A 123,225-nucleotide genomic window follows, 5' to 3' on the forward strand; every position below is an offset into this window, starting at 1 on the left:
CAAAGGTCTGTTATTCCGATTTTGTTAGCCTCATCTTTCTCTGGTTCACTCTGACTTAACTTCTCCATTGCCGCTTTCGCAGCCAACAACTAAAATCGTGTTGGTTCTGATTGTGTTGTTTGCATTCCCGACACTGGAGTATTTAGGGTTGGTTTTAAATTTGTCACAATTCCTTCGTAATTGAATTCAAACATATTGGCTAGAAGTGGATTGATTGCTTGTTGTGACATATCACATGGGGGGATGTTGCTATGTGAATCATCCCGTGTTGGCGGTTGGTTCATTCGTCATCTTGAGAGGTGAAGGCTTGCACAATATTTTTTACGGGTTCGCTGGGTTTTAATGTCTGGGTAACATTTTTAAAAATGATAAAAGTGTTTTTTTTTTTTTTTAAATTGCATGGTGCATGGTTATGAACTTATAGTTTTATTTCGATGTTTATTTAAATATGATATGTGTTTCCGGTTTAATTTTAAATATGACATGTGTGTCATTTCTATCGTTAATTGTTTATTCAATACGATACAATACAATAAAAGAATACATCAGAAGTGAACAACCTTGGAGGTGGAGAGTCAAGGATCCTAGGATTAGATAAGATTCAATGAGTAAAATAGTTGATGCATATTCAATTAAAGACCTAATTAAATATGTTTTAATCAAGATACATATAATTTATTTATTTTTTGTGCTTAGAATTTCTTTGCATATACATTTTATAGTCACTATAAAATGTGCTTATGAAGTATAAAAGCTTAATAAAGGAGTTTCTAAAATGGTACAAAAATTAAAAATTGTTCTCAATTAGGAGAAAATTTGTACACTAACAAAATTCCATGGTTATATTTAAAATTGAAAAGGACGTTTGTGTGAAGTATTAGATCAAATGTCAAGATATAAGATATCTCATGGTTATAACCATGAAGGAAATAATATGATCATCAACCTCAACACGAACTACAAGATGAGATAAATAGTCCATGCTTGCTGAGTAGATGGACAAATATAAGAATAAAATTCATATTTTATTCCTCTATTTTGGGCAAGACAAAAACAGTTTCTAGAAGAAAAGCAATTATTTCAAATATTGAAAAGAAAAATTGTTAATGCTTTTTGAAAAATTCAAAATGGAATTAAAAAAAAGTAAGACTTCATCTTCACATATCTAGTTATAGAAGGTTAAATTTTCTACTTATGCATCATAAATATATGAATGATACCTAATGTTAATATTATATTATTGAAGAGCATTGCTATTTATCTAAAGAGTTTTTATCAAGAATTTATCAAGAAAAGGTATCAACCAATTAAATTTGTCATTTGGCGGAAATCAAGGGAGGTAATGGTATCATTTCCCATTATTGAAATATGGAGAATTTTAAAGAAGTATGACATTAACCATAAGTGAAATCCACCTACATATAGAATGGAGCAAATTGTCTCTTTGACTATAGAAGCTTATGCTTGGACTTAATTTAAGCTTAGTATATGGAACCAAATAATTGTTATTAAGATCCATCTAAAATAGCACGATTAACATCAAATCTTGTATTGATAAAAGAAAGATTTCACATTTGAATAATAGACAAGCATTTCACATTTCAATACTAGTGTGCTAATCAAGTAGTAGCCTTAAGTTTCATGATCTTGATAAGCTTATCTATATATAACATATATAAAAATGATCAAATGAGATTTGAACCTTATGTATATAATTCACATTTCCATATCCATGAATATGGACAATTAGATTAATTTGATTTCATATCATTTGAAGGATATGAATTGCGCATTTGAAAATATTCCAGTGTGTCAATCACCTACCATGGTGAAAGGACTTATGACCTATTTGAACTATAATATATGTAAGACTTATATTGATCAATAAACATATTTTTTAGATATATTTTATTTCTCTTACTTCATCTACATTACTAACATGCCTAGTGGATATTGATATGTGTAAGACAAGGAAGAAGTCCTTGAATTTGTGCAAAGAGTTCGAAAAGAACAACTTTGAAAAGTATAAAGATCATATGAATAGGTTGTGATGGTAAATACTTAACTAAATAGTATAATAATTATTTGACTATTTCTAGTTTCACCCCATATAATCATAGTTACACCCAAATTTATTAAAATTTTTACAATAATACCAAAATTGCCCTCTTCATCTAAATTTCTAAAAACCCTTCTTTTATTATCATTCTGAACCCTCACCCCTTTTTCACCCACAAACCACCATGGATATGCAATCAATACATACTAAAATCGTCAATTGATCTCTTCTATTGATACGTACTCGATTAATACAAGTAAGTGAATTTCATAAATTTCTTCGAGTTTCTATTTATCGTTTGCTCTATGATTTATTCGATGTTGTTAATTTTACCATGGATGTTTATAGTTGTTGTTAATTTCACGTTTGTCTATCGACATCGATTTGTTTGATTTAAGTTTACGTAGAAGGGTAACATAATTTAAGTTTACATATAGGTCTCACGTGAATTTAGTTTACGTACATATTCTAAAAAGGAATAACATACACCTAAACTCAGTTTACTTGGTGTATGTAAACTCAGTTTACATAAACTACGTAAACTCAGTTTACATGAACTAAAAACTCAGTCTTAACTTACTTATGTAAATTCAGTTTACATAGTGTATGTAAACTCAGTTTACATACGCTATGTAAATTGAATTTACGTATACATAATTAATGTGCAGTGAACATGAATAAAGGGTATATTAGTAACTTTGGGGTGTAACTTGGATTATTAGTAGCTTCGCTTATTTGCTCACTATTTCTTTTTCAAAACCTTGAACTTCGAGTTCATTGTATTGTAGAAAGTGTTTTCATAAAAAAAAAAACTTTTATGCATTAAAAACACACAAAACGAATCTCATGTTCGAGTATTCAAAGACAACATCGATGATATTAATTTTTACGACAAATGTGATCAATAAGACAACACATATACTTAGGGATGGGATTACGCCAGACCGAATTATGCTTTGTGAGGCCTGAGCTTGACATGTTAAAAATTTTAAGGTCTAAGTTTGACATATGACCTATCATAAGCTTGTTTTCTTGGCATGATCTTGACCTTTTAAAAGTCTGGTAAAGCCTGCTAGCCAGTTTAAAAATCTATTTCATATGAATATTTTTAAATAAGTAATTTTATCTAAGATGATTTAAGTAGTTATGAAGTTCAAAGGTGTGATATAAGCTTATTTCATATGTGATCTAAGCCTGGTATGAACATCTTTAAAAGCCTATCAGTTTGCTAGCATGGTTTTAAATTGTCAACAAACCAAAGTCAATCCAATTAAATAAATGAATTTATGATTTAAGATGACCTTGTTCAACCGAATGATTCAATCCAATAAGCTTGTTCGATTAATGAATTTAGGGTCATGTTAACCAGTGCCTCCGGAGCACTGGTTAAGGAAATTAAAAAAAAAAAATTTAAAGTGAAAATAACATTTTTTATACTTTTAAGGAGTTGATAACGCAAATTCCAATATAATACTTTTTATAATTGATTTCTTAACCGATGCCCCAAGAACACCAGTTAACATTTGCCATGAATTTATAATTCCAAATCCAAAAACCAACAATGACCACTTTGGACATATAAGATTTCAACAAGGATTTTTTTTCTTCTACTGTTTTAGGTTCATGTCCTTTCAATTTTTATTAAAATTGAATTGGTTTACATCTCTTGACATTATGAGTATTTTAAAAACGTCCTATTTTATTTTTTAATGGATTAAAGTCAAAAATTGCTATATTTTTAGGGACAAAAATACTTATTTAACTCTTCTTATCATGATATCTTTTTAGCTTCAAAAACCATTAACACACTTTATTAAGACTAGCGAAAAGATGGACACTCACATGCCCGTCTTTCCGCTCTTTTTATTGCGCTAACGTTTAAAAATTATTAACGGTTTTTTTTTTAAGAAATTTTGATTTGGATTAAAACTAAAAATATAAATGTTTGTTGTTTTCAAGTTATAACAAGCCAAACTAATCATGATTATTTATTTTAATGACACCAACAATGTAACAAAAAAATAAAATCTAATTTTTTTTAATGACACCAACAACGATCTCTATTGTAGAAAAAGTTGTTTAAGGGTATAATTGGGATAATGAAAAAGTAAGTACAAATATACTCATCTAGTTTGTTACACTTTTTAAATGATAAAGGAAAAAAGCGCGCACACACACACACACACATATTCATATCGTGTTTGTTACACTTTTTTAATATTTAAATTTATTCTTATCTATTTGTTACATGTGTTATTTCTTATCTATTTGTTACATGTGTTATTTGTATTTAAAATTGAGGACATTTTTGGAAAGAAAAAATCACCCCAAAAGATCTGAAACGAGTTGTTTTCTTTATATATAATATAGATGATTACTTATTTGTATTTACTCTTATTAATATCATTTGAAAGTTTGACTGATTTGATTGATGAGAAGTTGATTCACACTCTGCATGAATGCGAGTTCAACTCTCGCTGTCAGCATAAGAATCTCTTTGATTGATAGATGATCTATAAGTATATCATGTGCGCTCTTAGTTTTGAAACATAGCATCATCCTGGTTAGCCACCAAGATCCAACTCACTTAACTTTAATGTGTGTGTGCGCACGTGTAAACAACATTAACCAAACAACTGGATTCAAATGATTAATGAGTTTCATTATATGACGAATTGTTTAGAAGAACCCAGGCTCAAAAACCTGATTACCAGGACCTCATTCCCCTAAGATTCGGAGGGTTAATACAAAAAAAAGAGTAGTTTCATTACCTAAATTACCCCTTATTTTATTATTTAATTGTATAAAAGAAGAATCTTTAATTATAAATGGCATTTTTTATACAGGGTCATTAAATATGATGAAAAGAGTAAATTTTTGTTTGAATTTAAATGTGTCAAAAAAAATTATTCTAAAATTTTTAGAGTGAGAGGATGGTGCCTCAAACCATGTAAAAGAAGACTTTATTGGTTAAAACACTTACAAATATATTTACGTTTACCTTTTTCATGAATGCTAAGTAGGCTCAAATTTTGAACCTATATCTTTTCTACCATTATATTCAATCAACCTTTCGAAGTAAATTACTAATTTTAGTGTGTACCATTAAAATTCTACAACTATCTTTTGGTTGGAATGCATGATTAAACCTAGACACCTTGAATGATAAACTTTGTGCTTTCAAAATTGCTCCTAATCCAAACAGCCAAAAATACACGTTATTGGTATGAGGAAGCTGTCAAGGAGAGAATATGGCAATAAAAAGACGGAAATTATCTTGTTTATAAAATAAAATATATAATGCTACTATAATTAATTATTTTTTAATGGATATCATTGATTTTTTTTTATTTAAGAAAAAGTATATAATTGATTATTAGTTGTGTTCTTCCCTTTCTCTCTCTTGTGAGCCGTCACCAAAACCTAGTTTCTTCTCCTTCATCCATCAAAGAGGGGTGATTTAGTGTCAATTTTTGACCCAAAATCACCCCTCTAACTCGTTTTTCTTTTCCTTTTTATTGAAATAAGTGATTTTCACATCTATTTCGGTTTTTTTATTTTGTGATTTTGTCGTCTTCGTGCGACGTTGGTTTGTTCGTCGTCTTTGTGTTACGTTGTTTGTTTTTCTTGTTTCTCTCAGATATTTGATTGGTTCAGATTGTCATATCAGCTTCGATCCAGTGCAGATCCAATCAATGACTTTGACGTCATCCACGTTGCAGATCCGGAGACATGATTATTCCGGAGATTTAAATATAGTCGACATTTGTACTTTGCCATTTTATGCTATTAACATGGACGTTGTGAGCCTGTTCACAGATTCATCCTATTTGTTTTTAGCGAATTTGCATTATATCGATGTACTCTATCAATTTGAATGAATGAATATTATTTATTTTGTCAAAAAAAAAGATTATTAGTTGTCTTTACTCCATCCATATTCTATTACATGTCAATTGTACAAAAAAATATTTATATTTTTATTATGTCACTTTACGATATTAATATATTATTATTGTTTTTTTCGATCATAATATTTTACCACGTATTATTTTTTTTTGACAAAATTTTACCACGTATTATTACATCTTCTTTCAATTTTATTTTAATGTCATTAATGAAAGTAATTTTGTAAAATCGTTCATAATTTTTCTTTTTAATACATACATAATTAAGTACATTTGCAATATGGTCTCCCACGTTAATCGCCTTATGATGTGGGATTGACAAGTTTTGTATCACATGTTTATAGGCACGCTAATCAGGTAGATGGCTAGTTAGTAGGTTTCACTTTTGAATCACTCCCACGAAAATTATGATAACCTTCTATGGTAGTATGTGACGGGTATTTATTGTAGTCGTCGTGTTCAGTTGTAACATAATGTAACGGCCTCCGGTTTATGGAAAGAAAAAGAAAAAAGAAAAAAACATTTAATAAAATATTGTGCTTGGTAAAAAGTAAAAAAGGAAATATGGAAATCCAACCAAATCCCAAAACGAGTGAAAGTCGAAAAATTGTGAAAGCGAATCCTCCAGACCAAATTCTGACAACACTTTTATTATTATTTGTTTTTGGAAACAAAAAAGGGATGATTGAATATAATAATAAAAGACAATAAATTGAATATTTTATATTTTTTTATTCTTCTCATAAAGATTTTCTCTGTCTTAGAAAAGATGCGTTTGACTTTCTAACTCTTTAAAAACGCCCACATATAAAAAACCAAAGGCTAAATACTAAGCCTTACCTGAATCATTCATTCATTCATTCAGCCTCCCTAATACTTAGCCACATCTATTGCATGCTCTCTTCTTCATCTCCTTCTTATTCTCTTCTTTCATTCACCTCTAAATCTCACAAACAATACCAAACCAAACCAAACTCTCTCTCACACAATATAACATCATCAACAACAACCTTAACCTTATCAAAAAGCATCTTTTGTTATGGCTGTTGATGCTAGTTACATGAATCTATTGCCTTCTAGCCATTTACTCACAAACAGGTACTATATTTTTATCTTTAAGGTTTGAGTGCATGTTTGTATCGTCGGTGAGTTTGTCAGAATCATGATGAACCCACCGTGTTGGTGGGTTTGTCAGAATCAGAATCACGATGAACCACCGTGGTTTCAGTTAAAACTACACTTTGTAGGTTTTACAAAATCAAAGTGTCATTGTGCTTTTGTAAAACTCACCGTGAATCCAAACACAGACACTTAATCATTAGAATCCATCGACGGATATTTCTAACGATTAAGTACAAATATTTGCCTTTAAAACGATTATTTTTTTAAAATATTTTTGCTAATACATATATATTTTTTGATTTTTTTTTTAATACAGGGAAATAATCAAATCTAATCAACATCATTATCAACAACAACAGCAACAAATGTTGAACTCTGAATTATACAATGTTCAGATGGATTCTGCTGTGCCTCTTCCAACAACAATGCATGAATCTATGTTACCATTTTATCAATCCAATGTTTGTGATCCAAACAGAGCTGATAGTGGTCTTACTTACAACAATCCTCTTCAAAGAAAACGTTCAAGAGATTTTTCAACTGAATTGGTTTCTCTACCACCTCATCAAAAGAATAGAGTAATCTCATCTGAATCATCATCATCATTTGTTGATCAAGTTCTCTATCAATTTCAGAACCAGCAATCTGATATTGATCGCATCCTAGCTCATCATGTAATTTTTTTATCCTTCACTTGTTTAATTATCTCTTTATTATTATTTTTTAAAATATATATTTTCTTTAAAAAAAATTGTGTTTGAAAAAGAAAAAAGGAAACAGTTGTTCAAACTTTAATGTTTCTTTCAAGTATCTAAATTGAGTAACTGATAAAGGGTGTGAGAAATTTTCAAACTTTGAATGAAAATATTAATGGGGTGTTTTATATTTTCTAAAAGGTAGTTAATCCGTTTTTTTATTTATTTTTAAATTATGGAGTGGGGTGTTAATGATTTTGTGTAATAATTGTAATTTAAGTTTTTTTTAACATGCGGAGAAAACTTAAATAGGGTACTATTCTTTTCCGTTTTGATTATCATAAAAATAAATAAATTATATTTGGGGTTTGAATATATAAACTAATAGTCTATAAAAGGATAGTTTGAGAAATAATATGATTTTTTAATTGTACATTTAGCAAAATTAATAGTAATTAATTATTATTTTTAATTATAGTGAGTTTAGATATTTTTGCTAATATTTTTATGGAAAGATTTTTTCTGATAGTAATTGAGAATAGTCAGAAAATATTACCTGTACTATTTATGTGTAATTAATATTTTTTGTTTTTTTGTGTTTAAACAGAATGAGAAAGTGAGAATGGAGTTAGAGGAACAAAAAATGAGGCAATCAAGGATGTTGGCATGCATGATTCAAGAGACAATAGCAAAGAAACTTAAAGAAAAAGATGAAGAGATTCAAAGAATAGGGAAGCTAAATTGGATGCTTCAAGAAAAAGTCAAAAGTTTAAGTGCTGAAAATCAGGTTTGGAGGGAGCTAGCACAAACAAATGAAACTACAGCCAATTATTTACGTAACAATTTGGAACAAGTTATGGCACATGTCAATGAGGGACATCATCATGCCGCTGCGGCCGAGGATGACGCTGAATCGAGTTGCGGGAGTAATGGTCCGGCTGACGATGGTGAAGACACCGCGGCGACTGTCGGTGGTGGTGGTTTGGTTAGGATGTGTAAGAATTGTGGGGTGAGGGAATCAGTTGTGTTGTTACTACCTTGTAGGCATTTGTGCCTTTGCAATGTGTGCGGGTCCACTGTTCGTAAATGTCCAGTGTGTGACTCTGGCATGGATGCTAGTGTGCATGTTAATCTCTCTTAGAACAACAAATTTACATTAGGGTTTAGTTTAGACCATTACAAATCAGACAAAAAAAATTAGGGTTAGTTTTTTAGTTTTTTTTTTTTATCATTATGTTATTACAGTTAGGACAAAAAAAGAAAAAAAAAAGGAAATAGATATTAGATTTTTTTTTAATAGAAATATTTTAATTTGTTTATACAGATTTCTTGTTTTTTTTACTCAACGTATTTCTGTTTTTTTGTCTTTTAGATAAATTATTTGATTTTGTTTAATAGTTATAGTTTTTTTTTGACAAAGTTTAATAGTTATAGTTATATTTGCCGGATGCTAACATTAATTTACATTATCAATATTTACTAAAATCAAGGTTTTTGGTTCAATATACATCAAAAATAAAAATAAAAATTAGAAAGAATTTTTTTTTGACAAAAATATTATGATCACAATGTCAATGCGTGTTAAGAGAATTGAAAAACTGCTCATGACTTCAATTAGAATAAAATAACGGAAAAGGAGATAATATCTAGACATTTATATCTGGTCAAAACAAATAAAATATGAAGTATTTTTTTTTAGGGAAAATATGAAGTATTTATTCTGAGTATCAAAATAAAAAATAATAATGGGTACAAGTATCAAAATATATTTTAATGTCTTTAAAAAAAAATATATTTTAATGATTCAATGGAGGTAGTATCCCTTTTTTTTACAAGAGGATGTAATATCTATTTGTTATACACAATCCATATTATTTTTTACGGTAAGATCAATTATATATATATATTTTTTTTGAATAAATTAGATCAATTATATTTATTACTATGCGTATGTCCTAGGTCATATTCTCCCCTTCAAATTTAATTTTTTTTTTCTTCAAAGTATACATATACCATCACATATTCACACACACAAAAACACACATATATATTTGTAAAAAAAACACACACGCACGCACATACATATCATATAGGATAATACTTGGGTTATATGAGATATGTATCTATATTATTTTTTAACAAAGAAAAAGGTAAAGTGTCAAACTTGCCCATATCTTTTTTTTGTCATAAAACTTGTCCATATGTGATGAGTAATAAATAAATAAACCTTAATTTGAATGAATAGTTATTAACGTTGGAAGGATTTTAAAAGAGAAAAATAGGAGTGTGTTTTTGGACAATAGTGAAAAGTGGTGGGTGTGAATAGAATATAAAGGTAAAAGGACAGTGAAGGGTGTGATGATATGGTCGTAAGTGGGTATCAATTTTTATGGAAACGGCTAAGACGAGTGGTTTGATATTTGTTTGGTTTGATTCATTATTTTGGCTTGGAAAGGGAGCAAAAGTCATAAAAGTTGAAACACACCTAAAATCCTTATAAAGTGAAAGCAAACAAAGTAATTTAGTCCTTAGAGTGGAAACGAGTATTTTTCATTTTTCATAGCTAGCATAGCATGGGCAAAGTATAAAGTTTTAATGTCAAATCAGCATCATTGTTTCTTGTACCACACTGCCTTGGCTTGCACCATTATGTATGGGAATAGGAATAGGATGCTTCCTCTCTCTATCTCTTTTTATTTTGTTACTCACCCTTTTACCTCTTTATTTTTCCCCTTTTCTTTTTCGAGTAAAATTCTTGTCCCCACTCATAATACCAATGCTTATTGTTGCACTTTCACAACCTTGCCTAAAATAACAATATTTTTAAAGGGATACTATGCTAGATCGCTGGATTTGGTCTCTTGATCCAGATGGTGAGTACACGGTGTGGGGTGTGTACCGTCTTCTCACTGGTGACAATTCTCATCATGTAGTGGAGGTGCCGGATTCCGTTTGGCAGCAACATGTCCCTTTAAAGGTGTCGGTGTTCGTTTGGCGGATGCTTAGAAATCGATTACCTACAAAGGAGAATTTATGCATACGAGGTATAGTTTTCCAAGATGCTCAACTTTGTGTTGGTGGGTGTGGTCAAAGACAATCTGTGACTCATCTTTTTTTTGGATTGTCTGTTGTTTGGTTCGTTATGGCATCAAGTTCGCCATTGACCGTGTTTTGACCTGGCTCATCCGGTTTTTTTATCATATCATTTTATTCAGCTTGGCAATTTAGCTGGAACATTGATGACATGTCATCTTACGTTATCTTACATTGATGACATGTCATCAAAGGAGAGGAGTATTGGATCAATTGCCTATGATTTCGGAACATTTGTAATGTTTTCTATATATGAGTTTGTAATTCTATTCTTTTTGAAACATAGCAATTTTAGGGTGTTCTTGAAGTAATTCACGAATAAATCAAGCAAATCAGGCAAAGACAGACATCCGAAGATTTATATGGACCTTGGGAAGATGAAGAATGAAGATTTAAGAGGCCTCAGAAGACTTTACAGAGTGAGGAATTATGTTCCCAAGTTCCCAAACATCTTACAATGAAGAAAATACCTCAACAAGCGAAGAAAACAAGAAAAAGGAGAAAACGCACAGAAGCGGCCGACGCACCAAAGGGGATGCTAGGCGTCCCGGAACAAACACACTAAAGCGCCTTGCGCATGCCAGGGGGTGTTGGGCGCCTCAGCCTAGCAGGCACGCGCATGGCATCAGGCGCCCCGTTTCTTGAAAAAAAAGTCTCTTTTCGTGACTTTTTTGCCCCTGGATTTAGCCCAAGTTAGGTGGAAATTATCCCTATAAATACTGCATTTCTCATTCACAATTTCACGTTCAGAACTGGAGCAGTTCAAGAGGAAGGCGATTCTAGGAGCCAAGAAAGAGTTCTATCTTCTCCTGTCTTTTCTAGCGTATGTTTCTATCTTTTTGTATTTTGTCTTAGTTATCATGTGTAACTAGATATTTATAGGCTAGGGTTCTAAGATGAACCTTTATTTGTTTTGTTGGATAATTAGTTAATATTAATGTCGTTTATTTCAGTTTATTTTAGGTTCGCTATTAAGTTTTATTAGAATTAATTTACTCTAGCGCAGTGCAACCTTAGATTAGGTACTTAGGCTGTGACAGGACCTAACATTGCTATTACTGTCTAGATACTTATATCTTGATATTTTTATCCTTATACTAATAACTACTTGTTTAGTAAGTAAGTGATTAATAACAAGACGAAAGATACTGAAAGCGAGTTGACCCTAGTAGTAAGTACTTAGGATGTGACATTATTAATACTGATTAAAATCTGATGAACCTAGGATGCAACTAGTTATTAATTTGGGAAACAAGCACCAAGGGGAGTAAACCTAATAAGACCATTATCCTCGACCTCTAGGTAAGGTAGACACTAATAGGGCTGCCCGTTTGTAGAACTACTTAGGGGAGAAGGATAGTGTGCTATGAGTGTCCTATGATTAATAGATGGGAAGACCTTTGGGAACATTGACATTCGTTGCCTTTGGAAACCTAGGAACGCCAATTTAAGTTTATATTTCAATTAGCTTTGAATTAGCAAGACCCCGCACGTAAGGATCACCGTGCGATCAGCAGGTGCAGCTAGCCATCGGAGGGATAGACCTAGATCAACCGAGATAGTATAAACCTCACACGTAAGGATCACCGTGCGATCAGCAGGTGCACTTTGACAACCAACTAGATTGGAATGTCCCAACCAAATAAATAGGAGGTATTCAAAGAATCATAACCGCTGCTTACTTTTCTGCAACCAAAAACAGGTAACATGCTATGTTTTAAACATATAAAAATTGCAATATCTAACCCTTAACTCTTTTGTTTTATATCGTCAACTTAAAATAAGTAATGCGAATTGTTTGGACGAAACGACAATCCCTGTGGTTACGATACTCTACTTATCACTTTATTACTTGGTAAACAATTTGGTACACTTGCCTAATCCGACCATCATACATCAAAAACGAAAATTTCAATTATATTTTTTATTTGGTGTGCTCGCACTTGGATCATTTGAAAGGAAATGAATAGTAGAATTTTCAATAACAAAGAATGCTCGACTATTAAGCTTTTAGATAATGTTGAGTTCCTTTCTTTCTGGTGGTTAAAGACAAAATTCACAAACCTTACTTCCGAGTATAATAGGTGGCGGCTTAGCCCTCTACACAGTATGGGGATTGAATGATTTCTGTTATTTTTTCTCTTCTAACTTTGTTGGATGACTTTGTATCTTTTGCTCTCTACTTTGGCACACCTTGTGCTAAGCTGAGAGTAGTTTGGTTATAGTATATTTCATTTTGGCTTCTTAAAAAAATATATTTTTATTAATAAATTGAAAAGGTTATAAAAATACTAAGTTGTGGAGAAAAAAAAATTAAAGACATGGTAAGAGACCAAATTAATTTCTTACTATATCTTTAATTTATTTATTTTTACAAATATCATGTCTTTAATTTTTTGGTCAACAACATAGTACTCCCTCCGTTTCAAAATGAGTGTCGTTTTAGGTGTTTACACACATATTAAGAAATGTAATGATTAAGAGAAAAGAATTGTTATTTTACCAAATTATCCTTATTAACTATTGGTTAGTTTTAAAAGCAATACTTTGGAAGTAGTGTGCTGAGTATTAATTGGAGGGTACAATTGAAAAGAAAAAGTTATTATTGCATTGAAAACTGAAAGCGACACTCATTTTGAAACAATTTTTTTTGGCTAAAGCGACACTCATTTTGAAACGGAGGGAGTAGTATTTTTCAAACTTTTTGAATTTAAGATAGTATTTATTTAAAAATATCATGTCTTTAATATCATCTCTTACAAAATCAGTGCTAGATATTATTTATTACTATGTCTTTAATGTTTTGTTAACCACTTAGTAGTAAAAATAATAATAAAAAACTTATTTTGCAATGATATATAAAATTGGTGTCTTTGTTTTGTCAAAAATATATATATATATATATATATATATATATATATATATATATATATATATATAAAATTGGTCTCTTTGTATAAAAAAGTAAAATTGGTCTCTAACAAAATTAGAGACATTTTATTTTATTTTATTTTATCTAATTTTCAGTCAATAATTCAACTCTTTCTGGCAGGGCCGTCCCAATAAAATTGGAGGCTCGGCTCTAATATTAAAATGGCCTCTAATAAAAATAATTAATAATAATTTAAACAATTGAAAATTAACAATAAACATTATTTTGATTTTAATTTGTTTTGTTGAATTTTTGTTGTTGATAGATGTGTGGGTTTGGCCTAACTTATCTATTTACTCTTTATTTTTGTCAAATAATATTTGTTTGATTTAGACCTACATAACAAAAAGAAAATATTATCCTACATCCCAACAATTATACTCATACCCCTACAAATAATCGAGGCCCCCATAAATTGGAGGCTCGGCTCTGTAGAGCTCCTTGCACATGGCAAGGGACGGCCCTGCTTTCTGGTAATCAAAAACTTATTCATCCATATGATATTTAGCTCTATACATCCGATATAGAACTAAAAATATAATTTTGTTGCTTAGTAGTAATTGATAAATATCTTCTGTGTAAGGCCTAACTCAAATGATAAATATAGTTATTGCTAATTAAGCTGAACAATTGAACTCATGACGCCATAGTTGTGCATATGAGTTTGAGACGGTAATTGTCATATCATCTATAAACAAAACAATACATATTTTTATTTCTTGTTCTGTTTGTATATTCGTCTTCACTCATGATGTTTTTTTTTTTGGATACTCCAAGATACTATCCGGCTTGAGATCTATTGTTTTTAGGGATTTTATAGTTTCTTTGTTATACTTCTCTGCTTGTGTTTTGATGTTTCTTATTTGTTTCAAGTTTGTAACCGTAAGTGTTTGTTGAAATGCTTAAGAATGACTCGTTTAATCGGTACTATATTTTAAGTAAAAGACTTATGGAAGTTATCCACAATATCATAATTCTGTAAGTCTCACGCAAAACTTGTTAACATGTTGTTTGATTGGCCATCTAAAAGACCACATATAATCGATTTGAGGGTATATCTAAAAATAAAAATAATAGTCATTCATCCAATACTTATCGGTTGCACTTGTAACACCTTCCCTAAATTAACACATTTTTACCTTTCTCTAGTAATCAACGTGTATGAGTTTAGTGCTTGGTGTTGTTTATGCATTTAAATTTTGAGGTTACGTTTTTTAGAAAATAAACGAATATGGTTGCCCATATTCTTGTTGGAGGCAATTCATGTGTTTATCATTTTTTTTTTATACCAAACTTATCATGGTAGCTTTGAGAGTGTTTTTCCTTGTATTCGTTCCATTTTTTATTTTTGGTCAAGTCATTTGAAGTTATTTAATGATATGAATTAAGTTTGTTTTTTCAAAGAAAATTGCCTTTTAAATTTTCTATTAAAATAATTAATTGTGGCAAAAGTCAACGACAAAATAAATAAAATTTATCTATAACAAAATCATATGGACATATATTATTATTTTATCTGATTTCAATCGACAATTCAACTTATTATTTCCCATAAAAATAATCAACTTATTCTAAAATTTAAAATACATAGCATATACAGCTAAAAACCAAATTTGAAATCGATTACTTTTTTTTTAATAGAAAAATTTTGTTACTTAATTCTAATAAAATAAAAGATTTGACTCGGCTGATAGACTTATTAAATCATGATCAAATACATGTACATAATACATTTATGATAAATATAAAATTACATAAATTTAAAGTAATGACCGTAATATATTAATATATACCAATTTTATAGAATTACTTCAAGAGATTCATTTACAAATATAACTATTCTTTTTTACTAATATTTATTTTTTCTTTAAACTGGGATACATTTTTTTGTAGGAGATCTTAAAAGGGATATCAAGCACATAATTAACACATGAAATATATATTGTTACACCTAATTTATTTTATAAAAATAATTTTTTTACTAATTATGTAAAGGAAAAATATGTAAAAAGAAAGTAATGATTAGTTTATTCTTTAGGAATTCAAAAGATTAACCCAACCACCATTTAAAAGAAAATATATATTGACCCCCCGATAATATATATTTTTCTAAAAAAACTAACAATATTTAAAGAAAATATATTTGGGCCAAATGCATGTCTTCCCATCCTAAATTTTTTTTGAACAAACAAAAATGGTATCGATATATATAATAACAACTGCAATTATCCCCGCACAAGGTGTGCTAAAAAGGATAACCAGTTAATAGTAAGTACAAGAGAAAGTGCTAACCAAAACTAAACAAAAGCAGAATGTACAAGCAAACCGGAGTTACTAGTGGATGCCCATACAAAGGAGCGGTGACTTCCACCAGTCATGATAGCTATACATAAAAGTTGCTTGTTTGGATTTTAACCATAAAAAAGATGTCAACTTAACCTTGTCGACAAGTTGAAAAGGTGTCAAAGCCGTGTTATTAAACACACGGTCATTCCTCTCTTTCCAAAGAACCCATACGGTGGCAAACCAAATTATTCTAAAAAACATATGAGAAGATCTATGCAAACCAGGCATTTTGATAAATTGAATAAAATGTTGAACTATGTCGCCATGTGCAACGTAAGAAATACCAAGCCAAAGCCAAACCCGAGACCATAATGAACCGAAAATGTCACATCCCAAAAATAAATGATTTGCTGTCTCTGGACTTCCACAACCAGTCACACAAGCCGCTGCTTCTTGAGTAATAACCCTCCGTCGAACCAAATTATCCTTCGTTGGAAGTCTATTGCGGAGTAGTCTCCACACAAACACCGACACCTTAGAGGGAATCTGCTGATGCCAAATGTCTAGACCCTGGTGACTGTCCCCCCTCTCGGACATGGTAGTAAGGAAGCGGTATGCCCCCCTAACCGAATATCCATGCATAGGATCTAACAGCCATCTCCAAGTGTCCTTCACATTTTCCTGAAAAACAAAGTTATGGAACAGCATAATACACTCCCTCACGCTCTCCTCCTCCCAAGCAAACAAGCGGCGACGCCACAAACAACCCCTCCCTTCAGCCGCTCCCAAATCCCTCCACATCTTCTCCACCGAACACTCCTTGTCAACAGACAAATCAAAGAGGCGGGGAAATTTCGTTTTCAAAGGAATGTCCCCCACCCAAATATCATGCCAGAAATAAGTACCCCTCCCATCTCCAACCACCCTCCGAATATTACTATCAAACCACCTACCAACTCCCTCACCAACCCCTTCACGAATCCTACACACAGACCTCCACCAAGCCGAACTATGGCTATCTCCCTCTTTCAACCGACCTCCCTCCTCACCATACCGAGCTTTTAGAACTCGATACCACAAACCGTCCTTCTCAACCAACATCCTCCAACACCATTTACCCATTAACGCCAAATTAAAAGCACCTACCCTCTTAACCCCCAGCCCTCCGTCCTCCTTTGGAGTACAAATGGACTCCCACTTTATCCAAGCAATTTTCCTAAAATCCTCACCTCCCCCCCAAAAAAAATTATTAAAAATAGTTTCAATAGAAGAGATTATACCTGCAGGGGCTTTGAAAAAGGAAAGAAAGTAAACTGGCAATGAGGACAGGACAGCTTTGACAAGGACCAAACGACCACCAAAAGAAAGAGACTTATGATTCCACGACGACAAGCGCAAGACAAGACGATCAACCACAGGTTTCCAAAAAGAGATTTTTCTAGAATCACCGCCAATAGGCAACCCCAAATAAACAAAAGGAATGGTACCTTTACGACACCGCAACATCGTAGCAGCCTCTGACAACCAAGAATCAGGAATGTTAACACCAGTTAGCATACTTTTGTGAAAATTCACTTTGAGACCCGATATCTCCTCGAATAAAAGCAACACCGATCTCATAGTGCGGACATTTAACCAACTCTTCTCGGCCATAATTAACGTATCATCCGCAAACTATAAATGCGTCAACCGAACCTCGTTATTGGCACCGATACCGTACCCTGTAAACAACTGCGCCCTTTCAACTGTATTCATGAGCACATTAAGACCCTCAGCCGCTAACAAAAATAAAAAAGGCGACAAGGGGTCACCCTGACGAAGACCCCGCTCTAAAGGAAACTCATCCGTCGGACTGCCATTCACTAAAACAGACGCTTTTGCCGTGCCGACACATTCAAGGATCCACTTCCGCCACAGCCGTGGAAAATTCATATTTGCCATTACAGAATCCAGATAACTTAAATCAACAGAGTCATAGGCTTTTTCGAAGTCAACTTTGAACAGAAGAAGCTCTTTTTTCAACCTAGACGCTTCATCGACTGCTTCATTAGCAATTAGAATACCATCCAAAATTTGTTTCCCTTTAACAAAAGCAGACTGGGCTTCAGATACCACACTACCTATCACGGACCGTAGTCTGTTAGCAAGAACCTTAGCAAGAATCTTATACAAACTTCCAACCAAGGAAATAGGTCGGAAATCATTCAACCTTTGCGGACTATTTACCTTCGGTATAAGAGCAATAAACGTGGAATTTAAGCCCTTCGACAACTTTCCATTCCGATGGAACTCAACCATAAACCTTAACAAATCCTCTTTCAATAGACTCCAAAATTCTTTTACAAATCCAAAGCTAACACCGTCTGGACCCGGACTCTTGTAACTGTCACATTCCCAAACAGCTTGCTTCACTTCCTCTAAAGTAAAAGGCTTCGTTAGAGACCCAGCGTCTGCAATAGATAATTTTCGAAAATTGAGACACTCAACACTTGGCCGTACCACACGCCTAGCTTGGAAATGATTTGAAAAATAATTAAAAACTGCCGCACGAATAGCTTGAACCCCCTCAACATTGCCGCCATCAACAGATACCAGATGAATAGTGTTGGTGCGCCGACGTTGGGACATATAACTGTGAAAAAATTTGGTGTTTGCGTCCCCCTCCTTCAACCAATTCATCCGCGATGCCTGCCAATTAATACTATGTTGCATACGAGCCAAAGAGTGAAGCGAAACAGATAAATCATGAAGCTCCGTAACCTCCGTATCCTGAAGATCCTCAATTTCGGCCTTGGCATCTAAAACAGAAATTTTGTCTTTTACCGTCTTGATTCTGCCCTCCATATTTTGAGCATGTTGCGAATGCCACCCCTTTAGACTTGACTTAATCATTTTAAACTTCTGCTGTAAAACAAAACCGGCCCACCCTTGACAGTTAAAACTTTCCCATTGCTCACGCACAAAGTCTACATAACCAGGAAGTTCCGACCAGCATTTAAGCATCCGCAAAGGCCGAGGCCCCCAATTATTTTCGTCAACGTGCAACATCAACGGAACATGATCGGAGAGTCCCCGTTGATAAGCAACCTGAGTACAATGAGGCCAAGTATCACACCATTTATTTGACAACAAAAAGCGGTCCAAACGGCTCATGGAAACACCATCTCCCCTATACCAAGTAAACAATCTTCCACAAATAGGCAAATCAATTAACAGACTATCGTGAATGAATCTGTTAAAAACCTCCGCATCCCGTTGTCTAAAAAACATGGCCCGACCCTTCCTTTCATCAACTCCACGCACTGAATTGAAATCCCCACAAACACAAATGCAAACATCATAATTATTCTGAATATGCAATAACAACTCACCCCATAATAACTTTTTAGCCTCCATGTCACACGGTGCATAAACATTGAAAATAACAAAGTCCTTGCCAGTTAGTAACTCCTTACCCTTTATTACCAAAGCATGATTGAAAGTAAAAGAAGATATGACATCAATCCGAGAAACATCCCACACCGTAACCATACCACCAAAAGCTCCTACGGACGGTTTATAAGAAAAATTATGCACACTATCACCCCATAAAGACTTAACCACCTGTTCATTCATGGATTCCATTTTTGTCTCTTGTAAACACAAAACTAAAGGCTTTTTCTCAGACACTAACCTCCGCACCTCCGCCCTCTTCTCACCACCTCCTAACCCCCTCACATTATAACTAATAATCTTCATTAAATCCTCCGTCACCTAACCCGCCTCTCCACCACCGCCCTCAAGACTCACCCACGACACCCTCAACACCCACCTCCGTCTCAGTAAGCTTCTCGAAACCTCCAGCTGCCCTCCACTCTCTCCTCCCATCCCTTGATAATAAGTTGAAGCTATTTGATACTTCACAATTCACCTTAACCCCCACCACCTTCCCCAACTCCCTAACATCCTCCTTAACCTTATCCTCCTTGCCTTGTAAATGCATCCAATTTACCCAATCATTAGTAGCTGGACCTGAACCTGCTGTTTTAGAGGACTTAGAAGAATTTGATGTTGAAGCTTCCGAAGGCTTGGAAATATTGTGCGATGTCCCCTTACAGTTCTTGCGACTTTGTTTCTTTAGCAGTCTAAGAATCTGTTTCTGATCAGTAGCCGGCAAACGTGCTATTTTCTTCAAAAAACCGGCTGATTGAATTGCCACTCCACCCTTGTGAACCGCTGCTGGCTTGCAGGACTTAGCTGAATGACGGCTTGATGAATTCAGCTTGCTCGTGATAGCAGCGTCCTCCTTACGTTTAGAGGAAAACACCACACCTCCTTCCGATATTGGTTTATTGTTCTCCATCCAATCTAAACTCCACGGACCATTCTTGATATGAGTATTCGCCAAAGTGTCAATTAACGGTTGCTTGCTAGACAAAGAGTCATCTACTGGACCTGCTACAGACTGTACCGGTTGTAAAATAGGGGAAAGTTTCACCTCAAAAAATTCATTTCCAATCCCTTGATCAGCACTGTTGGGCGCTGCATTCATTGCACCAGACACCACGCCATTCTTCTCATGTTTGCACCAATCATTTTGCAAGTCAGTGACAAGTTCATCCAACTCCCATTCTCCCTGCACCTCATCCAATCCTTCAAAATTATTTTCTTTTGGCCCCTCTTCCGGTGTTGGTTCCACTTCACTTTCCGTCATGAAAACATCCTCGCCTAAATTACACCCCCATTCTTCCACAATTTTAATAGCATATTTCCTCTCATCGACAATAAATTCAGACAACATATTCACTATTTCAATTTGTGGTGTAACAACAAGAACACGAGCAAAATCTAAACGAGCTTTATCTGCAGTGCACTCATCAACATAAAGAAAACGTCCAATACTAGAAACACAAAGTCTGAAAAAAACATCATTCCATGCATGCACTGGAATACCATAGAGACGCAACCAAGCACCTCGTTCATATCGGACCGATGCCTCTGACCATTTATGGAAATTAGAAAATAACATACCGAAGAAGTCATAAGCACGATCAAGAACTGTAGAAAAGTCTTCTCCACCAGTGCAATTGAGGAGAACTCTGTCGCCCCCCAAAGGAATAACAGTAACATTTGGAAATCCAGCATCTTCTATACGTTGTTGAAAAGACAAGACTGAGTCCCCCGCCTTTATGTGAGCAACCATGCCGGTACGCGCCCATGCTCTATCCTCCTCGCAAGAATTAAACACAGGAAGGAACTTTGTTGCCAGTTTTTCTGTTGGTGCTGAACCTGTTTTCGGCAACACATCTGGTTTTACCTCCTCCAATCGCAGATTACCTTTGCCACTCCCACTAATCACCTCCGCCTTCTCCCTCACCAATCCAGCTTTCCACTCCGCCCTCGAAAACCCGACCACCGCTCCTTCCTTCATAAGTTTAACTCTCTTTGTCTTCAGCGAATCCGTCACCGGCACATCAACCGACCCCACCGCAACCTTCTTCTCTACACCTTTCTGAACCTTCACCGTCACATCCTTCGGAACTTCGTAGTTAGCTGACATAACCTTCGTAGGTACTGCCGTAACGTTCTCAATTCCAACCTTCATCACCTCTGCCTTTTGTTTCACAACAGGAGCGTCATTGTGTGCGAACCTGTCGAACCTTGCCTCTTTTGCAAAAACACGGCGATCCCCCATCCATACAGTATTCAAAGCTTGTAACAGTTTATTTCTATTCTTCACATTAGCAAACCGAATGAAACCAAATTCCTGACCGCGCAAATTTTTATGACGTGCCACATACAAATCAGTAAGAATTCCGCAAACTTCAAAAGCTTGACGTAACCGGAATAAAGGCAGACGTTCAGGAAAATTTGTAATATAGAAAGAAGCTTTGCACCCAAACCTGCTCTCAATCATGGATACATCAGATGCGTGCCATTCTGCAGAAGCTACATGACCTCCCACAGAGTTGAAAATACCATCACCATTCCTAACCCTAACCTCCTCCCGTCGCCTATCGACAAGATCATCCTTGAAACCTCTGTCTGAAACCTGAAGCCGATGCTGACCATAACCTGTTGCCGCTCCCCGCTGACCGTCCGAACCTCTTGACCTGTCCCGTCCTCGTCGAACCAGTTCCGTCGCTTTCCTCTTCCTAGACCTCACTACAGTCCAATCTCCCCTATCCCCCCTATTTCTGCCACCCTGGCTGGACCCCGATCCCCCCCTTGATGTCTCTCTGCCGGAGAATAGCTCCGACGCGGTTGCCCAAGGCTAGCCCTAGAGTTTCCGCCACTCCTACGCTCAAAGCCTCTCATTCTCTCTTTAATAAAGAACTTTCCCATCCTAAATTATTGGTTGGTTTCTCATAGGTTACATCAATTGGAGGTATCTTATTCAAGTTACCGTTGGACACCAAATTTAAACACTTATCTCAATTGAAATTCAAATTTAATTTGGTCCTCCGTGTTGTGATGAATTCTAACCCTTTCATTACATCAACCATGTTGGTTGTTGGATTAAATACTGTTCTGGACCGGCATAAAACCTAATGGGAAAAGTCCAACAAAAACGGGCCAATATAGCCAAACTTTACATCTGAGAAGCACCGCAAAGGTGCACGCTAAGCCTCGTGCACGTTGTCACACTAGATCGTGCTACGTTCAACCATCTTTCAGGAAAATGGATTGTAATTTTCTGTAATATGTTTTGCATAGAAATAAAAGTGGAATGTATATTGTAACATGAGAGGAAAGACAGAAAGAGTAATGTAATTTTAGCATCCCTTAAAGAGAAGAATATGATTCCTTTTTATTTAAAATCAAACTAATATTTTATTTGTAAATAATTATTTATTTTATTAAAAAACTATACTAGTACTAGTTTAAGCTCTTTGATATATACACACACACACACAGATATATATATATATATATATATATATATATATATATATATATTTTGACAAGTGATATATATATATATATATATGTATATATATATATATATTAGGGACTAAAAGTGGAACGAAAATTTGTATAGGAACTAAAACGAAAATCTAACATATTTATAGGGATAAAAAATATATTTAACCCTAAATATTTCACACACTAAATACCCTCCCCCCACTTTTGTCATTTTAGGATGTGTTTGTTTTGCCTTTAAAAAAAATGATTTTCTTTAAAATAAAATTAGAAATTTTTAAGAAATGTTAAAGCTAATTTTCGTCTGTTACCTGTCATAAAAATTATTTTTTAGTAAAGTTTTTTAAACTTTGAAACTTAATTTATTTGTTTTTAGACAAAATAATTTTTTTTAAAAAAAACTATTATAAACAGTCTTTCATTTTAGGGTTAAATATGTTTTTGGTCCCTATAAAATGGCGACCTTCTAAGTTTAGCCCTTACTTAATTTTAATAGCTTTTTTAATCCCTACAAAAAAAAATTTACTTATAATTTTAGTCCCTACTAAAATAAATTTTGTTTAATTATCCTTAAACTCTTAAATTTTTTAACGATTCTTTTTATACAAGTTTAGAACACTGTGAAAGGTTCATTTACTAAAATCTATAATTTTTTAACATGAAATAAATTAAATATGAATTTTTTAAAACGACAAAAGTTTAAGATATAAGTAACAAAAATATGGACGTAGAAATCAAATTTTTGCGAGATTTTTTTTGGAGGACCTTTTAATAATGTTCTTAACACGCCTGTAAAAAATTGTTGAAAAACTTAAGAGTTTAAGCATAAATTAAACAAATTTGGATTGAGTAAGGACTAATATTGAGTACAGAAATTTTTTGTAGAGATTAAAAATGCTATTAAAATTAAGTAAGGACTAAACTTATAAGGTTGCAATTTTGTAGGGACCAAAAACATAATTAACCCTTCATTTTAAGGTTAAAAGTAATTTAATAATTTTTAAAAAAAAAGTATTATAAACAGTCTTTCATTATAAGGTTAAAAGTAATTTTCTTGACGAAATAGATTTTTAAAAAATCCAAAAGAAACACTATTAAAAAAATAAAATATTAAAAATCCAAAACAAACTGCTTTTAATCTGTCAAAACTTATATGATTGCAAATATTATTAAAGTCCAATTCCTTGATAGTAATAATATGAGTTAGTGACCCACATGTATATTGATAAACCAAAAGATGCAGGTAGAGCCATCCTTTTCAGTCTTCTCTCAAACTTTATCTTTTATCTTTTCCCAATACACAAACTCTTGTCTTGTGACTTGTCTATCACAAAAAAGAATAGGAAAGTATAATTTTAGTTGTACTTCTCTTCTCAATTTAGGATGGAATGATTAAAAATGTTCACACATCTTCCTCTTTCTACCCTTTTTCTTCTTTCCTATTCAAGTGCCTTTTGATTCTTTTTTCTTTTACTTTTCTTATTTTCTGTAAGTCTACCACTATATTTATGCTTTTTACTTTTTAGAATAAAATCCATTCTCGTGGAATAGAGTAAAAGACACTCTCGAATCACTTTAAATCTGGTTTGTGGGGGTGAATCACTTGTTTTTTCCTCTATCACTTTTATGGTTTTTGTTAATTTTGATTCTACCACTTTATCTCTATTAGGGGAGAAAAACACACATGCATGCAGTGTCTGTTTTCATCATATTACCCCCTCTCGTGCAATCAATATTTCTTATTGTTTCCCTACTTCTTTTAATTCTCTTATAATATAAAACACTAATTTTGAATTTCTTAACTTTTTACAAAATGACATACACTATTAGAAAAAATCAATAAAACTAGGGCAAAGGCTAGCGTGGAAGAGCAGAACAGTTTATAAAGAGAAGGTCTCATATAAGTTTATAAAGCATGACACCTCCACCTTACACTTCAATTATATACGAATAAATTAGCAAAATAGAAATGGTATCTGAGTTTATCGATTCAGGTCATGACGACCACTTATATCTATGCACAATCCCAATAGTATTGATCATAAGAAGTATATTGAAAAAAACTCAAGTCCTACCTAGAATAAAATACTAACAAATGTCTTTAAAGTATTGTTTGAACAATTAAAAATAATAATATTTATCTAAGAAATTGTATAAACACGTGTTTGACTTGTATTTGAAGATAACTTTTTTTCGTGGGTTGTTTAAACAATGTTTTAGGGTAGTTGTTAACATGATTTTAGTCGAAAACACGATGATAAACTTTCTAGTTTTTAACCTAATCTAGTTTGCTTTATATAGTAACTTTAGAAATTTGTAGAAGCAGTAGGATCAGGATGGTTCCAATTATAGGTGGTAGGAAAGTGGGTGGAGTGGTGTCCAATTGAAATGGAATGCTACAACACAACACAACAAGGTGGGGTAAATAAAATGAAATGGCAGTACTGTACTATTGACTAAATGTAATGTAAGATGTTGTTGGGCATTTAACGTCATCATGTGGGAAGTAGAGAGTGAGACATGAGAATCAGACCCATCTGATCTGATCAGTAGTCCCACTATGTACAGAAATTGATGGCCTATAATTGTAGTTTTGCCTTAGCTTATGAACCACGTTCGCTCCAAAACAATATAATGTCACACCCAATTCTGCGACATTACATGAATGAATCAATGAACATCATCATCATAAACAGACAACAAACGATATTGCAAAAAAGTACTCATTCATTCATATCGTATCCAGAAACAAAGATCATAATAATGGCTAGTCACTATCTCTCTCTTGCCTCACAACAATGTTACTCTATATCATCATCATATGTACTGAATTTTTCATGTCACGTATCGCGAACCTGAACTCGTACTACATACCAACGTGAATTGCGAATTATATGATGATGATTGAAGAAATGGATGATGTAGGCAAACTGGCGGCACATATCGAAGATAAAGTGACGTGCAAGAAATGCTCATTTGAAATAGTGCAGATTTGACATCCGGTGTTGGATTGACTCGAATTATACCTTTTCGGAAAGCCTCAGAGCTCACGAGCATAACTCATGGCTTAGCCGTGATGTGGCTGAAAGCCCAAAACCGCATTTTTATTATTTCAGCAAATTTATTATTTTTCTGTTTTGTTTCAGTTTATTATTTTTTGGCTCATTAGAGTTTGTTATTTCCCTAGTATTTAACCAGAACTTTCGTAGCCTAAGATAGTTTTTCATTCAATAAAATTATCGAGAACTTTTCTCAATTCTGGTGGATTCCGAAAACCCTTATTTGATAAGTTTGTCGCTTGCAACTTGTTTGTTTATCTTTTAGGTTTAGCGCTTGTTAATCATTGCTTCCCTTCTGCATCAATGGAGCATGTGTTCTTAAGACACAAATTATGAAATCCTGTTTTATAATTAAATTTTTAAAAAGTACCCTAGATGTTCTTAGGTATTTGTTACTATCATGGTATACCAATTACTAAATGAGATAAGAAGTGAAGGAGTGTTTTTCCTCAACAACAAAAAAAGTGAAGGAGTGTTTTGGATTGAGGTGGTCCTACTATTGCACAATGGAATCAATTCATTTCTACCCACACGAGACCTATTCATTTTTTATTCATTTCTTGTTGTAAAATTAAATTTTGGAGTAATAATAACTTGGCATAGACTGTGGAAATAGGAAGACTAGAACAATGAACAAGTGGTTATGGAGAAGAGTGTGGATAAATGGGAAGAGTCAGAAGAGAACGTGAAATGGCAACATCTGAGGACCACGATGCATTGGAAGTTGAAATAGTGAATAAGAAAGGAAGAAACAAACAAAAGGAAAGGAATTAGATTAGCAGAAAATGTACGTTAGAGTAGTATATTTCTGTCAGTCTCAAGGTTATGAAAGTTAAGTTAGGGTAATCCCAAATATACGTCTATCATAATACAACTAAGTCTTTGGCGTGGCATAAAGCTATCAATATGGACAAATTTTGTAGAACTAGTAATTAAGGTATTTGTATTTATATGTTCTTTTGACGTGTGCAATTTTGTATACCATACAAATTATTGACTGTCAACTTTTTGTATTCATTAGCTAGTTCTTGTTTATCATATAAATTGACATTATGCAATGGTTTTGATAAATGTATTATTGATGCGAAATATCAATTTAATTGCTAAGACTAATGATAGATAAAGAATTTAATCACCACTTTTAGCGAAGTCTTTCATTCTAACCACAATTTTCTATCTACGAAGTTACAACTTAAAACACTGTTAAGGGATTTGAAGTACATTCTACACGGATCAATATAATGTGTGAGAAATCGCGTTTCCAACACTATTTTCGCGTCCCAATGACACTTCAACCTGATTTTTAAGTGGCTGGAAATCCTGGCATCAGCCTAGACGTGCGTTTGATGGCTGTTAAACGCAGTTCCAAACGCATCAGAAGTTTTCGTGCAGTTACCAACTCAAAAGTTCATATATGATATCCACACCTAAATTTGGTTTTTTATCTACAACAATCTTTATCAAATTTATTTCATCTTTTGATGGAGAATTCTAATGAAATTTTTTTCTTGAAGCTGAAAATTTATTTGTTACTCCCTCCGTCCCGTTATATCTGAGCCAGTTTGGTTTTTCACACAGATTAAGAAAAATGTATAAATAAAGAGGAAAGTGAAATATATTATATTACTAACCCTACCTTGGAGTTTGGGTTCTATTTAGCCTTAAAAGTAGAAAGGGCCACGACAGCATGATGATGACAATAATAAGAGGGTGATATTATAGTACTGCTGCTGCTGCAACCATGGGTTATTATTGTTTTGAAAGTGTTGGCAGTGAGTGGGGTTTTTTCTGCTCATCTCATAAACACTCTCAAGTCTCATCCTACTTACCCATTCCCAAATCCAAATCTCCAACACTGCCCCATTGTCCCCACCATCCATCTGTGTTTGTGCCGCTTCTCTCCTTTCCTTGTCCATCACTATCCCACTCAATTAAACATATATAGGACCATTTTCCCAATCATATTATAAATTGATGAGTTAAATAAAAAAATTTGATCCGATAGTCAAATACTAATTATTTTTTTACTAGAAATTAGTTATTTTTTATTTGGTATCCTTAAAGAGTGTTATGATAACATTCATTAACAAGACCCTTAATAATATAGTGGACTACAATACACTCCTTCAATTTGATTTGTCCGGTAAAGAAGGATGAATGCAACGATGACGGTGCGGTGCTCCGGCACGGTGGTGGTGCGGTCTTCACGGTAGAACAAAGGGTGTCTGCATGCACATTAGCATTTCAACGCTCAAGTCAACGTAGAAAAAGAGGTTGAATGTGTAAAAGTGTGTGGGAAATGAATCATACCTTGAGGGTGACGTGGAATTACCCTTATATAGGAGAAGGAGGCGCTAACGGATTACGTAAAATGTGACGCTCATCAGGGAGCCGTTGGAGGCCACATGTATAGTGCAGGAAGTGCGGGGGCATGCTTCAGTGCGCTTGCGTACACGGGGACTACCCAAGTCACAATGTCTTGCTCTGAGGGCTTCGTGTCCACGTGTCTCCGTAGAATTGGCTTTTTAGCCTGTCTAGAACAAATTTCATAACAAAATTAGATATTTACTTATTCTAAATTTATAAGTGTAAATTTTAGATTTGATAAAAATTTGATGTCAATTTTTTTTTTCTTTTCTTTTAGATGCATTAATTCTATCTCATGGTTATCTTGTTATACTTTAACACACTATGTATAAATCTATGAATATATAATTGAATGGGTGGCAACGGAAGTCACATGCAACCAAATCCATAAAATTTAAATGGAAAAGAGGGAGAAGAAAACAAAGTCATTGAATGGATTGACCTTAAGGAGCAATCAACATTTTCAATTTCAACAATGATGAAATTCAAAGATAATGGAAATGGGACAAGTTTGGGTCATATCTTGCTTTCACTACGTTGGTTTCATTATCTTTCTCTATTTAATTGAGACCCACTTCGTTTACTATTTACACCGACACGGCTTCAACATCAACTTTAGTAGTAACGTTTATTTTATTTTTTATGAAAACTTTAGTAACATTTTGCTAGATAAAGTGTCAACCAAGTGCATTGCATCTATTCCTTCATATGTTCCCACACTATTCCACTATTTTATTCGTTTTGAAATATCACTAAACAAAATTGTTCAAATTCTCTAGATAATAGATGGATATTGGAGTTTGTGACCGTGTCAACAACGTTCATGAGTAGAGCTAGTTGATAACCGTGTTGAAGTTTGGAACCAAGGAAATTGAATCACAGTCCAACTATCCTCATAATTTCTTAAGGCTGCATTGTCGCGAAGTTAGGACCCGATCTACCTTGAAGGACATAATATAAGGCTGCATTGTCAATATAAATATTCAACCAAATTCATATATGTTCAAACATACATTCGACACAGTCGAAATAGCAACACTTTAAATACATTCAACTAAATTCATACACATTCATACTCAAACTCATTCAATATTCAACCAAATTTATGACATAAACATTAATATACATACATACGGAACGTGTTGAAAATAACCAAATTTATACATAAATGTTGCGGTAATAACCAAATTTATGACATAAACATTAATATACATACATACGGAACGTGTTGAAAATAACCAAATTTATACATAAATGTTGCGGTAATAAAATACCAATATACATCAAAGTCATAAGAATCGGGTGGAAACATCAAAATACATGGAAAAAAATATTTATATAATCGTCCATCTGCATAACCTGAATACGTCCTCCTCCTCCTCCCACTCCTCACTCAATACTAGGTAATTGGATCCATTTCTTCAACAATCTTATTTATAGTACCATATAAATCATCGTAAGTCGTACCAATTTTCATCTCATCCAATGCCATGAGCCTAACCTTCCTATATAGCTGCAAAATATTCAAAGTTTCATTGACATTCTCCTGCTCTATTATAACCTCCATATTTATCGGCCTAAGCAGGAGCCAATAGCATGGGATGAGAGATCTTCTAGAACCAGGAAATATAACCTAAAATGGCTTGCCGCATGTCTTCAGGTACAACATGCAACAAGTAATCTTGGAATGTCTTATATATCTGAAAGGCATTTAGCTCTACAGAGGGGGTGCCTTAGAATACGTCTATTAGCAAGTGGTGATGGTTCATCTTGTGGCCACACCTGATTCATCTAAAGAACCAACATATTTCTTTGAATGGACGAGTCTGATTTTTTTTGAATCGGCAAATATTATTAAACGTCATCCCTGCAAGACGCAAGGTATGGACGAAACAAGATACAAATGGTGCCGCATATAGATGGTACACCATAACCACCTAAAAACACCCCTGAAGTTAAACCCAACAAAACACATCACCACCTAAAACAACCTCCAAAAAAGCGACCACTCTAAACACGGTATCCACCACCGCTCATCGTCCCAACTCGCCCACAAAGAACACCCTCAAAATAAAACTCCCAGACACCAACACCCAAGCTAAGCCACATATTGAAGAGCACCTAACCGAAGGAACATGCAGCTATCACAAACCTCGCGACCTCCGAACCACCGAAAGAGCACAACACAAAGCCCAAAAACCAACTTGAGTCAGAACTGACTCCCGATCTCGAATCAAAAGTGATCGGCCCACCAGACAATAGAACCAAATCAGTAGGGCACCCCTCGCTCCCGGTACATCAGAGAAAAACCAAAACAAGTCAAACAAATATTGCAGCTAGATCCCGACTCCCGATCTCGAAGCCAAATGAACCAGCCCACCGAAAACCAGCACACAATATGTAAGAGGATAGACGTGGAATGCGAAGTTTAGACAACAAACAAATTAAAAGGTAAAGGCTCAACTCAATGTGACACGCACCCTCCAAACTCCATAAACACATTAACCATCCAAAAAGCACAAACAAGAGTTATTGACGACGAACAAGGACCCACGTAACAGAGGTTGCTTCTAAAGAAAATTACCCCAACAAGCACCCACCTCTTCACTTAAAACACCAACCACCACCCCACAACAACACCCCCACCAAACTTCACCACCACGCATCACCACCATCGACACTGCATCACTACGCCACCAAAACATCATCACCAACAAAAAAGCAGCAACATAACCATAAATATAGAGGAAGGCGAAATCCAACAACAAAACACGGGCAGCGACACCGGTTTGTAGCGAACCCACAACCCAAATCAAATTAAGGCTGCCGCCTATGACAAGGAGAATGTGTTTGTCACCGTAGTAAAAGAGAACCAACGGTGGAGTAAAAATGATGGATCTGAACAACTCTTCCTGGATCCCGACACCCTTGACCTCCTCCCACCACACCACCGCCACCACACAACCTAAAACTGCCACCCAAAAAGTTCACCCCAAAGCACCGCAAAGAAACCACTCATAAAATCCATGAATCCACCTCCCACACTTAATCAGCTCTTGTCTAACAATCATAACAACGCCAGTTCCAAGTCCACGTTATCCACGACCACCCCATCCGAACCGAATGCTACAAACCACCACACACCACTACGCAAACCTGCACAACCACACCAGTACCACACCAAACAACCACGCAAAACCATCACGACAACACCATAATCACCACAACCACACCAGCGAGAAATCACATCACCAACCACAACAACATCCACCTTGCACCACTCTCTCTGTTGTTCCCGATGACGCCACCCTCTACCACCAGAACCGTGAACCGCACCACCACCACCATACCAAAACCAGTGAACTGAACCACCACCCCCATCAAAACCCGTGAACAGTAACACCGCCACCAAAACCACCAAAAAACGTGAACATCAACATAGAGGTCTGCAGACCACTGTGTATGGCACAGTCGACAGCCGTGAACGGGGAAGTAGACAGTCGTGAAAAGGCGCAGCAGTCAGATCTGGAACAGATCGGGACAAAGAAAACTGGACTGGAACAAAAACAGTGAAACTATCATGGAAAGAACCAGGAGTAGAAGAAGAAACCACCACGACACCGGAATTGACGCAGCAGCCTGACCCTTATAGGAGGTGGATGAAGGTGGTGCAGCCGCAAGAGACGCGCGCACCACCCAAAACGGCATCTACATCTTGCTAGCCGCGTACGGCTTGTTTGGACAGAGGGAGAGGAAAACAGCTTCTTTCTAGAGAGAAGGCAGAGACAGATTATTCTAGAGAGAGAAAGATTAATAATAGTTGAAGCTAATTAAGGTCATATGGGTTGAAGCTAACATCATCTAACTCTAGACGATAAAAGAAGGTAGTGAAGTTATTCAGTGATTAATGGCCCATGCCCAAGAAAGCTGCTCACTACTTATATTTTCCCCAGCATTCCCACTACTTATCATTCTTTCTCTTTTTACACCAAAATAAAGAAGGAAAAAAAGAAGGAAAGGAAGAAATTTCATAGGGGTAGAGAGTGAGAATGAGAGATGGTGTGAGGAAATGGAAAAGTTTAGGGGTGTATTTATAAGGGGGAGATTGTAACATAGGTTATATCTACCATAAATAGGGTCAAAAAACGTGTAAAACTTATAAAAAAACGTGTAAAATCAATTAAAATGCATTGAACAAAGTCAAAAAAAACGTGTTCTTGAGCCCAGGATTAACACTAGCGTGAGTTAACTCACACTAGTTAGGCCGGTGGTCACAACTCAATAACACGTTTGTTGGACTTTGATCGGTTATTCAACCATGGTTTTATTGTGTTTTACACGTTTTTTTTACTGTTTTTTACTGAATTTAGTGCATATAAAACCTATGCATTAAATAATTTTCAATTAGGCCTTCATTTTTTTTTTGTTACATTTAAGGCCTATATTCTAAATTAATTTATTAACTTTATTATAAATTATTTTGTTTACATTAATCTAAATTATTTTCTTAAATTTATACTAAATTATTTTATTAACATTATTCTGAAATATTTTCTTAACATTATTGTAAATTAGTTTGTTTACATTAATCTAAATTAATTTATTAAATTTATTCTAAATTATTTTGTTTACATTAATCTAAATTATTTTCTTAACTTTATACTAAATTATTTTATTAAAATTATTCCAAAATTATTTTGTTAACATTATTCTACATTATTGATTCGATATTATTCTTTAAATAAATACAAATATAAATAAAAGTAAATGGACTAAATTAATAAAAGCAAATGGACTAAATATAAATAAAAGCAAATGGACTAAATATAAATAAAAGTAAATATAACAATATCTCATTTCATTGATAATTCATACATTACAATTATTCATTACAATTATTCATACAATAATTTTGAACTTATTCACTAAATCTACTTATTTTATCCTTCTTTGGGTAAAAAGTGAACAATCTTCGTGGGATAAAATAGTGAGCAACATTCTTGGGGAAAATACATCATCAACCCTTGGGCTAAATTTAAATCTGGTTTTTTTTTACCACAAGAAGTTCTTTTTACCCACGGTAAAAAGTTTCTGCGGTTAAAAAAGCAGATTTAAAATTATCCCACGGGTCGATCACTTCCCCAAGTCGGCTACTGACTATTTTACCCCGACGAATTTTGATCACTTTTTATCCCAAAGAGAATATTGGAAAAAAAAAAAACAAAGAAAGAAGAGAATTAGAGGGAGAGAGTGGGAGGAGATAATGTGAGGAATATGGGAAGTATGTGAGGGTATTTATAGGTAGAAATGTGAACCTAGGTTGTATCTAACATTAATATGGTCAAAAAAAACGTGTGAAAGTGGTAAAAAAACGTGTTTCTTTAATGTTGAAAAGCTGACCAAAGTTGGAAAAACGTTTGTTCTTCACCGGCCAACTAGCGTGAGTTAACTTGCGCTAGTGCTAAGTGATGCGTGACTTAAGTCACGTTCATATTACACTAACGCATGTTGAGTAACGTAGCGTGACTTAACATACGTACAAGATACACTAACGCATATTAAGTTACGTAGGGGCATTATGAACTTTTACTTTGAGAATGAGCAGAACCGTTTGGGTAAAGAGCAGAATTCATGTTAACATGTCAAATGAAATCGATCTGCTTTGCCAACTATACCCACAATTGGTTATTTTTTACTATTCAAATGCATAACCCTTCGTCCGGTCTAAAATATAATAATCTTTGAATTTGTTAACACACAATTTCTATTTGAAGTTTTTAATAGGTACTTCTTAAAATTTTAATTTGAAACTAGTTACAAACCCGTGCTTCGCACGGGGGTTCAGTAACGTATTTGACAAAATATTATATTGGAAGGATATATTGCGAAATGACAGATAATTATAAACCATAATACAATATTTAGAGTACTCTTGCATTACGGATTACAAAATTAAATCTTCAAAATGGCTTGATCACGAGTAACAAATGAAAACATATTTAGTCAGCGATAGAAACACTTTTCCAGTAATAATCGATATCTATCTATAAACCAATGAAAACCCTACTACCAAAGCTACCTGATTTATATCATTTTGACTTTCAGCTTCAACATATATAAATCATTTCACATGATCTACAACAAAGGCAGATATTAACTGCAATTTAGTATCCAGTTCTTTCAGGTGAACAAACTTCTGCATCAGACAGATAGCTGAAAGCCTCTCTACCTAATTTATATCATTTTGTGTTTTAGCTTCAACGTATATAAATGTTTTCACATGATCTACAGCAAATGTCAATGGATACCCATGGATACGGATAATATGATACATGTCCCCGCCCCGTTGGATAAATATGATACCCATGCCCGCCCCGTATCCTCGTGGGTACCCACTATACTGGTACCCGTGGGTATTGAGGTATCCATGGGCACCCATGGAGTTTTGAATTTATTTATTTTTTGGTACAAATAATAACTTTTTTTGATTACCAAAAAACTTCAACTTTTAAACATCCATACATAATCCACTCAAAATTTCATAAATCATACATAATTCATAGAAAATTCATGATTCTTATATAATTTATATGTTTTATGATGTGAATGAAGTGGAAACGGTGAACTTAATAAGATGAATTAAAAAAATTTAAAATAAAAATAGGTTATTATTGAGGATTTTTAGGTGGGCGGTAAAATTTTCTTCAATAAGGTACCAACTCTAAGTAATAAGATATGATATATAAAGATATATTAGTAATTTACTTAATTTATTATCGGGTATGGGTACCCGTGGGTATGGATACAATCCAATCCGTGTCTGTGTCCATATAATAATGGGTAGTCAAATACCCATTTATTATACCAGTGGATACCCGTTTAGCTACCCGCTCCATACCCGTGACGGATTTTACCCACGGGTACCCATGGGCATGGGTATTTTTGCCACCCCTAGCAAAGGCAGATATTAATTGCAATTTAGTACCACGTATATAAATCCCTTCACATGATCTACAACAAAGGTAGATATTAACTACAATTTAGTATCCAGTCCTTTCAGGTGAACAAACTTCTGAATCAGACAGATATTAAATGCCTCTCTACTTGATTTATATCATTTTGCCTTTCAATTCAACGTATATAAATCATTTCACATGATCTACAGCAAAGGCGGATATTAACTGCAATTTAGTATCGAGTCCTTTCATGTGAATTATAGGCACTTTTAAAAAACTTATTTTAAAGGAGAGATGTTCAAATTACGGAATATTACCATTCTTCGTAGATTTGAGAATGAAGGTCGCATAATCCAAATATTTGTGATGCATGGTCTAAGGCATGGGGTTCAGTAACGTATTTTGTAAAAAAAATTGTTCCGAAGGAAAAATGAACAAATTAATGAATATTGCACAAAAATTATAAATCTTTATCAAAATATTTATGAAAGCTTTATCAAGAGCAGAAAAACATCATAAATTACATATTAGTTAAAATTATAAAAGTGAGCGCTACTGTCATAGAGTTACCAAAAAGGGATTAATACCAATATTTACATGACACAAAATGAACGAAAGAAACACATTAAACTCTTTAGCGTCTTGTGTAGGAACTTGATTATTAGTAATTTGACCGTTAAAAAATAAAAAATCTCTTTGACGTCAAAAAAGTAATATCAGCTGAGCAATATTCAGCCTCTTCACATATGCTTAGTAATATTCACTCTGGAAGATTACATTGAAAGGATAGATGGTAAAATGACGGATAATTGTGTATCATTGTAATATGTCAAAATATAAACCTTAAAAACCATGAACCATCAACTTAGTTTTAAATAGTTAAAAATAAAAAATTGTAAAATAGTTAAAAGTTTTTAAAAATATAAAAATTGGAAAATAGTTAAAAAAAATTTGGTGAGGTATCACTCAACCAAGCAACACTAAAAAAATTATATGCATTAGCGTAACAAAAAAAGACAGACGGACATAAAATATTACTCTATACGTTAATGTGTGTATATATTCGCGAGGTTGAAGAAATGAGATAAAAAAATATTTGGGATCATTAAATGACAACGTGAATAAAAATATTTGTGAGATTGTGATGATTAAACGATATTGTAATTAAATATATAAGTGATAAAAAGATAATAAAATTCCTTTGAAAAAAAGGTAATAAAATTAAATGGAACCTCCTTAAAAAATTAATGGAACGGTTAAAAAAATTAAAGTTAAATGGAAGAAAAAAACATATTGAAATATAATATTAAAAAATAAAGAAAAGGTTCCCAGCGTGAGTTGAAAAGAGGTGCTTGTGAAATAAATTGTCGAGAAGTAGTTTTTTAGTAACATTCAACAGCTTCTGGTCAAAGCTCATTCCATTCAATTTTATGCTTTCAAAAAAAGTACTTTTTTTAGTAAGTACTTAATTGATATTGTATTCGGCCTAACTTCTCCTTAAAAATGTAGAGAAGTTTTAAAAAAGTCGGGTCAAACGATTCCTTAATCTCCCACAACGGCAATGTAGAAGCAACTGAATTTGGGAGGAAAAATTGAAAAATAGCTAAAAATATAAAAATTGGAAAATAATTAAAAGTTATTAAAATATAAAAATTAGAAAATAATTTAAAAAATTGATTAGGGGCAAAAATGGAAATTCATAGGCCAACCCTAAAAAAAAAACTTCCAATAATTAATTTACCAAAATGCCCCTCCTAGGGGTAAAATGGTAAATTCGATGGACATTTATTTTCATATTAGTTATTAGTTATAGATATCTCAACCTTACAAAAACGGTTATAAGATGAAGATTGTTCACAATTGTAAACTTATATTTAAATTTGAATTTGACCTATCTCAACTTCATTTTTTTTGTCAAAAAAAAAAAATCTTGTTCAATGTGAGTTTTTTTAACAGTGCTATTATAAAATGTAATTTCTTAAAAGAATAAAAAGATAAAGAAAATTAGATTGATAGAATGATCGCTTATACGTGTTTAAGTAAATTTGATTGCATCATTATATATATTAAATAAATATGTTTTAGCAATTTATTATAAAAAAAAAACAATATTAATGATAAATTTTGAAAGACATTTGAATTATATTAATTGTATGATTTTAAAATATTTAACGATTATATTAAAAACTGCAAATGCCATCAATATATGTAGTTAGTTAATTAGTTATTGGTTACTGAAAATCGAAAAAAAGTAGTAATTTAGTTTAATATCAAGGAATTTATTTTTTCATAACAGATTAAACCAAAGACTTTCCCTAAGGAATATGTGCATACATTTTTTCTTGTAGACCTTGCATGCATCTACTAAGTTAAGCCATTGGATTATAATCACTGTCAATAGAGACATCATTAGAAGATGAAAAACAAAATCTGGAATTTCTTTCAATTGGCTAACATTGTATTATTTCCAAATCACAAACAAACTAGTTTCTTCTCTTTCAATGTTCCTTTTTCTTCTTTTACTTTCTCTAAAGAGTCATCATGAACAAGCTGTTCACCTTAATACAATATCCATGAACCTTAGGTCAAAGATATCAAATTGTAGAACATAAAAGAAGTCACATGACATGGTGTTACCACACCTCAGTGAGAAACTCTTTCTACAAGTGATTGGATGAGGTTTTTGATGAACTAACTATTTGCATGTTTTGATTAACAATGTATTTGACAAAATCACAATGACACCGTGATTTTGTTGAAGCTCCAAAGTGTAGTTTTTGCCAAAATCACAGACATCGTGATGCTGCCACACTCACCGTGATTTTGTTTGAAGCTCAAAAGTGTAGCTTTTGCAAAAATCACGGTAACACATTGTGGCACCCACAATCCAAACATGCGGTATAAGATGTAGCACAATTTTATTGCATGTAATCTTCATAATAGTTGTCACTTATCACAGACACAAATCTCTCTAGCCATGGAAGTTGATGAAGATCCTTCAAAGGGTCTACAAATGATTCTGTACATTGAGGAGGAGGAGATTGGTAGGGATTGTGGTCACTGAGACTAAAACCTCCATCAAGGAACCGTTGTATAAGCGCAAGTTGCGACCGTTCTTGATCTGAGTACGCATCCATGATCATAGAAGTCTCCCATGACCATTGTTCTGATTCTTGAAGGGAGTTTGTCAAGCTGTCTTCATCCCAAAATGCACATTGACATGTTTGTTGGCCGTCCCTGTACTCAGCACCACAAGAATAGCAGAACTCGTGACCGCACCTGAAAATTTAGACACATGAAATCAAAACTAGTGTGACCTATGAAGCAATGGCATGGACATGGACACTAAGCACAACATGGACACGATGACACCAATAATAATTTGAGAAAATGAAATATTTGAATACAACCACGACATGTGTTAGACATTAGACACGCCACTTCATAGTGCTACATAGATTATGACAGAAGTGTCTGCTTATGTTATACTAAGGAAATTCAACATAGACTTCTAAACTTCTGAACAATCTATTATATCATTATCAAACATACAACATACTTTAAACCTTAGAACAAAATTATCAACATGCAAATGGCAAGGCTATTTTTTGAATCGTGGTCTTGTATCTTATCATTATCAGTTAATATGGTATCAAAGGGATATAGCTCTAAAAAGGCAATGTAAATAAGTCCCAATAAAGTGAAGGAAAATATTAGTAGCTCTAACCCAAAGTTAACCATATAAATCTAAATTTCCCTCAAAAAAAAAAAAAAACCATATAAATCTAAATAAAATATGGCACTGGAGTATCTCCTTCCAGTAAAACCAATTGATATATTAGTACGCCGGTTTGATCCACCGTTGAGCACAAAATACATTGTTTCTAGGGTGTCTACAGCGTTTTCATTAAATGAACAAAAAGGTTCAATCCTACATTCAAGGGTTGAGCCTAATTTAAGTGATTTCATTCCATCTTGGATTTGGAAAATGTCCCTTATTCATTTTCATTAAATTAACATAAAAGGTCACTTACTCTTATTAAATAACACTAATGAAAATTTACTAGTATACTTGAGCAATTTCAGTTAACTGAAACTATTAATTTGGTAGAGAGGAATTAAGTGCATAACAGGCACGAATAAGTTGTGTCATGTGCTTCGCTCCTGTTCATTCTTCGCTGCTACTGAATGCCAGTACTGATCATATTCATTAAACAGTTTCAGACATTATTCTTAAAATGTAAGTTGGTCCTAACTCAACCATACAAAACTAGCTTGTAAGGTAAGAATTGCCTAAGCTTTATAAGCAATACATAGGTCATATCTCTAGTCGACGTGGGAATCTCAACACTCCCCTCACAATCCGGATTAGACATCTGAAGCGTGGATAATGCAGGTGGAATAACATGGATCTCAGTAATTATATTATCTTTTTTACCATCCCAAGCTAATGCAAAATACTTTCAGCTTTGATGCATAGAGCTCACCTTAAACCGGCACGTAATCTATCCTACACCAACAAAACTTATTAAAATTAATGTAACCTAAATGGCTGATCATCTCAGGATGACCACTTCTGCAAGTTAGTTGGCAGACTCAGCTTTGCTCTTCTCAAGCCTTAAAATTATTTAGCTTTTCAATCACAAAACTATTTTCCAATCCTACATCCTCTTCTCTCACATCTATCCACTAAAATATCCATGTAATGCCTTTTATCTCTCCAACCATAAACAATTTAATAATAGTGAAAGCAATTGAAACAATCTCTCTTTATCTATCTATTTCCATACAGCACCTTTAATTTACTCACCTATGCAACCAAATTAATAAGAACAAGAACAAGAAATGAAAATAGAAAATGTTCACAAGCCCCTAGTTTTTTGCTTTAGTTGTTTCTCAAAACTATTCTGTTTTCAGTATTATCAAAACGAAAGAAAATTTTATCATTCTAATAATGCCCTTGTTCAGAAAACATATACTATTGCAGAACTCACTACCTAGTCCCAACTAATTACCTAGTGATCTGAATCAATTCGAACCTGCAGCAATAGGACATAGATTACATCGAGTACACTAGGTCATAGATTACACTGAGTACAGTAATCTGAAACTGATATTGAAGTCTGAACATTACTATATACAACCGAGAAATGATATTGCACAACCATTTTTGGGAAACTTTTGGGACAACCTTTATTTTCCTCTTCTTTTGAGACAAAAACAATAGAAAGAGTAAGAACACAGTGTGAGTATGAGAGAGAGTTGTTCCAAAAGTTGTCGCAAAATGGTTGTACAAATATCATTTCTCATTTGTATTAAGGTTACTGTTGAGTCCCACATTGAATGGAATATGATATGAATATATGTTTATAAGTGGGATACATGCCTCACCTTACAAGCCACTTTTGTGGGATTGAGTTAGGCCCAAGGGCCAAGTCCAACCAAAATTCTAAGCTGGTATCAGAGCTTATCCAAAATTCGCTGTGGCATCACCCACTATCAGACCACTCAAGTCACGCTCTAGATGTCGATCATGGACATGAGAGGGGTGTGGTGAGATTCCCACATTGAATGAAATATAACCTAATGTGCTTATAAGTAAGAGGTATCTCTCACCTTATAAGCCGGTTTCGTAGGGTTGCGTTAGGCCCAACCCATATTCTAAGCAACATAAAAATATCAAGTGGTGTAATTCTCAATCAGAAATTGAAGCGAACCCAAATCCCAAATTACTAAGGCTTATGAGATGAGGCCCAAAAGGAAGGATACGCCTAATCAAAGTATGAAGTGTAATGCATCTGGTCAGATTTAGGGGAGAGGTGGGGAAGTAACCAAACTGCCTATGTGGCAAGAGTAGTTGTGATGCATGTTCGGAAGGTGAGTATATGTATAGGGTTAGCGAAATGCATATATAATGAACCAGCACTTTCTTTTCATTTTCATATAAAGAGTTGTGTCTTACCGGCATGTCATGTGGTAACAACCTTGAGTAAGCTCAATCATTATACGACACTGCTGACAGCGCTTCCACCTTTTATTCTGAGCAAGACGATGCAAGGTAATGTCAGAAGCATCTCTCTCCTCTTCCGGCAAACTCTGAAATTCTTCACAGCTCATGGAAGAATGCCAAGGAACACCACAGCCCACGCAGATAAACCTCTGACAAACAGGACACTCGATACAAGAATTGTCCGATTGACTAGATGAACCGTCCATTGCAGATAAACACTCGCAAGGATCAAGGAGAACAGAACAATTCAGAAATGGACAATAAAATCTTTCTGACTGGACAATATTTGCTTCTGAAAGGGCTTTCTCGAGAGATTCGAAGGAGATGAATGGAAGAAAAGATTTGCACTCGGGTGTAGAGATACAATATCTGCATCCTGGTTGAGGACACCTTATAGGGACTTGACAACATTGTAGTTTACCATCAGCATAGGACCTCAAGCAATGTGAACAGAATGTGTGTGAACATTTCAAGGTAATCATCATTGGCACTGGCTTGTCGTCGCAACAAATAGAACAGTTCTCGAGCAATTTTTCACCAGTTACCGGAAAAGTGACGAGTCCCATAGCTACTGTGGCCAACTGCATTGGCTGCTCAAGATCAATGCTTGGTATAAGCTTCAGATCAAAAGTTTCAAAATTATTGGCATGTTCCAGAATCCTCTCTCTCAGTGCCATCAAAAGCGGCATGTCCAAATTTTTCTCAGCTGTTATCTGTCAAAAAAATCCACATTCAAACAAACATAGTTAAAGACAAGGGCATGCTAAAAACACACAAACAGAGTTAAGAGTTAATAGAGGTTATGTCAAAGCATGGTTTCTAGAACACAAACCTCTTAAAATAATATCATATGCTAAAGAAACTAAACAAGGGGTCCAAAGAAAGGAAAATTCAAATCAAGGAAATCAGAATTCAGAAGTAAATGATATCCATTCAAGATACAAATTACAATAAGAAAATAAAAAATTTGAAATGAAAATACCATTGCTAGTTTAAGCACGCCCAAGAATTGACCAAAACTTTAGAGTAAGCAATAGAAAATATTATAACGCTTACCTCAGAGTTCATCCACAAAAGTAAAACATGAGAAGCATACCTAAATAACTGACGACAAAAATAACAAGCAACACTTTAAACAGACATACACGGTTGTTTGGATTGACTTGTTTGAGTTTGTTTATTACATGTTTGGGAGAGCTTATGAAAACAACCTATTACACAGGCATACGCTCATTTAAGTTTATTTCTATAAGCATGCCATGATAGCTTATGAAAACAACTTAATCTTATACGAAAACTACTTGACTTTATTTTACCAGTTGCTGTAGAAATAATATTTACATAAGTGCTTATTAGCTTTTGTTGTAAGAGCTTAACTAAGGTGTATATCAGTGTATATCAAAACAGAGTAATGCTAAAAAGTAAATAAATAAAGTACAAGTGATTTTCAATTTAACAATTATAGGGTTTGTCAGAATCTTCATCAATATACATAAATTGTAATTGTCACAACAAATAAACCTTAAGATCAATTACTGAATCACTCACTAACCTTATATAACAACTCAGAATCAGTGAAAGCATAAACCTTACGGATCTTGTTCTGCAAAGCTTCTAACAACCCATCCATGAGTGCCAAGTAATCAACCATAGGCTCCTCAGCATAAAAATCAAGCCTTTTCTGCACCCTTATAGGAGGAAGATTTGATGATCTTTCCATAAACACTCCAATTCCAGAAAACCCTGAAGTTGAATTTTCAACACCAGTAATTGATAACCCCTTAAAGAACATTCTTACTGAAAATTCATCAAGTTCTTCCTTCAACCCTTCCACCACTTTCTCCTCAGTTTCTTTCCACTCTTCTTGTTCTTCTTCTCTTTCTTCTTCATCTCTTTCTTCTGCATCTTCTTCACAGCAACTGCAAAACTCATCTTCTTCCTCCTCCTCAGCATTAACAAATGGTTCATAATCTAAAAGAGCTTGAACCTCCATTTCCAAATAAAAAATAATAAAATACCAGAGCTTCTCAATTACAACAATATCTCAAATTTCAGCATGGCCCATCAACAAATTGACCTAAAAAATCAATTTTTTTAACAAGAAGAACAATTTCCAATAAAAAAATTACAAAGATGATGACCCTTTTGGACCCAATTGATGAATCAAAGTAGAAAAATAAAAGTGAAGAATGTGATTCACAAATCTAATTCTTAATTCACCCTAAGAGTAAGAACACAAGAGGGTGTGATGATACTACTATAAGACCCAACAATCAAAATCGAATTTTTGGGACAAATCAATATGGACCCTCATTCATAGGTCATTCATTGACTTTGAGAGAGAGAGAGAGAGAGAGAGAGAGAGTGTGTGTGTGTGTGTGTGTGGGAAGGTACCATACTCCTTATCTGTAAAGTGGTTGGAATTTGGTACTATTATTCTATTGTTGCTATGGTGGGGTTTAGTATGGGAAAGGGAAGTTCTTTCCCATGATGGGAAAGTTTAACTGTAGCCGTAGATTTAATAGTTTTTTATTTGGATGGCTGAGATATGTTACTTGATAATTGTTGTAACTTTTTTATGGTTATTGTGTAAAAAAAAATTGACCCCACCAATTCATTATAAAACAATATTTCATTTTTTTGTCTCTTAACGTTAATTGCAGGCTATTTGGTATAGAATTTAGCAACGAGAAATGATATTTTGACAACTATTGTTTGACAATTTTTGGACAACTTTCTCTCCCATACTCACATGATGTTGTTATTCTCTCTCTTCCTTTTTCTCTCTCCATTGTTTTTGACCAATAAGAAGTGAGAAAAACAAGGTTGTCAACAAAGTTGTCATCAAATGAATGTCAAAATATCATTACTCTTTAGCAATACGTGATGGGCTACTGATTTAGAAATTGCCAGATTGCTATTGTTTATTCTGAAGAACATTAATATGAACTTTTTTTTTGTAAAATTAATTAAAAGGTATAATAATTGATTTTCGAATTAAATAGAGGGATAATTTTGTAATTTTGTCCTCTTCTTAATGCAATTTCATCTCCTCTCTGACCAACCCTCCTCCCTGACTGCCCCTCGCTCTCTACTCACCACCTCCCTGCAACACCATGTTCTCTACCCTATCTGCAACTTCCATCTACCCTTTTATCACCCTCTTCACTTTATAGCCACCACCGACATCACTGTCACCTCCCCCTGTCAACATTGTCATCCGCCTTCAATTTTGAGAGTTGCAAAGGGCGATGGGGGTGAGAAAGAGTTCGGAGACGGCGTAAGGCTCAGTGGTTGGTCGCCGATGAGAAGTGAGGTGTGAGAGAGACCAAGAACGATGTCGGTCCGATGCGGTGGGTCATTGCCGACTGTGAGGAAGAGAATTCCATGAAAAGAGAAAGGGGGAAGAAAGGGAATGAATGAAGAGAAGCGCATGTTGCTTCGAATTAAAAAAAACTCAGTAATACAGTAGATCACATGTCCATGTTATCTTAACTCTAATCTCAATTCTGGTATAAAAGGGAAGATGTATTAGAAATTAATGGTTAGTAAAAGTAGTTTGTGTTGACATGAAAAAAAGGGAGGGGAATCAGTAAAGGACAGAAAATATTAAAATATGAAGGTTAGAGTTTTTTTTGTTTGAACTCAACTGAAGGTAACCGCCACCTGTCCTTTAAAATTGGATTTTCCCATGGTGGGAAACAACTTTAGTTTCCCAGGCTAAATGCCACCTGTTGCTATTATTATCTAGCCTGTGATTCTTATACTATACTCTACTTTTTTTTTTATTGATATAGTATAAGAATAAGATTATGCAAATAATTTATGATTTTATGATATAAATTGATTGTCTTTACATAAGTAAAAAATTAGTAGATGAAAATTAAACTATTCAGTCATCACATGGCATCACCTAATTGTTGGTTGGTCTAAAATAAGATGTTTGATTGCTTACCTTAGATTGACCTCATTATAATATATATCATTAAAGAAATAATAGGAGATTATTTTCCCCATGTAATAGGAAAGATGTTAATTGAATGATAAGAATTTGATATTGCAAGTGTGAGATCAGCAAAATTTTACAATATGTAAGTGTGATTGGTTGTGTAAAAAAAAACTAAGAAGTGATGCAAGGGATATTATGAGAAATGTGAGAAAATAAATAAAAAGTGATGTATTATTTAGTATAAAGAAGATAGAGATCAGAGTTTGGAACCCACGTTTAAACATGTAACAACGTTAAAAAATTTAGAGAGAGTTTGTCGTTTATTTGAATTCAACAAGTTAATTATTGAGTCAAATTCCAAACTTTATTCAAGTTGGCTCGGTTCATTGTCAGTCCTAGAAGCAACCAAATATTTGGGATATATATTTGGCTTCTCCCCCCACGTATCTATTATATGCCAATAAAAAAAAAAAACACCTCATTCATTTACGCCTCTCAAAGTGACCTTATTCTCTTTACCAATTACATACCGCCACAGTTGCAAATTGTCATTCTTCTCTTCAAGCACCTCATTCATTTGAATGACTTTCTTTCAATTCATCTTCACTCATAATAATCATCATCATGGAGATGTGGGATTCATAATTCCTACTCCTCCTCTTCTTCTTCTTCTGCTCTGTCACAACCAGCACCGACATTGGGTTTTCTCTCCCTGTTTTAGCACCTCAAACACCTTTCGATCACTTCCTGTTGGAACATGTGTGGAAATTGAGTAAAAAGACTAAACACAAATTCACATGTTGGGTAGAACTAGTGTTGTGTGAATTAAAAAAAGTGGAAGTCCCACATCGGATGGAACACACACATTAGTAGTGTTTATATAGTGGGGGTGTACCTCTAATTAATGGGGGTACATAAGCACTAGAGAAAAAATATATATAGATATATATTTTATTATTTGGAAATGATAAATTAAATAATTAATTTAATCATTAAATTTAATCATTATTAGAAATTAATCATTATTAGAAAGTGCTTTCTTAGTCCCCAAGTTTTGCTAAAATATTTTGGTATATAATATAATATATTTTTGTACTAAATTTAATATATTTTAGTACTCAATTAAGATATTTTTGTACTAGATCTAATATGTGAATTACTTAATCGCAAAGTAATATGTTACTTGTTCCCAAAGTTTCTCATATTACTTGTTCCCAAAGTTTCTCACTTATTAGTTGTGAATTTTCCCTATAAATAGAGAACACACATAGTGCATTCCACACACCAAAGAGTTTCATTGAGTTGTCGAGAACTCTTTCTCTCTTCTCCCTTTCTTGACTTGTGTTGACGAGTCTTTCATCTCTTCTCCCTCCTTCGACTTGTTTAACAAGTCCTTCTCCTTTTTCTACTCCTTTCTGTCCCTTCGGAATTAAGAGTGTTATTAAGACCATAGTTCCTTTTTCGGTTTAATGTCCCTTCGGAATTAAGAATGGTCTTAAAAACATAGTCCCTTCGGTAATATATGTCCCTTCGGAATAAAGAGTACTTTTAAGATCATAGTCCCTATTTAGAATAATAATGTCCCGTCGGAATCAAGAATAATCTTAACGGTATATAAATATTATAACAATATTTTTCTATTTGAAGAGAAATGGTGGTAACACCATATTTGAGTGGTCATAGTACCATATTGATAGTTTGGAGAACTTAAGGGTTAGAATGGTGGAAACACCATATTTGAGTGGTCTTAGCACCATAATAGAATGATAATAATACCATATTAAAGTGGTTTCAGTATTAAAGAGTGGTCTTAGTACCATATTTGAAGGTGTAATTCTCGAACGGTTTTCTACAGTGCAGTAGTTAACCGCACAGTTGTAGCTGGGCTTGTTTTATCCTGGAGGCGGCGTGGTTGATAGTCTACCTTGCACAACTTTGGGTAATGCCACAAAACGTCTTAAAGAGAGCGACCTGGTCGTGACTCAACCTAGTAACAACTTCGGTAGATAATAGAATTTGGAAATCCAAATACAATAGTTTGGAAATCCAAAAACAACACTTCCACACATCGAATGACAGTTTCCCATCGAGAAATTTACAAGTTGAATTTCCCTTGGAAGACCATCATCATATTGTTCAGGTAGCCACTCTAGCATTTGTGATCATATTGGTAGTCACTCTAGTACTTGCAATTATAGTGGCTTTGGTGCTCCTCTACTGCTCCTGTTTTCCAGCATTGCCTGCAATATAAGCGTGATCACATATTGTTGTAGATTTATGTTTGAACCCAATATAAGTTATTTCTTCACTTCTTGCAACTCCAACATTGTTTTCAATGGCAATACAAATTGATGGGGGTAATGATTATACGAAATTGATCTTTGATTAGTTCTTTTATTTCCGACTATCAGTTGCTTGATGTTCTTATATTAAAAAAATATATCTAATCTAGGAGCACGCATTGCTCGAAAGTGGTAAAACATTCATTTATGAAACTTTTCTTTTAAAATTGTATTCTTGAACATTTTGGCTTGTATCATTTGGTGCTTTCATCTTAGTTCATCGTGCCTTCCAAACCTGAAACAGTGCATGAAGGTATGTTCGATGCATGTATGAGTCAAATGAAGGAATTGTTAGCCTATGAAATGGCTAAAATTCAAAATCAGAAATCAACGGTTGATCTTTCTAGAAGTTCAAACCAATTCTCACTTTTCCTAAAACTTAAAAAAATCTAATCATTACCATTTGATTGGATCCTACGTTCTTGATTGGATTTTCCAAATTAACCAATACTTCATATTAGCACAAATTTCACCAGGACAACGACTCACTTACACCATTTATTGGAGATGCGTTTCAAGTCGTCATCTTAAGAAAATCATCAAGCAACACTCTTCAAATTGTGCCAAAAAGAAAAAAAATTGAAGTAAAATAAAATCTATCACAAACATATATTGTTTAAAGAACATACCCAAATACAAAGTTAATACAAGCATAAATGTGCAAATAAGTATAGAAAACTAAACACACAACAAGCTACAAAGAATCGAAAACAATAAAACCAAAAGGCATATTAAAACCATCACACATAATTTCACACACATGCACACACATATACATATAGTTGATCCCACCTATGAACCAAACGAGCCAAACAATATATAGTTTAAGTTTAACCTATTTAGTTAACAAACTTAATTTTCTGCTTAAGTTCAATTCATATGACTATTAAATCTAGTTGAATTCTGAGTGTTTTGGTTCATTCCTATCCCTAGTGGCTGAATTGAATCCCTACAAAGAATCTCAAATTATTTAAGAACACCGTGATTGCTATGGACATATTCCATTTTAAGAAAAAAATTATCGTGGAGCGACAAAGTATTACCTTTGTTTATTTAAGTAATAGTGATATTGCTTTGCTATAAAGTTTTTAACATATTCTCTCTACCTTATGCCTGCTCTACGTGAGAGTCATGTATAGAGTCAAGGGGAGTTGGTTTTTTTTTGGTAGTGTTTTATAACTTTTTTTTGGTAGTGCAAGGGGAGTTGGTTTAACGATTTGGGTAAAACGTACCAATATCGTTTATAGAATAAAATTAAAGAAAAACTCATTTAACTTGATCCAATGGTGTTAGGGTGCGTTTGTTTCAGCTTTAAAAAAAATAGATTATTTTGAGTTAAAAGAATCTAGACATTTTTTTTTAGAAATTTTCAAAAAAAATCTAAAGCTATTTCTGTTTGTCTACTATCATAAAAATCATTTTTTTTGAGATTTGAAACACTTACACTTGAGTTCCTTGCATTAAGAAAAAAATAGATTTTGGAAAAGCTACTTGAAATAGATTTTCATTTTGAGACTAAAAATGATTTTTTTAGGAAAATGGATTTTTTTAAAAATCTCAAACAAACACAATAAAAACTAAAAAAGTGATTTTTTACTCAAAAAAATAGATTTTTTTCAAAAAAAATCCAAAACAAACAGGCCCTTAGTTGAAATATTGAAGTGTGTTTTTTTCAAAATTTCAGATTTGATTTATCCTATACCAATTAGGATGAACTTTAGCTTCTCTTAAAAAAAATTAAAGGATCAATGTGATGCTTTACTAACAAAACTTAAAATTGTAAAAAAATCTTACTGCAAAATCAAACAAAACTCAATTACATTCCTAATATTTTCATCGCTTCTATGTCCTCGCGAGCTTAGCTCAGTCGGTATAGACAATCCATAATATATGCAAGGTCGGGGTTCAAACCCCGGCCACCAAAAAAAAAAAAATCCATCGCTTCCATCTAAATCGTTAAAAATAAGTTAAATGGCTAAAAAAAGGTAATTAAGTCGTAAGTTAAAAATATAAAAAGTAACATGATATGGTTCATTAATTAAATTGATACTTTGCATATTTTTCTATAAAAAAGTCGTTAAAGTTAATTGGTGTGAATTAAAGTAGTATCCAATTAGTATAGGTGAAGATACCATGAAGGAGGTGCAGCCTTTCCGGTATATCCTCAAATTTGGTCTTAGATTTTGTCTCAATTATCTTTACCCTATAAGCATTCTTTATGCATCATCAAATCTCACCGTCCCTTTGCAGATTTACTATTTCTTTATTTAGTTTAATAAGAGTAGGACACCAAATTAACCAAATACTAACAAATTAGTTCTTAAACTTGAAACTTTTGGTCAATAAAAAATATATACTCAGTTCTCTCTTTCTTTTTTTTGGTACAAACTCAGTTCTCTCTTAATCAACAACTTTGAGGAATCTAAATTGTAAAATAGAGATAAATAAAGGGATAGGATGAAATGACACCAAGGTGTCAAATTAAATTTGACACCAAATCCTAACCATTAATCCAACATTGATCCAACGTCTCTCATCAATTCATTAAATGCTCACATACTGATCAAATGATGCAAATTTTAATTTTAGAAATAAAATATTCTTTCTTCTCTTGGTTAATCATTTACTAAAATTATATGATAGTATTATTATGGTTTCGTTACACTATTCACTGCCATCTTTTTTTAAGGGTTTATCATCTTTATTTCTTTATTCATATTAACCTTTTTTATTTTTATTTTTCTTACAAGAACCCAAAGAAAATTGATTTATAAAGAGTACATGAGATAATGAATGAACGATTGGTTCCAAAATTAAAAAGAACATATGCTACTAAACGAAAGCAAAGCACAAATGCTAAAACACCCGACACAATAATATTAGCAGCATGCTAAAACACCCGACACAATAATATTAGCAGCATTTTGTCAACAAAAAAAATTAGCACCATGAACTCAAGAATAAAACCATACAACAAATGAAAGCGTAGCCAATATAAACATGATACAAAGATAAGCCAACAAAAATTAGTAATTAGAATCTCTAAAAAATAGTAGGGAGAAATCAAATGGCAATCATCTATCTATTGATGCAAAATATAACAAAAATGGGAACTAATCAACCAAGAAAAGAAAGAATAAATTATTTCTAAAATTAAAATTTGGATCAATTTCATCAAGCATGTGAGCAATTAATGAATTGATGAGATACGTTGGATTAATGTTGGATTAATGGTTAGGATTTGATGTCAAATTTAATTTGACACCTTGGTCCTATCCCATAAATAAATATTCTAAATAAATTGTGGTTAATATGTTTCAAATGAACATGTCATGAACAATGTTTCAAATATGGATTTAATTGATTCATCGTCGAGTTCTTTTTTATTTTTTATCCTAAAGTATCTTCAGCCTGAAACCAAAGACATTTGATATAGAGGCTACTTAAACAATTGATCCCTCCTTTCCAACAAAAACGGTGTTCAATACATATCAATTATAGATCTAACTTATAGTCACATTAGTTATCTCATCTATATCACACTATGTTAGTTTTTTTTTTTGACAAGACACTATATGATAGTGTCTTATTGATACAAACATTATCGAGTTTGATCGGATTTAAGGACATGTTTGGATCGAAAATATTGACTCCAAACAAATGTTAGATTTAAGTTTCATGTTGTTAAAGGAACGTGAATCTCATTCTAAAAGTAGTTGAAAAAATGAAGATGTTCAAACAATTTATACAACAAACTACAAATAACTTAAATACACGTCACAAAAAATTCGTCTTAGCTCGTCCTTTGTCCACCCTACACCTTGTACACCCCTTATTGGCTCCATTAATTTTATGTTTCCATTCATTACACCCCACATTTAATTATAATAACATTATTTTCACACCCTCTTTCTCAAAAATAATAATATTATTATTGATTTAATTCTGGGTTTCATTTCATATGGTTGTTTTGACACTCATCACCCCCACTCAGTTCTTCCTCTGCGCTTTTTTCAACCGCTGTTATTCAATTTCAATCACTCATCAATAATTCTCCAGACATAGGTAATAATATCAACATGCATGCATCCATAATCTCTCATTTCAATCTTCTTTTCTTTCTTTCTTGTTATTATTATTTTCATATAATCTGCATTTTTTTCTTGTATTACTTTTTCACAATTCTACATTCTCATATAATAATGATGTTTGTTTTCAAAATTCATTCACATGCGTGACATTGTTTTGGCTTGTTCTGAATTGGTCTTTCTTTTGGTTTCAAAAATGTCTGCATCTGCATGCAACATTTTTTCTTTTTCTTAATATTTTTTCTTTCTTTTAATGCAATTTCAATGACATAAACTTTAATAACATTGAATGTATCGCCATATATCAGAATAAAAATTCAATCTTTTTCACATTACAAGTCCCTATACTATTCTGGGTCAAGCTGATTCTGTTTTTTTTTTTTTTTTTTTTTTTTTGTTGCTGATTAGTTCTTTTGGATTACTCTTTCAGATTGTGAAAAGGGCTTCAAATTTTGATCTTGGCACTGAGTTTGATGTTTTTGATCCTTTGTAAGTGATTTATGCTATTGTTGAAGCTTTGCATGGAGGTGTTGTTGAAGTTATTTGGTGGAACTTTGAATACAATAACTACAAAATGCATGGTTTTGCTTGTTACTGTTTTGATCCTTAGAGTACTTCTTTTCCCTGGCTTTGGTGGAAATGAATGGAGATATTTTGTCTTTAACCACAAACTCACTCCTCCATCAATGAGTTCTTATGAATTTGGAATTAGACAATTTAAGTTTTTGGTAGTTCCTCAGCTTGTTTGGGGATTAAACAATCAGAAAATCGCTTTCGCAAGGGCTTGTCTTACTGCTAGAATGCTTAATAGAACACTTTTGATGCCTAGCTTTAGTGCCTCCCTTTTCTACAAAGAAATCGATCAATTGCAACCGATTTCGTTTGAGAAAGTATTTCAGTTTGAAAAGTTTAATGCGCTTTGTAGTGGTTTTGTTCGGTTAGGTCGGTATAACAATGTCTTGAATAGAACTCGAGTGCTTGAAATGACGAAAGGGAGTGGAAGGAAGTGGACATTGGAGAGAGATTTATCACAATTGAAGGAGTATAGTAAAGGCTCTTATGATGATTATGAGGTAATTGAAATTGTAGGGAAAAACCCTTTCTTATGGCATGATCATTGGCCTTTGAAGGACTATGGAAAGGTTTTTGAGTGCTTGGTTTTGATCGATGAAATTCGTAACGAAGCGGAAAGGGTTGTGTCAAGGATAAGGGAAGTTGGAAACACTGAACCAATAGAACTGCGAAAAGGTATGACCATTGGTTGTCTTTAAACAACTGGTTTTTTCGATAGTTTTGGAGTTTTCAACGTTATATTCTTGTGCTTGATTGTGTTCCTTAATTTCTCTATGTTGTTTTTTCCCAACAGATAGATCTTCCTTTCAGCCTCTTCCATATGTGGCTGTCCATATGAGGATAGAAATTGATTGGATGATTCATTGCAAAAAGTTAGAGCAGAGATTGAACACAAACCAGATATGCAGTAGCAAGAAAGAGATAGTGGAAAGAGTTAGAAACACTATAATTGGATTGAAAAAAACACCGATTGCCGTTTATCTTGCAGTAGCCGATAAACTCCTTAACAATTCTTCCATAATGGAAGACTGGGGAGAAGGGTTTCTTCCTTTCGAGAAAAAGAAACTTGGCGTTGAAGGAATTTATAGCAAGTATCCATATCTGATTCAGTCTGCAATTGACTATGAAGTTTGTTTACAAGCTGATATATTTGTTGGAAACAGTTTCTCCACATTTTCAAGTCTTATAGGTCTTGAAAGAACACAGAAGATGATCAAAATGAGTGTCGCGACCATGTGCGGAGCTGATGTAAGATGGCCTTCTTATGCATACAATATACAAGGTGAATCAAATGGTGCAATGAGATGGATTACAAATATGTCTGAATCAAGTCTTCAAACAATAAGCTATGGCACCAATCGTATCTATGATTGCAAAGGCCATATTTAACTTTCTGCTTCTGATATAAAATTTTGAGTAGTTTAGTGTAACAGCCTCATTATTTTGTCTACACATTTTTCACTTCCGGAGTTTGATTAGTACACTTCATAGATAGTAAAGCATATCTACAATCAGGCATTTAAGTCTCAATTTAAATTTTATTCATTTTTAGTCCTTAAAAATGTAAAGACAGTGTGATTGTGGTCTCGTTGAGAGAATAAACATGCGCTAATTTTATTAAATGTAGGGACTGAAAATAACAAAAATAATATTTTTCAGGGATAAAATAGTTAAGAGAATACAATGGAATATAGTTGCTAACACTGAGGTTCAGTTTATTGTTATGTAAATTTAACATATTATTTTGAAACAATTTTGTCTGATGTTGAATTGATTATCTAGTTGTTACAAAACAAGGTTCCTTTAGAAGGGTACATCTATATTTCTGTTGTAATTTGACTGGTGTTGTTGCTGATTTATTGGATTCACATGTGAGAAAGGAAAGAGGTATACTTCAAATATTTATTTCTGGAAGAGTAGTGCTAGTAGCATTCACTCCAACACTTTCTTTGTAATACTTACTCGTGAAATTCATGTGGGTCCGACAACTTATGTGCATTTGATTATTATGAATTTCATTCTCATAATAACATTGTCATTGTCAAGAATGCTGCATTGTAAATTCCAAATTTAGAAATGACTTTCTGGTCTTCTGAATTTGCTTACTCTTGAATGCATCCATCCTTAATTTTAGGTTTCAAGCAAGCAAAATCATGTACCTCATGAATAAATAAATAAATAAATTTTAATTTAATAATTGAAATTGAACTGCTTTGAGTTGTAGCCCTAACATGGATTAGGAAGGGAGAGCACGTGGACCTATGATCTGGGTGGGGGATCAAAGTAGTGTTAGAGTAAAGTGTAGGGAAAATTATGTTGGATTCTAGCTGTAAGAGGAGACTTAGACACCACCTAAATTTTTTAAGAGGATGCCTAACTAACTTTTCGGTTCAAAATGTATGTTTAATGACAATTCAAGCAAGTCATTTATTCAAATTTTTTATTTTTTAGTTGGAAATGTGAGTAAAAGAGCAAGTCGTTGTATTTTCTCATTACACATGTAAATGGAAATGTGATTATGGGTAGAGGTGTCAATATCATGGGGCCTTGAAGTTTTGGCCCCAGCCCACATAGTAATGGGGCTTAAAAATCCACAAGATTAAAAGGCCCACATTCATGCAAGCCCACAAATCAAAAGCCCTCAAGGCCCCAAGCCCCAAAATTTCTATAAACATTTTCTTTTAAAGTTTTTTTAAAAAAAAACTATTTTTAAAGTTTTTTTTCCTTCAAAACAACTTATTTATACAAAATAGCTTATTACGATTTCATTTTAAAAAACAACTTATTCAAAACAACTTATTTATGCAAAACAACTTATTTATACAAAACAACTTATTTATGCAAATCAGCTTATTCGAAACAACTTATTTATACAAAATAGCTTATTTGTGCAAAACAGCTTATTCAAAACAACTTATTTATACAAAACAACTTATTTGTGCAAAACAGCTTATTCAAAACAGCTTATTTATACAAAACAGCATATTCCGATTTAATTTTAAAAAATAACTTATTCAAAACAGCTTATTTATGCAAAACAACTTATTCAAAACAGCTTATTTATGCAAAACAACTTATTTATGCAAAAACAGCTTATTCGAAACAACTTATTTATACAAAACAGCTTATTTGTGCAAAACAGCTTATTCAAAACAACTTATTTATGCAAAACAGCTTATTTGTGCAAAACAGCTTATTCAAAACAGCTTATTTATGCAAAACAGCTTATTCGAAACAACTTATTTATACAAAATAGCTTATTAGTGCAAAACAGCTTATTCAAAACAACTTATTTATACAATACAGCTTATTTGTGCAAAACAGCTTATTCAAAACAACTTATTTATGCAAAATAGCTTATTTGTGCAAAACAGCTTATTCAAAACAGCTTATTTATGCAAAACAGCTTATTCGAAACAACTTATTTATACAAAATAGCTTATTTGTGCAAAACAGCTTATTCAAAACAATTTATTTATACAAAACAGCTTATTTGTGCAAAACAGCTTTTCAAAACAGCTTATTTATACAAAACAGCATATTCCGATTTAATTTTAAAAAATAACTTATTCAAAACAGCTTATTTATGCAAAACAACTTATTCAAAACAGCTTATTTATGCAAAACAACTTATTTATGCAAAAACAGCTTATTCGAAACAACTTATTTATACAAAATAGCTTATTTGTGCAAAACAGCTTATTCAAAACAACTTATTTATGCAAAATAGCTTATTTGTGCAAAACAGCTTATTCAAAACAACTTATTTATACAAAATAGCTTATTTGAGCAAAACAGCTTATTCAAAACAACTTATTTATACAAAATAGCTTATTTGAGCAAAACAGCTTATTCAAAACAACTTATTTATACAAAACAGCTTATTCCGATTTAATTTTAAAAAATAACTTATTCAAAACAGCTTATTTATGCAAAACAACTTATTCAAAACAGCTTATTTATGCAAAACAACTTATTTATGCAAAAACAGCTTATTCGAAACAACTTATTTATACAAAATAGCTTATTTGTGCAAAACAGATTATTCAAAACAACTTATTTATACAAAATAGCTTATTTGTGCAAAACAACTTCTTCAAAACAACTTATTTATACAAAACAGCTTATTTTGAATAAATAAGTTGTTTTGAATAAGCTGTTTTGTATAAATAAGTTGTTTTGAATAAGCTGTTTTGCACAAATAAGCTGTTTTGTATAAATAAGTTGTTTCGAATAAGCTGTTTTTGCATAAATAAGTTGTTTTGCATAAATAAGCTGTTTTGAATAAGTTGTTTTGCATAAATAAGTTGTTTTGAATAAGTTATTTTTTAAAATTAAATCGGAATAAGCTGTTTTGTATAAATAAGTTGTTTTGAATAAGCTGTTTTGCACGAATAAGCTATTTTTCATAAATAAGTTGTTTTGAATAAGCTGTTTTGCACAAATAAGCTATTTTGTATAAATAAGTTGTTTCGAATAAGCTGTTTTTGCATAAATAAGTTGTTTTGCATAAATAAGCTGTTTTGAATAAGTTGTTTTGCATAAATAAGCTGTTTTGAATAAGTTATTTTTTGAAATTAAATCGGAATAAGCTGTTTTGTATAAATAAGTTGTTTTGAATAAGCTGTTTTGCTCAAATAAGCTATTTTGTATAAATAAGTTGTTTTGAATAAGCTGTTTTGCACAAATAAGCTATTTTGCATAAATAAGTTGTTTTGAATAAGCTGTTTTGCACAAATAAGCTATTTTGTATAAATAAGTTGTTTCGAATAAGCTGTTTTTGCATAAATAAGTTGTTTTGCATAAATAAGCTGTTTTGAATAAGTTATTTTTTAAAATTAAATCGGAATATGCTGTTTTGTATAAATAAGCTATTTTGAATAAGTTGTTTTGCACAAATAAGCTGTTTTGTATAAATAAGTTGTTTTGAATAAGCTGTTTTGCACAAATAAGCTATTTTGTATAAATAAGTTGTTTTGAATAAGCTGTTTTGCACAAATAAGCTATTTTTAATAAATAAGTTGTTTCAAATAAGCTGTTTTGCATAAATAAGCTGTTTTGAATAAGTTGTTTTGCATAAATATGTTGTTTTGCATAAATAAGTTGTTTTGAATAAGTTGTTTTTTAAAATGAATTCGTAATAAGCAGTTTTGTATAAATAAGCTGTTTTGAATAAGCTGTTTTGCACAAATAAGCTGTTTTGTATAAATAAGTTGTTTTGAATAAGCTGTTTTGCACAAATAAGCTATTTTGTATAAATAAGTTGTTTCGAATAAGCTGTTTTGCATAAATAAGCTGTTTTGAATAAGTTGTTTTGCATAAATATGTTGTTTTGCATAAATAAGTTGTTTTGAATAAGTTGTTTTTTAAAATGAAATCGTAATAAGTTGTTTTGCATAAATAAGCTGTTTTGAATAAGCTTGTTTTTAAAATAAGATCGTAGTAAGCTGTTAAGAAAAAAATTATAATATGGGGCTTTATTAGGCCCACAAATAAATAGATTTTATAGTGGGCTTGGCCCCAAATAATTCTTTTCAATTAGGGGGCTTTAATTTAGTGGGCTTGGTGGGGGCTTTTTTAAGTGGGCTTTGAAATTTGGGGCTCTATTGACACCTCTAATTATGGGGTTGAAATTAAGACCTTAAGGTGGTTTGATTCAAGTGTTAGTTGCAAAGATAGTTTCTCATAGCCTCCCACCATTTCTCAAACCAGTCTGGATTGCACAATCGGGAATTTCTTTTTCTCTTTTCAAAAGTGATTTGAGAAATGAGGGGAAGGAGAAATCATCAATTGCAAAAGATAGCATAGGCACTTGATGGTTGCTCAATAGGCCATTTTGATTGCTCACAGGCCCCTAAACCGATAGGGTCGTAACTCTCGATTGATTTTGTTGTTGTTGTGTGTAAACTCTGATTAGGTCGTAACTCTTGATCGACTTTTTCAAAAAATATGAATAATTTGAAGGGCCTATTGAACAACTACATTGAATCACCTTGGTCCAACTAGATGTGTATAACTCTTTTATTTACGACGATTGCTCATCTTCCCTCTATATGCTCAAATATGCCAACAATTTAAAATACACTATCGAAAGCTAGCTTCCAGTAAGATCCCCCATTTTCAGGGGTTATATGAGCAATCACCTTTATTCGAATGTCAAGAATTCATCAAGGATGCTGGTATGATAGATACCTCTCAAGCTTTACATTTCTCGTATTTTACCCCATATCAAAAGTACACATCAGGATGAGAATTTGGAACAACGAATTTGAACGGAATTTGTTCGAATTGAAACATCCGGACAAAGTCATGATTTCATTTTTAAAATTAGCAATCCTTGCAACCCTCTTCCTCGCCCAAATCTCCCCCTTCCAACTTCATCCCTCTAATCCATTTAAACCCCCAATTCCAACTCCAACAAGGACTCCATTTTGTTTGTACTTGGATTTTCTTTTTCTCTAAACAATGGTTTAATCTGGAAGTGAGCATCTAATTGTTTACAACATTGTACAACTTCAGATGGAAGTTTTCGGATCAATATTTTGTTGACATGAAAATGATTTCGGATGAGTACTTCCAGAAGTATAGAATGTGCATCCTAAAGCATGCATCCAAACTATTTTTATAAAATTGAAATTGCTTAGTAAGCTTAGAATGTGCACGAATGCCACTTTGTTCAGGTCACAGATGTAACATTTATTTGTTTGGTTTAATGTTATTGTTTGGTCGTACATAAATTAACTATTTCATACATGTGTTCATGAAGCACGAGTGTCTGTTACCTCCTACTTATACATTGTGGTAGTGCCTCAAAATATAAAACAAAAGTTGTGCATAGAATGCTCGAGTTTAAAGTAAAAGGTAAGCGCGCGGGCGTACGTGTCAAGAAGCGGAAGTTCCAAGAAAGATTTGATAACAGATTCCGAGTGTTTGGGGTTACAATATCATGAAGTAATAATCAATTCCCTAATCAATGAGCGCATAGGTTACATGTCATCAATCACAGTCTTTACATGAAGTATAATTTTTGTCCAATTTTCACACTTCCTCCTTTCCGAGATGATGGTATTTGTGTCTCTAAAAGGCTTCTATGCAAGTTTGAAGATTCACATGTAGATGTCGAAAACTATGATACCAGTATTTACAGGTAATGCATCTATAGGATTAGGAAAACTGAGATGCTTGATAGAAATCTCTGGCAATTTACATCATTCCCAGTTTTCAACTCAACCCTGGCATTTGAAGACTGAAGTACCTATTACCAATTTTTGGAATTCCAGATAACCTGAAAATGATGTTGAGGAATAGAACAAATCATTCCAAGGCATGGAATAGATACTATAATTGTTGCATACAATACAAGTCAAGCCAAGTGTTCATGTGAAAAATTATAAATTTAAAAGAATAGCATGATTACCAAATCACAATCAATAAGACAACGATAGAAATTATAAACTGCACAAACAACTTAATATAGGAGTCAGCTTAGTGGTATCATATCCAGACAGAAAAAACAGAGCCAATTTTCAGTCACAAATTAGCAATTAAAGATTGATGCTAGGAAATAGAGTTACATTAATTCACAATATTAACAATGAAACATGATGCTAATTGCTAATATGGCATACCTCAAGGTGCGGGAAGAGAAAGGGAGTGCCTAAAATACGATCTCATTTGGAGATCAAAATATTACTTGAAGATCTAGGCTCTGAGACCAGGTTGATTGGAGCCCGTCAATTTTCCTTGGAATAAAATTCCTCTAAAATGGAAAGGTAAGCTAGAAAACAGACTCATAAGCCATTAGATTCACACACAAAAACTACTTCGCTGTTTTCAGTAGAAAAAAGCAGAAGGCATAATATATGTGTAGACAGGAGTAAATCATTAGATTTTCCCCCGATTCTGTATGAGTGGATGATAGGCCAATTAGATGAAGAACATGATGTTTTCCAGGTCAGCATGCAGCCTGTAAAATCCCTGTTCAAACGAAGCTGTCGGTGGAATCGATGATGAATCTTTAGAAGACAAATATGTTTTTGACTTCTTAGGTTGCATCCCAGTCTTTGCTTCGTGGTATAATCGTCCTCTATAAGCAGCAAGGTCAGCATAATACACAGGAGGGACTAGAGACACAGGTTTAGTGCACCTTGCAAAGGTGAAGCACATCTCATAAATAAGTTTCTGCAATTCATCAGATGTAAACTTGTGCTCATCCCATAAAACATGATAGTGGGTGGGTTTGCTTGTACCTAGGCTTCCATAGTAACTACAAAGGTAAAAGTCAAACTCAAAGGGGTGAGTGACTTTTGTGTCAACAACCGTTCCCGGTAAAATATTGCCGCTGGAAGACCCGTCCCTCCAACTGTCTGGAAAAAATCGAGTTTGATGTCGTTTTTGTGCAACAATAAGAGTGATCGTTGGGAAATAATTTAATCTTTGGAATGCTCTCTTCAAATCAAGTAGCTCTTCATTAAGAGCCATGTCAAACTGGAACTCGCTCACCCCATCACGAAAAACAACAATTTTTTCAGGCCTGACTCCATTCGTCCGCCAATAGCAACTTACAAGCTCAACGCAAATCTCCCCGAAGTTCAATATTTTCTCACTACGATTGAATTGTGGGCAAACACGTGCTGCATAACGATTTGCAGCAGGCCAGTTAACGGTTGCAACCACAGCAACAATTGACGGACTCTTGTTGTCGTGCGAACCAGGGTGATTGACATCAGCCCCTATAAACATAACATGTTCTTCACCTTCAAAGTAAGGGAGCCTGTTATTGAGCTCTACATTACTGCCTCCGAGCTTGGCATTGATTTTGAGAGCCAGATAAGTATAGAATTTGTCATCCCCTTGATTAGCACTATAAGACAAACAACATTGTGTCACTATACCAACTTTGGTCTCAGAAATCCACTTGAGGTATTTGTAACCTGGACTTTTATTAGCCATCACACAGAGAAGAAATTGTAAGCGACCTTGGTTATATTTACAAATGTTGTTGATTTTTTCAAGTAATTCAGATAGCAAGTCATGACTCGTAAGTATCTTCATTGAAGATTCTTCATACCAAATAGGCTCCTGCATATAGATACCCAACTTTTTGTATTTACCAATAAGCTTTTCAACGAATTCCTTTCGTCTTAATTTTTTATTATACGGTCCAATACTGGTGAAATCAAGAATGCCCCAACGCTCAACTGGTTTGCCTTCCACCATTGATCTTCCAGCAAGGTTCCAATGACATTTATCTAGATCCACTGTTATCTTGACATTCTTTCCATTTGGATCACCCAACTTCAATTCCGGAGGGCCAATTACACGTCCTTGAATAGTTGTCATGGTCGTGCTGACTCTCATTCCAAAGTTCTGAATAAGATCACCCCTGCCAATGAGCAGATTGTAAGTGAGACGTGTCTCCAACAAATAAGAAAACCAAGATAAAGGACAAATAATATACACAAATATATTCATAGACATAAATCCAGTTCTTATTTCTATACAAATATTTCAACCAATAACGTCCAGAATTCATGTAAAGAAAGCTGAAGAACTGTTAAGTTGCACTTATAGACTAAGCTATAGCAATTGCCACTTCGAGGATTCATCATGTTTAATTATTCATGACTTGAAAATTAACTGTCAGCACTACATTAAAATTCCAATGCAGAAATCATATTTCATTAGGAGTCCGTATATTTTCATAATTTCATTAGGAATCTTGCAGTGTGATTCTCATTATCTAGCTAGGTATCTAGTTGCAAATTTAGCAATCATGCTAGGAACTCGGTCAAATATTATATTCCCTTCTCGTCTTCCCAAGAAAGTTGACATTCTTGGTTTTCATAGACTTAATAGGTTCAGAGATTGCTCTAAGAGCAAATTGTAGTTCTTTCCTACTAGCAAGTAAGTTTGTTTGCCCTATCATTGAATTCCTTCTGATCGATCTCTTGTTTAGATTATCTAATGAATTTACCAACTTCCTCTTTGCAGTAGGACACCTAGTATGAAGTTTTTGGGGTCATTGCAACATTCTTCACACAAGGGTCAAAATTGAAGGGTGTATATAACATGCAATTTATCCTTTAAATAAGTACCTAATGATACATACAAATCCATCATTGCCATTTCATGCATCTTGTAACCAACAACCAAGGAAAGTAATAAAAGTACCAAATGTATTAACATTTAAAAATAATACAATTGAACCAACATTCGTCTTACCCGCAAGGTCCATCACTAGATTGCACCATCTTCTGTATAGCACCTTGCCGCTCACTTGGGTGAGCTAGAGCCATTGCCGTCAATGTCTTTGCAGAATTACCATCTAAACGCTCCTTAGGATACCTTTGGCCTTCAGCTAAAACACAAAATTCCATGGGTACATAGTTCTTCTTGTTGCCTTTCCCTAAATCTAAACAAGGAATATCTTTGTATACAATGTCCTTGTCATATTTGTCATTAAAAAAGCTAAGAAGATTGACTTCCTTTTCAAGTTTCCAGCCCTTAGTATGGTCAATGGGAAAAGTGACATACCTTGTAACTGTGGGTGTTAATCCTGCAATGATATATTTTTGTTGGGATTTACGGTGTGTCACACTAACTTTCAATCCAATAAGCACTTCCTCAACGTATTTCCTGAATTTTTCAAATTCATCCAAGTTAAAGTTATCAACACGCTCATGCAAGAAATCCAAGACCGACATTTGCTTTCGGAAAGGCACCACCGAGTAGTCTACACATAAGGACAGGCCCTGAGATGTAGGTCTTAAACTATGATGAAATCCCCCGACTGCAATTATTCCAGGGCGAAGTTCCTTCATTACCAAAGGAGGATTTGTGGGATAGAAGAATCTTCCCACAGCAATTGTGCACCTAGCAGGATTCTCTTTTATTACCACATCCATCCCTTGCAAAACATCCCTAGGCAGAGAGAATGATTGCCCACAGAGATAGTCCATTAACTTGCGAAATCTGAGTTTATTAAGAAGTGTAATGGTAACACTATATGAAGTGATCTTTTCATCCTCTCCGTCAGAGATCTCCACAGTAATGGTCTCTTCTGGTAACTGCACTGCACTAAAGATATTTTTTGCACCGTCATGTGCAGTCATGTCCAAGGGAAACCTCCCAGGATCATCAGAAAACAATTTCTCTTTAATCATGGAAAGATCATTATTAGATAACTTCCGAGGCTGGCCAACTTTTGAGGAAAACTTTGGTTTGACAGCAACATTATAATGAAATATTATATTCCGTGGATCGAACTTAACAGGGAAATGATTGACACGGAGTGTGCTTGTAAGAACCGCTAATGTGCCACCACCGTCAGGTCTTTGAATAGGCAAAATTTTATCCTTTTTTTCAAGCGCACAAGATGATGTAGCTAAATTATCCGATATTTGCAGGCTTACAAGGTTGGGAACTATGTAATCTGCTAGGAAAATGGAAAATCATGAGCAAAAGAAAAATTGGCATAATAATTAAACAACACTTTTCGGTGGACAGATGTATACAAAGAATGTCAACATGGGGAGGAATTTCAACGAAAGAGAATGACTTGTAAGTTACCAAACCAATCCTAGATTCTTATCAGTAATCCAATGATTAAAAAAAAAAAGTATTTCCTTCTTGTTTTCATCCTATATTAATATGTTTTCGTCTTCTTTAACAGTCACAAAAACCACATGTTATTTTCATTTTGTTTTCAACTTCCAAGAATTTATTGAAATCATAAAACAAAGTGAAAAACAACTCTGTATCAAGTATCAACAACCATTGCTCGATAGATGTTGATCCTTGTTCCTACTCTTACTATAACACAAATAGTTAGTACCCTTTTGTATGCAAACAAAATTGAGCAAAATAGATTATGTCATGCTCTCTCTGCTTTCATGTTTTCAAGACAACCAAAATATACCTTTTAAGATTAACTAGTAGTTTTTCTAAAAAAAAAAAGATTAACTAGTAGCTCTAACATCAACATGTAATGTGTTCTATTCCACCCTCAAGTACACCACACCGCATTTCAAGGTACTGTCCGATTTGGGTGTAAGCCCTTACGGTTTTGTCCTTTATAAAAGGTGCCTTGTTGGGTTGAGGAGTGTGCGTGTTGTATATAAACTACCATCGGCTTCGATTCCTAAGCAATGTAGGACTTGTGTACCAAACATATTGCAACACAAGTTAGGTAGAGAGTGCAACTTGTTATTTAAAGAGTAATCAATCATTTTGGTCTTTGAATGTGTCAGAAACTATCAATATAGTCTCCGAATTAACCGAAATTATAAAAAAATCACCGAAGGTGTCTCTCCTTAGTAAGTTTGGTCTTTAAATGTATCTCACGTTAGTCAGTTTGGTCAACGAATGTGTTTTTCGTTAGTCATTTTGGTACATCAAATTAAAAACATAAGATACACAAATTTAGACTAAACAATTTATTGATTAAGATGTTGAATATACCTGATGATGGAGCATTTCGCCGTGATTCATCGACGTTTCTACCTCTCTGAACACCACTCGAACTCGATCCCACCGTTTTCTTCACACCATAATTTCGATTCCATGGATATGCAGTAGCAGTAGCACTAGTACCGGACCTTGATCGTCTCCATTCTGGTTCCCAAACATTACTTGCATTCACCTTTGAGCTTCTCCATTCTGGTTCCTTTTTCTGCTCTTCTAGCTTCTTTTCACCTTCATCGCGGGCACCGGAAGGAGAAGGAGAATCGGTTGGTTTCCCTCGTCTCCATTCTGGTTGGAGTGTAAGGTTTTGCTCTCTTCCGGTTGAAGCAGTTCGGCGTCGCCATTCTGGTTGCAGACTCACCTCGTCGGTCGGTTGTTGAGTTCGTCGTCCGTCGTAACCGTCGCCGGCGGCTTCCATTGGGGGCAATCACTTGATCAGGGTTAGATCAAAAGCTCTAATAATTTTGGAAAAAAAAATATTACAGTAAATTTTGAAAAAATTGAATTTATTCAATATATATACACATATTTTTTTAAGAAGAATTTATTCAATATTTTATTTTATGAAATTAGTATACTTTTTTTTTGGATTATGAAATTAGTATACTTTTGATAAAAAAAAAGGAAATTTTTTGCTCGTGAGCTTAGCTCAGTTGATATGGACAATGCATAATATATGCAAGGTACGGGGTTCAAACCCCGGCCACCACAAAAAAAAAGGAAATATTTTTTTTTTACCAAAATTTATAATAGTTTGAACTTTGAATCGATTTCGAGGGAAAAAAAATCTACCCGGCCACCACAAAAAAAAAAGGAAATATTTTTTTTTTTACCAAAATTTATAATAGTTTGAACTTTGAATCGATTTCGAGGGAAAAAAAAATCTAATGTAAAATTATAATGATGCGGTGTCGTTTGATTTAATTTGGTTCGATTTTAAAAATACAAAATCCGTTCATATTTGATTAAGTATGGTAATTTGGATTGGATCAATTCACTCAAGTAGTTTTATTGAGATGTAAGTATGTATTTATATTGTGTCAAATAATATCAACATAACTTAAAAGTACTTTCCGTAAAAAAAAAAAAAAAAAACTTAAGAGTACTTCTTCAAAAAACAAAAAAACTCAAGAACATTCGGATAAAATGCTATGAGATCTCTTACAATTTAATTATATGTCTTGGGTTGAATCCTCTTCTTTTTTGTTTTGACCGAAGGGTTGAATCCTCTTCTGAATATGCATGCAACGGTACTAAATCTTTTGAAAAAAATCAAAATCTTCACCAATATGCCCCCGCACATCTCGGTCTACACCATTTAGTTCTAGCAAGTATGAATGGATCACTCTCATCTTAAATACAAATGTTGTTTCTAACATGATTATCATCCGATGGAAATGCTCAAATTTGGAATTTACTCCTCATGAGATTGACTTTTGGCATTTAATAACAATAGACATGTATGTATTAGACTGAAAATTTTGAACACTCTTCTAGTATGTAAAATAATCAACTTTTTTTTTTGAAGAGTACTGCACTATAAACTTGTTGCTTCAAAGTTTTTCATTCCATTTATTTCAAATACCCCATATGATAGCGCAGATCGTATTAGAATTATCGTGGCCAAGCTCTTGTAGTAACACAACAATAATAGCAGGGGCATCATTCATTCTCTGTGTTACATCAAAAACAACCTACGCAAAGCTTGTGTGGTGCACAATACTTTCTGTGTTTGAACAAGTAAAAAGCAAGTGAAAGTTGTCCTCATCATTACCATCACATAATACACAGTTGGACATACAATTAATACCTTTATCACGAAGTCTAAGCCTGTGTTTGGTGTACCGGTGGGATTGAAAAAAACTCGGTTTGCATAGAAGCTACAATTAGTAGAGTTTGACTTTTGCTTTAAAATTTGCATTGGAAGATATGTTTCACCGTGATTCTTGGATGCAAAAGCTATACCAAACACACACTAAATCGAGTTGGAAAAAACAACGACAAATTCACCAAAGAAGATTTTTAATTTTTGGTGGTGCACAAAGTTGCCATATAATATTCATGAAATATCGTTGTTGTGATTACCTGAATGGCCACACCAAAAAGAATTCGTCATCATATCTATTTCATCATAAAGAAACAGAGGAGTAAGGAACCTTAACTATTGAGTATCTATCACTTACTCACACGATGTATTAATGAAAAATATTAATTAATGAACTGACATGCTGTATTTTTTATTAAGTATTATTTTCTTATTCATGATCATCTTTGTGTAAATATATGTGATTACGTGTATAAATTTGTGTGTATAAATCTTGGTTTTGGACAACCATCACTTTTTTTTTCAAGCATTTTCGGTGGTGAGAACTACATTACCCTCTCTTGTTTAGGGGTAATTACCCTCTCATGATATCAACCAATCAAAATGTAATATGCATAGACAACATTAAATGTCAAATAAATGAATCAATTTTTTCTAAAAATAAGAAAGTTAATCTTAATCATAAGGTAACTTTTAATACTTTTAATTTTTATTTAGAGTAAATTACACTCCCCTCCCCTCTTATGTTAAAATATATACTTCCATCCCTTTAAAAATAAAATCTACACTCCTCTCCCTATAAGATGCTTGAATTACAATCCTCTCCCTTAATAATTAAATATGTACTACACTTTAATCTATTTTAACATAAATAAATATTTTTATGATATATACTAATTTTGAACCACCATTTAAGAAAAATATATTCATTTCTTTATAATTTAAATATCAATGGTAATTAAACTTAAATATTTTGCTATTAAGTTTATAATTTATAGTATAAAACTAATTTTTAAATAACCATATTTTACTGTATTTAGTAATTATTGTAATTTTATTTTTTGGTTGTTTCATATTTTATAATAGGGTTTAAAACTATATGTTAATGTAATTGTGAATAAAAAATAGCGAAAAATATGTATTCAAATTTTGATTATGTTAAAATAGACCCGCAATACTTTTTTTTTAAGTGTGTTAGATTATTTTATTTTATTTTGCTAGATTATTAAAAAAAAAAATATTGAGGAAGTAAAGTGTAGATTTTAACATAAGAAGAGGGAGGAATGTAATTCAAACTTCTCTTAAGTGAGGGGAATGAAATGTTTTCTAATATGTTTGGAATAAGAGGGGGAGGGAGTGTAATTCAAGAATCTTTGAGGGGAGAAGAGTCTAATTTACTCTTTTATTTAATTATATTAACGTGTTCAATCTTAATTAATTTACACTACAAGACTTATAACAAATAAATTTTTTACATCAAATTTCTTTCATCTAGATGTCCTTAAATTCATCACTTACATTCATAAAATTTTATGAATGTAACCGATAAATTTAAGGACATTCAGATGAAAGAAATTTGATGTGAAATTTTAATTGTTCTAAGCCTCCACCATCCGCCTTGCAACATTTGTGAAATTAAGGTTTTGATTTTTGTGTTTAAAAGAAGATTTGAGGTGAACATAACATTAATTCATGATATTTGGAGATATATTTGTGTAGAATTTTTTCTGATTCAATGAAGATGATGAAGATTCAAAGAAAGAAGATGGAGATGATGAACATCTTCATCATATTTCTGGATTTTTTTTCATTTTTAATAAAAATATATTTTAAAAAATAAAATTATGTATTTTTTTAATAAAAAAAATTAGAAAAAGGATGTATATGTGCTTTTATGAGAGATAAAAACCTAAACGGAAAAAAAATAAAGATAAAGGACCAAAGTGTTACAAATAAATAAGATAAAGGACCTATAATGTAATCTTGTCTATAATTAAATAAAAATTAAAAGTATTTAAAGTTACCTAAAATTGATTTTTTTTAATAAAAAAATTTTACTCATTTTATATTATATTTTGATTGGTTGATATCATGAGGGGGTAAATACCCTCTAAACAAGAGAGGGTAATCTAGAAAAAACCATTTTCGGTAGGACTCTTCAATTTTGAATTGTAATTTTTGTTTGTCTTGCTTACTCTTTACATATGACATGACTATTCATTGGTTTATGCGGTAGGATAGAAAATAATATTCTATAGAAAAAGCAAAGAAAAATTGGTTTAATCATCACATCTACACCTTTAAATTTAGAAGGGGAGTGTGATACAATGGTGTATTATGTAGGTGTGTTATGGTGGTTGCTTAGTGAGTGAAACTTAGTTTGTAATTATGTTAGATGTTTAGTTTTAGTTTACATTATTCTTTTGCACTCTATTTTGATTTAAATAAAAAGGAAATTAGTTGACTCAGATGATATTTGTTTTGGTATGTAGCCTTGAAAATGGTTGTGATGATATTTACTTAATGTAGACCATTATCACAATATTTATTATTTTATCTTTACCGTTTTATTTTTGCTTTGTTGTGTCTTATTTTAATAATTCTTTCTTAGTTTCATTACCAGATTCAGAGGTTGCAGAAGCCTTAGCTATGCGGAAATGTTTGGAATTTGCAAAAGACATGTCTTTTCTGAATCTTATAGCAGAATCAGATGCTTTAAATGTGGTTTCAGCGTTGAATGCTCACCAACAATCTTCCAACTATGTTGACTCTATTATCCGAGATTGTATTAGTTTTAAGGGTAGTTTTCGTAGTTTAATTTTTTTGCATATTAGGCGTGAAACCAACCAAGCTGCTCATTATTTAGCTAAATATGCTCTTAAGAATTTAGATTGCATATGGTTCGAAGAAACTCCGCCTTGTATTTCTGTAGTCTTGGCATGTGATTTATTGTCAGACTTTCGTTAATGAAATTGTCTTTAACGTCAAAAAAAAAAAGTCCAATATTCAAACAAATTTTAAGTGTTTATTTTTTCATTCATATTATTTTCATCACGTGAAGTTACAATATTAAATACGTAGTGCAGGATCTAAAGTGCATTTTACTTTTACTCCTGTTTATTCATCTCTTTCACTATTTCTTTGCATCTCTCCATATCATGCAACATTTTATCAACTTTTACCAATTGAGTTGTACTTACAGGATAAATTTTACACTTAAAAACAAACATGTTAACGTAATAAAAAATTATAATATTTGTCTTTGCCTGTAAATCACACAACATGATAAGATATAAATATGATAATTACTTATCATATCATGTGTTTATGTTTATTTACATACAATTACGTTCTATCATACCAACATATCAAGTATTTGAGATGGCAAATGCGAAAAAATAGTCGTGAATAAATTTTGGAACATCCCAATAAGCCACCGTCAAAGTTAACTTGGTAAAACCATTAGCCAAGATCATTGCGCACATGGGCGTTTTTACCACCCGGCTAGCCCGGGCACACGCCCGGGCTCAACCCATACCTTCTTTGTATCGCTAAAAGAAATATACAAGAAATTTCACTTATAGTGACAGCCAAAATCCGTCACTATAGGACAAATTTCCGTAGCTAAATCTATCTGTCAGTGCCAAAGGGTTGTCATTGCATGTTTTCCAACTTTTACCTACGGACAAAACGTAGTTAATTCTAAGGAGACCATTTTAAAAACATTATGGACTTCTACCTACGGTTTCGGCTGTCACTAAAACTTATCATTGTTTCGGCTGTCACTAAAACGTAATTAATTACCATCAACCCTGACACGAATGTTGTTCAATACAGTCACATTTGTCTTTGATTTTTTTTTCCTCTTCTTCACCATCATGTATACCTTGAAAGCTATGTATACACTTTCCAAAAATGTGATGAAGCTTACCAGGCTTGTGCCTGGATGAAGCTTCTTCAGCATTTTGAAGAAAGTTGGATTTTCACACTTACACTAATTAGAGGTTTCTGGTTGTGGTTGAGTTTGACTTGGACAATCACCTGGAATTGTTGATTTGCATGGAAATGTTGATGATGATTGATCGAAACAAACAACAATGACTACAAGATTAACTAGAATTTCATTTTTGCTTTGAATAGTGATATTTGAACAACCATTTTTTACAACTATTATGACAACTTCATTTTCCTCTCTTTCTATTGGTCAAAAACAATAGAGAGAGAATAAAAACATAATATGATTATGAAAGAGAGAGTTGTCAAAAAGTTGTCACAAAATGGTTGTATAAATATCATTTCTCTTTTGCTTTTGCTCTGTTTTCATTTTTCCTTATCGTTTGATTCATCTAACCTCATGATAACACAAACAAAAATACTATCTCAAATAAGGTGAGAAATTTCTCTTTTCCCTCTTAACCAATCTCTCCAAAGTTCCCTCTTTTTCATTTAAAAATCTCCCTTACATTCTTAGGGACAAAGTTTTAATGCACACTTCATAATGGATGGGGAATTAAGGGTTTGAGAGGCCAAGAACGCATAAAAACTATTCTCATTTAAAAACTTAGACTAAACCCCACAAACTCATAATCATCTGAGCCTCACTAATGATTTGTCATCATGTGGTTCAATTGTTCATCTTAGAGACCACCTATAGTCAATTAGTGCAAATATCTGTATACGCGCGCGCACACACACACACATAAAGATTAACGAGATCAAAGTTATTTATCTTTCGGTCGAATCCTCGATTACACTCTTCCTCGAGAAGAATGAGGGTTTTTAAGCACATGTTAGTTGATAGTTGTAGAGACAATAATACACAAGGTTTAAGATTTGAAATCTGAACTCCTCACTTATGTATATATAAAATGTGTGGACCCTATTTACTAGGAAATCGAGAGAAAAAAACAATTAGGAGAAATAAAGAAAGCAAGATGACAATGTGATTTAAATGACAGTATATTTTTGTGAGATTAATTGAATGTAAATAATTTAAAAATTAAAATGAATGTATATAAAATAAAGGCCATGCTAACAAATGTCTTAAGAACATTTCTTACAAATGTCTTAAGAACATTTGTTAAAGAAATAAAAAAGAGTAGGTTCGCATTAAATTTAACAATATTTGAACTTTTAAAAAATTAAAGTTATATTTTTATCTTCTTAAACAATTCTCTAAGAACACTATTTAACATTTTCCATAAAATAAAAATGCGTATTTAGATTTTTATTTACATATTTAAGTGAGTTGATATGCATGGTTTGAAATCTACATAATAATTTTGGGATGCACAATATAAGATTTGATCCCGCAACCAAAGCGACATGTAAGGTGCAAAGCAAAAAGAAAACAAGAAGAGTTATAATTTTAGACATATGCTTTCTCATTTCTTCCACTCAATCCCCGAAACTCACTCTCTTTCCCGTCAGTTCTTTCTTTGACATTCCTCTTTGCAGAAAGAAAGAAAGAAAACACTAATCAATCATATTTTACAAACTTATTATTCAATCAAAATTTAACGTGTGACATGAAGCAACCCAAAGAACATTACTATTACATTTTTCTTCTCATTTTGGTTTTCTCTCATGAAAGATCATAGAAAACACAGCAGAGCCATTTCATGGAGCACATTCTTTTGGTTCACCATTGTGGTTGTCTTATGTTCCATTATCTTTACCTCCCTAATTATTTCATCCATCCACCCCTTTTACCTCCCTCGATTTCACATCCCAAATGCAGCTTTTAAATGGCGAACACCAGTGGCACCCCAAATCACAATTCGGGAAACAGTTATGCTTCCTGATCATGTTTTAATTTTCCTAAACTACCCTTTATCTTTTCGCTATCACACCAAACGTGACCTTCAATGTGTTTACTTATCAGCTGACTCAAAACCTCGTCTCAGTCAAGAACCGGTTCAACTTTACTCGATTAGGCCCAACGAACAAATTGTACGTTGTCCAATCCCTCCACGTGGCGAGAATATATCACTTATGATAAAATCCAACAGTCCCATTCAAATAAAAAAGTCGTCGATCCATAATTGGGAACCACTAGTCTACGAAGCTCTCTTCGATCGCGATAACACCACCATCGTATTTGTGAAAGGCCTTAATCTACGACCAGAGAAATTAGGTGAACCGTCTAGATTCCAATGTGTATATGGTTGGGATTTCACGAAGCCCAATTTCTTATTTAAATCTGATGTTATATCAGTTGCTCAAGAGATTATAAGATGCAAAACACCTATCAGCATTTTAGCCCAAGCCCAAGCCCAAACCCAAGCTTATGTTAAAGTCTCTATTCAATTTGAAAGCAAGAAAATATTTCCCTCCATAGCAAGGCCTGAGCTTATTTCATCACAGAAACCAGCAAGGCGAAAACCGCATGAGTTGTGCATTTGCACGATGCTCAGAAACCAAGCACGGTTCATCAAAGAATGGGTCATGTACCATGCAAAAATTGGAGTTGAACGTTGGTTTATTTACGATAATAATAGCGACGATGATATAGAAAATGTGATTGCATTCTTACAAACTGCGGGTTACAACGTCACGTGGCATCTATGGGCATGGGTAAAAACTCAAGAGGCAGGGTTTGCTCATTGTGCTCTACGGGCCCAGTCCTCGTGCGAGTGGGTTGGGTTTATTGACGTGGATGAGTTCTTCAACGTAAAGATACAAGGAGGCTTGAAACATGTTATTTGGCACTATTCAAAACCGAGAGACAATGTGGCTGAAATAAGAACATCGTGTTATAGTTTTGGGCCTTCAGGCCTAAAGGAAGTGCCACGTGAAGGAGTCATGATGGGGTACACGTGTCGTTTGGCAGAACGCGAGAGACACAAGAGTATTGTGAGACCTGATGCACTTAATCAAACACTTATTAACGTGGTACACCACTTTCATTTAAGAACACCGTTTATGTTCATTGATGTAGACAAAGATGTAATGGTGATTAATCATTATAAATATCAAGTATGGAAAGTATTCAAACAAAAGTTTTATAGGAGGGTTGCAACTTATGTGGCAGATTGGAAAAAAGAAAAAAATGTGGAGTCTAAGGATAGAGTACCCGGTTTGGGAACCAAACCAGTCGAACCGGCTGATTGGTCAAACCGATTTTGTGAGGTAAGGGATATGGGGTTGCGAAATTGGGTTTTGAAGAATTTTATGGATAGACGCACCCATCTTTTCCCATGGCAACCCGAGTTTCAACGTCACATAATTAAAAGGAGACGAAGGCGAAAAGAAAAAGGCATTTTATGATGTGATAATTTTAAATTATACAATATTTACATTCTTTTTTCATTATTTTTCTTACAATACACTGTATTTTGAGGTTTCTCATCCTACATGGATGTAACTTTGTAGATGACCTAGATGGTTTGTTATTTTGTATATAGTGTAATTACATTATCAACTAGTAGGTTTAGTGTTATTATTTAAACTTAAAAGCAACATGTATTCAATTAAAATAGTGATTCTCTATTTTGTTGTTGTTGTTATACATGTTACAAAGTATTAAATTTTTGAAAGCACCAATATTAGAACATAATTGTTAAGTACAGAAATTTCTTTCTTTCTGAACCTTACTGATATACTCCCTCCATTCCTTTTCTTTTGATGTTTTAGAGTTTCAATTATATTCCAAAACTTTTGATGTTTTAGTCAATTTATTATTGTTTTCTCAAGTTTACCCTTGTTGGAAAACACCATAAACTATTAAAGTAGTTGTGACCTTTGGTTTATCACATGTGAATTTAATGATAAATAAGGACATTTTAGTCAAAAACACATAAATATTTATATACTTTAATTACTCCTTAAAACTTGTGCTAAGAGCTAAAACATCAAAAGAAAAGGAATGGAGGGGGTATCTTTTAAACTAATGCATATAATCACTTAGAAGGAAACCGTTTATTCTCAAATACCTATCTGCAACAAGGGTATCAATTTTATAGTTATAAAATTATTCTTCTAAACTATATCTTTTGACAATCAGTTCCCAGTTTAATTCAATATCAGTAAGATGTTTTTATTAACAGATGTTGATTTTTTTTCTTCTTTTCAAAATGTCACAATTCAATCTCTTTTGGTAACATTGTAACCACTTAATATTGTACCGCACATATTCAATTTTGCACTGATAGCAAAAAATAGACACCATCTTTAAATGGTGCCTTGTGGCAGTCAATAAACAACAGAAGTTATAACAAATTTATACAAGAGATAAAAAATAGTTGACAATGTATGAATATGAACTATTCATTTAGCTTAGAATTACAATAATCAAAGGATAGATTCTATCTACATCAACAATTACTCCATTATTCTTATATTTCATTCCTTATGAATGGATATATATCAAACGGCATCTTAACTTTGAGTTCAAACTATTAATTATATTCCCATTCCGGATGGTCCCTTCCTCATATGATGCCAATTTCTTGAACAAATGGAAAGTTTGAACGGCGTGGTGCGTATACTATATACATAGGTTCACACATTACATTATACTACATTGCATATTCATAGAAAAAAGATGTAATTAATGAAGAAAAATCACCTAAAAAAACAAAAAATGTAATGAAGAAAAACCACGTGATGACGTGGACTGTTCATATAGAGACAAGACGGGACCATACCATGCAGATTATTCATCTAAGTTTTGAGCTTAGATAGCCAACTTCTGTTACTCAACTCTTCACTATTAAAAGTTGAGTTATATGCAAAAAAAAAAAAAATTAACTTTAATATTCTTAACACTTCGCAACATAATTAAAGATAATCTGTAGAAAAAAAAAATGTAATAAGAGATTGGTTTCATCATATTTTTTGTTACTAATTCAACTTTTCTAGTACTAATGATTTTGAGATAGAATTTCTCTATATTCATACTTCTATATAAAAGCAATATTATGTTTTTGTGTGACATTATCTTTCAATTTTATTCTTCATTTAAATTATTTATTTAATTATAGTTTAATTTATACTTATTAATCCAACCAAGTAATTGAAATTTTAAAATATATATACCTACATCTAAAGGGAATGTTAAGTTTTAGTGTAGCTACCTTTTCTTTCAATTTTATCATTCACTTAAACTATTTTACTTATAATTTTATCATTCTCCACTCAAATAACTAAATTTATGTAAATAATCTAATTTATCTATGGAGAATGTTAAATGGTGTTCTTAGGGCATTGGTTAAGCAACCAAAATAAGTAACTTTTTATAAAAAGTAGTGTAATAATTACTTAATAAAAAGCCAAAACTTATATTTTTAAGACAAAATTTTTAATTATAGCTTCCTTAACAATTACCCTGAGGGCACTGGTTAGCAAGACCATTTATCTATAAAGCAACATACCAATCTATAAAATCTTGTTTGAAAGAAGTATTCACACATTAAATGTCGGACACATTTTGTATACACTTATTTCCAATAGAGACAACATATAAAAAATAAAAAAATAAAAAATTGGACAGCACACGCTAGTGCATATATAAAGACAATGAAAGAGCATTGGTGGGGTGGCTAATATTCTCATGTATTAATGGCTGCTACGTGCCAATTTATACCAAAATGAACTCTAGTCGCATAACATGTTGCTAGATTGGTTTGTGATGCAAAATAGTATGGTCCAACCACAACAGTAACTTGCCAAAATGTACTGGGGCCATCTGAATTGGAAGAAGCTTGAGGTGTAAGGACGAGGAATTATGATGGAAGGAAAAGAGTGGTACTTGACAATGAAAGCTTGGCTAGAGTTTCCTTTATGAGAAGGATATGTCAAGGATAATCACTTTTGTAAAGTGTGAGTGTAAGTCCTTGTTGTCAAAGATATTAACTTGTCCTCCTCACGAGGGCATTATGTACAGTTCGAGAATGATTGATCACTATTAGCCATGATGAGTACACGTTAACATTCTTCCATCTAAAAAAAATTACACAAGGAAGAGCAGTTATTAGGTTTAGTTTTAGTTGAAATGTTGAGTTAAATGTTTGGTATCGCATCGACTATAAATTAACTAAATATTTGATGTATAAACTAAATGATTGGACTCAAGTGATTAATAAATTTCACTAAAAGGTGAATCGTTTACGAGAACTCGAGTTCGATTTCCGATACCTCCATACATACAGGACCTAATTATAATTGTGATATTTGGGGAATCAAATTGCCTAATGAAAACAGTTATACCATAATTGTGATACTTGAAGAACTCAACTGGTCCAATTGATAACTGAGGGACCAAACTTGTGCAAGCGTTTTACTTCAAGGATCTCATTTTTCACACGATTAGTATCTTAGAGACCAAAACAACACAAATACAATAACAGAATCTAAACTACAATTTTTTTTTTTTTTTTTTGAAATGGCAAAATATTATTAACCATCAAGCCCGTGCGAGGTGCACTAATAGGCAAGGGAGGAGAAAAAAAATTACAAGGGGAAATCGGTTGCCGTAACACTACCGGCTCGAACAAAAACCCCTAAAAAACCACCCAAAAAAGAACAAAAAACAACACACCAAATAGTGATGCGGAAGTATACATGCAACCAGACCACAAGCATACCACAGCCTCACCACCTAGGCAACAAAGCAGCAAAAAGGAAGCCCAAGGATAAACACCACAAGGCCGCAAAATAGGAGGACAGCAGCAACACAACAGGAGCACATGAAGCCCTCACAGCACCAAAAGAAGGCCTCCCCAACAGCCAGGCAAACCACGCCAGCAAACTGCTGTACCCGCAGCCAAACCTGCAACACCCGCTCCCAAATAACAAACCAGCAAAAACCAAACCAAACTCCCAAACAGAAGCAACCACACCAGTCCAGACAGCCCAAAAGCAACCTACACTGTAACATCAAGGACGACTAGAAACCCTCGCAAGGCACCACTTGGGATTCCAACTCCATTCATAGAATAAGCAAACCGGGGAAGGCAATCTACTAAGCACCCACCTCCACGACAACACCTTCACCTCTTCCACTATAGCGCTCACCATAAATCCGACATTTTTAAAGATTTTGTCATTCCGGGATTTCCACAACACCCATATTGTAGCATGCCAAATCAAACTCAACCCCTTCTTTACATTTTTAATAGATTCACCCCCGTTCCAACATTCCCAATGCACAAAGAGATTAGGAGGGGTAATAAACAAATTTTCCAACCACACCATCAAATTAAACCACACCAGACTAGCCACCTCACAATGGAGAAATAAGTGGACGGCTGATTCATCCAACCTATTGCACATCACACACAATTTAGAGTCTTCCGAGGCAATCACTTTGCGTAAAGCAAGATTAACTTTTGTTGGAATTCTCTCAAGTAAAATTCTCCACACAAAAGCCACCACTTTTGAAGGTGCCGGGCTCCTCCACAACTTCTCAAACACTCTTTTATCCTCCTTCAACCACCGATTTTCCCCCAAACGGAGCCCTTCCAACTTGGAGTAAGACGAAGCTACCGAAAATACTCCGGAATCCTCTAACTTCCACCTCCAAACATCGGGATCATTAGACAACCTCACTCCTTCCACATCCTCCTTAAGACTAAGAAGGACCTCCTCCTCCCACATAAAGAGATGTCTTCTCCAATTGAAATTCCAATCCGTGCCAAAAGCCGAGGTTACACCCAATTCACCCACCTTAGCCTCTTTTTGAGTAGAAATAGAGTAAAGGCGAGGATATTTCATCCGGAAGCAAATATCCCCTCTCCATTTATCATTCCAAAAATTAGTCGAAAGGCCATTACCAACTTTCCGGACCACTTCCGAATTAAACCAATTAAGCCCACCACAATCTCCTAGTTTAACAATATTCTTCCACCACGAAGAGGCTAAAGCCGGCCGACTACTAGGAATCCTATCCACCAAACTCCCGGTCACCGCACCATACTTTTCCTCCAAGACAAGCTTCCATAACGCACCATCCCCTTCTAGAAGTCTCCATCTCCACCTCGCCAAAAGGCTATCATTCATATCCCTAATATCCTTAACCCCCAAACCTCCATTCCTCTTACTTAGACACACCGTCTCCCATTTTACCCAACTAATTTTCTTGTCTTGACCAACTCCTCCCCAAAGAAATTCTCTTTGAATACGGATCATCTTCTTCCAAGCTTGCACCGGCATCTTCATAAAGGACAAGAAAAAAATAGGAATAGCATTGAGAACCGAATTTAAGAGGACAATTCTACCTCCGAAGCTAATATACTTATGCCCCCACGAATTCAACCTTCCACTTAAATTTTCCAACAACGGCTCCCAAGTAGACATACTCTTCGGATTAGCTCCTACCGGAAGACCCAAATAATTGAAAGGAACCCTCCCCTTACTACAATTCAAAAAGTTGCAAGCCATCTCCAAAAACTCACTATCAACATTAACTCCAATCAAAGAGCTCTTGAGAAAATTAATCTTTAATCCCGACACCAACTCAAAACCTCTTAGAAGGGATTTCATAGCCCAAAGATTTTCCACCGTTGGTTTCCCAATACAAAGAGTGTCATCGGCGTATTGAAGGTGGGAGACCACTAAACCGCCATTTCCAAATGCAAAACCCTCAAACACGTTGCGATCAACCGCATTCCTCATCAAACCACTAAAGCCTTCCGCCACTAATAAGAACAAAAAAGGAGCAAGAGGGTCTCCTTGTTTAAGACCTCTTTGAATGCAAATCTCCTCCGTCGGACTACCATTCACAAGCACGGACATATTCCCACCAAAGACACAAGCCTTCATCCAAGCCACCCACTTCTCACACATACCGACTCTCCTCATCATATACTCCAAAAATCCCCAATCCACCGAATCATACGCCTTCTCAAAGTCTACCTTAAAAATAAGACAATCCTTCTTCATTTTCTTCGCATAATCCACCAACTCGTTCACAACCAACACACCATCCACTAAATGCCTCCCTTTAAGAAAAGCCGATTGAGAATTAGAGATGATAGAATTCATGGCACTTGCTAACCTCCTAGCCAAAACCTTAGCAAGTAATTTATATAGACACCCAAGAAGAGAAATAGGCCTAAAGTCCTTCAATTCCAACGGGGATGAGACTTTGGGAATCAACGTGACAAAGAACGCCAACATACCTTTAGGTAGAACCTCATTAGCATGGAATTGGTCAAACATGATTCTCACCTCCCCTTTGATCAAGTACCAAAACTCCTTAACAAACGCAAAGTTGAAGCCATCCGGACCCGGACTTTTACCTCCATCACTATCCTTCACTACCGCCTCTATTTCCAACAAGGAGAAAGGCGCCACCAAGCTCGCATTATCACTATCGGAAAGCATACTAAAATTCACCCCGTCCAACTTTGGCCTCTCCCATTTATCATCCGAAAAGTGCTCCTTAAAATAATTCACCACCTTCCTACGAACGTCAAAAGGAGTAACAACCCACCCATCACCCTCCTTGAGAGCCTTGATGGAATTTCTACTCCTTCTTAATTTAATGCATTTATGGAAAAACTTTGAGTTGGCATCACCCTCTTTTAACCACCTAGATCTCGACCTTTGAGCTACCGAGGCGTCCTTGGCTTTAAGAAGTTTCCAAAGCTCATCAAACTTGGTCTTTCGGCTACCCACTTCCCAATCCGTCAACACCCCATCCTCCCCTTTTTCATCAAGAACTCTAATCTCCTCAACAAGCAAATCAACCTTCCCCTCCATACCCCCATATTCCTCCTTATTCCAATCCTTAAGAGAATACTTAAGGCCTTTCAACTTTTCCTTAAGCACAAAGCTCATCCAACCGGAAACATTTAGATTCCTCCAAGCCTCCTCCACCACCCCCTTGAAATCCCTATGTTGAAGCCAAAAATTATTGAAACGGAACGGGGAAGGTCCCCAATTCCAAGCCTCATTCTTGAGCACTAAAGGACAATGATCGGAGACATCTCTTGGTAAGACCCAAAGGGCATTATCCCCCCACAAATTTGCCCATTCCTCCGATATGAGCATCCTATCAATCCTACTCATCGATCGCCCATTAGGATGATACCACGTAAACCTACGGCCCAACACATTTAAATCCTCCAAATCCATCTCTCCTAAAAAGGCATTGAACAAGAACATCTCTAATGTATGTGCCGACGACGCCTCCGCATTAACTCCTCTCCTCTCATCCCTTCTTCTAACCACATTAAAATCTCCAAGGACGCACCACGCCCCAACACCTCTACCATTACGCTCTCCAATAAGATCTTCCCATAACCTTCTCTTAGCCGGCAAGTCACATTTGGAATAAACATTAATAATAAAGCATTTTGAGTTATCAACCCCCCACTCCAACTCCACCCCAACATAACCATCCCCTTGGAAAGTCGTGATTAAAGACGCACAAGACTTCCTCCAAATAGAAAGAATACCACCACTGTTACCTTCCGACGCTCTAAACACCCAATCACAATCTTCATTACCCCAAATAGAATAACATAAAGATGGCGTAATGGCATCCAGCTTTGTCTCTTGAATTGCCAAGAAATCAATATTATTTTGCCTAACCAACTCATGAGTCTTATTTTTCTTGATCCTTCCCCCCAACCCCCTCACATTGAAAGTTGAAATAATCATAAAACCACCCGAGAACCCACATTACCATCCTTGACTTTCTTAGCCTTAACTTCAAGATTAACAAGTTTGTCTATAATTCCTCCCTCCTTCAAAGGAAACGATACCCCTGACTTCTTTTGGATATATAATTCTTTGGATGCTGCAAGTACCTTAAGATGATTGCCTCCCCCACATTGTTTACGAGCATGGACTCCATACACCTCCTCCGCATCTCCTCTACACATAAAATCGATTCCAGAACCAAGAGAGTGCCCAACACGCCTTCCTCCCCCACCTCCTCCAGTCACCGAGTCAACTTCATCACACCACCCATCCTCTCTATTCACCGGGTAAGATGCGGCCCTCCTACCAGAAGAGCGTTTAATGCGCCTCTTCTTATCATGGTTCAACCCTATCGGACTACCATCAAGATGATTTTCTATGGGCGACCCTGATAATTTGAGCGCCAAAGAAATGTCTTTCTTCTTCTTTCTATTCTTCTGTCTAACCTTCAGAATCCTTTGAATATCCCCCACAGAATCTTCAATAGAGTCGCTATAGTCCGAGCAATTAGATTCTTCTGAAGCAAACCTTATATGTTGATTAACCAGCGGTTCTCCCTGTGCCATAAAACCCACCTCTTCAATAGAATCCTCATCACCTCCTTGGACTGCCCCAGACGAGCCCAGACCTTTGCCACGAACAGAAACAACAGAGAAGGACGATGCAATAAGTGCTGGCTGCACCTCCCCTTTCGTTCTGGAAGTAAAAGAATTCACCTCCAAACCTTGGGCTTGCAAATTCACGGGCCCAAAAGAAAGTCCAGGAGCAAGTCCTGATGGCCCCACCAACTCAAGCGCGTGAGGAGAGAATGCCTTCCCATCCTGTGAAGCTAGCGCGTGAGCTCCTGTTGGCGCGTTGGAAGCAGAACCCAACCACTCCTGCTCACTTTCCAACAAAAGCTCCCTCCTGTCTCCTTCAGCACAAAGGCACTTGTCCACTTCAAACCTCCTCAAGTCAGAGCCCTCAACACTAGCCGCCACTAAGCTACCAACGATTGGATCATTCAAAAACTTAACCCCATTTGATGTGTTTGGTGACTGGGATTCCCTGATATCCTCCCCCAGCAGTACTATGTTATCTCCTGACACCTGTTTTTGCTGTACACAAGGTTGACTAATGGGAGGCCCTACACCCTGCTGACCCCTAGGAGATCCATCATCCTCTGAAAAAACATCTTCCAAATCTCTTCCCATCTCCCCATCACGTGAGCCAGTCGAGGACCCATCATCAAGAGCTTCCCTTCCTTCCGGTAGCCACCGCCGTCCACCACCCTCCTCCACCACCCACAAACCAAACACTGCCCCCATCACCTTTAGATTCAACACCTCATCAATGAAACCTTTTCTCATAGTGGACACCTGGATCCTTGCCACATCCAGACTTTTTCTACCGATGGTAACATCATCAAAATCTAAGAAACTCCCAAACAGAGCTCCAATCTTTTTGAACAACGGTTCATCCCAAGCATGGAGAGGAATTCCATACACATTAAGCCACACCAGTCTATTAGCTGCAACCCTTTGAGGAGTCCACTTGTTAACATTTTTAAACATAGAATCCCACCAAATTTTGTGATTATTGCTGACCACCTCAATATCACCAGATCCCTCCCAGTGCAACAACATCAAATAAGGACCCATTCCTGTGACTCTAACCGCATGAATACCTTCCATAACAAAACTTTGCTGCACCACTGAAGCATCCATGGGATGCTGGAGCTCCCCTACAAAACAGCGTTCCAGCAACTCCATCATCTCCGCCGATGGTTGGACTTCGAGACAAGGCAACACCCCCTTCAGAGCTGGAAAGGAGGAATTGTCCCACACCACCGCTTTCTTGACTGGAGCACCAGAAGTCATAGCCACACCACCATTAGCCCCTCCTTCTCTGGTACTGCTCTCCACCACACCTTGCTTCCCATCCCTACCAAAACGAGCTTTGTTTATTTTCAACCGGACATTCCAAAGCCAAACATCCTCTAGGCGCCATGCCAACTTCCTCATATCCCCCACATTATTGAACTTGACAAAGCCAAATTTCTTACCCCACCTATCCACTTTATTAGGAATGAAAACCTCTTCCACCTGCCCAAAGCCAGCAAACAACCTCCACAAGTCTGTATTCTTTGCCTGCTCCGGGAAATTAGTGAAGAAAAAGGATGTGGTGTTGGTGTCCAGATATTTGAAGGACACGCGCCTCTTTGCTTCCGTCGTACCTGACCCTGCCAGAGCTTTGCCCTTAGAATCCTCTCTCACATTTGTCCCTATGGGCCCAATCCCCCCCACACCTTCTCTCTCTACTTTCTCACTCATCTTTTCTCTAGGACTATAGCTTTATCCCACACCTAAACTACAATTATAATAAACTATCTAACAAGTTACTTCTTCTGTCCCGAATAATAAGTAATTTTGGAAGATTAGTTTTACTTAAGACCGCACATCAATAATTGCTTTAAGGGCCTGTTTGGTTCAGCTTCTGCCCAGCCAAAAGCAATTCTCTACAGTGCCAAAAGCAATTCTAGCCAAAAACAACGTGTTTGGTTTGACTTTTCAGAATTGCTTTTATCCTCCAAAAGCAATTCTCCATGAAGCTACAAATCCTAGCTTCTAGCTTTTCTAGAATCAATTATAAACAGTAAATATTATATTTTATTATTACAACCTATTATTTTCCTTTATTGTCCTTTATCAATTCTCCTTCTTCATGTCTATTTTAGTAATTATACATTCAAAAGCAATTCTACATAATTGTATCCAAACATAAATCAGTTTGTTTAATCAATTCTACATAATTGTATCCAAACATAAATCAATTCTCTCAGAATCAAATTCTGTCAGAATCAATTCTATCAGAATCAATTCTGTCAGAATCAATTATATTCAAAGCTGAACCAAACACACACTATGTTTGGGTCAAGCCACATTATATTAGGGTTCGTTTTAAAAGCTTGATAACTATTTAATAATAGTGAATTAGACTTGAAAATCTGCCATCGGATTATATTTCAAGGTTGGAGCTTAGCAAGAATGAAAAAAAGTTTTCTACCCTAAATGGTTTCTTGTATTAAATAATACTCACAATTTTTTTTCAATTATGTCTTCTATTTTTAACAAAAAATTAAGATTTTTTATCCAAAAGATTCTGTTTCTGAATGCTCACCCTGTCACAGTCTATAGCAAACAGTGGCACATGATCAAGAGATAAGTTGATATCCATGTGTAAACAAATACAAATAAAATAAAATAAAAATTGAAAGGTTCTATTTTCGTCCAATTATTTTCTGTTACCCATGTGAGCAAGTGCAAACACAGAAACAGGTGTAACATTAGTACAAATTTTGTAATCTAGGACAAAAATGACACTGAGGTCGAGATGAATCTATGTTAGGCATGTCCTAGCACTCTACTCATCTTTTGAAAGTTCCGTTTTTTCCAATTTTGTAATGGCTTCTTTCTTTGGCAAAACAAACTTTTTCATAAGTCATATATTGAATTCATAAGCTTCTACGAATAAAACAAATATTAGGTTTCTCTTGGTGGAAAATATTCCCTACCCTATCAAACTAATCAACTATACAAAATTCAATGATATATGTTTACAATCACACTTATTGAAATGAAAGGGAATAATACTAATATTAAGGAAAATACAATCAACTGAATGCATGATTAAATTGACAATGAGATTGTCATAATCATTATATATCATTGTGATCTTGACAAAAACTACAGTTTACAGCTTCAACAAAATCACAATATCATCGTGATTTTTTCAAACTCACCGTTCATCGAAACATACACGGAGAGATATTCGACAAATAAAATTGGCTTTATTATTGTTTTGATTGCATGCTTCTTTTTGAGAATATTGAGATAAGCTCATTTGCAGTCCACGTCACTAGGGAGAGATTTCTGAGATGTGTGAGTGAGTCTTTGTTTAGAGACGGGAGGATAGAGTCACATCCTGCTAGCAATATGACATATTAGTAAAGACAAATGAAAATGAAAAAAAGTTAAACTATATAGGATACAAATTAGCAATTAAATTAAAATTTATAATAATAAAGAACATGTTCTGAAACCATATCTTTATTGAAAGCCTCTATGATGCCAAATCATTTAAATGTATAGAACATAACTGTGACCACAAATTTCTAGTACAAAAGTTAAAGTTTGGCATGGAATGAATAATTAATGTAATTCATTAAAAAAATTAGACAGATTTGGTTCCTCAAATTGCCACTTTCTTACAAGGAAAAAAAAAATCCAAGTCACATTAGTTCTTGATTTTTTTTAATTAATTTTAAGTGCTAATATGGTCGATCCAAAAAGATTAACATAATTAAATATTTTCAATTTTTATAAATTATTTGAAAACATAATTTCATATATCAAATCATGTCAAGAAAATATGTACCTGAATTTTTTGTAAGATACAACAAAGAATATGAAGCTAGAACTCTTTCTTCAACATCATTATCATAATTCAATGATTGTAGCAACTGTGGCGTTAAGATTGAGAAAGCCATTTGTGGTAACTTTGAATCTTCAAGTAAGTGGAGGTAGCTACACATCCATGAAATAGTTGTAAGACTTGCACGTGCTAAACTTGGAATGCCATTGGCTATAGAATTTGCAAGTGCAGATAGCAATCTCTTATTTCCACTTTTGAACAAGACACATGCTGCCCTTTTTTGCCAACTCTCACCTTCTTCTTCCTCCTTAATCAATCATATACAAAAAATAATCAAATAATTTTCGAGTGCTATAAAGGGAATGCACTAATACTAGAAAAATGTCTCTTGTGTGAAGTAATAAAGACAAGCAATTTCATTAAACATCACATGAACTATTTACCTATTTATAGTTATGATGTTTAAAAATTGAAACACAAAATATGAATAAACATGTCATCATATAATATTTATGTTATTAATCTAATTTATAGAAAATCCTACCAAGTAGCGAGGAGTTCTCAAGTTAAGTCTCGGGTTTGAATCTCTTAATTTTTTTCTCTTTATATATAGATGTTAACACCCTCAACTTACATAATTGAAATATGTGACATTCAAATATTGATAGTCTAAACTTTTTTATTTCTTTAAGTCTACGAGGTGTTAGTTCAATGATAAAAATTTGACCTTGTTATCTCAAAAACAGGGTGCATATCTCGTCCGAGATATTTGTAAAATGGTAATTAGTGTCTATTTAATAACAATTTTCATCTTCTCCAATTTTGTTTGATAATTATGGATATAATTTTTTATTAGCATCAAACAACAAAAAATAATGAACTGCAACAAAAAATAATTCTTTTAACCAAATCATACCTTGTGAATTGAGTCATAAACAACAATTTCCTTGCAAGAAGGAAATGAATCTTCTAAGCAAAATTCTTGGAAACCAGCTTTTTGCAAAAGCAAATTTTCCATCAATGATTCTCCTGCATAAGAGAAATGGCCTCCTAATAAGAGTAGTGCTTTTGCTGATTGCTGTTGAACTCTATCATCACACATTTGACAATTTAAAGCAGCTACAATTGCCTCAATAGCTTCTTCTCTATATATGCTACCCTTGAGATATTTATCTTCCTGCAACACATCTGCTATTGCATTAGTGAACTCTATAACATATTAAAAAATCCATTCAACACATAAAGAGTTTCAAGGATGACCGGAGGTTCAGGGTCCGAACCCTAGAAACTAACATAACCACTAACTTACTAACATTTGTGTATAAAATGTAGGTCTAAAAATTATGATTTTTAAATGAATTTGTGTCACAAAATTACATAATTGTGTATAACCAATATTTCCATATATGCAATTATAAGTTGAGTGAATTACCATAAGATCAAGCATCAATAATATCATTGCAACTAAAGGCCTTTCTTCTGGTGGAGCCTTTTGAAGGTAAATGAAGAAAATGTGCAGTGTGTTTAAGCCACTCCATCCATCTTTGAGTCCTCTTAGGAATTTCAAAATCTTGGTTCTTCTGTTGTGTTTTGCAAAACAATATCAATATAAAAAATTAGAACAAAAAAAGAAAAGAAAAAAGAAACACATGATAAGAATAAAAAGTACATACCTATCAAGGTGAAGCAATTCAAATAGCAAAGACAATGCATAACCACTTGAATTTTGTTTCCTTCCAAGAACAATGAGTTCAAGCAATGAACTCTTGTTAATATTCTCAGCTAAATAGCTTCTACAGCTTCCTTCGGCTCGAATGCAACACGAAATAATCAAAGCAGAATTCTCCTTCTCATGAATCTCTCCATCATCAATTCTTTTCATGAGAAGTGTCAATCCACCAAGTGAAAGAACTTGTCTTGCATTCTCTAAATTCTTATCTTCATCAAAACCATTGAGAAGTTGGTCCAAAATGTAAAATGCTGCAACTTGAGGACTACATTGTACTGTGAAAAGTGTCTGCAATTTGTCTCCAAATTCCAACACTCTAAGTATCAATGGCACCCATTCTGATGATATCATTTGTTTTGCCATTGGTTTTGATAGATAAAGAAGCACTGAAGCCTTAAGAAAAAGACTAGTGCTTCTTAAAAGTCTCACAAATAGTTCTAGTTGTGGATCAGAATTTAGTATTATTTGTCTAATTGAATCATTCCTTGTTATTAATTCTGCCAAAATTGATATAATCAATTCAAGAATTTCGTCTTCAGTCGAGACGAATAAAACCTCTAAGATACCTTGGACTACAATAGATTGTGTCAATGCTTCTTCAATGAGAGGATCACCCGGAGAGTTCAACCAAGCTTTGGTAACGACGCGAATAGCGAATTCGCATTCGGTTAGAATATCCGATGAACATATAGTTGTAATAGCTTCAACTAAGTCACTTGAAAGAACACTTGAAGAAGCATTCTTAGATTTAATATAGTTGACTTTTGACATGGTTTCTGTTGGTATGAACCTGCAAGACAAGCACTGAAAATAGTCCAATCTTTGGTGAGCTTTATTCTTATCAATTTGGTTTGATGATCTTCCAAAAGATTTTCTGTCTCCTTTCTGTCACAAGTGAGAAAGGAGATTAGATTTCTGAAATGCAATTCTGTATATAAGTCCTTATGTATAGGATATTTCTATAACAAAAGATAACATAAAGTTAAACTGTTTTAATATAAGTTATAAGTTGTTTTCACTAGTTATCTTTGAGAGCTTATAGAAACAAGCTGAAAACAACTTATAGACATGTCATAGGCTGTTTCCAAAAGCTCTGACAAACAGATAAGTAAATCCAAATAGGCCCTTAACATATATAAATTTGAAGTAACTGAAACTAACCTGAATTGAACTGCATCTATAATCATCTCCATACATTTTTTTATCAATCTCTAATCCCTTTCTTGGTGTCAAAATTCCAGTTTGGTCACGAAGATTAGTAGATTTTTGCTGCTCTTGTTTGAGGCCAAACACTGCCTTGTATCTGTTGCAAAAAAAACCAAAATTTTAAAGCACATAATATAACTACTCACTCAATAATGAAATATAAGCAAGAAAAGTACATGTATCTTGTCCGGTAAATATATTCTTTTGCTTATATTTCGTTCCAGAGGGAGTACTATATACACATGTTTGTATATCATAAAAAGATGGTTGCTGTCACTTACAAATTTGGATTAATGGAAGAATTTGAAATAGAAGAATCTGAAGACATTCTTCTTGATGACCTAAAACTTGGCCTTGATGGCAAGGGAACAATTGGAAGAGGAAGCTCACTAGCACCACTAACTTTAAGCCATTGTTTATAATACATAGCAAAAAGATAAGTTCCACTATCCATTTTTTCATTGTAAACTTTGTTCAAAACTTTGATTTTCTTTTCTTTCTCACCATGAACTTCATTTGAAAGAAACTCAAACTCACTATTATACCAAATTTTAAGATGAAGAAGATGAGGAAGAAACAAATGCTCCCAAAGATCAGGAAGAAGATAAGTTCTAGACAAATTTGGAGAATAACAAAACACTTGAAGTAAATGCTTTGAAGAAACTCTATCATTTTTGTGTAGCTTGTAAGCTATTGCTAAGTAAAGATGAGCAAAAGATGAGAGATAAGATTTAGAAGAATTCAAAGAAGAAATTTTGGTTAAAAGCTCAATAGAATTTCTTAAACTTTTCATCATTGTAACTTGTTTCTTTGTTCTTTGATCTTCTATCAGTTTATCAATTTTCTTCATACAAAATTCCATGTTCACAAAGATCTCATCATCATCATCACCACCTAAATCTTTTCTTCTTTTTCTTGTTCTTATTCTATCCAAAAAAGAATTGCATTTCTCTCTTATGATTCTCCTGAAATTTTCATCTTTTACATATCTTCCTATGTAACCACTAAGTATACCAACCACTGCTGTAATAATGGAAGCTTCATCCATTCTTGAATCTTCTGACACAAGAGACTTAGGATTTGATCTTTCTGAAGTAGAACCTACCCTTTTGAACTGAGATGAAGAAGAAGAAGAAGATCCTTTTGGACCATTACAAATATATGTAGAAAGTGGTTGTGGAAGTTTATGCTGTTGTGAAGAAGCCATGTGTTTTTTATGATTGTGTTGAATGATTTTGATTTTGAAGCATGAAGAAGAGGTTCAATGACATTAATTCTTAGAGTTGGAAAAACTTACATAAAATAAAATATAAGATAAACTTTAGAGAGGTAGATTATACATAGCTATATGTGAATATAATAAGAACAAACAATGAAGACAAAGAAATGTGTTGGATTTTGTGGCTGGTGAATCTTTTTAACTATATTTTAAAATTGTTATTTGATTCTGTTGTGTGAATTTTGTTCAACTCATGAGTTAAATTGCCGCCACATTTTAACAGTTACATGCAAATTGTATTTGTAAATTTAACTAGAGCGTACAAAATTACAAACAAGTACTTTTATGTCAATAAACTATTGCAATTAAAAAAAACTAAGTGTAGGACAGTAACTTTATTATTATTTATTGCTATGGCCAACACAGTACTATTTATTGAACTTTGTTAATTTTATTTTTATTATTCTGTCCTGATACGGTTAGATTAGGTCGATCAACTTGTGCGGTTGTGTTCTGTTGGATTTTACTATATGGGTATATGTTCTTTTTTTATTGAAGGATACTATGGGGATATGTTGTTTGGTTTGGTTATGATGTTTTGTTTTCCTATTTTGACAAAAGGAAAGTAACTCATTTTATTCATAATAATGTTTTGGATATAATTAGGTATTTCAATGAATAAATGAAAACTACCATTACATGATGTAGTCACCCTACTAGGATTATGAGCAATTTTATTGGCTTGTCTCGTAATTAACTTTGTATTTGAGTTTGTAAAAATAGTCAAGAACGTGCTCCTACTTTATCGAATACTAGCTCCAAAACCGGATTCGTTTCTTCTATTATTATGGTAGCTATCAACCACTCTCTTAGAATCAATCTCAAAAGTGACATTATTAATATGAAGGTTTTTGACCCATCTAAGGGCGTATAGGAGACCTAAGCAAGGCCGTCCCATAGAAGGTGTAAACAGCTCTACCGAACCGGGCTTCCAAAATTTAGAGATCAAAATACTTTTTATTTTATTTATGTAATGAACGTAAAAAAACGAATATATACTAATAACGTTGTGATAATTGCAAATAGAGTAATGATATTTTGACATCCATTTGATGACAACTTTGTTGACAACCTTGTTTTTCTCACTTCTTATTGGTCAAAAACAATGGAGAGAGAAAAAGGAAGAGAGAGGATAGCAACATCATGTGAGTATGAGAGAGAAAGTTGTTCAAAAGTTGTCAAAAAGTGGTTGTCAAAATATCATTTCTCTTGCAAATATGTGGATATGGTCCGGTGGTAGGACTTAGCGTTGGTAGGCTTGTGGTCTTGGTGTCAACTCAGGATTTAATTTTCCAACAAAAGGCCAAAATATTCAATATGTCCTCGATAATTTCTCTTCTTCCTCCAATTCACTCCAACTCCTCAACCTATTGGAGTACATATTTACAAATAAAATAAAAACACACTATAATTTTTTTCTTATTTTTTTAAAGCACTTGTAATTTTTGGCTCATATTTATTGTATAAAATATCAAAGCTCTAACTTTTTTAGAAAAATAAAAACACACTATAATTTTTTTCTTATTTTTTTAAAGCACTTGTAATTTTTGGCTCATATTTATCGTATAAAATATCAAAGCTCTAACTTTTTTAGAACACTTGTAATTTTTGTCTCATACTTGTCTTATAAAATAGCAAACTTCTAACAACAACTAATTATTCTCTCTAAAAATAAACAATATAAAGTTTTATTTTTCACTTAAACAAGGTTCATAGAGACGACCCTGAACCTAAGGTTTCTCCTTCATTTACACTTGTCACAAGCGAGACCCACTCAGTTTTTGCAAAAACAAAACTTCCTTGATCATCTCAGATGCAAATATTTATTCCTACTTTGTAGCAACCTGCGTTTGGTTTTCTCCATACCGTGAACCTCAGACTTTGCATATATTATGCATTATTCCTATCAACAGAGATAAACTCACTAGGATGAAATTTAACTCATATATAACGTTATTGTAAATATTTTCTACAATGGGGCGTCAATTAATTATAATTGTCCTATTATTAAAATTGTTTGTTTTTTATTCTATCTACTTCTAAAATTACACACATGAATAGTCGTGATGTTTTCGTGCAAAAATTTTAGACCGACAAGGAAGTTAAACTTTATGTTTTCAATTTGTATTAGTTATACTCTTTAAAAAAAAATTGTATTAGTTATATTGAAAAAATAATTTCATTATTTACTACCATTTTGATAAGGATTGTATTAGGCTCTCTCCATTTTTTTCATTGTACAGGTGGTTTTAGGTCAATTTTTTTATCCGAAATCACTCACACTCATCCTTTTCTCTCTATTTCAGTCTAAACAAATGATTTTAACATGGATTCAGTTTTTTTTCCTTCGTTGTTTCCTCATCTGAGTGTGGTGTTGTTTTGTTCTTCGATTTGTGCGGCGTTGTTTGATTTTTCATCTTGTTGTGATGTTCATTTTGTTCCTTTTGAAAGATCAGTTATTCAATCAAATTTTTTTTTATGAATCAAGAGCGGGGAAAGCATCAAGTGGAAGGTCCGACATCCCAACTAGGTTGGTACCTCCCACCATCCTATACCGTCTGCCCAAATTTATTAAAAAAGGAAAAAATAATTACAAGAGAGAGGGCCAAACCAAAACCCTCGAAAAATAACGAAAAGAGCAAAGCAACCAACTCCTGCGGGTAACGAAAGCTCGATGACCCGAATCTGACTATGAAAAAATATCCCTAATAAACAATGGTAAAGTTTCCCACCAAACCACTCTAATGATGGAATGACCATGATTCGCCAACTTGACTGCACAACCATTTCCCTCACGAAAAATATGAGAGGCAATTACCTGCAATCCACTGTGCATGCAATTATGCCAACAATTTCTCAAACCAAAGGGAATAATAGAAGGATTCTTAAAAGCCGATGCCGCGGTAGTGGAGTCGCCTTCTATCCAAATATGACGCCATTGATGTCGAATAGCATACTCCATGGCGAGAAGGAAACCATGAACCTCTACGTCCAATACTGAAAGCTGCCCTAAGTTACTAGCAAAGCAACCCAAGAAACAACCTCTATGATCTCGAAATATATCGCCACAAGAGGCGTGACCCCCGAGCAAAGATCTGTCTGTATTCAATCAATGATTTGGTCATCAAAGTTGCAGATCCGGAGGCATGGATATTCTGGTCGCTTTAATTTTATCATATTATTTATATTTATTTTCTCGTTGTATGCTATTAACTTGGATGTTGTGAGTATTTTCGCAGATTCATCCTTTACGTTTTTAATGATGTAATCTATTAATTTGAATGAATAGATATCATTTTGTTTTTGTCAAAAAAAAAAAAAAAACTTTGCATTTATGGGGGATGTCGAACAAGATTTGTTTTTTGTGAGGACCGAACAAGACTTAGACATCACCAGTAATAATGGATCACATTGGCGCAAAGAGGAATCAGGCGGTCTAAAATGTAATGTCGACGCAACAAAATTTCGGAGCAAGGAAAGTACGGAGTAGGGATGTGCTTGCGAGAAATACCACAACCTCATGACCTTGAAGCTTGAGGCGACAATAAACTGACTTTTTAGCATGAGTTTAACAAAGATGTTCACATAACTTAATTGTAGGCAAGTGGTTGACAGCATCTACAAGAAACTTAACACCAATTTGGATTTTGGTGCCACTAAATGCTTGTGAAGTCTCTCTTAGATCTTTCCAAATTCAATTATCTTTACTCCAACTCAAACATCTTATTGAGTATTTTTCACACATGTAGTACAACATTCTTATCGTTGCAAAATGTGTTTAAATGTGTTTTTGAGACTATTGATCTTTCTAAGAGTTTCTAGCGGATACAACTAGTATAGAGTGTTACCACTATGTCATCACAAACTTTATTGAAAAATGCTAGCAACATTCTCTTAGAAACTTAATTTTTAAACTCAAGTTGTAATTTATAACTCGAATAAGTGACCAATTGTAATTACAAAATCCTATTTATTATCAAATACATTTACACAATTGACCGAATTTCATTATCAAATCATGTCTTCTTAATCACTTGTATCGCTATTGATCTCTTTAATTTCCAGCAGCTTTCTATCAAAATATATGATTAAGCTACCCAAACTGCTCCCAACTCAAACCACTCCATATTGGTCAAAAACCACAAACACATACATGCCAAAACAATTATACACTGAAACACACAGAAAAGAAAGCCAGAAACATTGCAGAGAGCGCATTACAACAAAATCCACAGATCTGCTCTGAATTCACATTGACTCAATCTTTTAACTGCTAGTAGCCACTGAAATGTTTTTCTTGCTTTGTCTCCATAAACCAACCGACACTAATTAGTTAGCATTATTGTAGTACTATAGTACCTGCTCCTGGCAAGACTTGCTATGCTTCATTTATGAGACCTAGTAAAATTCCATAATCGGCCAAGACATTTATTCACGAGGCTCAAATTATGTGCCCATATTAGGAGTTATATCTGCAGAAGCAGAACAAATAAACAAAAGTCTTCATGCTTGTCCCACCGACCTTAACGAGTTCTTAGAACTCAACTCACTTAAACTTTCTCTCGGAAAAAATGAACAATTATAGTCGTCATTAGAAAATTATTTGTGGAAATTATGTGAAGATAAATTTTATTTATAATTTTTAAAAATAATTAAATTAAAAAACACTTTTTTCATATGCTAATGCTTCACTTTGATAAAGACAAGCCTTGCAATGTTTTTATTATCTAAGTCCCTAAATATAGAACTTCATTGACAAATCACAAGAATTAGGAAAGTTTGTACATATCAATTTAGGTTGAATGGGCTGATTCTAGTAGAAACTAGAAAGGGTTAGACAACCACATTGTGTCACCATGAAAAAGATTTGAATCTCAACTGAAAGAGGTACTGACATTATGTGTCACACATATCCAAATGAATTACCTCTAGTTGAATGAACCTATGGAAAAACCACAAAACTGTTACTTTTTTTTTTACAATAAAAAACTATTACTTTTTTAATTGTCACATTTGCTGAAAATTTTGTTTCTATTTATCATTTACAAAGTTAAATGGAACATTATATTTATTGTTTTATCAGTATTACATTTAGTTATTAATTGTAGAGAGTGTGTTTCGTTACATAGAACAACACTCTTGATCAAATTGGTTTCTGAAATGTTTAAAAAATGAGCGTGGGGTGTTATATAGTTTTCAGAAGATATGGGTATTTACGAAATTTTGCAGTGTTGTTTGCAAATTGCAAAGGATGGATTCATTTCTTCTTTGGGGTGGATATAACACACAAATGCAATAAAATTACAAGACACTGCGGAATTAACATATGGTAGATCTTATACTATTTGTTTTTTCAAGTTTTATAACTTTACACTATAAATTGGACAACGAAAACGAAGGGATAGGAAATTATTATTTTATAATGAAGAGATTTTACAATTTTACATGAGTTGGTGGGTATTATTGCCCTTTTAAAATTTGCACTATAAATATGTAAGACATTAACAAAAGACACTATGCCTTTTTTTTGTCACATTTTTCTAGCCTTGTAATATACAGGCTCTCTAAGGGATGAAGAGGATGATGAAGATGAAATCCCAGAGCGACTAAACTCAGCTTTGTCTTTGCTGAAAGCCTTGTTGACATCATCTTTAAGCTCAACGAATCTCGTCCTCTTGACTCTTTGCTCTTCTTGGGTGCCCTTCTCAAGGTAAAACAAATCAGGTAGGTCATCCTCCATGAACTTGTCGAGCACTTCCGAGCAATTAGGAAAGTAGCGCCGCCCCATCTCGACTGACACCCACCACATAAGAACATTGAAGACAGTAAGACTTAGAATTGTACATAGAAACATGGATAAATAAAGCGAAATCTAATCAAAACTAAAGACAGTTGAAATCAATCAGAGAATCAGATGGCTTCTCTAACCGTATAAACCCAGAGTTAACCGAATCCACATCGTTATAGAGAAGTCACCTGCTGCCCCGCGATTCCATTGGAAGTCGCCGTGACCATAAGAGGATACTATTAAATAGCAAAAGATTGCAATTACCTGTTTTCATCAGGGCCTCCATCCTAGAAATAAGTCTCTTGTTTTGCATTATGGGAGTTTCATTGAGATCAACCTCCCTTAAGTTTCCGTTTGAACCTTTTGATGCCGAAAGACCAGCAAACTCGGATGTTGTCTCTGCACGTGCAATGTCCATGGCTAATTTGGCTTCCAAAGGGAAAAATAGTCTGGCAAATGCCACTGCAGCAGACAGCAATGCTTATTATTTGATGGTTTTTGAGAATAAAAAACCAACACAAACATAGTAAACCAGTTGAACATAACATTCAAAAAGAAGTCAAACATCATATTTATTAAGAGAATGAAATACCAGCATAAACAAGACAGGCCTGAAACAGAAAATTTAAAAAAAAAAAAAAAAAAAAGGTTTTATAGAAACTAGCTCCTGAATTTTTCAGCCATATGAAGGTGGTCTCAGCGCTTCTTTTAAAAAATATCATTTCTTATTTTTTTTTAATTAAAACTGGAATTAAGAAATTATTCAAGTCAACATGAAAATCTCTCTGGCATTTAGCTACAAATGAAACAAGGCAAAATCGATGCTGGTAGCGTTTGTGAAAGACGTCCAAAAGCATCAAGAACTTCTTCCTCTATAAGATCAGTTGCTCCTAATCTGAGAGCTGGAGCAAGAACAAGTATGGACGAGCTTTCCTAATCCTTTTCACTGAGTGCTCACTCAAACTCCTTAATCAGTGAAGACAGATGGTATGAGTTTGACTTCTTCCTTACTCAGTTAAGACTTCTTCCTTCTCCCTTTCATGCTCTAAGCTATATTCAGAGTAAAATGCTTGCACTTTTCTACATCTCAACTTTTTATTTTAAACAATATTTTCCTAAGGTGAATCCAATGACCAAGGAGCAAGAACCCTAAAAACAGCAACCTGTTACTATAAAGCTCCTTCCATGGTACATGACGAAGAGGTCACAGGTTTGATCTATTGTGTAAACAATCTTACCTTGCAATTAAAGGACGCTAATACCATAACTCAAACGTGTGACCTCTTCGTAATGCAACAGCAAATCCTAATCACTCGCAAGGGAATTAAAACCTTCAGCAGAAAATTGGCCCTTTGTTTGCGCCTGAATTCCTTTTGCTAGATGAAACTTTAGAACTCTACACCCTAATGCAGTAACTTGTGAATCCAACCACTTCCAAATTCCAGCCTTACATTTCCAGAACTATCTAAATTCTCTGAGTTCAAAATTACATAAAGTTGGTGTCAAAACTGTTACCGTGAAAATCAATAAAGCTGGCAAATCCAATGGTCAGCTTTCTGAGGTCCAGTTGCACAAGGAGTTAAAGAACACAATCGAAACCCATAAATTTTAAGTGGTTCTTCCGAGTGGCATTTTTCACAAACAAAAAAACTCCAAAATGGGAAGCAAGGATCACACTGATCAAATACAAAGTAAAATAGAAATATACACAAAAAGAAGTATGAAAACAAAATGACTCAGTTTTGGGAAATTTCCATTCAAAGGCATGGAAACGAAGCATTTAAAATCCTCGAAGCTTGATCCACGACAACAATATATGGAACATAAGCAAGAAGTTGAAGGAATATCACCATACCTCTGTTCTCAAGGTACAAAAGCTTCATGTGGAGATCATCAGCCACTGTGTGGGAAGACACAGAGGGATCTGTAGCCAAAGGATTCCTTCGCATTTCTCTTTCAAGAACATCAATGCATATCCGGTCTTTATTTGTTTCTTTCCCCTGTTCTGTTTTTGTGTGATAATCCTTTGGCCTCGTCAACCTCCTACAAATACTAACAGCACTCTGACCATCGAAAGTCAAATCCGATGCACAAGCCCCTTTCGTAAGAAGCGATACTATAATTGAAGGCTCCTTACGCATGGCAGCAATGTGAAGCACTGTATACCCTCGAGAATTCCGAAGATTGACATTAGCCAAACCCAATCCAAGAACTTCAGAAACAACCTTAGGGTCACAGTGGGCTACTGCATAGTGGAGAGCACTAGCTTCATCTAAAGTAATGTCTGACTCGTTTAAAAGAAGTTTAACAAGCTCGACGTCGTCTGAGTCCAATGCCTTGTGAATTCTAGTGATTCGTTTTAGGGACAAAGTGTCCACTACAGGAGCATCGTTTTCATCATCCTGATGAAGGTCGCGGCGGAGCAATTTAACTTTTTCTGAGAGCTCATGGGGAAGCTCTTTCTCAATTGAGATCTGGTCAAGGTCCGATCGTGCCACTCTGTCAACACATTGGGCAACGAGTTGATTCAGTTGACAATGGAAAGCAACCATGAGGATTGAAATGACATCTTCCACAAGAGCCTTCCCTACAAAGTTAAGAAGACGTCTCTGCAAAATTTGAAGTAATACTTAGTTTCTCAATCCTTAACCTTGATCAGATACAATATGACTAGTAATTCAGATGTGAAATTAGTTTGCAATTTTCCAAATATGCCCAACATAAGATGCCAATTATGCCTAAAGAAAGCAAGATATATGGCGTATTGATCATAGAGTTTAATTTCAAATCCCTTCAAAATCAACAAAAGTAAAAGTTGTATTCAATCAACAATAATACATGTATAGTAAGAAATTTGTTTTGGAAAAGGAAATCATTTATATTGAAGCACGCACTACTACTTGCTAGATATATGAAACCTCTTCCCATGTTCTGAATCATCATACAAAACATCTTGGCATAGAACATGACAATAGCCTAACAGATAATTAATTATTCCTAAACTTGAACTAAATTTCATAATATAGAGAAAACAGAAAGGACATATAGAAAAATGTTCAAGTGGGGGTCAAGTAGCAGCTATGAAGCCCAAATACTTCAAAAATAAAAGAGCACCGACCGACACATATCGGATACTGATAAGCATCTCATACTTCCCGATACGTGTCCAAAAAGTATCTGATAATAATATATATTATTTTAAAAAATATGTATTTTCACCAATACTTCTCAAATACATCTTCAATGCTTTTTACCAACTAAAGACGCAACTGTCATCCGGGATCCCGGATACAATACGTGTTCCGTACGTCTAACTAACAATAGACATTGAATTGTATGTTTCTTGTGACAGATTCATAACTATCATCATAGATATAATGTTTACCTGGAAAAGTGATACCAACTCTGGTATTTGAAAAATGGAAGAGGCATACATTAACTCCACAGCAAAATTAATTGCAGGTCCGCAAGCATCATGAGCACAAACATTATCAACACATGTAGACACCTCCATTGGAGAGGGTTTAAGTTTACCACTATATGCATAGCTCAAGAATATAAGAAAAGCTTCATAACCAACTTTGCCATAAGGCAACAAATCGCTCAAACAATACTTCAATTTCCCTTCATTCTTCGACAATCCTTTATCTTTACCCCTCTTAAATATTTCATGGAAAAACTTACTCCTAGAACCTAGAATGCACCGATGAATTTTCACCGGAATTCCCTCCACAATGATATCGGCATCACCATAATCATAATCAGAATCAATCAAAAGCTGCTCCAAATTAGAACTCAGCTTGTTCAAACTTATAACCTCGAGGTTACGAGCATGATCGGAGCCATTAGGGCATATGTTGTGACTAATGGATCCATTTGACAAGTGCGAAGATGATGTATTATTGCTCAAAGAGGGTTCAGCCGAATTAGCCATTATTTTGAGAATCTATATGAACCTATAACATAATCTTCTTATACCACAAAACTCAAACTTTATACACTTCAAAGTTCCCTCTTATATAGAATCTCTAAACCTCTATTGTGAGATATGATAAACTAATGATGATACTAAATAAGAGCTTGAATTTTCTAGAAAAGAAGTAAAAACAAAAACAATCTATAAATAGAAAACTTGTATAACACAAATCTGAACAAATGGTAGCTGCAAAACCTCACGGCACATAACACATGATATGATGCAACAAGCCACAAAATTCCAAGAGTACACAGCTCAAAAGTTGAAAAGAATCAACAACTATCCAAACCAAAGTTGCTTAATAACTTGTAACCAAAAAAAGTTCCTTAATAACACCAAAAAAGTGCTTAATTTGTTCTCTATATCATTAAAAAGCTAAACTTGATTATTAAGTATGTATGCAAATTCTATAAAACAAAAATAAAAAAGATTAATTGATAAGGTACTTGTTTAAATTTCCAGAGCCACCAAAGCAGCATAATCAAACCAAACCCAAAATTGAAGAAAACAAAATCACTATAAAAAAATGATTTTTTTCAATTGAGTTTAATTGAGTGAGAAGAAACAACAGTAGCCCAGAAAGCAAAAGTGTGAAATTTGGTAATGAGATCCATGGAAATTACAAAAAGGTTGGAACTTTGATACAGAAACAGAAAACCCAGAGAGAGAGAGAATCACGGGTCAAGAGAGAAAAAGTCAAAGGGTAAAAAAAGAAAAAGTTTCTGAAGGGAAAGAAATGGGAAGAAGAGAGAGAGAGAGAGAGAGAGAGAGAGAGAGAATTGAAAAGAGTAATCAGAGTGAGAAAAGAGGAATAACTGAGACATTCAACATATCGTGGAAGTTTCGTTAATCGTTTTCAAATTGAGAGAGAGAGAGAGAGAGAGAGACTGTACGCGCGTAATAGATGGATGGTGATGGCGATAAGGAGATGAAGTGGTTTGGATGACGAAAGAGATGGCGTCACCGACCCCAGCTGGGGTTTGCTTGCGTTATCAATGGCGTCACTCTCTCTCATTGATCAATGTTTGGAAAATGGATAAAAACTCTTTTTTTTATTTTAGTCAAGCATTCAAGTGTTTTGTGACTTTAGTCTCGACAAAGTTTTCCGACTAGTTTCTTGAAAACACTCAAGAATGTGATCAAATTCGATGTGGATGAGAGTTCCATTGATAACCTAGATCGTTTTGGTTATAATGGTCTTCTTAGGAATCTGTTAGAGGGTTGAATTTTTTGCTTTTTCGAAAGTTGTGGTTTTACGTCCAATATTAATGCCTAGCTTCTGGCTATATCTCACGGTGTCGATCTAGCTTGGACTCATGACTACAAAGATATAATTTGTGAATATGATTCTCTATCCACGATAAAATTCACCAAAGAGAGAGTTTCGCATACCCACCTATATGTTGCGATTAATGATTACATTAGATCAATGCTGACTAGGGACTGAAACATTGTTCTTGTTCACAACTAGCTGGAAGGAAACTCTTGCGTCGACCGGTTAGCCAAATTTGAAGCTTCTCTTGATAATGAGATTAGAGTTTTTGATTCTTGTCCCCCTTTTATTGGTGAGCATTTGCTTAGCTAATAATATGAGATATCTTTCATCAGACTTTAGTTTTCTTTTTTGTCTTGTTTTTTCTTTGATAATAAAACATAAGGAACAACATAAAAAACACTTACAGTTAAAATTGAAAAAAAAAATAGTATACGAAAATTGCTAACAAATCAACATGTTGATTTAGACTCACAATACACATGATTTACTAAAATTATCGATTAGGGTGGTGGAGGAGATCATATCTTGCATAAGATGTTGGACGAAGACAATTGGAGTGGAGTTCAGATTAATCATACTATAAAATCCATTTTTAAAAAATGTTTTTTTTTTTTTTATGTTCAACTTACTTGTCATATCTATTCCAATGCAGAGAGTCTAAATTTTCATCTATATTGCACATCAGACCAAGACTATTATTGAAGTTACATATGATCTCTGAAGTTTTTTTGATTTATTTAACATGTATCTCTAAGACACAAGTTAGCAAAATCTTTTATTTATTTTTTTCAATTAATATGTTCAGTTAAATGACTCTTAATCAACGATGATGTGATATATTACATATCACACATCATGTAAACATTGACGTGACATATATTACATATGCATGCACACATTAAATAATTTCTATTAAAAATGAATATTTTTTTTTATTTGTTGAGCTTTATTTTTAATTTTCACTTCAACATATATTATAAATTGTTTGTTTCACGATTTTAAAGTTAATTATGTGAATTAAACACATGTTAGGTTCAATTTATATTTGTTTTGATGTAAATTTGGTTATTTGAAGAATTCAAGTAATAAAAAATTATGTAATTCTAAACCTCAAAAGAAAAGAAAATAAATTATATATTTTGTAATTTTTTTATTTTGATAAAAATAATTTTAGTCATACCATATAAAATGAAAGTTGATTATAAATAACATGTGAGTCAGTCTAAAAAAAGCTCGTAGCATGCATACGATAATTTTAGAGCTAGTGTTTAATCAAGTTTTTTCACTCAATCTGAAAAATAATGCAATTTGCTTGGGTTAGCTCGATTCAATTTGAGTAACCATTGACTCTTATCGGATTGGAACATTGTTCTTGTTCACACCTTAACATGTCTAACTATGAATATGACTAACCATTGTTGCTAATGTTTTCTCCTTTCCCTGTTAAGTCTTCCATTGCTCCTTTTTCTTTTCTTTTCTTATTTCTTCATGTTTTTTTTTTTTTTAACAAGATTTCTTTATAAAGTCACTTTGTTTTATAACTCGTTATAAATATCAGATTTCATCAAACCAAACTGATTGTTGAATCAAAAGTTTTTTTTATTAAGTAGACTTACTCTAAGTACACTTTAAAACTAATCTTGGAATATTATGATATCGAGATATAGTGTTTCTAGTTTCATTTTTAGAAATGTTAGAAAGATGGTTGGTGCGGAATGCACTGCAACAACTAGTCAACTATGCATTGCAACAATGGTTAGTTTACTAGTTTTTCTTTTGACTGAATAATTAGTTTATAGTTAAAATTCAGAAATATATAACTCCTATTTTCCACCCGCTTACCACATTACCGTTTTTACAAGTTAGCACAATTTTGTTTTTATTTTAGGGTTAATTATGTTTTTGGTCCCTGGAAAATTGCGACCTTGTAAGTTTAGTCCTTACTTAATTTTAATAGCATTTTTAATCCCTACAAAAAAAAATTACGTATAATTTTAGTCCCTGCTAAAATAAATTTTGTTTAATTATCCTTAAACTCTTAAATTTTTTAACGATTCTTTTTATACAAGTTTAGAACACTATGAAAGGTTCATTTACTAAAATCTATAATTTTTTAACATGAAATAAATTAAATATGAATTTTTTAAAACGACAAAAGTTTAAGATATAAGTAACAAAAATATGGACGTAGAAATCAAATTTTTGCGATATTTTTTTCGGATGACCTTTTAATAACGTTCTTAACACGCCTGTAAAAAATTGTTGAAAAACTTAAGAGTTTAAGCATAAATGAAACAAATTTGGATTGAGTAAGGATTAATATTAAGTGCAGAAATTTTTTGTAGGGATTAAAAATGCTATTAAAATTATGTAAGGACTAAACTTACAAGGTTGCAATTTTGTAAGGACCAAAAACATAATTAACCCTTTATTTTATAATTACTCGTTTTTATATTTGCAAGTGTATTTAAAAGAAGGGTTAATTATGTTTCTAGTCCCTATAAAATAGCGACCTTGTAAGTTTAGTCCTTACTTAATTTTAATAACATTTTTAGTCCCTATAAAAAAAAATTACTTATAATTTTAGTCCCTGCTAAAACAAAGTTTGATTAATTATCCTTAAACTCTTAAATTTTTGAACGATTTTTTTGAGACAAGATTTGAACACTATGAAAGGTTCGTTTACTAAAATTTAGAATTTTCAGACATGAAATGAATTAAATATGAATTTTTTAAAACGACAAAAGTTAAAGATAAAAAGTAATAAAATCTGGATGTAGAAATCAAATTTTGCGATAATTTTTTGCGGAGGAACTTTTAGTAATGTTCTAAACATGTCTGCAAAAAATTGTTCAAAAATTTAAGAGTTTAAGCATAAATTAAACAAATTTGAATTGAGTATGGACTAATACTCAGGGCAAAAAAACAAAATTAGGGACTAAAAATGCTATTAAAATTAAGTAAGGACTAAACTTACAAGGTCACTATTTTATAGGGACTAGAAACATAATTAACCCTTAAAAGAATGTATCATAAGTACCCTCCTTTGATAATTTAATTAAGTTATCAAAATATTCATAAGTGTAACAATTTTGTCAAAAAAGAAAATGTAATGTAATACCCCTCAGTTTCGATTCCAGGACAACCATGTTGGTATTTTTGGGAGCATAAAATCAAGATAACAATCATCCTATTGTGATAAGAGCAATCATAGAAGAGAATTTTTTGTTGAAGAAGCAACCATAGAAGAGATGTTGAACACTACATTACATAAAGAATATTAAGACGTTTGGTATATATATGAGTTCTTGAACTTTTTTTTTTTTTTTTGAAGAAATATGAGTTCTTGAACTTATTATTATTTTTAATTTGACATAATGTGTCCTTGCAATTATATGTTTCTCAACATCTATTATTCAATCTAATGTGGAACATCTAACTCACACTTGATGTAAATAATGTTATTTGAACACAGCAATGCCGACATCGTATTCGACAACGTTAGTGATACAAGGCACATGGAGTTCGAAAATACTTGGGTGACATTAATTTTTGGTGTCATTAGTAACATGGTTAATTCAACTGTGACACAAACCATTACAACTACTCTCTCTCTCTCTCTCTCTCTCTCTCTCTCTCTCTCTCTCTCTCTCTCTCTCTCTCTCTCTCTCTCTCTCTCTCTCTCTCTCTCTCTCTCTCTCTCTCTCTCTCTCTCTCTCTCTCTCTCTCTCTCTCTCTCTCTCTCTCTCTCTCTCTCTCTCTCTCTCTCTCTCTCTCTCATCTTTTTGTGTTTAAAAATTTGTAGTGCCACCTGTTGAACTTGAATTAGCCAATGTCATGTGTATTATGTCACACAAATGCAATCCCCATTAACATTAGTGCATTTTAGACGAGAGAAAATAATGGATGAATGATTAAAATAAGGGGAATGCCAACTTGTACTTTTGGAGCATAAGTTAAGAAACTAAATGTTGATTTTTTTTTTTGAAATTGCGCATATTCGATGTATTAAAAGTTTTTTTTAATATAAAATTTATTTTTTAATTATATTCTAAACTCTTTAACTTTTGCCCTTAGAATAAATTATGTAAATGAGAGAAATATTAATTTAAAGAGAGATAGAAACAATGTCATCGATCGATGTCACTGAAACCTAACGTCATCCATGTGCAATCTCATTGAACTTGCATAGAAACCGAGATGAGCTAAGAAATTATTAAAAAAAAAATCCAAATTCAAGGGCAACCCCTATACAAGTTTGGTGTGAGGAATGCAACTTGTGTTCACATAGCATTTTCCCATTTGGCATATCGACATTTTCTGTGTCTTTGATCCAACACTTGAAAATGCTTCCACTTCCACACCATGTTAAACTAGATTCTAGGTACTATTTTCAAAACATTTGAATAAAATAATACAAAAAAGTGGACCAAACGTTATAATCCTTGGATTCTCATATTCATGTAAAAATTGTTAAATTTTAAATAAATAAAAAATATACACTATCTTTATGAAATAAGTATAGTTTGAGTTTAACCGCGAGGTAAGTATACTCTGACAAAAGTTATTTTATCTAAGAAATCGAATTTGAATTCTTTCAAATGATTCGTCTATTGATAAAGATCATTAACGATTTAAGCTTAATTATTCTTTTATTAATACTTTTGGGATAGTTTAATAAATTGTTTAATGTATGTCATTTCTATTCTCAAAATACTTGAGCATTAAAAAATTATTGGCGTGAGGATGTTAGCATGCTTGAATTAAATATTCAATCTACTTGCATGGATTTTGCTTGAACGATGATGACACCATACTTTTTATTTTAGAGTATAAAAAAAAAAAAAAATGATATTTTGACAACCACTTTTTGACAACTTTTGAACAACTTTCTCTCTCATACTCACATGATGTTGTTATTATCTCTCTTCCTTTTTCTCTCTCCATTGTTTTTGACCAATAAGAAGTGAGAAAAACAAGGTTGTCAACAAAATTGTCATTAAATGGATGTCAAAATATCATTACTAAAAAACGATTTGGAGAGAAGAATGTACGATTACACTATACTTTATTTGTGAAGCTTTTAGTCACATTATTAATTATAAAGAATGTGTTTTTATGAGGTTGTCAAATTAATTTTTTAAAATTCAAATAACATTGCTTCTTTCGGAAAAAGGGCCTAGCAGGTGAAAGAGAAAATAAAACTAACAAAAAGTCCCAACAAATATGGGAAAGAAAACCAGTTGTCTCATCAAATAAAAGAAGCCCTATTCCATAGTTCAAATGGTGGAGCAGCAGAGATAACGAGAAGCTTTATATTTTTCAAATCAAAGTTGTAGTTGGCTAACAAAGGAGTATGGATGGGAATAGGTCAGGCCGGCCTACAGGGACCTACGGTCTAGCCTACGATAGGTCAGGTTAAGTCAGATTTTTTTCTTAAATAGAGAAGGCTTAGACTTTTTTTTAAGCCTATTTAGCTTAAAAGGCCGGACCATATACCTCTCAAAAAGCCTCTTAAGCCTATTAGGCCAACCTATTTAAGTAATATGAATAATATTATTTATTATTATATTATATTTTGTACTTTGAATTAAAATATAAATTTGTAGACTTTTTTTCAATAATTTAAGCTTTATTAGTATACATTAATTTTTTGCATATATAAATGTATTATTATAAACTAGAATAGAAATATGATACAATATATAGTGGAATTTAATTGAACTATTAGTTTGTTAGTCTATTTAAACTTAGATTACATTGCCAACTTAAAGATGTTCATAAAATATAGGTTTTTAAACAGGCTAGCAGACCGTATAAGGCTTTCAGAAGGTCAGACTCAGGCCTAAAAAGTAGGCTTATGACAGGCCGCAGACCAGGCTCAGGCTTTAAAAAAATATGACCTTGCAAAGCCTAGCTCGGCCTAGTCTATTTCCATCCCTACCAAGGAGCAATGGAGCATAATGATTTCTCTCACTGGCCAATATGGATGAACTTGATGTGGCAATCTTTCTTTAAAACTTGAGACATGTGTACCTATATTAAGTCGAGTATATGATATCAATGAGAACAATTTAGCCACTTTCCGTTGGTATTTAAGTGTGAATGATAGATAATCATACATTGACTATGAAGGAGTTTAATGTACACAATATATATAAGAGCTATGTTGAGATCAAACTGCAAGAAAAATTAGAACTGAAACTCATAGATTGATTGAACGGTAATGATCTAAAAGAATATGAAGTCATTACAACATTTCTATATATACAAAATGAGAATGAACCACACGCACCAACACTCCACAACAAAGCATTTATCGACACGACATTAACTCATTTAGTTAAAGCATGTGGGTTGTCTGACACCAACACGACATTAACACGTTTAGCTACATTCAAATATTTGATTTTCTCAAATTATTACCGGTGTCGACGTACACATGCGTATATGGTTCATAGGTCGGAGCTGCAATCCTTTCATTTTCATATTTAGGGTGAGAAATTCATCCGATCGTCATACCTTTGAATTGAATATGATATAACTATATTCAGGTAAACATGTTTAAATTTTCCTAAAACTAAATTCAAGATAAACAAAAAATTGAAATTTGTCACAGATAATAAATTATGCTCAATGCAACAAAGCTTATGGTACTAAAGAAAGATACTAAACCAAATTGAGAGCTTCTATCTATAACTTTCTACCCACTCACTTTTTCATCTTCATCTTCCTGTTTATTGAGCATAATATTAATTAATAACAGATCGTGAGAAGTGAATCATCAATGGAAAGAATGAGAGACATACATAATAAACACATTGAGAACAAAAATCATTAATTTGGCAGAATAAATTAAACCATCCAAGATGACAAGTAAACAAATGTTTAACAAAGGTCAATTCTATAAAAACACAAGGAAACAAGAATCATGACTCATGATTATTTCATAACAATGGCGGCAAAATAGAAATGTTGATATATCAATCAAAAACATCATCATCCTCATCATCATCTATCTTCTTAGTTCCATACAAACTCTTGATGCATATGCTATGATCGTAGCCGTAAAACTTTATCGTTTCAGGTGTAGTATACTCAAAATAAGATGGAATTTTGTGTTTCTATTATGTCTGAAAAATTTGGCGCTATGGAGAGTTTTTTTTTTTTTGAAAGAGCTATGGAGAGATTGAATAGAGGGTTATTTTCTTTATTTTCTTTAATAAGTCAATTCATATACTCTAGTAATATAAAAAGTTGTATATTATTAATCCATCATAATTAATTCTCCAACAGAAAAGGTGTTATTTGTTTGATTTAAAGATCTTCACTAGGAAAATGAATTTCTTAGTTTCTCATATACATAGGGAAAGGAACCATTGTACGTATGATTTAATTAAGTTAGGCTTATACTTGAGTGGGTTCTTGTTTTGAATTCAATCCCTATGAAGGTTAGTCGCATCTTTAGTTGAGTTTTCATATGTATATATGTGTGCACGTGCGTGTGCGCATGCGTTCATGTGTGTGTTGAATTACATGTGTGTGTGTGTTAAAATCAATCAACATATCACTCGGCTTTTTACCCCGAACTACGTGATTTTGATCCCGCTCGGATACGTAGGCAAAAGACTTTGTCTTTCCAAATCAACAAAATAAAAAAAACATTTTCTTTCTTTCTTTATTTATTTACATTTAACTTTTACGCAAGCAAGTAACTCAATTTTAGCACAAAATAAATAAACGCAAGAGGTTCCTATAGAGTACTATAGACGTTTAGGGTGCTAATACCTTCCCTTTACGTAACAACCCCTGAACCTTTAATCTCTAAAATTTAGGGTTTATTCGAACTTTTCCCCTTTTCCTTGGAAAAAAATAAAAGCTCGGTGGTGAATTAAAAAATTGCGAGTCAAAGCTAATCAATAGTTTGATCTTCGAAAATCACCGCGACAAAAATGACGACTTCATTGGAGAGCATCCCCTAAGAGGGTTAAACCTATCTTGTTTTTCTTTATTTTTGTGCTAAAATTTCTTGTAAATTGTAAATACGTGCCTATGTGTTTTTTTTTCATTTTACGTGAGTGGTGAGATAAGTCCTATGCCCAGACTTGAGGGAAACAATAAGATAGGATGGTGGTATAATCAAAGTGTCATACCAAGAGTAGCCTTGGGTCTTGGTACACGTGATATAACCCCGCTCAATGGAAGCCTCTTGAAAGTAATATTATGTCGTCATGAGTAGTCGTGATTGACATTATTATTTTTGAGTGTCCTATGAAGTTGAGGACCTTTAGAGTTACCTTTAACCCCTCTTAGCCTTTTAGGGCGTAGTGCGGTGACTAATCAAGAGTAGTCTTGAAATTAGTTGACACGCGTAACTACACTCAAATGAGACTTTCTTACGCATGTTGTTGGACCGGGAGTCAGTCCCGTAATCCAATAATATCTGAAAGGGGTCAATGACTTTGGGAACTTGGTAGAACCCATGATACAGGTACAATTGAAACCATAGTCCCTACCATATGGTGCGCTTGCCCTTGACTCCAACATTATGGACTTAAGCCTTACACCATGTTTTCAGTTTTTGTAGCATAATCATGCATACATGCATTCATAAAAAAATAATTTTCCATTAAATATCGAAGGACTTAGATAAGTTTTTTGTTTTGTAAACATCACAGATATGGACTTTGTAAGGAGGAACACTAAGAAATATGACTTCAAGAGCCCTGATTTGTTGAACCTAAGGAAGCTAGGATCTTTAGTAACTAGTCTGGAAGACTTTCGAGTTCGTCATGGAAAATTGCTTAGCATCCTCAAGACAAATGTTGAAGAAGGGGGTCATTAAAACTTTGGTCCAATTCTATGACCCACTCTATCATTGTTTTACATTCCCCGATTACCAACTTGTCCCCACCTTAGAAGAATATTCCTATTGGGTTGATTTGTCGGTGTCTGACGAGGTACCCTTCGGTGGTCTAGAAGAAACTCCTAAACCCTCAACCGTTGTAGCATCCCTCCACCTTGAAACATCCGATGTAGAAGCCAACCTTACTACCAAAGGAGGTTTCCAAGGTCTACCTACCAAATTCCTATTAAATAAAACCTTACCTTCGTGTAACCAACCCCCGAACCTTTAATCTCTAAAAATTAGGGTTTATTCGATATTTTCCCCTTTTCCTTGGAAAAAATAAAAGTTCGGTGGTGAATTAAAAAATTGTGAGCCAACGCTAATCAATAGTTTGATCTCCAAAAATCACCGCGACAAAGCCAATGACATCTGAAAATTAATAAACATCAACACACCAATTACAATGGACGAACCATGCAACTATATTTATAAATCCAGCAATACAAACACAAAAAGAATACCTTAATCAATAGAGTTGAATCACAAACCTACTAAATATTACACAATATCCTATATAATGAAAAATAAAATAAAAAATAAAAACTAAATTTAATAAAAATAATAAAATAAAATAAAAACGCAATTAGGAAACCTAATGCGGTGGTAAATATTGCACTCCAAGACACCATCATGAAAATTGGGAGCTTCGTATCTTCTTTCTCAAAAAGTTTGTTCTTCAAACTCCGCGATATTACATAGCTCACCATGAATAAATAGGAATCCTTTGGTGCTGCTATCTTCCGCTTAATCTTCATGGATGGGTGAAAATGACTCAGAGTTAGGGTCAAAACAACCACCATCCCTCCAAATAGCACGCTCAGAAACTTTATCCAACGAAATTTATGCTTCATTGGATAAAGTATTAATCTTCGACGGTGTGGCCCCATGACCTTCAGAAGACTTCTGACCACTACCACCTCAATGGTGGGTGGAATGGTCAGAGTCACGATATCACTCTGACAAATTAAGAAGTAAATAGAATTAGGAAAATGCTTAAATGTACAAAACACACGAATGAGTTATAAGCTTTCATTTAATTTCTCTTTTAAATTTGATTTTACTCCAAATAACCAGGTCAGTCCCACATGTGTTTGTTTATGAGCTATGAAGCATGGACACCTCAGAACTAGGCGTTTCGCGGTGTCCGACACAACACCCATTGTGCATATGATTTAGTTTCTCATACATATAGGGAAAGAAACCATTGTGCGTATGATTTATTTAAGTTAGGCTTATACTTGAGTGAGTTCTTGTTTTGAAATTCAGTCCATATGAAGATTAGACGCACCTTTAGTTGAGTTTTCATATGCATATGCATGTGCGCGTATGTGTGCGCATGCGTGCATGCGTGTGTGGAATTACATGTACTAGTTTTGGTTTGTTTTTTTTTTATTACTATTTTTGGTTATTTGTAGCTTGTTGTGTATTTAATTTTCTATATTTATTTGCATATTTATGAATGTATAAACTTTGTGTTTATGTTTGTCCTTTAAACAGTATAGTCATTGTGGTTCCTTAAGTCGTCGCTAACTTCTAGTCTCTAAGGTCGGTCGTTAATTATTTTTTTTGTAGGATGTAATTCTTTTTATTGCTTATATATGAGATCGGTGGGAGTATTTTGTTATTAATGTGAGAAAATTAAATAGCACTCACTAATTTTTTTATGGTGCATTTTTTTTAAGAAGCTTACTGTGTAATTTTTTTTCCTTCTTATATGTATGTATGTATGTATGTATGTATTCGCGAACCACATTGTTGAGACATATAGCATTGTTGATTATCAAATGCCATGAGATGTTAAATTTCGTCAGCACTCTTATTTACTGTGAGAAAATATTAAAAGTAAATAAGTTGTAAGAATTAAGAGTAATTAATACAGGGATGTAAGTCCTCGCGAGCTTAATTGAGTTGGTAAGGACAATGCATAATATATGCAAGGTCCGCGGTTCAAACCCTGTCCACCACAAAAAAAAAACAGGGATATAAGATATTCATAGAATTAGAATAAATTTATTTAAATTTATAGAAGTCTTAAATGAAAATAATTAGGTGTTTCCTTGGTCTAAATAAAGAAAATAACCAATTCTTGAAGAGTTTTAGTTTGAATAGAGGGTTTTCCTCTTCCTTTAACCCTAGCTTTCTTAGATGATGCAGTTCGTGCATGATCCAACCAAGAATTGGCCAAAGGTATACATTTTTGTAAACAATTAATTGAAAAGAACAACATCACATTGATTACCTCGTTTTGCCATTAGTAAGGGTTTGGAATGTTTTTTAGCCTTAACGGAGTGTTTTCTCTAGCTTTTGCTTGTTCTTTTCCTGCATTAGTCAAGAATATGCTAATGCATTCATTTTAAGAAGACGGAGATAACAGATTTTTTTTTTAGCAATAAAGAAATTGGTTCGCACATAATTCTCTCGACATGTTGTGAATTGGTAAACAGGTACCGGTTCATGGTACATTTTTTTAGCTTAACTATCGAGAACCGGTACGCACATACCAACATTCTCTATGTATACGACTACTCATTGTATATATCATTTAACATATTATCAATTTTATCAATACAATGACTCCTCAAGAGCATTATATACTATCTACCTTTCCATACATGTTAATGATTCTTGTTGCTAAAAAATTTGTAGAGGGAAGATGATCAAACATGAACGTGAACAAGTACAATTTTTTGAGACACCGCTTTAGGGTTCAATTTGTATCCTACTATTGGCATACCTTCATGTTCATCTTATTTCATATTTAATTGTATTTAAACGCAAACTTGTTTTAGATTTCTGAACAAAGCAAAGCGTGCATACTTGTTTTACAAAAAGTACTAATGATCATTGTAGTATCAAATTTCATGTGACAATGGCAATGTTGACCAATCTTAAGTAGTACAAGTACAAACAATCTAAAATATTATGAAATTATATTAAGGGATTTACTTTCCCCACTCTACGGCCTTCTCGCGCGTCCTATGCAGATGACCAACATGCCCTCCGGATTATATATTTCGGAACATCTATACATTTTTCGGAATATAGAATCCGGACAATTGCAAAGTATAAAAGGAACTTCACCCCTCATTTTTACAGTTTTACAGTTTCACTTTCCCCATTCTCTCTCTCTACATTATCCCAAATTCCGAACACCACAAATCTTGTCCAAATTTGGAGTTTTCTTGCTCAAAAGCACCGCATTTCAACCCTTGTCAAACATCATGGAAGGTAAGTTCGATTTCTGTACACATGCAAGTTCAATTAGTTCGTTTTTTTTTTTTTGAATTTTGTTCAAATGCAATCCGGATTTTGTTTTCCGGAATAGGTTGTTGCTCATCCGGATTTCGAAATCCGGACAAACGCAGAATGTTGTTTTGCTTCAGGTTTGTGCTATTTGATTGTGATGTTTGATTTGAATGTTACAGAAGGTTCAACATCTAATACCCGGCGCGTAAGGGAGACAGAGCATGCTTCCCATAGGAGAGAGCATTCTCGACGGCTGCAGGAGGAAGGTGGTGTTCCTCTGAGGCGTCGGGGTGGTAGAGGACGTCGTGCTGATGTCGAGCCTGATGTCGAGCATCAACAGGAGCAGCAGCAGTATATGGAGCAGGAGCAGGAGCAAGCTGATGTGGAATTACAGTGTATGGAGGAGCAGGAGTTTGAGGAGGAGCTGCATGGTATGGACGAGGAAATGGAAGATGTCGAGCCACGGCGAAGGACAAAGAAGAAGGTGGTGGACCCTAAGCTACTACACGACTATCCTGATGGCCCACACCAGACTGACCTGCTTTGGAGGTACCATGTGCACGTGGCCAGGAAGGCGGCTGATGGCGTGGTATGTACTGTTAAACTCACTTTATATCTGAAACTCGCTTTATATCTGAAACTGCATGTTTATGTATTGTTAAATCTTACTGGTTTATTTATTGTTAAATATGTTTGTGAAGCCATGAGTTTAAACTCACTATATTAATTTTAATTATTTGCAGCGGCGAGGAAAATTAAAATGCATCAACAACGGAAAGAAGATAGAAACGATGCATAATGATGACACTAGACCTATCATGGCTGCACGGTGGTGGGAGAACAGATTGCATGCCACAGGCCTTGGTTGGCTCCAGGATACCAGCTACACCATTATTGACCATGGGCTGGTTTGTGCGTTCGTGGAGAGGTGGCACGAGGAGACTTCCAGCTTCCACCTTCCGTTTGGGGAGATGACGGTCACACTTGATGATGTGGCCTCTTTGTTGTATATCCCCATTGACGGCATGCTCCTGTCCCACGGGTCCATTTCACGGGATGAGGCGGTGGAATGGATGGTGGAGTACTTGGGGTCTGATCTGGGTGATGCTCTTAAAGAGGTCGAGAAGACCAAAGGTGCACATTGCAGATTTAGCTACTTGGAGACAATATTCAAGGAGCGGTTGAAGGAGCAGAGGGATTTGGCGGCCGAGTATGGTGTGACTGAGGAGGTGCGGAGGTTGTGGGACCATGTTGTCCGCATATATTTGCTGTACTTGGTGGGCATCACGATCTTCAGTGACAAAAGCCAGTGGATGTTGTCTACCTGAAGTACTTCAGAGACATTGATATTTGTATAAAGAGTTCAACAATGCTGCACGTTGGAACACCAGTCAGGTGGCAGGATACCTGAGTTTGTTGCAGGTATAAATTAAGAACTATGTTTTATTTTTTTAAATGTAAGTGTATATGGTTTGTATATTTATATGTGGTTGTCTTTGGTGCAGGCTTGGGTGTTTCATCAATTCCGAGGTATGGGAAGGAAGGATGTCTGGGACAGATATGTAGAGCATCAGTATCCCCGCGCGATGATTTTTTTACCACTACAGGGTTTAGGCACGGTGGACAACTACAGGAACTATCTAGATGCGCTAAATTTGACGAGGGTAGTCATGGCCCTATATGCTGTGCACCTTCAGGCACGTCAGTTTGAGCAGGTCAGCCTTTACTCTGGATGGCTGAGATGCGGAGAGCGCATGGTGAGATATCTGTCGGAGAGGGTGCTTCGCCAGTTTGGGTTTGTTCAGACCATACCGAGACATCCCGTTCAGAGTGCACCTGTTGATGTTAACTTGGCGGAGATCACAAACCGCTTTCAACATGCACTTGATTATACGCAGACACCTCAGGAGTTGGGAGAGATTGCGGTCCATGGTGTGGAGGTAGCAGATGGATACATCGAGCGGTTTTACCAGGTGTCTCATCCACACATGATTCTCCCAAACATGCCGGTACCGGTGCCGAGGCCACCAGAGCGTGAGGTCCTTGATGCCCAAGCTGCTCAAGATGATGGAGACCTTGCGGACTTACAGCTTAGCGGAAGGATAAGCCGCATCAAAGACCACATCTATGCTGTGATGAGAAGCGGTCTGGGGTCGAAAGGGAGTGAGGAATGGCAGCATTTGGAGGATGCCTTGAGAGAGGTGCATGATGCAAAAGTTTACCGTCGTCAGGCAGCTACTGATGGTGGCAGGGGTGGTGGCAGAGGTGGTGGCAGAGGCGGAGGTGGTACGGGTGTAGTTATTGGGGGCTGATTGTGTTTTATGTAATTTTAATGTTTGAATATTTTGGATAATTATGTTATGTACCATTTGGATAATTATGTTTTATTAAAGTTTAAAAATTATATTGTGTTGTTAATTTTAATGTTATAGTTTGCTTTGTTGGTTTGCATATGGTCAAAGGCCAAAAAAATTGGCTGAATCAACTCTAAAACATAGGCTCAGCCAAAACAGATGGCTTCTGCCTCTGTACTGATGCATTCCAGATTTTATAATCCGGACATGTTTAGTACATTCCGGATTATATAATCTGGAACCATCATTCACCACCCCCCTTTTGTTGACTTTCAACGGGGTGATTTACACGTTTCGGATTATATAATCCGGAATAATCTATCTCTTTTGGAATATATAATCCGGAACAATATTTTCATAACTGGCATCATCATCCATCAGGGTGGATTAAGTGCCAAAATAGTCGTATAAATCCGGATTTAATATTCCAGAATCACTTCGGATTATATAATCCGGACTAGGGGTATTTTGGGAAAAAAATAGGGCGCGCGAGGAAAGGCATAGGGTGGGAAAAATAATACTCTTATATTAATTAGGCCCTTTAGGCAAAATACTAAAAGTAAAGAGATCAATCCAAAATATGAAAATTAAATTGCTCTTTAAGCCCCCATTTTGTGACCACCATTTCGCATAATGCTTATGTTTGGGTTTTATTCAAATTATTAATTATGACTTTTACCAAAAAAAAGGGTTGTCTCCTAGAACCAGATATGCACTCTATTTTTGAGAAAAAAAGAAGTATACTTATTTTTAATTTAATAATGCAAAAATTAAATAATCATGATTTAAAAGACAAATTATATTAGAAATATAATGATATACAAGTATTATTGGGACTCACTTAATAATTGTTTTGAAAGTGTTAGGTTAAAGAGATTAAGTGCTTATGAAATATTTATTTTAAAATGAGTAATGTGTATACGCATGACTCGTTAAAACATCCAAATGGATAACTTCATTATAAATGCTCTTACACTACTATTTTAAACTGAAGTAATTAATTACTCTATTAATAATAATTATAGTCCATTGTTTTTTAATAATTTGTTCCTTTTATTTTTGGGCCAACTCTATAGTGCACAAGAGACATATGTCTTGCACCATGCACATATTTGTTTCTACTATTATATAAATAAATCTCATTATTGAATTAAATATGATGAGATTTAATGATCCGATGGTGAAAAATAAGTATGTCCATGATGCAATACTAATTTATTTGATAAAGCCTAATGTTTTAGATAAAGCCTAATTTTTTGGCGATCACTACCATTTAGGCACGATATTTGGATATACTCACATATTTTTAAAAAATGTAGAGAGAAAAAATAATTAAATAATATGTATCTTAAAAATAATTAAATGATAGGATTTGAATGGGTGTGTATTCAAATTAGGGATGTTTGTGATGCAGTTTAATTCGGATGACTTTTAAGCATGTGAAAGAAATTATCTTATACACTCAAAGCCCATAACACACATAGCTAAGACACGAATGTGCCTAGCTATCACAATTTTTTTTTTAAAACTAAAAAAACAAAATGATATTTATCCTTTCAAATTGATTTAATACATCAAATACAATCATATATTCAACATTGCTAAAAAAATTAAAAACGAAATCATTAATTTAATATGTAAAAGGGACCAGAATACATGTCTCAACGTTGACGCTGAAATCATTGATTGAATTTGTAATTCATTGAAGCAAGTATTTCAATAGAAATCAAACGAACACCGCAACAAGACCGAAAATCAAACAACGTCCCACAAGACGACGAACAACACAACACTGCTCTCATATGATGAAATCACGAGAAAAATAAACCTAACTCTATGTGAACATTGCTTATTTAGATTAATATAAGGAAAAAAAAAGATGAAGATGGTGATTTCAGGTGAAAATTTATCCGAAACCACACCCTCAATGAAGAAAATGGAGAAGAGAATTTTGAGAGAGAAAACCAGGGCTGAATAGCTATCACACTTCTGAATTAATGACTTCTAATCACCACATTTCCTTTAAATTGAACTAACCATATCCTCTTCAAATGATTGTGTGGAGGCCAAAGTAGCAAGATCCAACTCAGAAGATTTTTTGTGAACAAAATTGCATTGTTTTCTTATTTCTCCTTTCTTTCCGGTAAGCACACCAATATTACCCATTTTAATCATTGCTAACTTAAAGCTCTCAAAGAAAGCACTTTGGTTATTGGCGAAGTTATTAACAATGCTAGTGGTATCTGCATTTGGTGTTGAGAACAATTCTTGGTCACTTTGAAGCAAACCCTTTTTAACCTTAAGATTGTTGTAGAAGTTCTTGTCCAATGTATCAGGAGTAGTTGGGTCGAAATTGACACGGTTATTTCCAGGTCCATTTTGAGGACATTGATTTTGCAATTGTTTTAAGTACGTTATATCAAGAGTTGGATCAGGTTCACCGGTATTGCTGAAGTTGTATAATCGATCATATACTCTTCCATCACGTATAATATTTAAGGACGTGTTAGATATTTTTTATATTATTGTCTTTATATAGATCACTTGCTTAGAAAATGTGGCATGTATATATATACCTGAAAGTGCTACTAGATCAACCGTGTTGAGACCTTGAGCAGCAAAGGAAGATTTAAGTTGACTTAGATTGAAGAAAGGGGCTGGAAGATTTTGATTTGCAAGGGTTCGATTTGCTGTTAGACTATCCCTTCTTCCCAATGGGACGATCCAACCGGGACCTTTACTCTGTGAATATAGATTTTTGTTATTTTAAGACCATATAATGTTTTTTTTTTTAAGGGTAAATACAAATATTATGATTTTATGTAAGACTAATTTCTTGAAACTAAAAATAATTAGCTAGACATATATCATATGTACCAGGACGGAAGATATTCTAGCAGCAAGTGCAAGAATATCAGCACAAGAAACTGTATTAGGGCAAGCTTTTTCCACGTCTGTCTTGATACGATTCACAACTACCAAACCTCTTGTGGAGTTGATATTTGGGAGAGATTGTAGTTCGCTCACGATAGTGGCAGTGTTGTTCAGCAAAATGGATGCATCGCAACCCTGTTTCAATAATTAATAATGTATATCGTCAGTTTATATATTTAATATTGTAAGCTAACATAGTATACTAATTAAATTCATAATAATATATACATACTTGAACGAAACAATCATAAAAGTGAAGCCTAATTAGAATCGCAGGCATTCGGGGCTCAATCTTAGTAAAGTTCCTAACGATTTCGCGGACAATGGAATTAAGATTTGGACAAGTTTTGCTATAAAAGGATGGATCAAGCTGTGCATTTGAAGATAAAGGTAACACTCCAAACACAACCACAATACAGCACAAAGAAGTTGCTATGAGACGAAAGGAGTTCATTTTTAGAGTTATGTGTGTTTTGAATTAATTGCTGCTTGACTATGGTTTTATTTATAGGGTCATAACATGATTATGGCTTGTGGTTGCCATGTATGATATATGATAACAATAACATTAATACGTGTAAGACGTACACACACTTGATAATATTGAACATTTTTTTCCTAAAGATTATATCAAGTCTTCAAAAAACAATAAATAAATCACAATACTATATATAGAGTATATATGTACCAATTTACGGTTCACGTTACCAGCTGGTGAGAATTGTCGTCACTTGAGCAACTCCACGTTATTTTTATGGCTTAAACGCACTTTTAACCCCCTAACTTTACCATAGTTGCGATTTTGGCCCCCTATTAAAAAAAATCACTTTTTAGCCCCTTAAGTTTTTCCCCTTTTGCAACCTTCAAGCCCCCCTTGATTTTGACTGGGTCAACGCTTATGTGGCTCCTAGTTGGACGCCACGTAGGAAAATTTTGAATTAAAAACAAATGAAAAAGCCACGCGTGTATTTTATGAATTAAAAAAATAAAAAATAAAAGGAAAAAGGAATGGCACGTGAGATCATCATGTTCTTGTTCATCTTCTTCACCCAAACACCTCCATCTCCTTATCCTTCTTCCATCTCCTCATATTAAAGTCACTTCAATCACACCAAAAACACAAACAAACAATAGATTAAATGGGAAGAACACTCAAAATCAAACATAAACTCAGATCTAACAATTTAGGGGTGGAGTTTCTACAAAATTTTACCAAAATCAAACATAGAAACCCTTAAAGAAGCTTTTGAAATTTGAGAGTTATAAGAAACCGCGAAAGTTTTCCCACTCAGAGAAAGAAACGGAAATCTCGAAGAAACAATGGAATCGTGATTGTAGTTTCAACTGGCGAGATGAAGAATGTGAAGATCAATGGCGGCAAGATTGAGAAAGAGAAGAAGTTCTTTCGTATTCAAGTTTCCAAGACTAAGAAGCCTCTCTTCTGCTACCTCAATCTCGCTAAGGTATTCAATCGTTTTTCTGATTTTGATTCAATCGCTTTTTCGATTTTGATTCAATTGCTTTTTCTTCTTTTCGTTTTTTTCATTTCTGATTATTGATGTTGTGTTTCTTTCTAATTCAGAAACACTTGAAGCTGGATAATGATGTTGAGCTCTATGCTTTGGGAACTGCTTCCAACTATCATACTCATCTCTGAGATTTTGAACCGCAATAGATGGGCAATTGAGAAAAGTGTAGAGTCATCCACTGTTGATACAAAGGAAGGCAAAGAATGTCGTGGAACTCTAAAGTGTGGAGGCATCCACTATTGCAAACTACCTTCTATGTTGTGTTTTACAACTTATTGTGGTTGTTTTTATTGATCTGTGTTGTGTAGCTTAGCAGACATTGTTGCTCGTAATCTAAGAGATGGTTCTTGGAGTTCTCTTTTGTTCTCTCCTGCAAAATTCATTTTCTATTACAATGAAAATAAGATTTGAAAAGGGAAGCTTGGAAGTGTATGAGGATAAAATTTGAGGCTTCTCATAAATTAATGGGAAAAAAAAATAGTGGGTTCTTTGATGGTGGGTATTGATGATGATGGTTGATGTTGATTAAGTTGCTGGGTTTGAATGAAAGATGAAGAATGATGTTGATGATGAATCACGTGTTCCTCCTTTTCCATTTTCATTTTTGTTTTTTTTTAAATAAAAAAAATACACACGTGGCTTTTTCATTTATTTTTAATTCAAAATTTCCTATGTGGCGTCCAACGAGGAGCCACGTAGGCGTTGACCCAGTCAAAATCAAGGGGGGCTTGAAGGTTGCAAAAGGGGGAAAACTTAAGGGGCTGGAAAGTGATTTTTTTTAATAGGGGGCCAAAATTGCAACTATGACAAAATTAGGGGGTCAAAAGTGCATTTAAGCCTATTTTGATTCGTTACCAGCTTTGGGTTTTCAAAATATTGTTAATCAACAGGACCAAGAACTGCTCTAAACAAACAAGATTAAGAACTTTATTCGCTTAAAAAAAAAAAAACTAAGAACTATATATATAATACTTTGATTAAAAAAATTTTTTTAAGGAACTTTGATTAAAAATTCTTATTATTGTTACTGTTTTCTTACAATAATATTGTGAAGTTAAAGACCAATATTTTGACTCAAGATCCCATTTATCTAACACAACACCAATATTTTGACTCAAGATCCCATTTATCTAACACAACACTCTAACATCTTAGGCGAAAACCAGTACTCCCTCCGTCCCATAATACATGACATAGTTAATCCTATTACGCATGCCAATGCATAATTTTGAGCTTAAATATCTTGAATAATATGTTAGAAAAAATTATGAAAATTTGATATTTTGAAAATACTCATCGAGACGAATCTAACGACATCTTATATTATATTATTTATCTTTGTATATTAGTAGAAAAATATGGTCAAAATAAATTAGGTCAAAATTGCAAATTTTCAAATGGGTCATCTATTGCGGGACGAAGGGAGTATATCGAAAGCTTGATCGCACATTCACAACTAATCAATTCAATATGTCTAAATATGTCTAAAGTAATTAATTAGTGAAGAACAAATTTAGTTGAAGTTATAGGGTTATTAGTGAATTATCCCTTAAGTTCAATTCAATGGTGATCAAGCAATAAAAGGCATTAAAAACAAAATTTACTGAATAAACATAGATCTCAAATTGTATATACTTAAAACTCATGATCATACATTACTTAGTTCGAACAGTCTCAAAGAGGATCATCATCCAATCTTAATTTATTGATCAGTTTAGCTACTCATTATAGTTACAGACACGATCAAATATATAAGAAACGATACATTCAATTGAGATGGTAGTATTGAGCTTCAAGTAAAGTCTGTCTCGATTGAATTTAAAAACTGTTTGTTTTATAGTGTCACTTTCTATCAAATGGGTGCATTAAATACCCACAGGGCACAAACTTTGTTCATTGTTTCATTTCCACTTGTGCTTTAGCTGGATGTTTGAGTGTTAATACAGTTATTTTCATAAAAAATATTGAATAGCTTAATTTGTGACATTTAGATTTAGTTAAAAGATATGTAAGCGTTTTTCGTTTTGATTTAATTTGTTTTGTTAGGAAAAAAATATACCCCACTTGGGTTGGTTCCGTGATGACTTAGGACTTTGGAGTGTGTTTTTCTCAAGGTTTTAAATTCAAGGGTCTTGCTAACAAGTGCCCTAAGGGCATTGTTTAAGGAACCCAAAAAAAGAAACTATGTCTTCAAAATACAAGTCAAACACTTTTTACAGTCATAACCGTACAATTTCCAATGCAAAAATTGCTACTTTTAGATGCTTAAACAATGCCTTTAGGGCACTTGTTAGCATTTTCCTAAATTCAATTATCTCCGATACCAATTTTAGTGAACTAGTTTGGCTTCTTCAAAAGATACACCTATGACCTATATATTTTCGTTTAGATTAAACGATACACATACTTTACCCAAAAAGAAAGAGAGCATATTATGCTGAGAAAAATATAGTTAACACAATCCACAGCATCACACAATTTCTACATTGACTGAAACAATCCAAATCCACCACTAACAATGCCTGGCTGGCAATGTCCACCAGTGAGCCTCATCACCAACTTTCATGCTGGCCTATAATTGCACTCAAACTTTTTTTTCCTAGAAATTTAATTCCAACTATAAACTTTGATGCACAAACAATGGTGAAAGACCTCTTCAAACAGTAACCGACTACTACGCTTTTAGTTCTTACACTTCACAGGTCTCTATACTTGGATTTTGTAATTTTTTAATATGAAGGAGATCCTTTCATAAGTATCCAAAACATGAAGAAATAATACATACATTGTCTAAGATATCAACTTTGTTTATGTTTTGTAGATCACCTATTTTTGTGGCTCACAATAGACACAAATTATTAAACTGGAAGGATTAACTTGTTTGCCAAACAATGCTGCTTTGAAAACAAGCTCAGAAGATAGTCAAATGAGTTATAAGAAAACTTATAGCCTTTGTTCAACATACTCAAAATGTCCAAACATGAAACACAAATATCAACTAACCTCAAACTTAGATTTATTGCGGATGAAAAATTGTGCAATCGCAACAGGAAACAAATTAGAGGAGAGATCAAATCACATTTGTTGATTATATGTGGACTCTGTAGACAATTTCGTCAGAGCTAAATTGTGTCATAAATTGCACAGCAGTGATGGAATCAAAACACACAAAATAAAACTCAACCACCATGATGCAGGACAAAATTCATAAAGGCTGGTTAAGCATTTCAATGTATTCATGAGAGGTTCATTTTGCAGACCGGAACAATATCATTAGAGTGAATGCATTTGATGTGTAATTTACAG

General features: G+C 33.9%; 9 protein-coding genes, 1 long non-coding RNA gene and 1 pseudogene across 15 annotated transcripts; 5 read left to right on the plus strand and 6 right to left on the minus strand.

The window, feature by feature from the left end:
• The first annotated feature begins 6,805 nt into the window (after positions 1 to 6,805).
• On the plus strand, positions 6,806 to 9,179 carry RING (SBP (S-ribonuclease binding protein) family protein). The gene is made up of 3 exons (XM_085743314.1): positions 6,806 to 7,065; positions 7,406 to 7,763; positions 8,392 to 9,179. Exons 1-3 carry the CDS (start codon positions 7,007 to 7,009, stop codon positions 8,923 to 8,925), a joined length of 951 nt encoding a protein of 316 aa, XP_085599440.1. The 5' UTR covers positions 6,806 to 7,006; the 3' UTR covers positions 8,926 to 9,179.
• A 1,441-nt stretch (positions 9,180 to 10,620) lies between these two features.
• LOC146944922 (uncharacterized) lies at positions 10,621 to 10,959 on the plus strand. The gene has a single exon (XM_085747997.1). It carries the CDS (start codon positions 10,621 to 10,623, stop codon positions 10,957 to 10,959), a length of 339 nt encoding a protein of 112 aa, XP_085604123.1.
• Positions 10,960 to 19,873: 8,914 nt separating this feature from the next.
• On the minus strand, positions 19,874 to 22,580 carry LOC146944923 (uncharacterized). The gene is made up of 2 exons (XM_085747998.1): positions 22,561 to 22,580; positions 19,874 to 22,313 (listed from the first exon to the last, which is right to left on the minus strand). Exons 1-2 carry the CDS (start codon positions 22,578 to 22,580, stop codon positions 19,874 to 19,876), a joined length of 2,460 nt encoding a protein of 819 aa, XP_085604124.1.
• A 15,236-nt stretch (positions 22,581 to 37,816) lies between these two features.
• LOC146944924 (RING/U-box superfamily protein) lies at positions 37,817 to 43,836 on the minus strand. The gene is made up of 3 exons (XM_085743317.1): positions 42,943 to 43,836; positions 41,343 to 42,103; positions 37,817 to 38,659 (listed from the first exon to the last, which is right to left on the minus strand). The coding sequence occupies exons 1-3, from the start codon at positions 43,381 to 43,383 to the stop codon at positions 38,299 to 38,301; spliced, it is 1,563 nt and encodes a 520-aa protein (XP_085599443.1). The 5' UTR covers positions 43,384 to 43,836; the 3' UTR covers positions 37,817 to 38,298.
• A 7,493-nt stretch (positions 43,837 to 51,329) lies between these two features.
• LOC146944925 (O-fucosyltransferase 23-like) lies at positions 51,330 to 53,964 on the plus strand. The gene is made up of 3 exons (XM_085743318.1): positions 51,330 to 51,746; positions 52,200 to 53,017; positions 53,136 to 53,964. The coding sequence occupies exons 2-3, from the start codon at positions 52,270 to 52,272 to the stop codon at positions 53,729 to 53,731; spliced, it is 1,344 nt and encodes a 447-aa protein (XP_085599444.1). The 5' UTR covers positions 51,330 to 51,746; positions 52,200 to 52,269; the 3' UTR covers positions 53,732 to 53,964.
• A 5,260-nt stretch (positions 53,965 to 59,224) lies between these two features.
• Positions 59,225 to 65,293, minus strand: LOC146944926 (protein argonaute 2-like). Its single transcript, XM_085743315.1, has 4 exons — positions 64,805 to 65,293; positions 62,567 to 63,776; positions 59,971 to 61,727; positions 59,225 to 59,627 (listed from the first exon to the last, which is right to left on the minus strand). The coding sequence occupies exons 1-3, from the start codon at positions 65,223 to 65,225 to the stop codon at positions 60,269 to 60,271; spliced, it is 3,090 nt and encodes a 1,029-aa protein (XP_085599441.1). The 5' UTR covers positions 65,226 to 65,293; the 3' UTR covers positions 59,225 to 59,627; positions 59,971 to 60,268.
• Positions 65,294 to 72,003: 6,710 nt separating this feature from the next.
• On the plus strand, positions 72,004 to 74,123 carry LOC146944927 (C3H4 type zinc finger protein (DUF23)). The gene has a single exon (XM_085743316.1). It carries the CDS (start codon positions 72,219 to 72,221, stop codon positions 73,899 to 73,901), a length of 1,683 nt encoding a protein of 560 aa, XP_085599442.1. The 5' UTR covers positions 72,004 to 72,218; the 3' UTR covers positions 73,902 to 74,123.
• Positions 74,124 to 84,945: 10,822 nt separating this feature from the next.
• On the minus strand, positions 84,946 to 89,957 carry LOC146944928 (putative E3 ubiquitin-protein ligase LIN-1). 5 transcript variants are annotated; one of them, XM_085743276.1, is made up of 7 exons: positions 88,911 to 89,957; positions 88,585 to 88,726; positions 87,368 to 88,308; positions 87,127 to 87,247; positions 86,611 to 86,871; positions 85,698 to 86,001; positions 84,946 to 85,244 (listed from the first exon to the last, which is right to left on the minus strand). In XM_085743276.1, the coding sequence occupies exons 1-7, from the start codon at positions 89,834 to 89,836 to the stop codon at positions 85,114 to 85,116; spliced, it is 2,826 nt and encodes a 941-aa protein (XP_085599402.1). In that variant the 5' UTR covers positions 89,837 to 89,957; the 3' UTR covers positions 84,946 to 85,113. The 5 variants fall into 5 exon arrangements, with proteins under 5 accessions (XP_085599402.1, XP_085599401.1, XP_085599400.1 ...); XM_085743275.1 differs by having other exon boundaries at positions 85,698 to 85,998; positions 87,127 to 87,271; XM_085743274.1 differs by having other exon boundaries at positions 87,127 to 87,271.
• A 5,353-nt stretch (positions 89,958 to 95,310) lies between these two features.
• Positions 95,311 to 100,471, minus strand: LOC146944929 (BTB/POZ domain and ankyrin repeat-containing protein NPR1-like). The gene is made up of 4 exons (XM_085743277.1): positions 99,082 to 100,471; positions 97,552 to 98,305; positions 95,961 to 96,158; positions 95,311 to 95,701 (listed from the first exon to the last, which is right to left on the minus strand). Exons 1-4 carry the CDS (start codon positions 99,628 to 99,630, stop codon positions 95,439 to 95,441), a joined length of 1,764 nt encoding a protein of 587 aa, XP_085599403.1. The 5' UTR covers positions 99,631 to 100,471; the 3' UTR covers positions 95,311 to 95,438.
• A 16,870-nt stretch (positions 100,472 to 117,341) lies between these two features.
• Positions 117,342 to 118,864, minus strand: LOC146944930 (peroxidase E5-like; annotated as a pseudogene). Its single transcript, XR_015026180.1, has 3 exons — positions 118,623 to 118,864; positions 118,334 to 118,525; positions 117,342 to 118,198 (listed from the first exon to the last, which is right to left on the minus strand). The product of XR_015026180.1 is annotated as a peroxidase E5-like (transcript).
• A 586-nt stretch (positions 118,865 to 119,450) lies between these two features.
• LOC146944931 (uncharacterized) lies at positions 119,451 to 120,271 on the plus strand. The gene is made up of 2 exons (XR_015026181.1): positions 119,451 to 119,853; positions 119,973 to 120,271. It is a non-coding gene; the product is annotated as an uncharacterized LOC146944931 (long non-coding RNA).
• Positions 120,272 to 123,225: the final 2,954 nt, after the last annotated feature.

Source organism: Medicago sativa, chromosome 2 (assembly GCF_051527215.1).
Source record: "Medicago sativa cultivar Bolivia chromosome 2, Bolivia_mono, whole genome shotgun sequence".
NCBI lineage: Eukaryota > Viridiplantae > Streptophyta > Magnoliopsida > Fabales > Fabaceae > Medicago > Medicago sativa.

Coding starts and splice junctions, on each gene's coding strand:
- RING (XM_085743314.1), top strand. CDS start 7,007: ATGGCTGTTGATGCTAGTTACATGAATCTATTGCCTTCTAGCCATTTA. Junction 7,066..7,405: donor AGCCATTTACTCACAAACAG/GTACTATATTTT, acceptor TTTTTAATACAG/GGAAATAATCAAATCTAATC. Junction 7,764..8,391: donor ATCGCATCCTAGCTCATCAT/GTAATTTTTTTA, acceptor GTGTTTAAACAG/AATGAGAAAGTGAGAATGGA.
- LOC146944922 (XM_085747997.1), top strand. CDS start 10,621: ATGCTAGATCGCTGGATTTGGTCTCTTGATCCAGATGGTGAGTACACG.
- LOC146944923 (XM_085747998.1), bottom strand. CDS start 22,580: ATGGTTGATGTAATGAAAGG. Junction 22,314..22,560: donor ATGGTTGATGTAATGAAAGG/GTTAGAATTCAT, acceptor ATTCTCCGGCAG/AGAGACATCAAGGGGGGGAT.
- LOC146944924 (XM_085743317.1), bottom strand. CDS start 43,383: ATGGAGGTTCAAGCTCTTTTAGATTATGAACCATTTGTTAATGCTGAG. Junction 42,104..42,942: donor ATTCTGAGTTGTTATATAAG/GTTAGTGAGTGA, acceptor TTTTTTTGACAG/ATAACAGCTGAGAAAAATTT. Junction 38,660..41,342: donor TGTTACCACATGACATGCCG/GTAAGACACAAC, acceptor CTAAATTTTCAG/GTGCGGTCACGAGTTCTGCT.
- LOC146944925 (XM_085743318.1), top strand. CDS start 52,270: ATGCTATTGTTGAAGCTTTGCATGGAGGTGTTGTTGAAGTTATTTGGT. Junction 53,018..53,135: donor ACCAATAGAACTGCGAAAAG/GTATGACCATTG, acceptor TTTTCCCAACAG/ATAGATCTTCCTTTCAGCCT.
- LOC146944926 (XM_085743315.1), bottom strand. CDS start 65,225: ATGGAAGCCGCCGGCGACGGTTACGACGGACGACGAACTCAACAACCG. Junction 63,777..64,804: donor GCGAAATGCTCCATCATCAG/GTATATTCAACA, acceptor TTTTCCTAGCAG/ATTACATAGTTCCCAACCTT. Junction 61,728..62,566: donor TCTAGTGATGGACCTTGCGG/GTAAGACGAATG, acceptor GCTCATTGGCAG/GGGTGATCTTATTCAGAACT.
- LOC146944927 (XM_085743316.1), top strand. CDS start 72,219: ATGAAAGATCATAGAAAACACAGCAGAGCCATTTCATGGAGCACATTC.
- LOC146944928 (XM_085743272.1), bottom strand. CDS start 89,836: ATGGCTTCTTCACAACAGCATAAACTTCCACAACCACTTTCTACATAT. Junction 88,727..88,910: donor TCTTCCATTAATCCAAATTT/GTAAGTGACAGC, acceptor TTTTTGCAACAG/ATACAAGGCAGTGTTTGGCC. Junction 88,309..88,584: donor ATAGATGCAGTTCAATTCAG/GTTAGTTTCAGT, acceptor CACTTGTGACAG/AAAGGAGACAGAAAATCTTT.
- LOC146944929 (XM_085743277.1), bottom strand. CDS start 99,630: ATGGCTAATTCGGCTGAACCCTCTTTGAGCAATAATACATCATCTTCG. Junction 98,306..99,081: donor AGTTGGTATCACTTTTCCAG/GTAAACATTATA, acceptor CAAATTTTGCAG/AGACGTCTTCTTAACTTTGT. Junction 96,159..97,551: donor TTTGTACCTTGAGAACAGAG/GTATGGTGATAT, acceptor TGTCTGCTGCAG/TGGCATTTGCCAGACTATTT.